Source organism: Urocitellus parryii, chromosome 6, assembly GCF_045843805.1.
Source record: "Urocitellus parryii isolate mUroPar1 chromosome 6, mUroPar1.hap1, whole genome shotgun sequence".
Lineage (NCBI taxonomy): Eukaryota > Metazoa > Chordata > Mammalia > Rodentia > Sciuridae > Urocitellus > Urocitellus parryii.
The window spans coordinates 132,563,478-132,707,656 of NC_135536.1; the positions used below are offsets into that span (position 1 = coordinate 132,563,478).

The window sequence follows — 144,179 nt, forward strand, 5'->3', positions numbered from 1 at the left end:
AATGAATCAGCTGAAAGAGAAATTCACACAGCCTCCCCCAAAATAAAATACTTAGAAATCAATCTAACAAAAGAGGTGAAGGATCTCTACAGTGAAAACTACAGAACACCAAGGAAATTGAGGAAGACCTTAGAAGATGGAAAGATGTCCCATGTTCTTGGACAGGCAGAATTAACATTGTCAAAATGGCCGTACTACTAAAAACACTATATAGATTTAAGGCAATTTTCATTAAAATTCCAATGACATTCTTCATAGAAACAGAAAAAGCAGTCATGAAATTCATTTGGAAAAATAAGAGGTGCAGAAGAGCCAGAGCAATCCCTTTTGAGAAAGCAGGATACATCACAATACCAGATCTTAAATTATAGTACAGGGTTAGAGTAAGGAAAACAACATGGTATTCGCACCAAAAAAGACCTGAAGACCAACAGAACAGAAGAGAAGAAACAGAGACAGACCCACATACATACAGTTACCTCATAGTAGACAAGGGTGCCATAAACAGACATTGAAGAAAACACAGCGTCTTCAACAAATGGTACTGGGAAAACTGGAAATCCATATGTAATAGAATAAAAGTTAAACCATATCTCTCACCCTGCACAAAAATCAACTCTTCAACGGACCAAAGACCTAGAAGTTAAACCAGAAACCCTGCACTTACTAGAAGAAAAGGTAGGACCAACACTTCAACTTCAGGCACTGAGTTCCTGAACAAAACTCCTGAAGCACAAAAAATAAAATAAAAAAATCAATAAATGGTATGGCATCAAACTAAAAAGCTTTTTTTTTTTTTTTCAGTCTTCAGCAAACACAACATCCTTGTTTGTATGTGGTGCTGAGGGTCGAACCCGGGCTGCACACATGCCAGGCGAACGCGCTCCCACCTGAGCCACATCCCCAACCCCTAAAAAGCTTCCTTATAGCAAAAGAAATAATCAAGGGGCTGAGTTGTAGCTTAGTGGTAGAGTGCTTGTCTAGCATGTATGACACACTGGGTTGGATCCTCAGCACTACATAAAAATAAAATAAAATAAAATAAAGGTTTTTCACATATTATAACTAAAAAAACTTTAAAAAAGAAATAATCAAGAGCATGAAGAGAGAACTACAGAATGGGAGAAAAATCTTTGCCACCTGCAATTTAGATAGGGTGAACAAAGAACTCAAAAAGCTTAATACCAAAAAAATCAAACAATTGAATCAATAAATGGACAAAGAAACTGAATAGACCCATCACAGAAGAAGAAATACAATTGGACAACAAATATATAAAAAAATGTTCTACATCTCTAGCAATTAGAGAAATGCAAATTAAACCTGCACTGAGATTTCATCTCACTCCAATAAGAATGGCAATTATCAAGAAAACAAGTAAGAACAAATGTTGGTGAGGATATGGGGAAAAAAGAACACTCATACATTGCTGGTGGGACTGCACATTGGTGCAATCCCACTGGAAAGTAGTATGGAGATTCCTCCAAAAAAAAAAAAAAATTAGTACTGGAACCACCATTTGACCCAGTTATTCTATTCCTTGGTATATATCCAAAGAATTTTAAATCAGCAAACTTCAGTGACAGAGCCACATTAATGTTCATAGTAGCTCAATTCACAACAGCTAAGCTATAGAACCAACCTAGATGTTCTTCAATAGATGAATGAATAAACTGTGATTATGTGCAAAATGGAATATTATTTAGCTATAAAGAAGAATGATTTTATGAAATTTGCTAGTATATGGATAGATCTGGACAATATCATGCTAACTGAAATAAACCAATCTCAAAAAAAAAAAAACAAAGGTCAAATGTTTTGCTGATATGTAGAAGCTAAACTGCAATAAAGTGTGTGTGGGGGGAGAAGAGACGTTTGTCTATTCAGTAGAATAGACAAAGGAGAATGAATGGGAGAGGGGATAGGAATAGGAAAGACAATCAAATAAATCCAACATAATTTTTCTATGTACATATATTAACATATCTAAGTGAATCCCACCATTGTGCCCACCTATAAGAATGGGGTTCCAATTAGAATAAGATATATCCCATGCTTGTATAATTTTATCAAAATGGATTCTGTCATGTATAACTAAGAAGAAACAACAAAATAAAAAAATGTGGTATGTACACACCACACACACATAAACAACATCTGTGCACACACTAAGTCTCAAGATATCACCTCTTTTATTTATTTATTTTTTGTTGTTGGTTCATTCTTTCTTTCTTCTTTTCCCCCTAGTACTGGGGCTTGAATCTACCATTGAGCTAGATTCCCCATCCTTTTTATTTTTTATTTTTAAAATATTTTTTAGTTGTAAATGGATCTTTTTATTTATTTATTTACATGCCGTGCAGAGGATAGAACCCAGGGCCTCATATTTGCCTGGCAAGTCCTCTACCACTGAGCCACAACTCCAGCCCTTATTTTTTATTTTAAGATAGGGCCTTGATAAATTGCCAAGACTGGCCCCAAAGCAATCCTTCTGCTTCAGTTTCCCAAGTAGCTGGGATTACAGGCCCATGTTACCATGCCTAGCTCTTTTATAAAAATTTTAAGCCTGTACAATTGTTTTAAATAATTCACATGTATTTACTTGAATAAAAACTAAATTTAGGAGCTAGGTATGGTGGCACATGGGGTAATCCCAGTGAATGGGGAGGGTGAGGTAGGAGGACCACAAGTTCCAGGTCAGGCTTGGAATTTAGGTAGGCCCTGCCTCAAAATAAAAAGGACTGGGATGTAACCCAGTGGTAGAATGATTGCCTAGCATGTGTGAGTCCCTGGGCTCATTCTACAATACCTCCTTCTCTTCTCCTATTCTCCACCCTCACAAAGAAAACCAGTAAATGATAAAGTTGTGAAAAGATTATTCAGCATAATTTTTTGTTAAAATTTAAAACAAAATTTGGTATTCTATATGTAGTTATTAGAGCCAAAAGCATAAAAACAAGAACAGTAGTGATATATATCAACTTGAGCACAGCAAGCCTCTGGAGAAGAAGGAAAGGGTAGAGCTTTAGTTATGTTTAATTTTAGTGTCTTTATAAATCCAAGTTTATGGGCTGGAGTTGTGGCTCAGCTGTAAAGCACTTGCCTAGTATGTTCAAGGTGCTGGTTTCAATCCTCAGCACCACGTATAAATAAATAAGTAAATAAAATAAAAATATTTAAAAAATAAATAAATCCAAGTTTATGTGGCAAAATGCTGTGTGTGTGTGTGTGTGTGTGTGTATATACATATATATATATATATATATATATATATTTTTTTTTTAATGTGGTGCTGTGGATCAAACCCAGTGCCTCACACATGCTAGTCAAGCGCTGTACCACTGAGCTACAATGCCAGCCCTGGAAAAATGCCTTTTTAATTAATTATTATTATTATTATTATTATTATTATTTTTGTGTGTGTGTGTGTGCCAGGGATTGAATCCAGAGGTGCTTAACCACTGAGCCACACATCCCAGCCCTTTTTATTTATTTTGAGCCGGGGTCTCTTTAAATTGCTTAGGGCCTTAATATGTTCTGAGGCTGTCATGGAATATGCAATTCTCCTGCCTCAGCCTCCTGAGTTGCTGGGATTACAGGGGAGCACCACTGCCCCAGGCTTAAATTAAAAAAAAAATATATTTATTTATTTATTTTTAGGTGAAGATGGATACAACACAATGCCTTTATTTTTATGTGATGCTGAGAATGGAACCTCCTTCCACTAGTGCTAGGCGAGCACTCTACCGCTGAGCCACAATCCCAGCCCCTAAATTATTATTTTTTGCACTGCTGGGGATCAATCCAGGGCGTTGGGATATTAGGCAAGCCTCTACCACTAAGATACAGGCCTGTCCTTAATTTTAATTTTTAAAATTAATTAATTAGTTAATTTTTGCTGTACTGGGGATTGAACCCAGGGGCACTTTACCACTGAACTCCATCCCCTGTCTTTTTAATTTCTCAGTCTCAAACTTGCCATCCTCCTGCCTCAGCCTCCCTTGTTGCTGAGATTAAAGGATTTTACTGGCTTTAATTTTTATTTGTTGATGTGTCTGGCTGACATCTAGGGCCTCCGCTCTATCACTGAGCTGCATCCTCAGCCCTTGCAAAATGTTTTGATGTCTGTTTATTTATTATTATTGTTATATTTTTGGTACTGACGATTTAACCCAGGGAACTTTACTGAGCTACATCCCCAGCCCTTTTTTTTATTTTTTATTTTGAGACAGGGACTCAGCTCAGAGGCTAGTATCGAATTTTGGTTCTTCCTGCCTCAGCCTCCCCCAATCACTGACATTACAGCCACCAAGCCGGGCTGATATCTATTTAATTGTGACAGAGATGTGTATTTTTGTACTCTTTTGCATGTCTCTAATCCTTCCTAATTTACAAAACTCAGACACACAGTCAGGGCTCCCAAGGTCATTTTTTTTTTAAAGAGAGAGAGAATTTTTTAATATTTATTTTTTAGTTTTCGGTTGACACAACATCTTTATTTTATTTTTATGTGGTGCTGAGGATCGAACCCAGTGCCCCGCGCATGCCAGGCGAGTGCGTTACCGCTTGAGCCACATCCCCAGCCCCCCATGGTCATTTTTTTTTAATATTTATTTTTTTAGTTATAGGTGGGCACAATATCTTTATTTTATATTTATATGGTGTTGAGGATTGAACCCAGTGCCTCATGCATGCTAGGCAAGCGCTCTACCTCTGAGCCAGGACCACATCCCCCCCCTCCCCTGCCCCCCGCAAGGTCATTTTTATGCACATCAACATTTATGAGAGCAGTTTCTGTACTGAAGAAGGGGAAATCAGCTGAGGCCTCTGGGCTGGTTTTTAAAAGTGGGGTTGGCATGCTGCAGAAGCTGGGGTTTGGAGAGGCCATAGGGTCACTTGGGAAAGAGCCTGGGAAATGGGCCAGGGCTGCGGATGGAAAGGGTTGCACCAGGCTGGAGGGTGTTTGTGCAAAAGTGAGATCCAGGTTGGGGAAGATTTGGTGGTGGGGTGGCTCCTGCTCCAAGGCGGCCTTCCAGGGAAACACGGAGGGAAGAGGGCACAGGAGGAGGACCGGCGGTAGACATTAGGCCCCGCGCTGATTCAGCGCGCCCCCAACGAGAGGGTTGAGGAAAAGGCTCATTCAAGGTTGTTAGGTCGCCCAAGTTTCACCCGTGAAGTTAAATCAGGGTCGCCCGAGGAGGGTGGGGTACTGACAAAACTCTTCTAAACGAGGCACGTCAATCCAAGGGCCATCCCTGAGGCTGGGGAGTGGCAGCGGAGTGGTCCCCAGCGGCTGCCGCACACCGGCTCCCTTCTGCTCCGCTCTCCGGAGGCTGCGGGTCCCGAGCCAGGCTCCAGAGCGCCCGCGAGGCCCTCGGTCCGCCCGCGCAGGGCCGGGCTGCCGGCGCGCGGCCCGGCCGGAGGCGGGAGGCAGGCGGGCGGCGGGAGGCCGGGCGCGCCGAGGGCAGGGCGGGGCGGGGCCCGGCGCGGGGCGGGCCTCAGTGCGCTCGCAGCGGCTCGCTGGCTCCGGGGCCGCGGCGGCTCCTCTGCCGGGTCGCGCCGGACGACGGGCTTCGGGCGGCGGCTTGGGCGGCCTGCGGACGGACGGGTGGGTCGAGACGCAGGCCCGCGCCTGCCGTCTCGCCTCCTGCCAGCGCGGGGCCCGCGCCATGGCCGCCTCGCCGGGCTCGGGCAGCGCCAACCCGCGGAAGTTCAGTGAGAAGATCGCGTTGCACACGCAGCGGCAGGCCGAGGAGACGCGGGCCTTCGAGCAGCTCATGACCGACCTCACCCTGTCGCGGGTGAGGCCCCGGCGGCGCAGCAAAGCGGGCGCGGGCGGGACCCGCGCGGCGGGTGAGAGGTCGAGAGGCTGAGACGACTGCGGGGCCGCGCGGGGGCCGCGCCGGGGCGGCCGCGGCCTCGGCGCTACCCAGCCTTCCGACACCCGCTTGCCATTTGCCATCTCCGAGGAGGTGGGAGGGTCGCCCGGCTGGGTGCGGGGGTCGGAGAAGGGGCCGGCTCCGCGGAGGCCGGCGGCGGTGTGAGGACTGCCTGAACCGGAGGGTGACCTGGAGCGCCGAGAGGAAATCGCAAAAGGCGCGGAGGCCGGACGGAGCCGGGGCAGTGGGGCTTCTCACTGCTTGGTCACCCACCACAGCCAGCCCTCCTGGACTGTGGCGTGGAAGGCCGCGGGGCCCAAGGGTCCCACACGCTCCATCAGAGGAGCTTGGTGCACACAGCAGTAAATCCAGGGCCCACCCCGTGGTGGCGTGGGGTCTTGGTACCACGATGTGAGTCTGTCGAGTTTGTGACTTTCCTCCTTTGCTTTGAAGGTATTTTATTAGATCCAGTTTGCTTTGTTCAGCACTAGATATTTAGTGTGGACTGACAAGGTGCACAGAGTGGCTGATGAATGACAGGCACCCAGAGGAATAAGTAAGGCTCTAGCAAGGACTAACACCTGGCAAGGTTAGATGACCGGATTGCAGCAGAGGAAGATGGAGAGCCAACAGGAGTGCCAGCGCGACTCGCAGAAGAGGGTCAGCATGGGCGGTGCAGGCCTTGAGGATCCTGAGTGCTGACCTTGAAGGACCACAGGGAGGATGTGTAGATGCTGAGGGCGGGGGGTGAAGTGGGGAGTCCAAAGCAGAACTGCCAGCAGAGTTGCAAACTGGTGGTCTCCTGCTCTCTTGGCTGAAGAGTTACTTTTTTTTGGTCAGCGTAGCGTTTGGGAAAACTTTGAATTTGTTGCCAGATTTTTTTTCATTGGGAGATTTCCACATAAAATCTAAATTTACTTATTTATTTCTATTAAAGTTTGGAAGAGCTGATAACACTAATCCTGAATTCTCCTGTGACAGTACCCTGCTGGGTGGTGGTTTTTTCTCTCAAATGGAGCATGAACCCTAGTTTTGTTATAATTCACAACATTCCCTGTTTCAGTCCCCCAAGCAGGTCCCCCATGCTGAGGCCATTTATCATATTTATTATAGTGTTTTAGTGAAGTTAAGAGGAAAGTAAAATATTTTCTGTACTTACGTTTCTATCACACTGAAAAAAATAATAATGTATATCTCTAGCTTCTATCTATCTATGGATAGAGAAGGCCCAGTATTTCAAGAAATTTTTTTCTTATGCCCTGATCAGCTTCATTCATTATGGTTTCTGGTATCCATAGGCATTTACATTTGTGACCTTGGTTAGATTGGGGGATGTGTTTGACAAACTTGGAGCAGATTGAAAAAACTGGGTAGATTAAGACTGAAGTCTGTGCTGTTATGTGTTATATAGATATTTATATTGTTTATGTACAAATACATGCAATGTGCATGTCTGAAACCAATCTCCCACCCAATTCATAAATCCCCTCTCATCGGTGAGGTCATGAGTAATATATAGACTTTCCTTTTTTTTTTTTATTTTTGCAGAACTAGGGATTGAACCAGGCCCTCACACATACGCTAGGCAAACACTCTACCTAGAGATACATCCCTATCGTTTTTTTAGTTTTATTTTGAGACTGGGTCTCACTGAGTTGCCCAGATGGGCCTCAAACTTATGATCCTCCTGTCTCTGCCTCCCTAGTAACTGGGTGGGAGTATAGTATGTATCCATGAGCCTGGTTCAGACTCTTGTTTTTTAGTACTAGGGATTGAACCCAGGGGCCCTTTACCACTGAACTACATCTCCAGCCCTTTTTTGTTTTTTGAGAAATGATTTCACTAAGTTGCTTAGATTCCTGCTAAATTGCTGAGGCTGGCCTCAAACTGGCAAGCCTCCTGCTTTAGCCTCCCAATTTCCTGAAATTACAGGCATGTATCATGGTGCCTGGCCTGGCTCAAACTCCTAAAGGCAAAATTTTTTTCCACAGATCCTCAGTGTTAACTTAAATTAGTTTGATTATATTACTCCTGTATGTTCAAGCATAAACTTATATATAAAATTCTTTGCTTATAGCTGTGAGCATCCATAAACCAAAATATGTGTGTACAAAATAAGTTCAAAGTTACAAATGCAGTAAATCCAAATTAACATTAATGTGACGAAAGCTACTTTGCTATACTGAATTGAAGCTATCAGTGTGAATATTGTGAATTTAGCACTCGAAAATAACTATGACCCATGTGATAATTCAGTCACTACTTTATTCTAATTATGATGCTACTTTGCCCTTTGTTCAGTACAGAGAGTCATTTACATGTTAATTCTTCTTGTTTTTTTTCGATCACCAATGCAGGAAAAATACTAGTAGTTGAATCCATTATATTCATAAACATGCAAATGATTACATTGAATTTGCCTACTAATTTTTGCTGATTTAAAAATTTTTAAGGGTTATTTTCATAAAGAAATCACAAAACTGAAATACTTCTTATAGAAAACTCAGGTCCCCAAGCATGTATCTGTAACATCCAAAACTCCAAAGATGCTAACTAGAAAAGAATCTATCTAGTTCATAAATTGGTTGGCAATATCCTGACTTTCTATTATTAACCCATGTCAGGCACAGTAATCAGGGGGATAGCATCACTAATTGATCTAAATACTCTAATTTCTACTCTGAGCTTGTGTTGGACTTCAAGTTTGTCTTCTTATAATCATAGCCGATCCCTTCAGAGTTGGTCTTAAATCCTGTTCTCCAAGTAGGTGGGATGAACTAGATTATTATTATTTTTTCTATTCTAGCTTTAGAGGTTCAGCCTTATCAGGATATATTGGGAGATTTTTGAGAAGGGAGTGGTAGGAGGATTCGTTCCAAGATGGTACTTGGGATGGGAAGGAAGTGGAGGCAGGTATGTCAGGGGAAAGACTATTTATCGTGTTGTTCATTCATTAATGTATTTATTTGTTAGCATTTGAGTAATAATTATGTAGTTAATGTGTGTGTGTGTGTGTGTGTGTGTGTGTGTGTGTGTGTGTGTAGGGGGTAAAGACATGGTGCTTCCCTTTAAAGATCTTATTAGTTTGTTCAACAAATACTGAGTCCCTAGTATGTTCCAGAGATTATAATGGTCATTGGGGATATATATTTTAGGATCTAGTGGGGAAGACATTTAACAAAAAAGGCCACATTTTGACAAATGATACACAAATGGAAGTAGATAGAACTCTGGGCTTGTATGGTATGGGAGTCCTCACCTCTTCTGATGGTCTGAAGGATCAGAGGGCATGGGGAAGGCATTCAAAGGTGTATGTGTTAAGGGAGGGAGTGTTGCAGGCACAGAGAATGGAGGTTCATCAGGGGAATGAGGAGGGTGATTTCAGATGGGACTGGAGACTTCTCAGGGATCAGATTGTAGAAATGGGATTTGGGAGTTGATCCTAAGGACAATGGGAGGTCATTGAAGAGGTGAAACAAGGGAGATTTACATTTTCAAAAGATCCTTCTAACTCCACAATGGTGGCTAGAATCAAGGAAGAGGTAGCTGCAGAGAAACTACCATATTTATCTAGGAGATGTGTTGGTAGCATCCACTAAGGTAGTAGTGATGAGAAGGTAGAGAGGGGAACAGATTGATGCTTAGGAAGTACGAAGGACCAGATGTGGTGAACGAATGGGAGAAGTAAGAAAGGAGGGTTCAAGAGTGATTCCTAGCCTTAGGCATAAGCCATTTCAGGGTGTCCTTCATTAAGCGGACACTGGCAGCAGGGTTGGTCTGTGAGGGGATATTGAGTTTGTGGTGCCTGAGAGGCCAGTAAGTGGAGATGGTTCAGCAGGCAGTTGTTTAACTGGTCCTGGGGTTCAGGAGGGAAGGCTGGGTTAACCATACAAATTTGGGGATCTTTGGTGTGTAGCCACAGGAGATTCAGATGCCTAGGAAGAATTTGTAAAACAGATATTGCTGCATCTTATTTTTGGCTTTCTCATGTATTCTTATTTTTATTCTCTTTAGCCCCAAATGTGGATTTTTGTTGTTGTTGTTTTTGTGTTGTGTTTTTTTTTTTTTTATTAGGACCAGCAATGAATATTGGGATTTTACATTAAAATCTAGACTCTGGCTTCTTTTGACAAATGAGATCATTTAATGACACACCCCACATTTCTACATGGCAGCAATTGCTGGGAGCTAAATATTGGCTGCCCCTTTAGATAGGGCATGTATCTGGTCTTCAGTTTGCCACAGTTCCTGCCACTCCCTATGATATTCCTCATGATTCCAGACTTCTTTCCTTGCTTATCTTTTCTACTTGGCAACTGTAGGCATTTGAATTTGTTTCCTTCCTATGAAGTAAAACATAGAAGAGGACCTAGGAGAAACCCAAGGAGCCCCACCATTTAAAGGGGAAGTAGAGGAGGAAGAGCCAGCAAAGAAGACTGAAGGACAACCATAGAGGCAGGGGTGGGGAACACCAGAAGGATTATTGTGAAGAAGAGAGAAGTGGGCCAGCTGAGCCCAGTGCTGCTGACTTGAACTGACATGAGGAGGATATGTCTTTTGGTCTAGTCATGTGGAGGTCACTGGTAACTTTGGTGAGAGCCACAGCATTTACAGGATGCTTGGTAGAAAGTTCATTGTGAGGCTCTGAGGATTGGAGAAAATGGAGACAGGTTGGAAACTGTTCAAGAAGTTTGGCTGTGAAAGGCAGCTTGTGTTGAAAAAACTACAGGATAAACTCAGCACGTCAACATGGAATGTTAATTTGGTTTGAATATTTGGGAAACATCATCATCATCATTATCATTACCATTGTTGTTGTTGTTGTCGTTGTCATCATCATCATTATTTTGTGGTTCTGGGAATGGAACCCAGAGCCTTTCTGCCAATGAGTCACACCTCCAGCCCTTTTTATTTTATTTTGAGACAAGGTCTCCCTAAATTGCCCAGATTGGCCTTGAATTTGGGATGCTCCTGCCTTACCTCCCAAGTCACTGGGATTACGGGTGTTGGCTAACATGTCTAGCTGGAAAAACCATTATTTTTATATTAAAGTAAATAAACCATAAAAATATTATAGAATAGTGAGGCCTCTGAGAGAAAAATGGACAGAGAAGACTAGAAAGATTAGGTTTGGGCTAAATATGAGTGCTGTTCTTTGGTGGGCACTGGGCTAATCCCTTTGTGTTATCTCCTGTAGTCCTGAGAATGACCCTCTAGTCTGTATTGAGAATTTCCTTCATTTTGTGGAGGAGTATGTAGAGATTTGGAGAGGTTACATGGCCGGTAAATGGCAGAGCTAGGGTTTGAATCTGCCTGTCATGTTGAATGCCAGTATACTCAAAAATGTCCCCCACAAGGACATTCAGTTGTTTCAGCAGCATTTGTTGAAAAGTCTTTTCTGTCCCTATTGAGTTGCTGTGGCACTTTGGTAAAAGATCAGTTGGCCATATATGTGAGAGTCTATTTTTGTACTCTCTTCTGTTTCATTGGTATATAGATCTCTCTTTTTGATAATAGCACACTCTCTGGATTGCTTATGTAACTTTATAGTAAGTCTTGAAATCAGTTTGTCCTCCAGTTTAGTTCTTTTTAAAAATTGCTTTGGTTATTTTAGTTAGATCATTTGCACATCTATAATTTTAGAATGATCTCGTCAATTTCAATAAAAAAGATTTGCTTTTTGTTGTTGTTTGATCTTGGTGCTGGATATTGAACTCAGGGCCTCAAGCATGCTAAGCATGTGCTCTACCACTGGGTTCTACCCCTAGCCCTCTTGCTGGGATTTTGACTGGAATTGTGTTGCTATTGTGAGACTTTTCTTTTTTTAAAAAATATTTATTTATTTTTGGTTAGACACAATACCTTTATTTTGTTTATTTAAATTTATTTTTTAGAAGTAGTTGGACACAATACCTTTATTTTATTTATTTATTTTTGTGTGGTGCTGAGGATTGAACTCAGGGCCTCAAAATATGCTAGATGAAAGCTCTACTGCTGAGCCACAACCTCAGCCCTATTGTGAGACTTTTCTAAAAAGGAATTTGGGAGGCATCGGTCTCATTTCATATAGGTATTTAAAGAAATTCCGCTGAAGTATGTGACCATAGGTTCCTAACTCAAGTTATAAGCTGAGGTCTGTAAGGAAAATGAGTAGAGGGGCCAGCAATGAGATGATAAATGGTAGATTATCCTGGGTCATAATGGAGGAATAATAGAGTATGCCTTGGATTTGGGCAAACAGGAGAACCCAAGCCTTGTCTGAGCCACCTGATACTTTGGGGCTCTATCTAGTGTTACCATGCAAGCATATAGGTTCAGTGTTTTTGAACTTTCAGTCAAGAGAAGTTGGAAGTCTAGATTTTTATGCAGTCTTCTACTTTTTAAAAATTGAAATTTAAAACATTGAGTGGGTTAACATCTTGTGGCTCAAGCAGAACTCTGTCTAGGCTGTCAGTCTGTGACCTCTATCTTAGGCTAATCATTTTTCAGTCTTCATTTTCAATCATCTGTGAATATGAAGATGTTGAATACAGAATCAAATTTCTTTAGCTCAATGATTCTAAATTTCAAAAGAGGAAAATATAAATATAACTCAAAGTTTTTAGTGGTAGCTGATAATGGTTTGAGAAGTTGTCCAGGGCTTTACATATCATGTTATTTATTTATTTATTTATGTATTTATTTTGGTACCAGGTATTGAAGCCAGGGTGCTTAGCCACTGAGCCACATCTCAAGCCCTTTTTAATTTTTTTTTTTTTTTTTTTTTTTTTAGAGACAGGGTTTCACTGGGTTGCTTAGGGCCGTGCTAAGTTGCTTAGGCTGGCTTTGAATTCATGATCCTCCTGCCTCAGCCTCCTGAGCTGTTGGGATTATAGGTGTGCACCATTGTGCCTGGCTATGTTTTTTCTCTCTTAATTCTTTATGAAGGAGGCACCAGAATAATTTGGCTAACCACATTAAAGCTCTAGGTTACAAGGTCAGGTATTTAGATTCCAAATTCAGTGTTCTTTATACTATAGGGCAACAGTCTCTGAAGGTTCTGGAAATAGGCCCCTTGAGAGGGAGAGCAGGAATGGGGCACTGTGAGAGGGCCTTGAGCTCAGTTGAAGGCAGGTCCTTAACTGGAGTTAGAATTTAGCTTGGTTGAAGCATTGAGGTTTTGGGGTAAGGGTTGAAGCTTTTGTGAGAACTTTCTGAGGGCAGGAACTTTGGCATATGATCATTTTAGTAAGCCAGTGCCTGCATTCTACTTACTGACACACAGTTAAAGTTTTTATACAAGTGAATAAATGGATTGATCGATCCTTTGAAGAAGGAATCAAAGGCTTTAGATCAAGGTGTTTAAGAGTTTTGTTTGGAGAATTTCAAGGATGGATGGAGTCAAATTTTCTGGTAAGTGCTTTTAGAATGTTAAGATTGAAGGCTGAGAGACTTATAACTCAGCTCACAGGTGTAAAAAGCTTGCCATATCCTCTTTCTCATATTTGACTCTGAGATCTGGATTTTTGATTAATATATTATAACTATCTCCCTCTGGCGTATGTTGGAGAAATCAGATACTATGGGTATAAGGAAGTTAAAGATACCAAAGAATTTTATATGCTTTTAAGATTTCCAAACAGGTACATATCGAAATATGGAATGATAAAATGTCTGAGATTTCATTTCTTTCTTTTTTTTTTCTGCTGGGGATTGAACACACAGGCACTTTACCACTGAGCTATATCCCCAGTCCCCCCCTTTTTTTTTTAAGAGAGAGAGAGAGAGAGAGAGAATTTTTAATATCTATTTTTTAGTTTTCGGCAGACACAACGTCTTTGTTTGTATGTGGTGCTGAGGATCGAACCCAGGCCACTCACATGCCAAGCGAGCGTGCTACCGCTTGAGCCACATCCCCAGCCCCCCCAGTCCTTTTTATTTTTAATTTTGAGAAAGGCTCTCACTAAGTTGTTGAGGCTGACCTCAAACTTAAATCCTCCTGCCTCAGCCTCCTGAGTTGCTGGAATTACATGTGTGTCCCACCACGATAGCTATCTGGGATTTCTTTCAGTGGGTAATAGAAGGGGTAAAGAAGAAATAAGATTGAACCTAACTTGATAATCATTGAAGCTTTAAGATGGACAGGTGGGGTTTCATTGTATTCATCTCTATTTTGTATGTATTTGAAATTTTTCATGATAAATATTTTTAAAAATCAGAGAGCTTTATAGGCTCAGCAGTACATTTAGTTCACTGGCCTTTTTGTGAGTCTGTAAGTAGTGAAGTTGCTGAGAGAAATGGGAGAAAGGAAAAGAATATGGCCGAAATAGGAATGTGAGCTTTGAGTGAGGTAACTGTGGCTTGACCTTGAGCAAGTCACTGAACTTCTTTGAGTCTGGGACCCCAGGTCAGTAAAAAGCAGAGTAATGTACTCTCCCTTGCATGGTTTTAGGGAAGGTTAGGGACGAGTGGGCAAAGCATCTGAGGACCCATCCATCCTAGGAGCTCAGATCTGGTAGTTTTTATTATTATTAACAAACTGTAATGAAAGAGTCAAAATCTGCCTCAGGCTCTCATCTATGACCTCTTTCTTCCTATATGAATTGTAAGTACCAAGGGTTATATAACCACAGAGCTAATTTATTACTTTAGAAATAGAATTTATAAGACCAGACTGGACTACTTTGGGGTTTTTAAGAATTGTAATTAGTTTACTGCCTTTTGAAAAGAGATATAAGAAAGAACTTACAGAAGAAAGGCTTATTAAATCAGTGGGGTACCATTTTATACCTACTGACTTGGCCTCCTTCACAAAAATCCATATTCAGGGTAGATTTCATAAAAATAAAAGGAGATCTGTAGAGGAAAGGGACCAAGGAGAGGGAGGCAAGGAGGGAACCAGGGGTGGGATCCTGGGGAGTGATATTGGTAAATTATATTATATTGTGAGCATGAATGAATATGTAAATAGTAAATCCCATGATTATGTATAACTGTAATGTACCAGTAAAGAAAAAAAAAAAGTAAAAAAAAAAAAAAATCCAGGCCAGGTGTGGTGGTGGTGCACTCCTGTAATCCCAGTGGCTCAGGCGGCTGAGGCAAATGGACCACAAGTTGAAAGCCAGTCTCAACAACGGTGAGACACTAAGCAACTCAGTGTGACCCTGTCTCTAAATAAAATACAAAATAGGGCTGGGGATGTGGCGCAGGGGTTGAGTGCCCCTGAGTTCAATCCCCAGTACCAAAAAAAAAAAACAACAATCCATATCTAGAGATTTAGTAATTGCTCTTTGGAATATCTTCTAAGGCAGTGATTCAGAAGAAGAAATATTATATGGCTACAAAAAATGATTATGTAGCCAGGCACATATAGGGGCATGCCTATAATCCTAGTGATTCTTGGGATAATGAGGTGGGAGGATTGAAAATTGGAAGCCAACCTCAGCAATTTAGCAAAACCCTGTCTCAAAAAAAAAAAGGCTGAGTATTGGTTCAGTGATACCCTCAAAAAAGGAAAAGAAAAAAAACAAAAAACAAGATTATCTGTTGACATAGAAAAGTTTGTAATGTAAGGGTGCAAAATTGTACTTATGATCCCAAATATGCAGTTACTTCAAATGAATGTAAATGGAGACTGGGAAAGAGCATGGAATAGGGATGTAGATAATGGCTTAGTTTTTTAAAGAAATTCTTTGTTATTGTTAAAGATTATGCCTCAATGACTACACTCAAAGACCTTGCAAGAGTACCTTACTGTCCTGGCATGTGATATTTGGATCATGGGTAGGTTCTTTCCAAAAATGGAGAAGTAATCAAATATCAGAAAGCACCGGAAACTTGAGTTTCATTTAAGTAGAGAAGAAACTGAAACCAAGACTCATTCTTGGACTTTTCCACTACAAAATAACACATTTTGATGCTTGCTGTCATCTCTGAACAGTCTTGAAATTGTTTTGTTTCCAGGTTCAGTTTCAGAAGCTTCAGCAACTGCGCCTTACACAGTATCATGGAGGATCCTTACCAAATGTGAGCCAGCTGCGGAGCAGTGCCTCAGAGTTTCAGGTACTTTCAGATATGTACTTTTTTGACGCTGAATGGAGTATAAAAACTTAGGCAAAGATTATCTCTAAAAAGATTAGATTTCGAAGGATAAACTGGGCCTATATACAGTTTAGTCTTTTTCTTGGAATTCTATCAATATTCTCTTTTGTAGTTTCTATAGTACAAGTAATGTTATTTCACAAATGACCAAAGACAGCACTATCAAACATGCTCTAGATCCTGGGTTTCATCTCTAGCACTGCAAAAAAATAAAAAATAATGGGGCTGGGGTTGTGGCTCAGCGACAGAGTGCTTGCCTAGCACGTGCGAGGCCCTGGATTCGATCCTTAGTACCATATATAAAAATAAATAAGTAAATAAAGGTAAAAAAAAAAATCTTAAAAAAAAAATAAAAAATAATATTAACCACAGATGTCATTTGGAATTTTCTAATAGCCACACTAAAGAAAAATAAACCATAGAATTAATTTTAATATCATTTAAATAATTTGAATAATTGTTTAACCTAATATGTCCAAAATATGATCATTTCAACATGTAATCAACATAAAAAATATGAGATGTTTCACATGCTTTTATTTGTACTAAGTCTTTGAAATCTATTGTGTACTTTACACTTAAAGCACTTTTCAGTCTGGATTAACCGTATTTTCCTATCTTCATGTGACTAATGGCTACCTTGTTGGACAGGGTAGGTCTAAGGCATAGATAAGTGGTCTGTATTGCCTCTAGCTTAGTGCAGCGTCATCACATGCTTTAATCATTTACTTCAAGAGCCTCATGCAAAACAATGTGGAATCAATGTTTCAGACAATGGTATTCTGGTACTGTTGTTAAGATCTGAATTGGACCCACTCTGATATCTCAGTCTCTGAAAAAGTAGGAGTCTGTCATTCTAATCACACAATTTAAGATTTGGTGTCAGCCTTTAAGGTGAAGCAAAACTTGATTCCTTTGGATGCCTTTCCATTTCTAAAACACTGTCTTTGTTGTAGAAACTGCGCTCATTTTTTCAGAGATAATCTGAAGTATTTTGGAGCATTTTGGATTTCAGAATTTTGAATTAAGGATGGCTAGATCTATATTTGCATTCTAAATTCTGGAAAGTTCTGAAATCTAGACACTTCTGGTTTCAGGCATTTTGTATAAAGAATACTTAACCTGTACTGTTTTTTTTTTTTTTTTTTTTTTTTTTAAAGATAGAGTGAGAGAGGAGAGAGGGAGAGAGAGAGAGAATTTTTTAATATTTATTATTTTTAGTTCTCGGCGGACACAACATCTTTGTTGGTATGTGGTGCTGAGGATCGAACCCGGGCCGCACGCATGCCAGGCGAGCGCGCTACCGCTTGAGCCACATCCCCAGCCCATGTACTGTTTTTTTTTTACTTTGAAACAATTGTAAACTTACAGAAAAATTGAGAGTATAGTACTAATAACATTTTCCCTTTGAGAATAAGTTGCTGATGTGATGCCCTGTAACTCCAGAATATTTCAGTTGTATCCTAGAAGCAAGGATGTTGTCCTATATAACTAAATATAGCCATCAAAAAATATTAATAGCCATGCATTATTACCATCTAATCCTCAGACCTCATTTAGATTTTACCAAAGAGCCTCGTATTGTCCTCTATAACTGGGTCTAAGAAGATCTAGTTCAGAATCATAGATATTTAGTTATTATTGTCTGTATTCTTCTTTGATTGGAATAGTTTGTGTCTTTTATTTTTGACATTAAAAATTTATTTTTGACTGTTGTGACCTTGCCACTTTTGAAGATTATTTTGCGAAGTGTCCCTCAGTTGGGGTTTGTCTGTCGTGTCTTTGTGATTAGATCCAGATTATGCCTCTTTGGCAGGAATAACATAGAGTGCTTCTGTTATTATATCCAGTAGGCACCTGATTTTGAGTGGTCCTGTTAACTGAGGTGGATCTGTCAACTAAGGTGAATCTGTCACGCTTCTCCACTCTAAAGTAACTCTTTTCCCCTTTGTAATGAGGTGATACATCTTTGTGAGGTAATACATTCTCCTGATCTTCATTAAACTTTCAATTTACACTTATTTATTTATCTCCCAGTATGGTTTTATGGGGGTTTCCTATTTTATTCAATGGATTTTAGTCTATAACTAAAATTATTTTCATTTCAATGCTTACATAATAGGAATTCTTACATGATAGGAATTCTCTTCCAAACAGAAAAATTTTGACATACTGGTGAAATAAAGAGAGTTCATCCCCCTCCCCAATTTTTTTAACGTAAATCTCTTTGGGCTACAATTTACAATTTACAACTCTATGCCATATAATCACCACCATAATCAAGATGCAGAACTGTCTGCCATCCTAGAAAGTTCCCTTCTGTCCCTTGATAATGGACTTCCACCCCAACCTTCAGTCTCTGGGGACAACTGATCTGTAGTTTTGCCTTTTCCAGATTGTCTTGGAAGTCAAAAGTGTGTGAGTCTTTCTGTGTGTATTTGTATGTGTCTGTTAGCAAATCTCCCTCTTTCTTCTCTTATAAAGATACCTTCTCTTACGAAATTAGGGCTCATACCAATCCAGTATGACCTCATTTTAACTTGATTACATCTACAAAGGTTCTATTTTCCCCTCCCTTCCTTCCTTTCTTTCTTCCAATAGAATCTAGGGATACTTTATCCCCTGCCCCCACCTCTGCTTTATTTTAAAATTTTTAGGCAGGATGTGCCTAAGTGACTGAGGCTGGCCTCAAATTTTTAATCCTCTTGCTTCAGCCTCCTGAATCTGTGGGATTATAGGTGTGCTCAGTGCCAAGTTTCTGTTTTCAAATAAAATCACTTTCACAGGTTCTGGGGTTAGGACTTAAACATATTTAAGTTCTCCAGAAACATTTTTTTGGGCGGGACATAATTCATCCTATTACATGCTTTTATCAGTTATTCATTCCTTCTATTGCCAACTAATGTGGTATGGGTGTATATAATTTGTTTACCTATTCATCAGTTGATGGGCATTTTGATTGTTTTCCACCTTTTATTATTAATAAAGACACTATTGCTGGGTGTGGTGGCACACACCTATAATTCCAGTTACTTGGGAAGCTGAGGCAGGAGGATAATGAGTTTGAGGCCAGCTTCAGCAATTTAGTGAGACCCTCAGTAGCTTAGTGGGACCCTGTCTCAAAATAAATAATAAAAGGGAGGCTAATCTCAGCAATTTATAGAGAACCTGTCTCAAAAAAAAAAAAATTGTTGGGGTTGTGGCTCAGTGGTAGAGTGCTTGCCTAGCATGTGTAAGGCTGGGTTCAATTCTCAGCACCACATATAAATGAGTAAAATAAAGATCCATTGAAAACTAAAAAATAAAAATAAAAAAATTAGGGCTGAGGTTGTGGCTCAGTGGTAGAGTGCTCGTCTAGCACATGTGAGGCCCTGGGTTCCATCCTCAGCACCACATAAAAAAACAAATAAATAAAATAAAGATGTTGTGTCCAGTTAAACTAAAAAATAAATTTAAAAAAATTGTTAAAAAATTAAAAAGAACTGGGGATGTAGCTCAGTGGTGGAGTGCCCTTGGGTTTAATTCCCAGTACCAATAAAACAAAACATACAAACAACAGCAAAAAGCCACCTACACCCAACCCCAAATAAAGTGGCTCTATTATTTCACATTTCCACTAGTAAGGTGTGAGAATTTCAGTGACTCTGTATCTTTTCCAGCACTTAATGTATCAGTTTTCTTTAATAGCTTTATTTTATTCATTTATTTTATGTGGTGCTGAGGATTGAACCTAGGGCCTCACATGTGCTAGGCAAGCACTCTACCACTGAGCTACCACCCAGCCCCTGTATCAGTTTTTAAAAATTATGATGGAAAAAAAACACATATTTGTTATCTTAATCACTTAAAAATGTACAGTTCAGTGGCATTAAGTAAATTCATATTGTGCAAACTCTCTCCAGAAGTTTTGGATCTTACAAAACTGAAACTCTGTACTCATTAAACAACAGTTCTTTTTCCCCCTTTCCCAACCTCTGGCAATCACTGTTCTACTTTCTGTCTATATGAATTTGATTACTCTAGGTGCCTCATGTTGAGTGAATCATAGACTATTTGTCTTTTTGTGACTGGTTTATTTTACTTAGTATAATGTTCTCAAGTTTCATCCATGTTGTAGCATGTGACAGGATTTCCTTCCTTTTTAAGGCTGAATAATATTCCATTGTGTGTGTCTAGCACATTTTGCTTATCCATTCACCCACTTGGATTTTTTCCATCTCTTGGTTTTAGTGATCAGTGTTGCTCTGAATATGGTATATAAATATCTCTTTGAGATTCTGTTTTCAATTCTTTTAAACATATACCCATAAGTGGGGTTGCTAGATCATGTGGTAGTACAGTTTTAATTATCTCAGGAGCTGCCTCAATGTTTGCTATAGCAACTGCTTCACTTCACATTCTTATCTGTAGAACACAGGGTTCTAATTTCTCTGCATCCTTGCCCGTAGTCGTTACTTTCTGTGTTTTGTATTTTATCCCCCCCCCCCAGTAATAGCCATTGTAATAGGTGTGAGATGGTGGTATTTCAGTTTTAAATATTTTGGTTCTTCTAGTACATGTGTAGTGGTATCTCCTTGTGGCTTTAATTTTGCATTTTCCTAATAACTAATGATGGCGAGTATCTTTTTGTGTGGTAAAATGTCTTTAGATCTTTGCTCCAGTTTTTAAATTGAGTTGTTAATTTTCTTATTATTGAGATGTGAGAGTTCTTTTTATATTTTGGATACCAGCTCTTTAATTAGATATGTGTTTTATACTTATTTTCCCCATTGTGTGGCTAATTTTTTCATATTCTTAACAAAAATTTGAAGAACAGAATTTTTACATTTGATGGAGTTCTGTTTATCAATTTCATTGTTCTTTTGTGATTTAGGCTCTTTGTGCCATATATAAGAATTCTTTGCCTAACTCACTATGATTTTTTCCTATGTGGTTTTCTAGAAGTTTTATAATCTTAGGTTTTGCATGTAGATAATTATGAGTTATCTTTTTTTCTGTGGCATAAAGTATGGGTTGAGGCCTTGCAGATAGGGTTTTAAATTGCTTTGGCATTGTCTGTTGAAAAGACTTTCCTTTCGTATTGAATTGCCTTGTCATGTTTGTTGAAAATCAATTGACCATATACATATGAGTCTATTTTTAGACATTATCTGAAGTTCTGTTGGCCTCTTTGTCTATCGTTTTGCTAATACTACACTGTCTGATTGCTGTAACTTTATAGGAAGTTTAGAATCAGGTGGTGAGAGTCCTCCAACTTTGTTCTTTTTTAAAGTTGTTTTTATGTATTTTATTTCCTTTACTTATTCATAAAATTTTAGAATCAGCTTGTTGATTTCTATTTTTAAAAACCTGCAGGGATTTTAAATGGGCTTACAAGACTCTGTGGACAGGTTGGGGAAATTGATATCTTATTATAATGGATATCTTATTATTAATATGGAGTCTTCAGTCTTGAAATGGTTCCAATTCTGAACCTGGGTACAGAAGCACAGATTTTGATTCAAGTTTAGCTGCATATAATTATTTATACACAATTCTCCTCTTTATGTGTTTTTTCCTTTATTATATTTATTTTTTAATAGACAAATAATTGCATATGTATATTTACATTATACAACATATTTTGATGTATGTATACACAGTTGAATGGCTAAATTAAACTAACATATGCATTACCTTGGTCTTTTATCCTTTCTTTGTGATAAGAATTTACTCTTAGCAGTTTTCAAGTTTTAATAATATATATACTACTATTAAATCTAGTCACCATGATGTACAATGAACTTGTTTCTCTTGTCCACTCTTTTTGTATTTGTAGAACCATTTGGAGTTTACAGAATGCTCTACACTTGTTATTTTACTTGATTATTACTATAACATTGGCTGGTTAGTACTGTTTAAATATGGTCAAAGAAAATTAATTTGGTTATAATTAATATGGTTATAGAAAATTGTTTCTATCCTAATGGAGGATCTAAAAGCACATTCTTTTCCTCTAACTCAATGGGCTGTTATACAGAGAACTCAGGCTTAACAAATGAGTTTTAAAAAAAATGCAAGCCTTGCAGACTATTTTCTGAGAATCTTTAGCAAGGGGTGGGTCATCAGTCAAGGGGTAGTTAGGGTCAAAGCCCTTGGATCTCTAGGCAGGACCTGGCATATGCCCACTGAAGACAGAGAAGAGGAAGTACACAGTACCTTCTCTGAGGGCTAGGATTGTCCCTTTTGGTTAGGGGAGGGATAAGCTTTCCACTAGTGTGTTCCAACCTGAATAACAGCTAGGATACCAGTTGTCTCTTTGTCCTGATTGTTGGGCAGCCACAGAAATAGGTACCGAGTGCTTTTCTTTGCATAAGGCTATATGGGTATAATTGTTAACTTTTCATAGCCTTCTTGTAACTGTCTAGCCCTTTCAAAATATATCACTGAAAAACGATTGCACTTTTTACATTTCTGACTTCTACATTTTAACAGAATTGCATGATCTTTTTTTATACCTGAGGGTTTACAAGTTCTAATAATTTAGGGAACAATATAGCGGCCAAGGGAGAAAGCTCTTTCACATGGCAGCAAAGACTTGTAGGGCCAGATCCAAAAGGGTGATTTTTCTGACACTCACTACCTCTATAATGAGGCCAGAATTTGCATAACAATTACATTAGAGAGCCAGGACTTAAAAAAATCAAATCTTTGACTCTCAGTGACTTTCCATTATTGCATTTCCTTTCCAAAAAAAAATTTTTTTTTTGGTACCAGGGATTAAATCCAGGGGCACTTAGCTACCGAGCTACATCCTCAGCCCTTTTAAATATTTTATTAGAGACAGGGTCTCACTGAGTTTCTTAGGGCCTTGCTAAATTGCTGAGGCTGGGTTTGAACTTGTGATCCTCCCACCTCAGCCTCCCTAGTTGCTAGGATTATAGGCATGGGCCCTACCTCTAGGCCCTTTCAAATTTTTATGAGGTTCAAAAACAAAAACAATGAAACAAACAAAAAAAAAAATGGAGCTGTGCAGTGGCTTGTAATCCCATCTGCTCAGCAGGCTGAAGCAGAAGGATCATAAATTCAAGGCCAGCCTAGCAAGTTAGTGAGACCTTGTCACAAAATAAAATTAAAAGAGGATTGGAGATGTAGCTCAGTGGTACAGTTCCTGCCTAGCATGCAGGAGGCCTAGGTTTAATATCCAATGCCAACAAATAAACTTATAAAAAAAAATAGAAAAGGAAAAAATTTACACAAATGGAAAAAAGTAGGAATATTCATCTCAGAATACTACTTCTGCTGCTGCTGCTGTTGCTGCTATTTCTACTGGCCAGCTATTACTAAGCTCGGGTTGTGTGTCAGACACTGTTATGTTTTCTACATGGATTATTTAATCTTCACAGAATCCCTTTGGGATTGGTATATGTATTTGGTAATTATCATAACATTCTTTGACTTTAATGTGATGAAATAACATAGCAATAAGTTGCTAAAAACAAAAACTCCTGGTAAGTAATAACATGTCAATAGCATAATCGTAGATTTTTAATTCACTATGATGGCTGAACCAATATTTTAAAAAGTCAGAAGATGTGAATATAAATAAGAAAAAACATAAATATTGATGTATGTAGGCAGAACAATAATAAAAGAAGTAAAGAGACATTTGAGAGGCTGAAGCAGGAGGATCGCAAGTTCAAGGTCAGCTTGGGTAACTTAGCAAGAACCTATATCAAAATAAAAAATTGGAAGGGCTATCGATGTAGCTCAGTGGCACGGTGCCCCTGGGCTCAATCCCCAGTACCCCTTCCCCCCACCTTTCACTAAGGAAAATTTCAAATATATTTACACTCATTTTTGTGTATATTTTATCCCATGACAAGAGCCCTTGGCCTAGGATGATTTACATTTACAAATTTATATTAAATATAAAAAAATCATTACCCTTTTATTTTTTCTACCTGGTTTCTGAGTCTGTAGAGTATATCTGAAGGAAGATTGCAGAAAATATTTTAGTAACTTGGTACAATGATAGGCAGAAAGAACTTGTTTGAAATAGCTGTGTCTTTGTCATTGTCCCCCTTAATTGTCAAGCAGCATTTGGAATCTCTGTTGTCCTCATGATAAAATCCAGTCCCACATGCATATTTTCATGTCAGATCTTGAGACCTGCATTTTGAATTTCAGAGTTATAATGTAAGTGGCATGAAGATGTCAGCATGTATAATATGGGACACCTTTGCTTTCCACAGTGGAATCTAACCACTTAGAACTCTCCAGGTTTCTGTCCTCCTCACTGGTGTGTGTGTGTGTGGGGGGGGGGGCAAGTTTGGAAAAGGGGAGCAGAAATAGGTTTGGAGGAGAAATGAGCTCTACCCACTCACAGCCTAATATGCCTAATGCCAAGGAGCTGAATTCCAAGTAGGTGAGAAGCTTATGGAGTAAAAAAGAGACTGACTCTCACTGAATATTTTCAGAATTTTTTAAAAGTTTTTTTTTGTAGATGTAGTTGGACACAATAACTTTATTTGTTCATTTTTATGTGGTGCTGAGGATCGAACCCAGGGTCTTGCATGTGCGAGGCAAGCGCTCTACCTCTGAGCCATAACCCTAGCCCCTGAATATTTTCAGAATTTTGTAGAACAAAATGATGAGATTGACAGGCATTGGTCCATCCTATACTTCCCTTTTCCTAAAGAAAGAGGTGAAATCCTTGCCATATGGACAGCTTTGCTGTTAAATGACCAGAGCCCTGTTTCACTGAGTCTCTTTAAGCAAATCTCAGAATTCTCTGAGTCTCATTTATAAATGATGATAATGACAATTACTTGATAGGGTTGTTATAAGGATCTTGAAAATGTAGAATAAATGCAGATGTTAGAAAACTGTCAAGTCCTAAGCAAGTTAGTAGTATAGTAATGCAAATAGGGCTTAGGAACAGTTTTGAAGTAGAAAGTTTATATTTATCACTTTCTACTTCCTGTGTTTTCCTTACCTACCCCCCACTCCCCCCCCACAAGTCCTGTGTTATCCAATGTTAATCGATATCCATACATGGCTATTTACATTTAAATTAATTAGGATTAAAACCAGCTGGGGATGGAGCTTAGTGTAGGGTTCTTGTCTATTAGTCACAAGGCTCTGGGTTCAATCCCCAGCACTGTGAAAGAGATGGGGGTAGGGGGAGAAAGAAAGAAGATTAAATACAATTAGAAATTCAGTTCCTTGGTTGCATAAGCTGCATTTCAAGAGCTGATAGCCACATGTGACTGGTGGCTGCTGTATTGGATGGAGCTGCCCCAGTTAGCATTCTCGTGCTGCACTCTAGTTCCCATTTTCAGCCACAGATTAAGTCCTTACCTTCCCCTAAAAGCCCAAAGCTTTAAGGTGATACTTCTCTCCCTCCTTTTCTTCTTCAGCCAGTTAGATTTTTTTCTTTCTTTCTTCTTCTTTTTTTAATCAGAGTTCTTTTATTTATTTATTTGCAGTGCTGGGGTTCAAACCCAGGGCCTCACTCATGCTAGGCAAATGTTCCACCACTGATCTACAACCCCAGCTGCGCCAATCAGATTTCTATATCTTAGCTTAATAAGTGCTTTGATTAAATTTCATATCAAGAACTTTTATGCTGCACCTAAGTACTCTCAGGTACATGCATTTCAAAAGAGGACACCTGCAAAATCAAATCTCTGCTAGTAGACTGTCACACTATCAAGGTAGCGGTGGTTCTGTAAGGTTGTGTGGCAGGGATCACCTGTGTATCACCACACACAGTTCTCCTGTTCCCTCCCTCCTCTGAAAGAGGAGTTAAGTACTTTTACTTTTCTCTTTCATTCTTCTTCTTTTTTTTTAAGTTTTTTTTTTTTTAGTTGTAGATGGATACAATACTTTTTTTTAATATTTATTTTTTAGTTAAAGGTCAACACAATACCTTTATTTTATTTCTTTTAATATTTATTTTTTAGTTGTAGTTGGTCACAATACCTTTATTTTACTTACTCATTTTTATGTGGATCGAACCCAGGGCCTTGCTCATGCTAGGTGAGCACTCTACCCCTGAGCTCCAACCCCAGCCCCTCCCTTTCATTCTAAAAGAAATAAATGCTGCAGATGTTTCTCAAGTACCAGCTATAGTACTTGAGAAACATCTGCAGTGGCAGGCTTCATATTATGCGTATTAGACCCTCATTTAACATTGTCAGCTTTGTGTCCAGAATCAGAGGCCTAGGCAGTCTATGTCCAGCCACTGCCCCTTACTGAAGTAGGGCTTCTCTGCTTTAAGCCACAAATGACCTTGGAATCTCAAACACTATCCCAGAGTGGTTCTGTGTTGAGTCATAGCTCAGAGTCTCTCCAGAGACCTCAGAATAGCTTCTTGTGCCATCTCATGGTCTTCAGAAAGTCTGTCTATATCTCTAGGGTTGACGCCCAGTTCCTTGTGTCTCCTGAGTATCTCTCATGTAATTCCTTTGTTTTCCGGAATTTGGGCAGTGACTTGCTCTAAGCCTCTACTTCTTCCGTACTGTTGAGGAAGACCTATGGTGTGATGAAGAGTGTGGTCCTGGGTGTCACACAGATCTGGGTGGCTTCACCATTACTTTGATCTATGCTTTGGGGTGTTTCTTCAACCTCTCTAGGCCCCCCTTTTTGTATATATAGAAGGGGTGAGAGAATAAGCTGAGGTCAGGGGAGACATGGAGGCAGTGACAAATGGTTTTGGGAATTGGAGTGTGTTGAGGGAACTAGAGTGTAAAGATAACTGATATTTACCAAGTCACTAACTGGCTTTGTTCATTTGCCATAGTGTGTGGCTTTTGTGGCAGAGTCATCTGCTCAAAACTTAAAAGTGAGAGGGAATTTTGTTCCCAAGGTCATAAACCTTAGCCAGCCCTGCTATTGGGTACAGCATGCTCTCTGCCAACCCTGAAACAATACTCTTTCATCCAAATACTATTAGATAAAATGAGATAGAGCAGTGACCTTGAGTCTCTACATGAGACTCAGAACACCACATTTATAAATTATTTTAGCATGAATTATTTCCAGGAAAGATTTCCACTGACTTCTGGTGTCAGCTATTTTATGTTGTGTCTTACTTTCTTTTCCAGAGAATGACATTTTCTGACCTTGTCTCTTAAATTTTGCATAGGAGTCTGTACCTCCCAAACTATATGTACTTTGCAAGTATGATTCTTCTGTCTCTGTGTTTGATTTGCTCCCTATTTGCTTTTGATTTTTACTTCTAGCAGATTGTTGCGGTGGTGCACACCTATAATCCCAGCAGCTCCGGAGGCTGAGGCAGGAGGATCACAAGTTCAAAGCCAGCCTCAGCGATTTAGCAAGGTGCCAAGCAACTTAGTGAGACCCTATCTTTATATAAAAAACAAAAGAAGAGCTGGGCTGGGTGTGGCTCAGTTGTTAAGCACCCCTGAGTTCAGTTCCCGGTACCAAAAAAAAAAAAAATCTTCTTAGTGGTACTAGAGATTGAGCCCATGGTGCTCTACCACCTAGCTATCTCCCCAGTCCTTTTGTTTTTGAGACAGGGTCTTGCTAACCTGTCAAGGCGGGCCTCCAACTTGTGATTCTCCTGCCCCAGCCTCTTGAGTAACTGAGATTATAGGCATGTGCCCTGCATCCAGCAGCATGTTCTTCTCTGCTGCTAAGGAAATAGAAGCACAGAAAATTAGTGACTTACTTAATAGTTTTGGAATGTACATCTGTCCCAGAATAGGAACTGTGACCAAGAATATGTTTGTCATATTTTTAATACCAATTTCAATTGTGCTTTTTTTTTCCTCTTTTCTTTTTATCTAACCATATGTGTTGAATAAAAGACTTATAGAATGAGGGAGAAAACAGACAACTCATGAATCTTTAGTAGTCTGGAATAAAGCCCTTATTTGAAATTATAGAAGGAGCAAGGAAATGTTGGCCCGACACACTGAATTAGGAACATCTGTATCCATAAGAGCTTAAGTCAGAACATTGAACAAATGGAATATAGCTGTTTTCATTCTGCCTTCCATGTGCTTACAATTGTTAATGCAGTATAGGGTCAGTGACGACATAAGTACTTGAGGTCACTTGCCAGGGTGCTTTAAAAGACCAAGTATAGTCAGTTGTTGTGGCATCTGCCTTTCATCCCACCTACTCAGGAGGATCTCTAGAGCCCAAGAATTTGAGCAACATAGACCTGGTCGAGAGAGAGAGAGAGAGAGAGAGAGAGAGAGAGAGAGAGAGAGAGAGAGAGAGAGAAAGAAAGGCAGGCCGGACTGGGTCATGTTCTCTTAATTTAAAATCTTTATTCCAGAAAAGTTGGAAGAGATGGGAAGTTCTTTTCCAAAGTCTGTCCATTGGATAAAATCAGTGTCTTATTTTAAAAGAAATACCACAAGGACTAAAGCAACAACATATGTTTGGCTTTAAAATAAAACCTATACAGCAGTATAGACTACCTAGTAAGCCAGGCAAAAAGTCAGACTCTTAATTCAAATGCAGCCTCTGTCACTTTCTGGTTTTGACCTTGGCCAAATAATTTAGCAACTCTGCCTCAATTTCCCTACCTGTAAAATGGAGATAGTGGTAATACCAATATCTTTGGCATTTTTGTTTTGAAGTATAAATGAAACGTTATCATACATAACACCCTTAGAACAGGCAAGAGGTAAGCAGGTTAGAGGTGTTTCCTGTTATGATTATAGTTGTTACCACTATTTCTGCTACTACTGTTGGAATTGCTTCTGCTATAATTGTTCCCTCTGTTGCTGCTACTGCAACCTAGGCAGGAGTCCTGGCCTGTGTTAGAGTTCTAGTGCTGCCACTCAGTAGCTGAGTGTCCTGAAATGGGCAGTTTAACATTCAGTCTTTTTGTGGTGTTAGAGATTGAATCAAGGTCTTCACACATGCTAGGCAAGCACTCTACCACTGAGCTATACCCTCCAGCCTGAAATGCACCAACACTCTGGTATGGGCAACTCCGTGTTTGAAAGTGATCATGGTGCCTGTTATAATAAGTATTTATTGCATTGACTTTTTCTTTTTGGTACCAGGGATTGAGTCCAGGGGCACTTTACTACTGAGCTATATCTCCAGCCCTTTTTATTTTTTATTTTAAGACAGTCTCTGAGCTAAATTGCTCAGGCTGGACTTAAACTTGCGATCCTCTTGCCTCAGCCTCCTGAGTTGCTGGGATTACAGGCATGCTCCACTGTGCCTGGTGATGTTATTGTTGTCACTGTGGCAGCTCTCAACCAAGGAGTCATTTATGCTATAGTGTTACACTAAGTTGTGTCACACATAATTTGTTCTTACTAATGAAGTACCAGTGCTTGAGAATTATTTTCAAAAATAGTAGAGCTAAATCAAAGCTGTTCCCACCATCACATTATTGCTGTTATCTTCCATTTTGAGAATCTTATACCCCCAAGGATTGGCCACATCTTGGCTATACCTCTGGGGACAAGGGTTCTATAGGAGAGTGCTTTGTGTGGAGACAGAAAACAAGCTTGAGGGTTTTAAGCCTTGGGGTGCTGTTATTTCTGCCACCAACATAGTACTATCTATGTCCTTCCATGTTCACTTTCTTCTATGTGGTATACCTCTGTTCCTACTGATTGCCAGACCAAAGCACCATAATGCTCCAAAGCCCAAATGTTTTTCTTTTCCAGACATATTTATATACCAGGAAAATACTTGTTTTGACTATTAAACTCACTTTTTCTATTACATTAAATAGCCATTATAATTTGCCAAATAAATAAATAATATTTATTATTTATTAATAAATATCAAGTGCTTCTTATAAGTATTATTTGATTTATGAAGATGATTTAGAGAATGTTTCTTTAAGAAGCTTGTAGCCAAATATGATAGACTGAGTACATACATAATAATTGTAAAACAAAACTCATTGACTCTTGTTTTTTTTACCTTTTTAGCTACTGCTTTTGTATTTTTACATTATGGTCATTTACAACTTGATCTTTAATTATTTGTTTTTCATTATAAATAATATTTACTCATGTATAAAATTTGGAAGATATTTTAAAATTAAAAAGGAACAGAAAAATTAGCCATATTTTATTAACTGGAAATTACCATTTTAGTGTTTTATTTTAGTCATTCTTCATGTATCTTTCATACAGGTGATATCATTCTGTCTATATATGCCTTTTTTTATGGTCCTGGGGATTGAACGTAGGGACTGGAGCTTGCTAGGTAAGCACTTTAGCACTGTATTACACTTCCAGCCCTCACTCTCCCTATTAATGTAATTTTTTTTCTATTTCAGCCATTATGTAATGATTATTTCCCCACATCATTAAAAGACCTTATATGAATAATTGTAATAATTAATAATATTTCACTATCTTTGACTTACAATTTATGACCATTCCTCATTAGATTCTGATTTTTCTTTTTTTTGGGTGATTCTAAGGTTTTTTATTTTATTTTATTTTTTTTAGTTATAGATGGAAACAATGTCTATATTTTATGTATTTATCTTTTTATGTGGTGCTGAGGATCGAACCCAGGGCCTCATATATGCTAGACAAGCACTCTACCATTAACCCCACAAGTCCAATCCCCACTTCTGGGCTTTAAATCCAGGGGTGCTCTACCACTGTGCTAAATCCTCAGCCTTTTTTAATTTTTATTTTGATACATGATTTCACTAAGTTGCTGAGCCTGTACTTGAATTTGCAATCCTTCTGCTTTAGCCTCCCAAGTAGCTAGAATTACAGGCTTGGGCCATTTTATTATATTTTATTATAAACAATGTAATAATACGCAAATTTATGCATGAGTCATCTATATTTCTAATCATAGATTCCCACAAGTAGAATTAGTCAGTCAAAGGGTAGAAATCGTTGCAAAGTTATTACTACATGTGGTTTCATTGCTTTTTGGCAATGATATTTAACTTATCAAAAATTTTCACACTTATGAATTTGTATATTTATGACCTTAAAACAGGAGATCCTTAGCCTTTTCAGATGTAACATTCCAAGTATGTGATGACTATTCAAGGATGACTCCAGAGTTCATGACATAAAGTAGTTTGCATATTTACTGAAGCACAAAATTTAATCACACAGGCCAAGAGGCTGGTGAGTTACCAACACTGTCTAGCAAATGTTGTCACTGGGCTTCATAGCTCTCTCTGCAATACCTGTCATATATTGACTTTAAAACCTAATGTTTTTGAATATAGAGAACTTTTGTGAAAGTTGAGGAGGCTGTTAATTTATGGTGTATGCATATGTATAGGAAATCTGCCTGTTGTAGAAATGTGGGTCAAGAAAAAAGTCAGGAGTTTATACAGACACTTCCAACCAGAGGTTTGCAAATATCTACTGCTTTCTAATTGCTTGATAGTGTGCATTAACCTGTCGCTTCTAGAAAATAAACCCAATTTCTTTCTTAGTGCCAACTAAAATTCTTTTCTGCGTAATAAATCATAAAATGGTTTTATAGGTGTATCTTTATTAAAAAATAAATCCACTAGTGAAATTATCAGTGAGCCACTGTAGATGTTTTCCCCTTATTTGCTTTAATTTAAAAAGAAGTTCTTTGTATTTTGGTGGAAATGTCTTATTTTCTGGGTGGGAAAGAAAGGGTGTAGAAAAGTATGTCTTGGAAATTCAAAAACAAATTTGGCAAACTGACATTACTTAGTCCAATTTCACCTTAGTTTTTCTGCTCAACACTTTACACTTTTAAGAAGAACTACCCACCTTGCCTGCCCCCAATTTGAGAGCAACTTCCCCCTCCCCGACATTTAAAACCATCCTTCTTGAGATTGCTTTCCTTCCCTTTGCTGACAGGGAGATAATGGTAGCTACATTGCCTCCCATCTGGTCCCCTCTTGGAGGGGCTCACATTTCTGCCTGTCTGGTCCTTTCATGTAGTGATTTGTTCAAGGTATGGTCTCAATCTATAATAATCCAATATCGCCCTTATGCTATGGTGTGAATGCTGGAGAAGATGGAGTCAATTCTTTCTGGCTTCTGGCTTTTTTTGTTGCCTTCTTCCCCAGGCTCCTGGATTACCCCTACTAGTCACTAGCCTCTTTCCCATCTCTAGATTGCAGCCTGATCTGAAGTAGATGGACTGAGGCTGCTGCACACTCTGTAATTTGGCCTCAAGTCGCTGTGTTGGCCTTGTGCCTCAGCTCTGATAACTGGACTCTTGTCTGGTTTCTCTGTGCCAGAATCCCATGGTAACCTGCCTCATTTCTCTATGCTTTGTTTTTATCAACCTCCCTCCCAGGGACTAAAGTCCTGTCTTGAAACTCTGTCCAATGTGCTTTTCTGATTGCCTTTCTGATTGGATTCCAGAGCACCCTAAATTTCTCATTGTTCTGCAGTGCCTGCAGTCAGGAAGCCTCTGTTCTGGACACTTACTTCAGTAAATGGCAACTCCGTTTTTCCAGTTACTCAGGCCAAAACCTTGGAGTCATCTTAACTCCTCTCATTCTCTCATACTCCACGTCTGAGCTTTCATTTCCAAAATCTGATCACCCTGATCTGACCCACCATCATCTCTTCCCTACATTCTTGTAATAGCCTCCCTACTGGACTTGCATTAGGAGAGTCCTGTCCCATTTCAGTGTATTCTCAACAATGCCATCTGAGTGATCCTTTTACTTATTTTTTTAGTACTGTGGATTAAATCTAGGGCCTCATACATGCCAGGTATGAACTCTACCACTGAGCTGTATTTTAGGCATTTTTTTTTTTTTTTGAGACAGGGTCTTGCTAGGTTGCTCAGTCTGATCTTGAACTTGTGATCCTCCTGCCTCATCCTCCCAAGTAGCTAGGATTATAGGAGTGTGACACTGTCCTAGATTTTATAAAAAATTAAGTTGTAGGAGCTTTTTTTATATTTATTTTTTAGTTTTAGGTGGACACAATATGTTTATTTTATTTTTATGTGGTGCTGAGAATCCAACCCAGCACCTCACGCATGCTAGGCGAGAGTGCTACCACTTGAGCCACATCCCCAGCCCCTGTAGGAGCTTTTTGAATATTAGAGATACATGTTGTCTTAAAAAAGTTTTCCTCACACTATCTAATTTATTGTTTTATGCTGTTTTGCAATCTTTTTTTATTCATATAGGTAGAGGTCCTATATTAGGGATCAATCAAATCAGTGAGAATACAGATTTATTCATTCACAAAAAATTTATTGAAGGCCAGAACTTGTGGCCTATTCATTTAGTCAGGACAGCTTCAAATCCTGACTTCCACTTCACATAACTGATGGTGGCTTTCAGCTTTAGTTTTAGCAGATTCTTGAAAGAGAATGTGTTTTCTCAGAGCCAAGTAGCCCCAAACATTTCCCAGATTTGGGCCACATAATCAGAAATTTCAAAAGTGTTCTGGAATTTATGGACTCAGCTCTAAGTTACTAGGATCAGGCATACATTGTCTTCCCTGTGTGTAGTTTGCTTTCACCATGCTTTATTTTCCCTCAACTGTGTGCCATGAATAGGGCAGATGATGAATGCTTCAGTCCTCTGCGGGGTGAACTCCAAAGGCAGCCTCGGAATCTAGATACATAATACATATGGTTGAAAGCTGGTAGGCTGTGAAATCATGTGGCTTCCTATCAGACCACCTGCTCTGCAGATCTCCAATTTCTGGTTGTTGCTGAACTGGGGGATGAGTGTAGCACCTCGAGGCTGCCTACCTGAGTGAGCTATGGGTTTTGTTTGAGTCTGAACAAAACATAAAAGGCTCTTGAATAAATCTCCAGTGTTCCTGTTTTTTCACCCTCCAGGTCTAAGTTTGATTTGTGCTGATGTCTCCTGCAAGAACTGCTTTTTTTTTTTTTTTTTTTTTTAAAGAGAGAGAGAGAGAGAGAGAGAGAGAGAGATAGAGAGAATTTTTTAAAAATATTTATTTCTTTTAGTTATTGGCGGACACAACATCTTTGTTTGTATGTGGTGCTGAGGATCGAACCCGGGCTGCACGCATGCCAGGCGAGTGCGCTACCGCTTGAGCCACATCCCCAGCCCAAGAACTGCTTTTTTTGTGTGGTGCTGGGGATTGAACCCAGAGCCTATGTGCATGCAAGGCAGGCACTCTACCAACTGAGCTATATCCCCAGCCCCAAGAATTGTCTTGTAAGCCATTTAGGAGTTCAATAAAATGGGTCTCTCAGATGCCTTTAACACCAAACAAGTTATTTTCTTGGTAAAGCAGCTTCAGTGAATCTCTTCTATAAGTCTTTTTAGCTTGCCATCTGGTGCATAAAATAAATCAAATTTTCATTCTCTTCTTTGGTGTCTTAGAATGGTGGTCAAAAAGGTACCCTTGGAGCTGGGGACGTGGCTCAAGCGGTAACGCGCTTGCCTGGCATGCGCAGGGTGCTGGGTTCGATCCTCAGCACCACATAAAAATAAAATAAAGATGTTGTGTCCACCAAAAACTGAAAAAATAAATATTAAAAAAAAAAGAAGGTACCCTTAAGGGGCTGGGGTCGTGGCTCAGTAGTGAAGGGCTTGCCTAGCACATGTGAGGCACTGGGTTTGATCCTCAGTACCACTTATAAATAAAATAAAGGTATTGTGACCATCTACAAATATATATATATATATAAAAGAATGTATCCTTAAAACATACTGTGGGGATCTCATTACCAGCTTCCCACTAGGTAACATTGGGACCTTAGACAAGATCCTTAGCCACTCTGTGCCTTGGCTCATTTATCTATAAGCTGTGGTTACTAAGATAAATTTGTGAAGATTAAATTAGTTAATGCATGTGCTTCCCAGAATAATGACCAACACATAGTTATTACCAATAAATGTTGCAGATTTCCTGTACAAACTCTTCTGTTGAGGGAAACACTGGGCATATTAGCTTTCTAATATGTTTCCAATGAATGTTGATGTAATTTTTCCTCTCTATGCAGGTACCCCCATGTAGGATTAGAGAAATAAGCCTTTGCTATTTATATAAGGCTTCTTAAATTTGATACGAGTTAGTTACATCCTAGTAATTCCTCAATGGCTAGATAAAAATACTTTTTGCTGAAGTCTTCATTGGCCTGTGCTGAGGTCAGCCAGGTTGTATATTAATGCCCTGATACCATGTAGCTTCAAGGAGAGGCAGAGAAAATATCCAGAGAGAAGACATACCTGGATGGTGGCAGAGCTAGGACCAGGATGGAAACTAGGTTTCTAGATTACTTACATTTTTAGTCCATGTAAAATTCAAATCATATTAATATGAAGCAGGCCTCTTGCCTCTGTCCTTGAACCCAGTCTCTGTCTGCCAGGTCATAAAAGATAGGGAAATGAGGCCCTACATTTTAAAGTAGGGATTGTCTCTAAACTTTTAAGTCGCCACATGTTTTGGCAGTTGAATAAGCACAAGTTTTGTTCCAATTCCCTACAAAATTTCACAATAGTCAGGAGTTAGAATTGGTCCCTATGTTATGAAACAGTCAGTTTTTATACTTTAAACTTTAAAGCAAGGCTTTAGTTGTTGATTATTACTTTGGACATATTTCAAGAATCAGAATACCATCTGTGGAAGATTCTACACAGGCCTTAATTCCAGATCCTGTAGTGGTTTTCCTGTTCAAAGACAATAGTCTGCACTTTGAGGAGCTCCCTGGGTATAGAAATTGGCTGCCCTGACAACAAATAGCTCATGTCTTAGCTTTTTTCTGTCTTTACCCTCAACCTCTTGGGATGTGAATTCAGACAGCTCTCCCCTCCCATCTTCTCCTAGAAACCTCTCTGGAAGCAGTCACCACAGTAACCACCTTCTTTTAGCTAGTTTTCTGGAGCACAAAGAAGAATACTTCCCCAGAGAAGTTAGAAGGTTTTAAATTTCTTTTCCCCTTCTTGTTTTTTTTTTTTGTTTTGTTTTGTTGGTGCTGGGATGAACCCATGGCCTCCAGTGTACTCTACCCCTTGTGCCACACCCCAGCCAAGAGGCAGGCGTTCAACATGAGTGAGAAGAGTAGGCAGTTTCTAAGGACCAAAGCTGGACTTTGTGTATCCTGTGTCACATAATCTTCACTTCAGCTCTCTGAGATAGTTGTTATCATCCCCATTTTACTGATGCTTAAAAGTAGCATGCTCTGGGTCACACACGTGGCAAGTGTCAGCGTCAGAATTCTAACTGAGGTTTATCTTTCCCAGGCCTTTGCTCTTATTTAGCAAATTAAACAAGTATAGATAAACAAAGTCAATTCATTTTCAGTTAGAAAAGAGGTTTTATTCCTTCTTTTTCTCAGTGTGGATAAATGCCTTTTTCTGGTCCCTTGGGGCCTTCAGAAGCCCAGTTCAATGTCACTTTGGGTTAGTTCCTTCTCTTAGATTATATTCTGTTTATTTACTCCTTCAGCCCTCTGAGAAATCTTTTTGTTAGTGTAATCATACTTTTAGTCTTAAGAAAACTTTTCTTCCTTGACTACCAAAGAAATTTGTCCTTGGGTTTGTTTTGTTTTGTTTTGAGACTGGGTCTTGCTAAATTGTCAAAGCTGGCCTTGAATTTAGGATCCTCCTACCTTAGCCTCCTGAATCCCTGGGATTACAGGCATGTACCACCATGCCTAGCTCGGTCCTTGGCTTAGACTTAATTCTCCCCTGAACGCTCTAGAATTTCACACTGGAACTTGGTCAGGAAAGGCCAGAATTAGGAGGCTATAGCTTAGATGGAAGAGGGGATCAATTAACACAGAAGGGAGCAAGCCAGACCAGGAGGACAAGCAAGGTCCAAAAGATCAGAAGGCCAGTGAGGTTGGGTCAACAGGAGCAGATGTAACTACATAGGTCATCACTCTGCAAAGCTTTGGCTTTTGAGTGCTTTTAATCTCTGTTTTATCTCTTCTCAGTATCTCTTACCTGCCATCTTGTCATTCATAAAATTGCTCAAAGAACATGTTCTACTGGTCTCTGCATGTTCAGTCTCAGATGTAATACATAAATGAGATTCATTTATAGTTAATTAATTTAGAACTATTATTTAAAAGTTTTGATAAGTAGCCAGGTACAGTGGCACACACCTGTAATCCCAGTAACGTGGGAGGCTGAGGCAGAAGAATCATAAATTTGAGGCCAGCCTCAGCAACTTGGTGAGACCCTAAGCAACTTAGTGAGACACTGACTGAAAATAAAAAAAATAAAAAGGGCTGGGGACTTAGCTCAGTGGCAAAGTATCCATAAAATTAAAAATTAAACAAAAAGGGAGTTTTTTGGTGGTACTAGGGGTTGAACCCAGGACCTTATATATGTTAGGTAATCATTGAGCTACACCTCCAGCCCTTTTTATTTTTTATTTTGATGCAGGGTCTTGTTAAGGTTCCCAGGCTGGCCTTGAACTTGCAATCTTCCTGCCTCAACTTCCTGAGTCGTTGGGATTACAGGTGTGTACCACCATGCCTGGCTAAAAGGATAAAACTTTCGAAGCAGCTTATAGCTTAAAATGTAACTCTATGAAGCAGAAAGAAGACTATTTAAAGGGAAGCATTTATGAGAGGCAAAGCATAGCCTTGACTGGGTTTCTGCCAATAATGAATGGCTCCAGTTTGACACAAACATCTTTCCATATTGACTTATTTCCCTGGAAGACAAATTACAATTTGTAGAATAAGAGTGGATCCTGAAGCTCTTTGGATGTTTGGATGCATGGGTCAGAAAACTGAAAGCAAGGGGAAAAAAAAGTTAGGTAATTAGCTTAAAGTTATTCGACTTATAAATAGCATAGAACTCAAGTTCTGCTCACTTAATTTAAAGTTTTTCAAACCCTGCAGACCATTTGATCACCATATTTTACTTTGTTTCTGAATGGAACAGAAAAAAAAATTACTTCTGTCTTCTCTCTCCTTTTCTTTCAAACAAGGTTTCTACTATTAGTATTTAATGCTACTACCATTTATGTCATTACCACCATACCCAGTGTGTATCTGGCTTTATGCTAAATGCTTTGTCTACATTATTTAGTCCTCCTAGTAACCCCAGAGTAGGTACTATTACTGTCCCTACTTATAGGGAGCATGATGGAGGACAAGAATGATTAAATAACTTCCTAGACCACAAAGTCCTAAGTGGTGAAGTCAGATGTCAAGTCTGGGCTCTTTGATGTTGGAATTCATTCTTGTAACTACTAGTTATCCTTCAAGCAGTTTTTTGTTTTTTTTGTTGGATTACTGAAACAACTGTTTTCTCTGAATGCAGAAGTTGAAACCCATTAAGGAAATTCAACCAGAGTATTTCTTGAAGAAAAAAGAAACCATTTCCTGATTTCTTCATGTGTTAACCTTGTGCCATCACTAGGACCGGTACTAGCTACTGTCACATTAGCTTTTGCTATTAATGCTGTCTTGCCCATTATCAAAACTTTATCTATGGAAGCCTAACTTCCAAGCTACCTTGACTCTTTGGATTTGTTTGGTATTTGCTTTGGAGAGAAAAAATTGGAAAATAGGAAGCTTAACTAGCAAAAAATGTGAGAGTTTGTTTATTCTCACTTTTGGAAATGGCATGTGGATTAAAACTTTAATGAAATACATAGGTAGAAGTGATTGGCATATGATCTCAGGAGTTAAAGATTCAAAGGCTGTCTCCACCCTTCATGAGATTTACATTTGAGAATTTAAGCTTTCCAAGCCTAATTTTCCCCATCTGTATTATGGGAATAATAACTGTCACTTCATGAGGTTGTTGTGAGATTTAAATAAGATAATGAATGTGTAGCTGGATGCAGTGGCACATGCCTATAATCCGAGCGGTTTGGAAGGCTGAGGCAGGAAAATCCCAAGTTGGAGGCCAGCATTAGCAATTTAGCAAGGACCAAGCAACTTAGCAAGACCCTGTCTCAAAATGAAAAATAAAAAGAGCTGGGATGTGACTCAGTGGCTGAGCACCCCTGGGTTGTATCCAGGGTACCAAAAAAGAAAGAAAGAAAGAGAGAGAGAGAGAGAGAGAGAGAGAGAGAGAGAGAGAGAGAAAGAAAAGAAAGAAAGAAAGAAAGAAAGAGATGAATGTATATTATCTAGCACTATGCCTGGAACATTGTAAATACCAATAAAATTTAATTATTATCAAAGTAAAAATTTAGCCTTCTTAACTTTTTTATCCATTAAGTTAAGGAAAATTTTTTAATTAATATTCACTGCTAGTGAGGGAGTAATGAAACTTCTTTTTTTTTTCAAATTTTTTTTTATTGTTGGTTGTTCAAAACATTACATAGTTCTTGATATATCATACTTCACACTTTGATTCAAGTGGGTTATGAACTCCCATTTTTACCCCATATACAGATTGCAGAATCACATCAGTTACACTTCCATTGATTTACATATTGACATACTCATGTCTGTTGTATTCTGCTGCCTTTCCTATCCTCTACTATCCCCCCTCCCCTCCCCTCCCCTCCCCTCTTCTCTTCTCTCTCTACCCCCTCTACTGTAATTCATTCCTCCCCCTTGTATTATTTTTCCCTTTCCTCTCACTTCCTCTTGTATGTAATTTTGTATAACCCTGAGGGTCTCCTTCCATTTCCATGCAATTTCCCTTCTCTCTCCCTTTCCCTCCCACCTCTCATCCTTGTTTAATGTTGGTCTTCTTCTCGTGCTCTTCTTCCCTAGTCTGTTCTTAGTTACTCTCCTTATATCAAAGAAGACATTTGGCATTTGTTTTTTAGGGCTTGGCTAGCTTCACTTAGCATAATCTGCTCTAATGCCATCCATTTCCCTCCAAATTCTATGATTTTGTCATTTTTTAATGCAGAGTAATACTCCATTGTGTATAAAATGAAACTTCTTGTATACATTATTACAAACATTGTAAATTGATATGCATATTTTTAAAAACTATTTAGGACGATGCTTATGTTAGCATAAAGAATGTTAAGATATTCTTATTCTTTTTTTTTAAAGAGAGAGAGAGAGAGAATTTTAATATTTTTTTTTCCTGCGGACACAACATCTTTGTTTATATGTGGTGCTAAGGATGGAACCCGGGCCGCACGCATGCCAGGCGAGCGTGCTACCTCTTGAGCCACATCCCCAGCCCTATTTTCGTATTCTTTGATGGATTCTACTTTTAGTACTCTCCTAATAATCCAAGATATGAAAGTTTTAGGCCTGGTAGCTTGCAATATTATTTATTGTAGTATATAATTGATTTCAGTATAATATGATATATCTGTTCTGTGCTGCTTAAATTTACGAATGAAAAGACTCTGCAGCTACATGAAAAAATAATTGTATTATTATATTAAGCAAAACATTTAAAAAGGTGTACAAAATTGTATAAACTGATGATTATGGGAGTATATGAAATTTTCATCCAGCTGCTGGGACATAACTGATTTGTCTCTAGTGCCTTTTTGACACTGCCACTCTGACACTACTCATTTTTAAATGAGGCTAAAATAATTGTCAAGTAATGAACCTAATCCCACACCCAAATCTCATCCCCATTGCCAATTTACTCTCATTGTGGTAAGGGCTGAGGAGTAGTGAGGGATGATGTAGGGTTCAGAGATACTCTAAGGATTCCCTTGCATCTTACATGGATTTCTTCTCAGTTTTATTTGTGTTTTTATTTTTACCCCCAGTACTGGGGATTGAACCCAGGGCCTTGCATATGCTAGAGTAGCACTCTGCCACTGAGCTACCTTGATAGGCCTTTTTATTTTTTGTTTTGAGACGGGGTCTCACTAAGTTCCCTAGATTGATCTCAGACTTGTGATCCTCCTGCCTTACTCTCACAGGTAATTGAGATTACAGGTGTGCACCACCACAAATGGCCTTTCCAAATTCTTGAACCTCTCTTTGTAAAAGTCACTCAAGTAGGAAATAGGGAGGGATACGTGGGCATTGATGTAAATATAATCTCTTATTCTTTTAAAAATCTTTTAAAGTCTTTTCTCCATGATTCTGGGGATCAAACCCAGGGCCTTATGCATGCTAGGCAATTACTCTACCTCTGAGCTACATCCCCAGCCCTTGATCTCTGACTTTTGACATCACCACATCTTTAAAGAAATTCCTAATGGTTTCCTCAGTAACCACACGTTACTTTAATGTTCTAATAATGCTCCTTTATCATGATCATTTTGGGAAAATTTTAGATGCTAACTCAGTAAGCTATAAACTAATTCATTGCTTTAAAAATATTATTATTGTAATGAATCCTTATGAGAGTTCAAGTACCCTAGTAATTACTGAAGTACAAAGTCTCCAGAAATGAGAGTGAGGATGGGTCTGGGCTGCCTTTGGTGTATTGAACACGTCACTTGATGATAAAAACAGTGATCTTTACTTTGGCTTACAAAAGGTTCATGCTTCAAGGGGTGCAGCAAAATGTTCCTTAACCAAACTGACTGTGTCAAAAGGGTTTTATTGAAATGTCCATCTTTTTTTTTTTTTAAGAGAGAGTGAGAGAGGAGGGAGAGAGAGAGAGAACTTTCAACATTTTTTTTTAGTTCTCGGCGGACACAACATCTTTGTTGGTATGTGGTGCTGAGGATCGAACCCAGGCCGCACGCATGCCAGGCGAGCGCACTACCGCTTGAGCCACATCCCCAGCCCTGAAATGTCCATCTTGGGAATACAGCTATGCAAAAACATGCACAGGGGGCTGGGGATGTAGTTCAGTGGTATAGTGCTTGCCTAGCATGTGAGAAGCCGTGGGTTTGAGCCCCTGTACCACAAAAAACACAAACAGGGAACCAAAAACACTGGATACAAACAGCAGTTGTATTTGGATAGTTTGAATATAATCCCTCTCCCCTTTTTATGTTCTTAAGTTGTCTGTTTCTCTTGTAATAGAAGATATTTGAACAAATATTTATTGAACACAATCTATGTTGCAGACACTCTGCTTGATGCTAGAGATACAATGACCCAGACAGGCATGGTCACTGCTTGGCTGAATTTCAGTGCAGTGGGAGAGGCAGATGATTATGTAAATTTTTGTAATGCCATGTCACAACCCCACAATAGAAGAATTCAGAGAGAGGCTGGAGCACATCAGCATGGTCCTAACCCATACCATGGCCAGGGGACCCAGGAAGGCTTCCTGGGGGAAGAGATGCCTCAGGGCAACTGGAGACTATGTAATTAAAGGGTGGTGGGGGACTATTCTAAGCAAAAGAAACAGCTTTTGGCATAGAAAGTCTGGATATAGGAGAAAGCGTGTCTTGTTTGAGGAACCGAAAGTTTTGTGAGACTCAAATATATATTGAATATGTGATGTGGGGGTGGTGAGAGATGAAGCTGGAGAGCAAAGCAGGAACAAGATCATGAAAAACTTAATTTTTTTATTAAGGAATTTAAATTTTGACTTTAAGGATAACATAAAGCTAATACGAGAATATTTATTAATTTGTTGCCTGCTTGCTCATTTATGTGTTCTTCCAAGTTAAAAAAAATAAATGTTTGTTGCTAAAGGCAATGGCACATGCCTGTAATCCTAGTGACTGGGGAGGCTGAGGCAGGAGGATCGCAAATTTGAGGCAGCCTCAGCAACTTAGTGAGATCATGCCTCAAAACAAAACAAAAGATAAAAAAGAGGTAGGGATGCAGCTCGGTGGTAAAGCACTCCTGGATTCAATCTCCAGGACCAAAACCCATTTTTTTTTCCTGGTACTGGGGATTGAACTCAGGGGCACTGTACCACTGAGCCACATCCCCAGCCCTGTTTTATATTTTATTTAGAGACAGGATCTCACTGCGTTGCTCAGTGCCTTGCTGCTGCTGAGGCTGGCTTTGAACGTGTGATCCTCCTGCCTCAGGCTCCCAAGCTACTGGGATTATAGGCATACACCCAGCCCCAAACCCACTTTTTGCTATTGTGAAAACTCAAATAATATAGAAACATGTGAAATGAAAAGCAAAAACCTTCCTTTTTCTCCGTCATACCCTCCCTGAGTTCTAATTCCCAGAAGTATCTATTGCTGAGTATGTCTTTTGTATCTTTCCAGAAGTTTTTGCAAATGAAATCATGCCATACTAAATAACTTCCCTCTTAAAACAAGAAAAACTTGATATATCTTCGCCATCTTTCCATATCAGTACATAAAAATCTATATTCTTTTTTTTCACCCCACCATGCTGGAGATTAAACCCAGAGCCTCTCATAAGTTAAGTGTGTACTCTACCACTGGGCTACATCCCCAGCCATCTTGCTAAATTGTGCAGGCTGACCTCTCCTCCTGCCTCAGCTCCCAACTAGCTGGGATTACAGATGTGCACCACCATACCCAGCAGTCTATAATGGCAACACTGTATCTATAGCTGTCCCATCATTTACTAAACTAGTCTCTTATTAATAGACATTTAGATTATGTCTAGTTTTTTACTATTACAAAGCAAAACTGCAGCAAACATCTTTGTTATAATATATTTTGGGGTATTTATCTAAGGGTGTCTCTAGGATAGGTTCCTAGAGTTAAAAGAGCTGAGTGAGTATATATGTTTACAATTAATGTAGATAGTACCAAATTATCCCTTGTACAGTTAATAGCAATTTTTACTCTCACCAACATTGGGAGAGTATCTGTTTCTTCATATTTAAAAAAAAATTGTAACAGTCAGACATGGTGACACATGCTTACAATCTCAGTGACTTAAGAAGATCACAAGTTCAAGGCCATCCTGGGCAATTTAGTGAGACCTTGTCTCAAAATAAAAAGGGCTAGGGATGTAGCTCAGTGATAGAGTACTTGCCTTTGCCTAACACATGCAAGGTTCTATGTTTAATCCCTAGTACTACAAAAACAAACAAAAAACTGTGGTTAATTGAACACATAACTTAAAACATTATCTTTTTATCATCATTATCATCATCACCATTATTTGTAATACTGGGGATCTAAGATGTTTATTTTTATTTTTAGTACTGGGGATCAAACCCAGGGCCTTGTACATGCAAGGCAAGCATTCTACCAACTGAGCTAAATCCCCAGCCCCAGATGTTTATTATTTTTAAGTGTGTATTTCAAGAGTGTTAAGTATACCTAACATGGGTCAAAATGGATCTCCATAACATTTTCATCTATTAACCAATAACTTTCCATTCCTCCTCTCTCTGCCCCTGTCTCTGGTAACCACCATTCTCCTGTTTCTGTGAATTTGACTCTTCTAGGTGCCTCATAAGTGAAATCATATACTTTTTCTCTTTGTGTGACCAGTTTTATTTTACATAGCATAATGTACTCCAGGTTCATCCACGTTGTAGTGACAGGATTTCCTTCCTTTTTAAGTCTTGGTAATATTCCATTGTATGTATGTACCACATTTGGTTTACCCATTCATCCGATGATGGATTCTTGGGTTGTTTCCATTTCTTGGCTATTGTGGACAATGCTGCTATGAAAATGGTTATAGAAATATTTCTTCAAGACTCAGTCATTTTGGATACATGTCCAGAAAAGGGGTTGCTGATTCTTATGCTAATTTTATTTTTAGGTTTGTTTGTTTTGAGATGGAGTCCCACTGTGTTGCTCAGGCTGGTCTTTTAAACGCCTGGGCTTACATGGCCCTCCTAAGTAGCTGGAACTACAGGCACATGCCACCATGTCTGGCTTGATTTTTAGTTTTTTGAGTAACTGCAATACTGTCTTCCAATGCAGCTACTCCATTTTACATCCTCACCAACAATGAATACAGATCCTAATTTGTTTATAGCCTTGTTATTACTTGTTATTTTCTATTTTTGTTTGTTTGTTTGTTACTGTGTTTTGTTATTGTTGTCTTTTATGGTAGCTATCTGAATGTGTATGAAGTGATTCATTGTGATTTTGATTTGCATTTCTCAAGTCATTATCGAAATTGAATATCTTTTCATATGCTTACTGATCATTTATGTACCATCTTTGAAGAAATGTTTATTTAGGTTATACCCATTTTTATCTTTGCCAAGAATCTATGGATTAAAAAATGGCATCTTATTGTTTAAATTGTCATTTCTTTTATTATTCATTCATTCAACAAATAAATACTGAATGACCCCTTTGTGTCTGACAGTGTTTTAAATTGCTGCAATCTAGCTAGCACACAAGATAGTTTGTGCATCTTTTATGTTTCTATGGCATTTTGTATTTCTTGTTCTGTAGATTGAATTTGTAAGTCTTTTGCTCGTTTTTCTATTGAGTACTTTATCTTTTTATTGGCATATAAGAACTCTTTATTATATGCTAAGTAAATGGGCTTTTGTGTTTTCATTTTCTATTACCTTGTTTAAATGACTACCAGTTTGATGGCTTATAGCAACACACGTTTTACATCCACAATTTCAGTAGGGAAGAAGTCACAGGCATGGCTTTACTGTGTTCTCAGCTTCAGGGTTTCACCAGGTTGCCATTCAGATATTCGTTGAGACTGTGGTCTCATAGGAGACTCCACTGGACATGTGCTTCCATGCTTCCTTGGATTGTTGGCAGAATTCATTTTCTTGTGACACTGAGGGTCAGTTTTTGCTGGTATCTCCTTTTAGCTCCTACAGGGTACTCACACTCCTATGCCATGTGGCCTTCTCCAGTATGTCCATTCACTTCATGGCAGCTTACTTCTTCATAGCCATCGAGGAGAGGTGTCTTTCTAGTGCCTCTGCTAGCAAGAATTGTCTTAACAAGTATCATAATAGTCGTGGGAGTGACATTCCACCCTCGTTGCTGAAACCTACTGGTAAGAAGCAAGTTGCAGGGCTGGGAATGTGGCTCAAGCAGTAGCGCACTCACCTGGCATGCGTGCAGCCCGGCTTCGATCCTCAGCACCACATACAAACAAAGATGTTGTGTCTGCTGAAAACTAAAAAATAAATATTAAAAAATTCTCTCTCTCTCTTAAAAAAAAAAAAAAGCAAGTTGCAGGGCTGAGGCTGTGACTCAGTGGTAGAGGGCTTGCCTAGCATGCATAAGGCACTGGGTTCGGTCCCTGGCACCACATAAAAATAAACAAATAAAATAAAGGTATTGTGTGCATCTACAACTAAAAAATAAAAATAATAATAATAAAAAGAAGTTGCAGTCCTGCCTACACTCAAGGGCAAGGAATTCTGCAAAGGTGTGATTGCTGGGGACACCTTAGTGTGTATTCATCACAATCTTCCATGGGTATTCCAAATATTTTCACCATATTAATAATATTGAGGAGTTTTCTGCGCTTTCTTTCTCTCTCTCTCTCTCTCTCTCTCCATATTAATAATATTGAGGAGTTTTCTGCGCTTTCTTTCTCTCTCTCTCTCTCTCTCTCTCTTTTTTTTTTTTTTTTTTTTTGGTACCAGGGATTGTACTCAGGGGCACTCGACCACTGAGCCACATCCCCAGCCCTATTTTGTATTTTATTTAGAGACAGGGTCTCACTGAGTTGCTTAGTGCCTTGCTTTTGCTGAGGCTGACTTTGAACTCACGATTCTTCTGCCTCAGCCTCTGGAGTGGCCGGGATTATAAGTATTTGCCACCACTCTGCTCTCTTTTTGAGTCAAATGTGTTGGTCTTTTTTGTAGCTGCTGTCTTACAGTTTGTAGTATTTTTAGTGTGGATTTTATCACTCCAAGATTTTGTAAATGTTTACCTTGTTTTGATAACCCATATTTTATTCTATCCCTATTATTATTTTGGAATTTATGTATTTTAATGTGAGATTTGAAGCAGAGATCCCACTTTTTTCCCCTCTCTGGCCAAATTATTATCTTAATTTTTGAATGATTTATTTTTAATATGGTTCTTTTGTTTTTTTTCTTTTCTTTTTCTGTTTTGTTCCATTGATACAACAATCTGTTCCACTGTTTCCATATTTTTGCATTATTGTAGCTTTGTAATATAGTCTTGACTTTAATTTTTGTTATATGCATTTTGGATAGATATATATGAACACACACACACTCACACACACACACACACACACATTCATGTGATCCAAAATTAAAAATAGGCAAAAGAATGTATAGTCTAAAGCATTCTTTCTGTCTCTGTCCTAAGCAACAGTTCACTCCTTGCAGAGAACCAGTGTCATGTTTGTTTATTCCTTTAGGGATGTTTTATGTACATATCAGCAGATGGGAACATATAATCCATTAGTTTACCCAGAAGGTGGTGTAACCATATACATTTCTGTACCTTACTTTTTTTCATTTAATAAACCTTGGAGATCTTTCTTTATCAGTTTATAAAAAGCATTATTATTTTTTTAATGAGTACCCAGTCTTCTACTATAGGAATTTACCACAATTTACTCAACTAATTTTCTATGTACAGATTAAACACATGCACACAAACACACACAATTCTGCAATGAACATTGTACATATATTCCTGTATATGCATTGCAGGTATAGCTGCAAGAAGAATTTCTAGAATTGGAATTGCTGAAGCAATGAATATATGCATTTACAGTTTTGATACATATTGTCAGTTCATCCTCCTTAGAAATTGTACCAATTTACATCCCTACTTTCCCTCTCTGCGAATGCCTGTTTGCCCACATCCTCCCAACTCAGTATTTTGTCAGACTTTTTGATCTTGGTTAATTCAGTTGAAAAATCATGTCTGTGTGTAGTTTTAATTTGCCCTCTTATGAGTGAGGTAGTTTTTCTCCTGTTTATGAGCCATTTGTATTATCTTTACATTAAATAATCTGTTTATGTATTTTGCCCCTAATTGTTTGTATTTTTAAAGAGTTTTTAAAATATTGAAAAAAGTGACCATTTATTTGTGATGTGAGTTGCAAATATGTTCATAGTTTGCCATTTGTCATTTGACTTTCTTTGTCATAGGATTTTTTTTTTCCAAGCAGACATATAAACTTTGTCAAAATCTGGGGGCTGGGCTTATGGCTCAGTGGTAGAGCACTTGCCTTGCACAATGAGGCATTGGATTCAATCCTTAGCACCACATAAAATAAATAAATATGTAAAACAAAGGTATGGTGTTCATGTTCAACTAAAAAAATTTTGTGTATCAAAATTTTCAAGTAATAAAATTTTATGCCATTTTTATTGCATCTAAGTTTTTTATTTGTTTTCCCTGCAGTGCTAGGAATTGAATCCTGGGCCTTGTAAATGCTAGGCAAGAACTTTATCACTGAACTATATCCCTAATCCTAAGTTTTTGGTCATAGTTAGAAAATTGTGTTCTCTTGCTTCTTGCAACACTTTATGCCTTTATATTTAAACTCAAAAGATTTGCTCTATTAGGAGTTTATGTTAATATAAGATATGGAGTGTGGCTCTGTCTTTAAATTTTTTTTGTTTCCTAGCTCATTGTCCCTATACTATTTATTGAATAATCATTTTTACTAATTTAAAATCATCTTTACAATACCATTTATGGAATAATCATCTTTACTTTGGAGATTATTGTGTGATACACTAAATTCTCACACTTGATTATATTTTGGGACTTCCTGTTTGCTTTTATTATCTATATGTCTTCTCATGTACCAGTACCATATTTTTAATTAAATATTATAGCTTTGTGCTCCATTTTAAAAATCAAGAAGGGTTAATTGGTTTCTATGCTGCTTTTCAGTGATTTTTCCAAGCTATTCTTGCATGTTTGTTATTCCAAATGAACTTTAAAATGACTTTTTAGAGTCTTCTAAGAAATCCTGTCTTTAATTAAAGTTTCATGCATCTGAATGACGTGATCAGGTTTGTGTTTTAGAAGATTATTCTGACTTTAGTGTGCAAAACTAAGTTGAAAGACACAGAGTAGAAGCAAAAATATCAATTACAAGTTTAATTACCCAAGGGAAAGAAGATAGATGGGTAATAGAGGATCATTGTCAGTTTGAGAGGTATTTAGTAGATCAAAATGACCAGACTTTGATTATGACTGGGATAGGGAGGCAAGGAGAAAGTATTTAAGGATAATCCTAAACTTTCTGGGTTAGGCAGTTGAGCAGTACCATTTCCAGAAATTCAAAGCTTTCAAGGCATGATTATTTCAGGAGAAAGATAGCAGATTTACTTCTAAAGGTGTTGAGTTTGAAATGCCTACAGGCAGTCCTACAAGAGTTGTCCAGTCAACTGTTGAATGTACAAGTCTGCAACTCTGGAGAGATGGGGAAGCAATACAGAGTTGTGTGACAGAGCCCAGAAAAGAACCCAGCATTTAAAGGATGGTCAGGACACTCAGGAGTTGGCAAAGAAATCTAGAAAGAAACACCCAGAGGGAGAGAGGAAAACAGGATAGCATGGAGTCCTGGGATTCAGGAGAAGAATGTTTTCAAAAGAGAATAAATTGCCAAGAATTTCAGATACTTTCAAGAGATCAAGTGATTTATTAGTTGAAAAAGTCCATTTGGACTTAGTAGCAAGGAAAGACCACAATTACCTCAGGAAATTTCAGGGAATAGGAAGTTGGGAGTTAAGAGCTGAATAGTTGAGCTCCTCCTTTACCTTGAAGCCTGGCTCTTCAGAGCAGGAGAGACAAGGTGAGGAGGAGAACCATTCCCCAAATCACATTACCCTCCTGCCCCGAGCTTTACACTGGAGAGAGTTGGCCATGGTTAAATGCACCTGGAAAGAACTGAGGAGAAAGAGGCTCGTCTTCCTGTTGTTTGAGGGTTGGATAATACTGGGGAGAATAGAAGGCTTAGAGAAATTAGTCAACATGATCTGTCTGAAGAGAGTGATCCACTTACAGTGTGGTCTGTGTGCCATGACAGGTTTGACTACATTTTGTTTTGAGTTTTCCAATATTTTTTAGATACATAGAGTGTCTAAGACATTGGAATCAACCTTAAGAATTTAATAGGAGATTAAAATCCTGGGAATGGTGTATTAGTACACCATTTGTGTAAAAAAAAAAAAAAAGAAACAGAAGTAATATAAATATGAATTTGTTTACACACATAATCAATGTTAGTAGGATTTCCAAAAAGCTAACACTCTGGTTATTCTTTGGGAGATGGGAACTGGATAGAAGGGAAACAAGAAGTTTGCTTTGTCACTGTCCATCTTTATAATTTTTGTTTGTTAAGAATATAAATATGGAGGCTGGAATTGTGGCTCAACAGTAGAGCACTTGCCTAGCACATGGGAGGCCCTGGGTTCAATCCTCAGTACTACATAAAAATAAATAAAATAAAGGTATTGTGTCAAAAAAAAAAGAATATAAATATGATCCTAGCAAATTGGAAAGCTGAGGCAGAAGGATCATGAGTTCAAGGCCAGTCTTGGCAATTTAGTGAGACCCTGTATCAAAATTAAAGCAAAAGCTGGGGATGGGACTATGAATGTAAGTCAGTGGTAAAGTGCTCTTGGGTTTTATCCCCAGTACCAACAACAAATGTGAATATGTTATTTATTAAAATAGCTAGTTGTCTTCCTTTATTTTGGGTACTAGGAACTGAACCCAAGTGCCCTTTACCACATCCCCAGCTCTTTTTATTTATTATTTTGGGACAGGGTCTTGCTAAGTTACTTATGGCCTTGCTAAGTTGCTGAGACTAGCCTCGAACTTGTGATCCTCCTGCCTCAGCCTCCCAAGTTGCTAGGGTTACACTTGTGTGCCTTGCACCTGGCTTAGTTATCTTTCAAAGTAATGATTCTAGAGCCTGAATCATTACTAATAACTCTAAGTGTGTCTGTGATCTGTCTGCTCTTATGCATCTCAGAGCTCCTAAAAAGCAAACCTTTGCTTTGTGCCTTTGAGATGTGGACTTCTACCTTTGCTCCACTCTCCCCTTATGGGGATTTGAAGCTTTGGGGAAACAGACAGTGTTGGATCTGGGTTAAGGAAGAAGACTGTGGTCTGGAATATACTGGTTCTGTTAGCTGTAGCTTTGCAGAGTGGGTCTAAGGCTTGCAGGGAATGAAAAATGAAAGGGGGCAGTTATTATCCTGAAGCAGGCTAACACCTCTTGCTGGTTTTCTACCTTCCAGCTAAGACACGTGTGTGTGATGGTTAATCCTACAATTTTTCTGTCTCCCCATTACTATTATAAATCATTCCCAGAAACTGCAAAATCTCAAAAATTTCCCTAAAAACAAATCAAAGTAAGATATTCAGAAAAGGATTAAAAATTTTCAGCATTTCTCATTAAGTTTCATTATGGTTTTAGAGAAAATATCTAGATTATTGCATGAACTAAACATTTTACATTTAAAATTAATTTGTATATTTCATGCTGATTATATACCTTCACTTTGAAGCATTAGCAGAAATACCAAAACAAAATAAAACAAAACAAAACCTCAAAACATTCAACTCTAGGCCTGGGAATATGGCTCACTGATAAAGCACTTTCCTAACAAGTAGGAGGCCAGCACTGCAAAAAAGAAAAGAAACAAATAAAGAATCCACGAAAAATAACCAAATTCATTAATGATTATTTCTCCTCATCCATTTTTAGCATACCAAGTAAAGTAGATCCCCTGACTTGGAGAATATGTGTAGTTCGTACTGTATTTAATGGTGCCTAATCTGACTTCAAATTTCACTGATTAAAATCCTCAGCTGAACTATAAATATCATAAATCTAGAGTTTGAGGAAGTAGTTTAATCACTGTTCCTTGGTCTGGGTTCTTACTGATAAGGTGTCTGTAAGAAGCCCATAGAAAATCAAATTATTAGCTTTATTCCTGGCAGCTCAGTAACTCTGAAAGCCCCATTGGCTGGGCTCTGTGATCAACATGAAACTGTCTTCCCTCCTTCCTCTTCCCAAAGTGAACCAGCTGAACCTGTAGAGGCTGTGCTAACATGGCTTCCCTCTTCAGCTGCATGCTGAGGAGCTGGGGAATGTCCACCTTTCTTGCCAGGGAGAGAACCTGCTGAGACTGTCAGGAACCAAGAAGCTTTCTGCACTCCAGCCAGGCTGGTTAACACATTAGCCCATCCAAAAGAGAGGCCTAGCTCAGAATAGTAGCTCTCAACAGTCAGAATGGTCGGCTTTCCCTTCCATGTCTACTGACAGAAGTGGGACTAGAGGAGAGGAACCTCATATAGGTTCTGCCAGTTTTTCTGTTTGTTTGACAAAAGAAATTGAATTAAGTTGTCATACCAGCTTAATTCTCTCTAAGCAAGCAGCCAGATCCAGTTGTTCTTTTGACTCAAGTTAAATGGAGAATCTGGTTCTCCAGACCAATTCTTCTACATTTGGTAGCTTGGTTCTTCATGGGGATGAATGATCTGATGGAGATGGATTTTTAGCATCCTCTTATCTGGGCAGATACCCTCAAGAGATGATGAATTCTGTAAGGACACTTTATAGCCTGAAGAACATACCAGAAGCATGGCTATGTGAAAAAGAAGTGGCCTGCTGGAAATGTCATAGGCTGATCCCATCTTCAAAGGGTTCTGGTAGCAGCTGGATGACCTTTGGTGAGGATGCTGTGTAGTTGACCTGGCTGACTTGGAAGTCATTCCTAATTCTCATAACTGTGTGAATCCAGCAGGATACCTTGTATGTCTCTTCATGAAGTAGCCAAATGAGGAAAACTACCTATGCTCTTTAAAATGAAAAACAGGATATAAGTTTTTTTTAATCTAATATACTTTATTTAGAATTATTATGTTCTGTTATATTTAACTAAATATTCCAGATTTAGTATTTCCAGACACATTTTTTCTCTTAAACATTTATAGTTACTTTGTGAAATTATATACTTATTTTATTCTTTAAAGACATTAATAGTATGGGGGAAAAGGTTGTTGACTACATGGTAGAAAACTTGGCTTTCATCTCTCTCTTTCTAAAATGTAGATAGACGTTATTGTGGGTAAAAGCTGAAAAATACCTTTGATTTGTTATAGCATTATAAATTTAATTAAATAATCTTTTTATTTGGAAATTTAAAATGTACCTCAAGGCTGGGAATATAGCTCAGTGGTAGAGTGCTTGCCTGGCATGCCTGGGCCCTGGGTTTAATTCCTAGCACCACACACATACTATATATATATATATGTTTCAAAGTAGAGAATTGAGCAAAGAATTCCCATGTATACTCATCACTAGTTTAGGACATTGTTTCATCTGTCCCCTTAGTTTTTTTTTTTTTAATCTAAATTACAGATCTCTCACAAACTCAATGAAGTTTTTCACCAAGCATAATCACATTGGTGAATCTGGGGTGTGATTTGGATGCAGTGGGACCAGAAGGAGGGGAGCAGGACAGGTGCTCCATGACTGTCTCCTACTCCCATTTCCTAAGGCCTGTACTTTGACTGCTTTACTTCTTGACCTAAAGTACCCATCTGACCTTTGGGCCTTCCAGGATTCCATTCTCCTTCCTATTTAATCTACTTCTAGCTCTCACTTCTTCTGCCCTGCCCTGGCTCAGCTTAAGCCTCCATATGTCAAAAAACAATTCTTCCACCAGGTGCTGTAGCACACACCTAGAGGCTCAGGAAGCTGAGACAGGAGGATCTGGAGTTCAAAGCCAGCCTCAGCAGAAGTGAGGCGCTAAGCAACTCAGTGAGACCCTGTCTCTAAATAAAATACAAAATAGGTTTGGGGATATGCCCTTGAATTCAATCCCTGGAACCCCCCCCCAAAAAAAAACCCAGCCAAAAACAAGCCAAACCAAAACAAACAAACAAACAAAAAACAATTCTTCCACAGTTCTTTCCATCACTGTCAGAAACAAAATCAGCTGCCTCTGGATATCAATGGGCAGACCTTTTTTACCCTGACCGAATTTCTCGGGTCATTATCCTATTAGCATCAAAGGGGAACTACACTCAACAGAAGGCCTCCCTCATTAGAACACATTATCCCAGGCCTGGAGGTGGGGTGGGAACTGGCAGTTTAAAACTTGTACTTCTCTGGGGGCCTGGGCAGCATGCCCTGAAGAGAGTGAAATGCCTTTAAAGATGGGGGTCTGCATTATCCCCTGCCCTGCTTTGGCTATCCCTGAGGATTCAGAGTTGAAATTCTTCATTGTATTATGGAAAATAGTCACCCTTCCCTGCCTGGGGTGATGTGCTGGGTAGTAAGGGAAGCCTTTCCTTTAAACATTGAGTGTAGTTCCTCTTTTAACTTTGATGCTAATAGGTCAACTGGAGGAATTTGTTCTGGGTAAATAAGTTCTGCCCATTGATCTCTAGAGGCAGCTGATTTTCTTCTTACCATGATGGAAAAGTAAGAAGAATAGAATAATCTTTCATATATAGGCATTGCCAGTTTTGACAATGCCATTTGTATGTTTTCATCATGCATCCTAGCAGTAAGTTTTGTGCCAAGTTTGGTGGCACACATGTAATCCCAACAGCTTGGCAGGCTGAGGCAGGAGGATTGCAAGTTCAAGGGTAGCCTCAGCAACTTAGTGAGGGTAAGCAACTTTTATCAAGACCCTGTCACAAAATAAAATATATATTTTTAAAAAGGACTGGGGATATGGCTCAATGGTTAAGTGCTCCTGGATTCAATCCCCAGTGCTGAGAGAGGGATTGGGGGGAGAGGGAGAAAGAGAGAGTGTTAAGAGTTTTGTATGTTGTTTGTTTATAAATTTTATACATATCCCTCTTTACTGTTATATACACAAAGAATAGGAAACTGAGTGAGAACAGAACTTCTAATGTTTCCTCCATACTCATCCCCCATGAAAGGCATACACTCCACTTTGGAGCCTGATTAGCTAGAAAAATTATATCATTCATCAAATATGTTGGAACCCATTATGTGGCAGCACTGTGTGGGGTGCTGGAGGGAAGATGCAGAAGGCAAGATCTGAGGTCTCATTGCTGACAGCCAGGGGAACATCATCTGATCTCTCCAGATAAGAGGCCCTGAGTTGTTGGCCTTCTTCTCATCCACTTCTTGAGTAGGAGCTCTCAGTGTGAACCTGAGCCCCAGGCTCTGGGCATGCTTTATGCTTTGTTGTTATTTCTTATTTTGACAGAGTATTTTGTCTGGCTCTTTGCAATTATTCTGATTGTTTGATTTTGACCATGAAACAACCTAAAAACAACTAACTCCCCAAACCTGTTTTCTCTCTCTGTCATTTTTTGGAGTAATCTTATAGTTTAGTTTATCTATTTAACTTTATTTCCCTTTTATTAATTGATCATCATCATCATCATCATCGTCATCATCATTATTTTGGTACCAGGATTGAACCCAGGGGCAATCTACCACTAAGATATGCCCCCAGCCCCTTTTATTTTATTCTAAGACAGGGTCTTGATAAATTGTTCAGACTTCCCTTTAAACTTGTGATCCTCTTGCCTCCCAAGTCACTGAGATTATAGGCTTGTGCCTATAATCTGCTTCCCTTTTATATATCATTCAAAAATAGGACTAAGGCAGGGTGCATTCCCGTAATCCCAGTGATTCAGGAGGATGAGGCAGGAGTATCGCAAGTCCAAGGCCAGTGTCAGCAAATTAACAGGACCCTAAGCAACTTAGCAAGATCCTGTCTCAAAATAAATAAAAAGGGCTAGGGATGTAGCTCAATGGTAAAGTGCCATGGATTCAGTTCCCAGTACCTAATAATCACAATAAAAATAGAACTAAGAAGGGGCAACACAAAGGATACCAATTTGATGACAGGCAGGGTCTCAAGTCAGAAGGTGGGTGCTAACCCCTTCTCTGGTCTGCTCCTCTTAGCTCCTTTTCATTGCTCATAGCAGGACTCCTTGGTATTTTAGAGAAGAATGGATCTCAAATTCAGTCAGTCAAAAAAGGTATACCTTCTATGTTAAAAAAAAAAAAAGCCTACCTATCCAGGTGGTTCAGGGCTCTGAGAGTCTAATTACCTCTGCCAGACTGGCATAGATCTGCCCCAGGATAGTGCAGTATTGACAGATTGCAAAAGAAGGGCCTTATCCTGTTTCCAAGACTGTTAGGAGCTTTTCAGGAGTTTTGTGAACTGAAGATCCCATCCTCAGAGCATATATATATATATATATATATATATATATATATATATATATGATGTGTTCTGACACTGAGAGGACAAAGGAAGTGAGGAGTGCTGTACTGAGAGAGGCTGGCAGGGTGCTGGCAAGTCTGATTTGGGATTTGTATTTCTCTCTCTCTCCTCCAATCAAACTATGAAATCCATTTTTAAGCTGCCCAGTCCATAAAATGGAGTTGAAATGGCCCCAGGCTTGAGTAAACGGCATCCTTTTTGTGTGTATGTGTGGCCAGATCTTCTTACCCTCCCCACCTTGTTCTGGGAAGTAAAAGGTGCTGGATGTGGCTGGAATGATTTGCTGGGTTCCCAAGAGAGGCAAAGTTGTTTCTTGGCTACATTTGCTCTTTTTAAAAGGGGGAGCTAGCCAGGTGCAATGGTGCACACCTGAAATCTCAATGGCTCGGAGACTGAGGCAGGAAGATTCCAAGTTCAAAGCCAGCCTCAGCAAAAGCGAGGCAATAAGCAACCCAGTGAGACCCTGCCTCTAAATAAAATACAAAATAGGGCTGGGGATGTAGCTCAGTGGTACAGTGCCCCTGAGTTCAGTCCCTGCTACTCCAAAAAAATAAAATAAAATAGGTATAGCCTATAACATCTTCCACTAACTAGTCTATGTATCAGTGAAAAGCCCTGCTTATTAAGGAACTTGCCTAATCTAAACTTGTTAAGTCTCTACTCTTCCCCAACAGAAATTTATTTAGTACTAGGGGCCAATATTTGACATTTAACAAGAACTAAAGAAACAGAAACAGACACCATTCTGGGCGAGCAGGAGGTTGTCTGGTAGAGCTCACTAATAAGTGCAAGTATAACCTTAGGGCCAGGTCCAACTCACTCTATGTGGTACCCTTCCTACCAGCTTAACCTCTCACCAGCCTCCTACCCATCAGGAAGGTGAGAAACAGATGTGGGCCTAAGTATATGGAAGAATCTAGAATGACTGAGGTAATGTTTTAATCTTAAAGGAGGAAGCATAGGTTGTGATTTTTAACCATTTATGAAATAAGTTAGATACCTAACCCAAATTAGATAACTGGGTATAATAGCAAGCTGTACATGTGCTGTAAAAACTGTAATATCATTACATATCATAACAGGACTATTATTCTTTCTTCGAATCTTAGCTTGTCAGTAGATTTTTAAGAACACAATAAAATTTAAATGAAAGAAAACTTTTTGTGGTGATGGAGATTGAACCCAGGGCTTTGTGCATGCCGACCACCTGCTCTACGACTGAGCTATAGTCCTGTCCCAGAAAAATTCTTAATAAAGTCATATTTTTTGCTTTCTTCCATATATATCAACAAAATATCCCCTTAAAGTCTCAAACAATTATTTTTATATGCTACTTAGCAAAGAAGGCAAAGTGGAAAAGTGAAGAGAACATTTAATGAGGCTTAGGACTCTGAGTTCAGGCTGGTATGTACTGGCCATGTGACCTTAAGAAAAATCACTATCCTCTGGATCTTGGTTTCTCATCTGTAGAAGGAAAAAAAAAAAAAAACCAGAACTGAATTTTCTTGTGGTCAGCAGTACTTCCTCTTATTTGTGTAAAGCCAGCAGCCCCTGCTCCCTTGCTTTCCCTGTCCTACCTTAGTTTTCTGGACTGTGAGTTGAAAACAAGGTGACCTGGGGCTCCCTTCTCAGTGCTCTCCCTTAGGTTTCCCCTCTGCTTCTGTTTTCTGGAAGACTTATTTGCTTTCTGGTTCACTGCTGAGATGTTTGAAGTTGCCATATAAATGACCCCCTAGGTCAGGCTAACACATTGTCCTCATAGCATAAAAAGGTGACATCACATCCAGTGCAACTCACTATAATATTGAAGCTTCATGCCACTATGTGTTTCCAGCATTAACAGTGGTATTCTGTTGCCCTTGAAGGAGTTTTATCAAATCTTTCTTGACCTCTACTCATCAAAATTTCTATAAAAGAAGCTACTAAGAGTTGTCATATAGAATTACTTCTGTGCGAGAATATTGATTAGGTACCTCTCTATAAATGCACTGATATTATGTTATATTCTGGATCATACTTTTCAACAAGCCATGTGTAGGCTTAACCCTGGTTTTATGCATGTTTTATCTGTTTCTTTCTGGTGCTGGGGGCTCAAACCTAGGGACTTATGCATGCTAAGTGAGTACAATGTATTTTTTAAAAAATATTTATTTTTTAGTTATATTTTATTTTTATGTAGTGCTGAGGATCAAACCCATGCCTCACACATGGTAGGCGAGCGTTCTCTCTCTGAGCCACAACCCCAGCCCCAGTACAATGTATTTTTAAAAACCTGATAGAACTACTTTTTTTTTTTTTTCTCCCAGTACTGTGGATAGAACCCAGATGTGATTTTACCACAACACTTTTTGTTTTGAGACAGGGTCTCACTAAGTTGACCAAGCAGGACTTGAACTTGCAATACTCTTGCCTCAGAAGTTGCTGGGACTATAGGAGTGTGCCACCACACCCAACCTTGATATAACTTCTTATATGCAATAATGTTATTTGGTCATCCTATTAACACTTAGAAACCCATATTTTACTTGAAGATATTTGCAAATCACATTTCTTCTGCTTCTCATAATTGTATAGAGATACAACCTTATGCTAGGGTTGATTTTTTTCTATTTTGCTACAGAAGAAAAGAGTGTTATTGTTCACACATAAAGTATATACTGGGGCTGGGGCTGTAGCTCAGTGGTAGAGCGCATGCCTAGCATGTGTGAGGCACTGGGTTCGATCCTTAGCACCACATAAAAATAAACAAATAAAATGAAGGCATGCTGTCCATAAACATGTTAAAAAAAAAAAAATATATATATATATATATATATATATATATATACACTGTAGTGGGCACAATGGTGCACGCCTGTAATCCCAGTGGCTTGGGAGGCTGAAGCAAGAGGATCACAAGTTCATAGCCAACCTTAGCAACAGTGAGATGCTTAGCAATTCAGTGAGACCCTGTCTCTAAATGAAATACAAAATAGGGCTGAGGATGTGGTTCAGTGACCAAGTGTCCCTGAGTTCAATCCCCAGTACTCCCCCACATCCAAAAAAAAAAAAAAAAAAAGGTTGGGTACAGTGGCTGACCTATAATCCTAGCAACTTGGGAGGCTGAGGTAGGAGTGTCACAAGTTCAAGGTCAATCTGGGCAATCTAGGGAGACCCTGTTCTTGGATTACTGGGTCTACCATCCTTTTATGTATTTCAGAAAAAAAAATGTGTGTGTGTGTGTATGTGTATGTGTATGCCTGCCTGGGATATAGCTTAGTGATAAAGCACCCCTGGGTTTAATCTCTAGTACTCTCCACTACCCCCGCCCTCAAAACAAAAACAAACCAGAAATCTAGGAGCCTGTAATCCTGTAATATAAGGAGAGCCTGAGACAAGGGCTTTCAACAGTTCGACATCTACTTCTCACTTTGGACATGTCTTCTTCCCCCATAACTCACTCATAGAAGCAAAGAAAGATTTGGCCATAGCCCTCTATTGCCCACCCTGATATCACCCTCACCCTATTGCCTGCCTCATGAGGTTCCATTGAACCTTAGTGTTTGAATTGTTCTCTATCTTCAGTCTGCCCTCTCTTAGATTTGGTGATTCAGACCCAGAATCCACCTTTTCCCTGCCTTGGGTTACCACCCAGTCATTACTTCATGTTCAGTCCCAGCAATTAGGCTGCGTTGTGAAGCAGAATCTAGTAGGCCAGCCCTTGACAAAGGTGTGTGCGCCTCCCAGTGCTAACCTGCCTATCAGGCTGTTGACACTGATATCTCTACTTTGTCTCAGGCTGCTTCTTACAGCATTATTCCCATGGGGCCATAGCCTTTCTGCTATATAATGCTTGGGGGTTCACATTAAGGCCTGTGCTGGCCCCAGGTTCTCAGATATACTGGGCTTACCCTCACTATATGTATTTCAGAATAAAAACTAGAATGCCATTCAAAAGCAAACAAAAAGCTAAAGAAATTCAGTGAAAATCTTATTCTTCCCACAAGGAATGCTTGGACCATTACTGGAAATTCTTTGAAATTGACTTTTCCTCCTCAGTATTGCCCCTGCCATGTTAGTCTTCTGAGCACATGTTCAGTCTCCCTTGGGTGGTCTGCATCCCAGAAGTTGAGTGGAATAGCTTTGGTATACAGAGGCACAGAGGCCTCCCTCCCTTCTTAACAGGTATCTGGGTCTAATGTTCTGAAACAGCATAGAGCTTTTCAGAGCCTGAGGCCACAGCTTCCTCAAAGTATATAGGTGCTGATTTTGACTTTATGCCTCCTTATTGCCTGTCAAGAAAAATTGGGCTCTCCATCTCAGTGTTGTCGCTCTCTGCCATCACTGCTATGTCAGCCAGCTTGACTATAGTAACAACCAATCCAAAAACTCTGGGACTTTGAATATTTATTTATTTATTTATTTATTTATTTTATTGGTTGTTCAAAACATTACAAAGCTCTTGACATATCATATTTCATACATTTGATTCAAGTGGGTTATGAACTCCCATTTTTACCCCGTATACAGATTGCAGAATCACTTCGGTTACACATCCACTGTTTTACATATTGCCATACTAGTGACTGTTGTATTCTGCTACCTTTCCTATCCTCTACTATCCCCTCTCCCCTCCCCTCCCATCTTCTATCTCTACCCCATCTACTGTAATTCATTTCTCTCCCTTGATTTTTTTTCCCTTTCCCCTCACATCCTCTTATGTAATTTTGTATAACAATGAGGGTCACCTTCCATTTCCATGCAATTTCCCTTCACCCTCCTGAACATTTATTTTTCACTCATATTACAGCACCTACTGAAGCTCTCCTCCTTGTATTTTTTTCTATAGTTGAGTCTGAAGGAGCATCCTCTATTTGGAACCTGCCATTTTCATGGCAGAAGGAAAGGAGAATGAGTTTCTGTTTGAATAAAGTATATATCATGGGCTGAGGGTGTAGCTCAGTGATAGGGCACTTATCCAGCCTATGTGACACCTTGAGTTAAATGTCCAGTACTGCTAAAAAAAAAAAAAAAAGTACATTATATCTGTACATAAGCCGTTGACCAAAACAAGTCATGTGGTTCCCTGTGTTAGACAGCTTTTCATTGCTGTGGCAAGATACCTGAAAGAAACAACTTCAAGGAGGAAAGATTTATTTTGTGTCATGATTCCAGAGATTTCAGTCTATGGTCACTTGGTTCTGTTGATTCTGGGACCATGGTGAGGAAGAACATCATAGTTGGGAGAACATTATAGTGGAGACTCATCTCGTGGCAGCCAGGAAGCAGAAGGGAGAGAGGAGAGAGCCACAGACAAAACAGTTCCCAAGGGCACTTCCTCCAAGAACCCACTCCCTATGACTAGGTCCCACGGCCTACAGTTTCTACCACCTTCCAATAATCCACTTAGATTGATGAAGTTAGAGCCCTCAAGATCCAATCATTTCCAAAATCCCCACCTCTCTATATTGCTGCACTGGGAATCAACTGTTCAACACATGAGCCTTTGGGGAATGTTCCAGATCCATACCATAAAACCCACTCAACTTTTTTCAGCCATCGTTCCAGGCTGCAGCTGTTCAAGGTGATGAGGTGTGAGCAACAAGTAGTGCCTCACTAAGATGTAGGTCTCTTCAGGGAGATTGGGCTGGGGGGGGGGCTCTGAATGCTGGGGAAGCCCCTAACAAGGCTGCTGCTGTTCCTCCAGATCACTAAAAGTGGTCTTCAGGGTGACCTTGACATGATCCTTCCTAGTAAATCCCACGTGAGGACAATGCTGACATTCCTTCTTCCTGTTAATACCCAGGTATTCCTGGGAGATGGCATCTTATTTTCTCAGCAAGACTGTGAGGAAGTTATCATCAGCATCTTTCCTATTTTATGGATAAGAAAGATGAAGTAACTTGTTTGTAAGTGGAGGACCCTGAGCTTGAACGTGGAATGTTGGTCTTATGAACATTAGAAATGGAATACTATATAATTATTGAATTAACAAATATAAGTATTATGAAATATATGGGGAATTGTTTATATAATAATAAGTACAAAAAATAGATATCAAAAGAATACATACTCTGTGGGTATAACCATGTAAAAGTTGGAAGTACTTGGCCTTTTGGGGTGGTAGAGTTTTATCTCTTTTTAGGAGGAAAGATTTATTTTGTTTTAAAGTTGACTTAATAACACATTTTTAAATAACAAAATTTTAACTTTCAGTAAACAAGAGATTGAAACGTGGTGGGGAAAGAAGAATTATGTGTCTGTCACTATATTTTTTTAGAACTTAGGGGCTGAGCACTGGCAGAAACATTTAAAAAACCCAAACCACCAAGAAAAAAAAAAAAGAACTTAGGGGCTTTGACCAACTGGCAGATAACCATGCTGTTTGACAGACCTCTTCATTCTTTTTTTTTTTTTTTTCTTGCAGTGCTAAACTAGGGATTGAACCCAAGACCTTAACACAAGCTAGGCAAGGGCTATACCTCCAGCTCCCTCCTCTTCACTGTTCAACCTCCTCAGTGCCCTGCTTCCCTAGCTGAACAACTGCTCCAACTCATTTGATGAGCAAATCAGGTCCTTGTGAATTGAGAAGACTAAAGCCAAATATAGTTTAGATTGGATTAAGATCAGATACTACAGAGATAGTTGAGGTTGAGCCATGGTGAGGAAGAGAAGAAAATATCAAATGTCAACCGAGATTATTCCCTGCAAACTGAGTCCAAGTAGTAATAAGGGATTTGAGCCAGCAGAAGTTAATGTTAAAGAGGCAACTGTAAATAGAAAATATAGGCATGATAGGAAGTCTAGATGACATTTCAGAGCTCTTTGCTTTTGGAGACCCCTTCTAAAGACCCTCAGCTATATATGTTGGCCTCCCAGAGCCAGTCTGTCAGTAACTGTGCCCTGAGACTATTCAGTGAAAATTCTATATTTTTAACTACATTTAACACTATTGTAGTGAATATATCATCATATTTAACAAAGGGACCCTCTCCAGCTTTTCGGCATAGAAGCATCTGTCTCTTAAAATTATTTCAATCTTGGTTAATCAGGTTTTTTTTTCTTTTTCTTTTTTTTGATACCAGGGGATTGTACCCAGCAGTGCTTAACAATTGAGCTACACTGCCAGCCTTTTTAATTTTTTATTTTGTGGCAAGGTCTCACTAGTTGCTTAGGGCCTCTCTGGGTTGCTGAGACTGGCTTTGTACTTGTGATCCTCTTTCCTCAGCCTCCTGAGCCACTGAGTTGACAGGCATGTGCCATTGCACCTGATGGATAATCAGGTTTCTGATAATAAAATATGCTACGGGCATGATCCTCTTAATTAGCAAAAACATTTCTATGTTTTTATTTTTGTATTAATAGTAAGTATTTTTATTAAGTCATATTTCCTGTCATACAACATGAACATAGTTAAAAATCATTAAACATCTCTTATCCCACATATCACTAGGCTCTATAACCTAAAATTGTAAAAGGATAAATTTTATGTTGACAGTAGCCTAAAGATTATGTATTTTTGCCCAAGTCAATAATATTGTAATTATTTCTTCAAGGTAAACTTAATAATTAAAAAAAAGTAATGATCATATTTTAAGTCAATCTAAAGATTATTTGATTTTGAAGTCATTCAAATTTTAGAAAAGAGGTAAGTCCTGCTTCAGTATCTGTGCCTTTATCAGATTTTAGACTTATAAACTTTTCATTTTGAAAAAATTTCAAACCTTGCAAGAATAGAACAATGATTTTATGTATACCCCTTCACATAAAGTCACTAATTGTTAACATTTTGCCCCATTTTCTTTCTCTTTCATTCTCTTAATATGTGTGTATACATGTTATGTCTACTTATTTCCTGTGTCTCTTAACAATAAGGAATTCTTTTACCTAACCATGGCCACACTATAATGATCAACTAAAGGATATTTTATATTAATGTCAGTATCATTTACTGTATAGACATGCAGAATTTGCCAACTATGTCAGTATTGTTATTTACAACATGCCATATCTCCTCATTTCCTTTAATCCAGAATAGTTCCTTAGGGTTGTTTTGGTTGTGGTCTTTCATGACTGCAATTTGAGAAGAAGACAGGCTGTTTGTTCCGCAGAATAGTTCTCAGTGGGGGCTTGTCTGATGGTTCATGAGTGATGCTGGGAACTTCTCGTGGCATCATTCCTCAAAGCACCTGATGTTGGTTTGTCCTGTTATTTTATAGGTATTTCAATTTGTTATTTCTTAGAATAGTATGCCTTGTTACATGAGATCAAATCCAGCCTATCTGTTGTAATAAATGTTTTTCTTCTAGCCCTGAAATTGTTTCTCACTACAATCTCTTTATTTTACAAGTTCATAGATTTGCTTTGTAGAAATAGGTTGGAACTGTTAAACTAAATTAGCCTAGACTTTATCAGCCCTCTTAAGTAAAATAGGAGTAATTCCCAATATGAGAAAATCCATATGTTTAACAAAGAAACATTAGCAATTAGTTCTTAACTAAGGAAGTTCCCTTATAAAATCATATTCTCTCATAGAATTTCTTTCTTGGTAAGCTAGCTAATTTATATAGGATTCAATTTACCTAAAATAAAATGTTTTAAATGATAAGTATGTGACCCAATGGACTGTTAATTTGTTTGATTTATTCATCTGACAGTATATACATGTATCAAAACATCACATTATATGTTGTAAATATATACAGTCCTCTTACCTCATATTGAAGATTAGACCCAGGGGTGCTTTACCACTGAACTACATCTCTAGCCCTTTTTATTTTTTATTTTGAGATAGGATCTCATTCAGTTGCCAGCGTTGGCCTCTAACTTGTTATCCTCCTGCCCCAGCCTTCCAGTAACTAAGATTATAGTTGTGTGCCACTGTGCCCAGTTATATAATTTTTATTCACTATTATACCTTAATAAAACTAGGGGTGGGGTTTTAATATAAGGGTGGGTTTCATATAGTTAACAACATATCTATTATGTAATGTTGTATACACATTGCCCTGTTCTATAATATTTAATGGTGCAGCCTGGAATTTGGTCTTGGACAACCAAAAAGGTTACCCTTTATGATGCAGCCTCAAAAATGTCAAGCAATGTACCTCAAGCATTGTTTAACAAAGGATTTTGGGTTTATTCACCATGGATTTGCCTCAAATGTTTTATAGTTTCATTTGTATCCTTTGGGAAACAGAGTTGCATGTTTTCCACTTGTATTTAGGCAGTATTCCTTTTTTCCTCTTTAACTCAAAGTTGCAAACTTAGATGTCTGACCTAATGAGTCAGGGAGGTGATCCTGGTGTGAGTATTAAAAGCAGGAGTGTGGGTATCCCACCTACAGGGAACCACTACTGTTAGCTTCAGCCATGTGGGACTGTGGATCGATATGGCCACAATGTTCTAAGTTTTCCCTAGAAGCCTCAAATCCAAATTTTTAAACATTGTGAATCCAATCAAAAATTTAAAAGACTGTGCAGAACAAGTTGATATCCCATCATTTATCAGTGTATTTTTATCTTAAATATATTTCTTTTACATGTCTCATACATCAGTGTTTTGGGGATTTGGTATATGAATTCATAATACAGGGTATATGAATCCCCAATTCTCCACCTCCTAATTGTGACAATTTTATGTATCATTCTTTCTGCTTTCATCTTAACCTGATAAAATTATTTTAAACTATTCTGTAATTGGGTAGAAATAGTGCCACTCACTACATTATTTTATTTACCTTGACTGAACGCATACCAGTGTACAATAGGAACGTTATAATCTCAGTCTTTTCATCTGTTGTTACTAGTTTTTGCTTTTGAGGGTGAGTGGCAATTCTAAAGTCAGAGGCCAATTCTTCTTTCCATATCTCTACAGCCATCATTTCATCAAGTTGATAACATTCGCGGAACCCGCCACCATGGGTTGGTGGAGAGGCCAGCCAGAAACCGCTTCCACCCCCTTCACCGAAGGTCTGGGGACAAGCCAGGACGACAAATATCCTTTGTCACTGTCTGAAGGGAGTGTAAGTTTTGAAATGTTTGAAAGATTTTCAGAATTTGTCTTCCCTATAGTTCTCCTGCAACCTCAGAATCTTCATTTTATCTGATGCATGGAGGCAATAAAAGTAAATGATTCAAAATTAAAAACATCTCTACAGCTTTAGGTGTTTAATTTATGAAAGCATTGATAACGTTCAGTTTAATGAGATAACTGAATATAAACAACATGTGATTTATTCAGCTTAATCCCGAGACTTCTTAGCATTTTCTTCACAAATTGTCAACATGAGAGTTAAGCCTGACTTTGAATTGAGTTAGAGAGATTTGGTCTACCCAGCAAAAATGGATAGATAGATTTGTGATTCATTTGTATTTCTGTTGACCTGGTGACTTGATTTTGGAACTGAAAGAAGAAATCTCATACAATTTTCTATTTGTAAATGTTCAAATTCAATAAATTACAACAAAAATATAAACTTGGTATTTAGGAAAAATAGTATATATACTTGACACCAAACTCTATGTTGCTAAGTAGCAATAAAGACAAGGAGAAGCAAATTCACCTTATAGTACTTATTGGCGAGTGCAAGAACAGGATGGAGGTACTGCTGCCTGACCAGCATGGTTCTGAGGGTTTTGGGGATACTGAAATGAGATGGATTTTGTGGGAGAGGACACAAAGGTGTGCCAGGAGGGCCTCTGTATCCTTTCACTCTTCTCAGAACACAGGCACCAGGGGTGGAGAAAAGAGAAGAAAGGCGTGGTGAATCTCGCAGAGAGCTGAATTCCTGGCAGTGATGGTAGGGCTGGCTTCACAAGCCTAGAAACCAGGAAGTGGGGGAGGGCATTCATGCTTACTGAGCACCTACCCATGCCAGGCACTGTGCTGGGCAAGTTATATGTCATTTAGTCCTCAGAGTTCATTGAGTTATTTATTTTTTTAACCTCCATTTTCCCATGAGAAAACGGAGTGTTGTAGTAACTGGTCCAGGATTCCACTGCTGTGGTTGGAGGAGCCTGGGATCAATCCAGGTCCAGCTGAAGCCCACTGACGCCCACCTGTACCCTCCACCCAAGTTCACTGGTGATGAGGACAACATTGGTACAAGAGAGACTCTGGTGTGAAGAGTTGTGGTGGGTGTACATAGAAATCCCCAACTTCCTGGCCTCAAAGCTTTTCTGGTTTTTAATGTCTTTGGAATAGAGGATAATGACTCCAGGGAATGTTGATTTCTCCCTTCTCTCCCATCCCCAGAACAACACATTTGGTCCCTTCTAGTTTTGTACATTATATGGCCATTACCAGGGAACATGAAGGTGACACATGATCTTGATTCCTTTCTGGAAAGTGTGCTAACTTTGACACAAAATGCAAAAGGTAAAAGGGGACTGAGGCAATTCAGCTGATTGCGCATGTGGGGGTGGAGTAGTTTATCAGAGCTGGTCCAAATTGCTTGGAATTCTCAGGCAAAATATTGTTTCTTTGCCTGATTTAACAACAGAGTGTAGGGTTGGGGCTGTAGCTCAGTGGCAGAGCACTTGCCTGGCACACGTGAGTCACTGGTTTCGATCCTCAGCACCACATAAAAATAAATAAATAAAATAAAGATATTGTGTCCATGTACAACCTAAAAATATTTTAAAAAACACAGTGTATTTTTTTCTTAAATTTCTTAATATTCATTCTCTCTCTCTCTCTCTCTCTCTCTCTCTCTCTCTCTCTCTCTCTCTCTCTCTCTCTTCTTTTTGGTACCAAGGATTAACCTCAGGGGCACTTGACCACTGAGCCACATCCCATCCCCAGCCTTATTTTGTATTTTCTTTAGAGACAGGGTCTCACTGAGTTGCTTAGCGCCTCAGTTTTGCTAAGGCTGGCTTTGAACTTGGGATCCTCCTGCCTTAGTCTCTGAGCCTCTGGGATTACAGGTGTGCACCACCACATCTGGCCCCTCTTTCTGTTGTCAGTGTTCTTTCATATGTTGTATGTATTTGTGTAAATATGTATGTGTATGGCCATCTCAGGTACTTTTTGAAGAATGTATAGTCTATACACATACATGTATGTATATAGCTTTATTAGCCAAAGGAATAGATGAGGGAATTGAAGAAAAGAGAAAGAGAAGAATGTTCATTCACTTCAAAATTATTTGTGAAGTATCTGCTAGTGAACAGGCACCATTTTAGACACTTTAGTCATAATAGAGGAAGTACTGTGGTCCCTGTCCTCAAACTGTTTATAGTCTAGTGGGAGTGGCAGTGAAACCAGCAGGTGGCCAAAGCACAGTGTAGTGCTGGAACTGAGGAGCAGTGTGGATACATAGGAGGGGCAGCTCACATGTCCTGGAGGACCAGAGAAGGAGGGAAATCAGAGGCTTGGAGTGTGAATAAGAAGGGGTTGATATGTCCATTTATTCAACAGATAAATATAGCACCTTCCCTGTTCCAGGCATTGTCCTAAGCACTGGGAATGCAGTGATAAACTTTACCCACCCTCTTGAGTTTCCGATTCTTTGGGAGATGACAGATAGCAAAGAGGCAAAAAAAAAAAAAAAGAAATTAAGGAAAGTGACTTCAGATAATGAAATGTGATATATGAGAGTAAGCAGTTGGGCAGGGACTGTTCAGGTAGTGGGAACGGAAATGTACAAAGTTGCAGAAGGGGAGGCTGTGCTGAATGTTCAAGGAATCCTGTCTCTTCCCAGGTAATATAGCCTAGGGGATAACCTGACTCTATATACAAGTCAGTTTGTGAAAGCATCAGCAAAAACAACTCAGTGAACTCTGAGGACTAAATGACATATTTGTGAAAGCATCAGCAAAGCTTATAGACTCCTAAGGGAAGGAGAGGCCAAAACCAAATTAAATACAGGTAAATTTGTTCAGCAGACAATCTGAGTCTGACTCACTGATCATCAGGTCTCTCTCTGTGGTCCCTAATTGGGGTCCTGGGACTGGACATTTGCTGATACAAAGAAAGTTCTTTAGCTTAGTTCTTTAGTCTGGCTACTCACTGATGAAGCAGTAAGTCTCTTAAAGAATCAAGGGACCATGAACTTCAAGTAAAATATAAAAGCAGGATTATGATTTTACACCAAAGTTGTTAATTTATTCAGGAGAACTTGGAGGAGAGAAGCCTAAGTCCTTTACTTACATGGCCTGTTTTCTGTTGCTTATGAAATAATTTGCTTAAAATTGTTGCCTTTCACATATGTCTGTTACTTTTTTTAATATTTATTTTTTTTAGTTGTAGTTGGACAACTAATATCTTTATTCCATTCATTTATTTTTATGTGGTGCTGAGGATCGAACCCAGGGCCCGGCATATGCTAGGTGAGTGCTCTACCGCTGAGCCACAATCCCAGCCCCTCTATTACCTTTTTTTAAAAAAATATGGTTTTTTTAGTTGTAGATGGACACAAAATCTTTTATTTTTATTTATTTATTTTTATGTGGTGCTGACGATTGAGCCCAGGGCCTCACACATTCAAGGCAAGCGCTCTGCTACTGAGCTGCTACCTTTTTAATGAAGTTGTATCATTTGAAAATATGAAAACTGCTTTGAATCTTTGTTGATAGAAATAGGAAAAAATGTATTCAGAATTCTGTTATCACGTTTGTTTTCTTGGTTTGGGTGTTATAGAATGAGCAGACTGTCTTAGCTAAGAGTTCAATCTAGGAATATAATCACAAATAAAACGAACATTGTTCAAAAAATAATCCAGCTTCTTCCCAGAGTGGGCAGCTACAACAAGCAGATCCCAGGCATAGAGATTCCTCCTACAGTGGGCGGCCATACTGCAGAAAGGGCTAGAGTAGTGGGCTGTGCTGTTGACCTGGTGGCTGCCACAAGCAAAGGCCGGGGCACCACCACAGCTGGGCCCTGGCTGGGCCCCCCACAGGCAGAGAGGTGCCACCAGGGTTTGTTCCTGGCCGGGGGCCTGGGCAGGGAAGCTCAGACTACAAATTCTTCTCCCTGTCTACAGCTGCCAGGCTGTTAATAACCCTCCTTGCTCCCGTTCCCTGAGGTCAATGATCATGCTGTATTCCATACGCCTAACACTCACATAATGTCAAGGAACAAGGAAACATTATTAGTCTTTAGAGTTTTAAGGGAAAAATGTTCTTGACTTAAAATTCCACATGAAGCCTATTGCCACCCATGAGGAGGGAAACAGGAAGATGCAAAGACTCAAAAATATTCTGCTCATATACCTCCTTTAAAATTGACTTTAAAGGGCTGGAGTTGGAGCTCAGTGATAAAGTGCTTGCTTAGCATGTGCGAGGCACTGGGTTTGATTCTCAGCACCCAGATAAATAAATAAAAGAAAGACACAGACAACTAAAAAAATTTTTTTTAAAAATTGACTTTAAGTTGTATTCAAGAGGGACATAGTTAGAAGTTAAGGGACAAGAGGATGTAGGGTAACAGTAAAGACATGGCTGAGAAATTAGGAAGGAAAAAATTGTGACCAGTTTTATATATTAAATGTGACTCTGGAATTTGTCTTGGTTGGTGGGTTCTCTTAAGCAGATTCCAAGTCCACTGACCTTGCCAGTTGCATGGAAGGTCACAGGTCTCAGCCACAAAGTGTGTCCCTAGAGAACAGAGTTTAAGAGGGTAGAAGAGATAATGGCTGACCTCCAGAAGGCTGTTCTAAGTCTGCCCCAGGTGCAATTACCAAATGGAGACCGGAAGCCAAGAGAAGAACCCAGGCCTTGTCAGCCTGACTAGTCTGGCAGCACACACACACAAAAAAGACAGGGTGGAACTTGTTTTGAGATTCTGTGGCTCAGTGACTCCGCCCACTATTGGTAAATGGCCAACAGAGCCTCTCTTATCAACAAAAAGAAGAGCTATTCCCCTTCTGGGGAAGAGGGAATAAGAGCTGTTTCCTTTAATACCCTCTTGTTGTGAGGAGTTGGGTCTCCTTGTCCATGGATTGAACTTTAGAAGGATTTTCTTCAACTGACCACAGGGACTTGGAGAGGGAGGAGAGACTAGTGATTCTGAAATCCCAGCTTGAGCAACTGAATGGATGGCCCCTCATTGAATAAGATGGCACAAGAAGAAGGGCAGATGGCGGGTGGGAGAGGGTGAGTAGCAATTGGTTGAATTTTAGGTGGCATGTGAGGTGTCTGATATACTTTTTTTTTGTACTAAGGATTGAACCCAGCCCTTTAAAAAAAAAATATATATATATATATATATACATATATATATATATATATTTTAGATGTAGGTGAACACAATATCATTTTTTTTAAACAGAGAGAGAGAGAGAGAGAGAGAGAATTTTTTAATATTTATTTTTTAGTTTTCGGTGGACATAACATCTTTATTTGTATGTGGTACTGAGGATTGAACCCAGGCGAGCACGCTACCGCTTGAGCCACATCTCCAGCCCCAAAACACAATATCTTTACTTCATTTTTATGTGGTGCTGAGGATCGAACCCAGGGCCTCATATGTGCTAGACAAGAACTCTACCACTAAGCCACAACCCCAGCCCTCCCCAGCCCTTTTTATTTTTAATTTTGAAACAGGGTCTCGCTAAATTGCTTAGGGCCTCACTAAATTGTTGAGGCTGACCTCGAATTTGTGATCCTCCTGCCTCAGGTTCTTGAGTTGCTGGGATTACAGCCTCCAGTGTGATTTTGGAATAGAAACCAAGTAGGCAGTTGGAAATAGGGACTTGTGGTTCACAAGAACTTCTGGGAGCTAGAGGCATGGATTTGAGGGTCCCAAGGTAAGGATGCAGTGAAGGTAGGCTTCTCCACCCAAGGGGGCACTGGTCAGAGGCTTTAGCTTCCCCCTGCTCCCACACTACTTGGTACCCTGTGATTCTGAGTCACTTCTTCCCATCCTATCCCTGGAAAGTAATGCCAGTCATTGTAGAATGAAGCTGCAGGACCTCAGGGAACATCTGTTGGAAGGCAGAGGAGGAAGAGCCAAGGAGGGGAAGATAAAAGGTTCATGGTAGGAAAGGGGACATTTTTTTAGACTCAATTTCTATTTCTATCCATTGCACCCACCTCTTCCTTGCTTACTTTTTAAGACTTAACTAGCTAACTAAGCTTAACTGCTGAAGGAGGTACTAAAGAAGGAGCCAATGTGACTTCTTAAAAACCCTAGCCAAGCATGGTGGCACATTCCTATAATCCCAGTGACTCAAGAGGCTGGGCAGGAGGATCACAAATCCAAGACCAGCCTCATCAACTTAGCGTAAGCAACTTAGTGAAACCCTGTCTTAAAAATTAAAAAAAAAAAAAGGCTGGGACTATGGCTCAGTGGTTAAGTACCCCTGGGTTCAATCTCTGGTACCAAAAAACAAAACAAACAAACAAAAAATCATATCCTGGAGGCTAGCAGGGAGGCTCAAGGGTGGCTCAATGGTAGAGTGCTTGCCTACATGTACAAGGCCCTGTGTTCTATCCCCAGAAAGAACAAAATATCACTCTGTATCTTGTGCTTCTCTTATGTTTGTATGCCCCATATTTTCTAAGTTTTATTTTTGTTGAGTTTAACTTTAAGCTTGTAATTTTAGTGATTCTCTTGGTACCCACACTTGGGCTTTAAAAATACCTACCAAAATAAATAAGACAGTAAGAAATAATAGAGCTCAGAGGTCACATCTTTTAAACTTTTTTTTTTTTTTTTGCAGGGGGTGTGGGTACTGGGGATGAATGAACTCAGGAGCACTAGGTCACTGAGCCACATCCCCAGCCCTGTTTCGTATTTTATTGAGAGAAGGATCTCACTGAATTGTGTAGTGCCTTGCTTTTGCCAAGTCTGGCTTTGAACTTTCGATCCTCCTGCCTCAGCCTCCTAAGCCACTGGGATTACAGGCATGCACCACTGTGCCCAGCTACATCTTTTAACTTTTGATACCTCATCTTAATCATGTGAAAAATGTCAGGAATTTACTACATTTTCATGTTGTTAATAGACATCAGGAAGGTTGAAATGCTAACTAATAGCTTAACATTGAAATAACCAATATTGGATCATTATAATTATGCCACTACATTCTAATTTGAATTCTCAATACTGTGTAATCAGACTTAATGGTTTTAAGGATGGCAGTGTAGTGAGGAAAATGGTAAACATCTGCTTCATGGAAATAAGTTTTTCTGGGCAGATTCATCAAATCCTACAGAAAAGAAAAAGCAACTAAACACAGGTTGTGAGACTCCCTAATGGCCTTGCCAGATGTGTTCATTGTCTCACAGGGCCTTTGGATTTTTTTTTTTTAATTTTTATTCCTAAGCTTTAGGTGGACACATATCTTTACTTTATATTTATGTGATGCTGAGGATTGAACCCGGTGCCTTGTGCATGCTAGGCAAGCACTCTACCACTGAGCCACAACCCTAGCCCTGGATTTCTTTTTTTTTTTTTTTTTTTTTTAAAGAGAGAGTGAGAGAGGAAAGAGAGAGAGAGAGAATTTTTTTAGTATTTATTTTCTAGTTCTCGGCGGACACAACATCTTTGTTGGTATGTGGTGCTGAGGATCGAACCCGGGCCGCACGCATGCCAGGCAAGCGCGCTACCGCCTGAGCCATATCCCCAGCCCCAAGCCCTGGATTTCTTTATCACTTTTTCCTCTTCTGTTTCCTCCTGTGATCTGCTCTAACCTTTACTTCATATACATTAAGCCTAATAGCAAAAGTTGAAGAACTGCCCTTCTTGAAAATATCTGTTTTATTATATTAGCTCAGGGTCAGATTAAGAAAGAAGATGATGAGACATGACAAAGAAAATGAATACCTAGAAGAGGAAACTGCAATTTAATGCTTCTCTTGGCAAAGGGAATGTTTTATGCTAAATCATTAAAAACTCATTATTACCTATATCTTTCTAATTCCAGATTCTGTATTCCCTTGAGATGCCCAGCCTAGGCATACACAACAGGTACCTTCTCCATTAAGACTCCCATTCCCCGCTGAGTCCAAGCCAGTGATAATTTCTTTTCTAGCACCTGTCCTTCTTCCCAGAACCTTCCAGGTATATATAGTTTATTTTCTGGGCACTTGGTTCAGTCTTTACTGTGTGACTTCGTGAAGAGCTCTTGAACTCTGGAGCCAGTGAGCTGTACATTTGACCCCTCATCTGCCGTGCTTGCTGCCTTGGATTGCTCAGCATTTCTAGGACTAAGCCTCAGTTTGTTTAACTGTAAAAAGGAGATACAATCATCTCCTTCCCAGGATGGTTACAATTAAGTTAAAGGACAAATTCAGCATAGGCCTGGCACACCCTTATTGTGTCCATTTTCACATTTCTGATGTCTTAATGCACTTGTATCTTCTTATTATTTCTACCTTAAGAAATAAGGGTTTGGGGGCTGGGGTTGTGGCTCAGTGGTAGAGTGCTTGCCTGGCATGCATGAGGCACTGGGTTCAATCCTCAGCACCACATAAAAAATAAAATAAAGATAGGGCTGGGGTTGTGGCCCAGTGGTAAAGTACTCGCCTAACATGCATAAGGCACTGGGTTTGATCCTCAGCACCACATAAATGTAAAATAAAGATATTGTATCCACCTAAAGCTTAAGAATAAATATGAAAAAAAATACAATAAAGATATTGTGTCCATCTAAAACTAAAAACAAATATTTAAAAAAAAAAGAAATGAGTATTTGGAGGGCTGAGGTTGTGGCTCAGTGGTAGACATTTGCCTGGCATGTGTCAGGCACTGGGTTCAATTCTCAGCACCATATATAAATAAATGAATAAAAATAAAGGTCCATCAACTACTAAAAATATATATTTAAAAAGAGAAGAAGAAGAAGAAGAAGAAGAGTTTGGAGCCAGGTATAGTGGCACACCCCTGTAATCCTAGCGGTCTGGGAGGCCAACACTGGAGGATTGCAAGTTCAAAGCCAGCCTCAGCAAGTTAGCAAGGCCCTAAGCAACTTAGTGAAACCCTGTCTCAAAATAAAAATTAAAAAAGGGCTGGGGATGTGGTTTGGGATCAAAAGCATTATTGGTGCATTTTATCCAATCAGTGATAAAAGAGACAAAAAGAATTGACTTGATTTTGGTGAGGGTGACAAGGAGGAGAGCCAGGCCTTTGAGGAGGCTGTGTTCCACATGGGAGCAGAGGAAAGGGAAATGGATTAGCAAAGGCAGAGAGGCAGGAAGAACAGGATATATTTGTGGAACCCAGACAGCTGGAGGTAAGAGCAAACAAGTACTGTGTAGCCAAATTGTGGAGCGCCCAATTACCAAGCGAAAATTTGATTTTGCCTTTCAGGTAGAAGAGAATCATCAAAGGTTTTCAATGCAAGAGAACAATATGATTTAAAATGCCCTAAGACAATCTCTTGGGTACAATTAACTAAATGCAGATAGCTCTACTATACTTGGTGTGTACAGTGCAGCATCCCATTTTTTTTACTCTATCTGGAACATGTTCTAAGGCATGCTAGACCCAAGGAGCAAAACAGAATTTATGAAAGTATCTCCATAAGTCTAATGCACCTGTCTTTGGTTATAAGTATCATGAACTCATCTTAACTTGGAAGAAGGAGGTTTATTGGCTTATCACTAGAAATTCAAGAGCTAGATCCAGGGTTCTGTAGTTCTGTGGTGCTACCCCTGTGTTGACTTCATGCACTGGCAGGCTTTCTCCAAGGGGAGCTGTCAGACTCAAATAGCCTGGGGGTTTGCCACCTTAATTGGTGGCACTCCTTTCTCCCCCTTCAGAAGCATTCTTCCAGCTAGGTGGGTGGCCTATGTTTGTAATCCCAGCAGCTCAAGAGGCTGAGGCAGAAGGATTATGAGTTCAAAGTCAGCCTCAGCAATTTAACCAGGTCCTAAGCAACTCTCAGTGAGATCCTGTCTCTAAATAAAATATATAAAAGGGCTGGGGATGTGGCTTAATGGTGGTTAAGCACCCTTGGGTTCAATCCCCAGTACCACCCCCTCAAAAAAGCATTCTTCCTTGGTTCTGCTTGTGTCATAAGCCCATCCTTGAACCAGTGGTTGTTTCCAGGGAGATGAAGTGCCTTGACTGGGTCCATCCATGGAATGGGGAGGCCTGCACAGAATGGCAGCCTAACTGGGTTTGGGGTGGGTATGGAGGTTGTTCTTGAAAACAGAAGATGCTGGGCATGTCGAAAAATAAGAAATGCCTCAAATGAATCATGCAAAGAAAACACTGGTTAGAAGATAAAAGAATAGACTGTCTTAGAGGAAGTTGATAAGAGAAGGCATAAAGAAAAAACTGTCAGGTGTAGAGATGAAGAGCAAAAGACACAGTTTTTAGCTCTTCACAATTTCAGCTTCTTAATTTTGCTTCAACTTTCCATTATTTTTCCTTTATTAAAAATTCTACTTTGATGGTAGTACTTTTGGAGCCAATTACTCTTCACAGCCCCTGGATGAGAGTTGGCCAAGGTAAGCAAGCTACATTTAAAAGATATTTTAAAAGATATACAGATGTTATTTTTAAAATGATTTTACTTTATTTCATTCACCTTGAATGTTGTTTTGGAAAGTTTTTAGTATAAAAGAGAGTCTGGTTTTCTCTTATAAAACTTTAAGTCTTTTGATGTATAATCATGGGCTTGTATGAAAGTATAAAGTTAAAAATTAAGTAAATCTAGATCTTCCTACTTAAAAATCAAATAAAAACACATTTGGGATATATTTGCCAACAGAATACTCAGTCTGGGTATTCTTCTATTTGAGACATGGAAAAATAAATGCCTTTTCTCAGGTGTCTTCATAAGCAACTAAAAGGAATAAAAAAACTCCTAAAATGGTAATTTGCACAGTGATTTGACTTTGGATCTCTTTGAGTACTTGTGTACAAAAAATTAACTGAAAAGGACTTCTGCATCTGTTTGTTTGGCTTCATTTTCAGATTTTGTGCGTGTTTATATGTACTGAGGATCAAACCCAGGGCCTTACACATGCTAGGCAACACACTACTACTGAGCCACATCCCCAGCCCCATGATATCATTCTTAGGTCACCAAGGCTCATTTAGGAGGCATTTGGAATGTACATATATATTTTTAAAAATTTGCTTTCTGGGTTGAGGTCTTTTCTCTGAGCAAATCTTGACCAAGCACTTACTACTGATATATAGTCCCCATCTGGAAAAGGAAATAAAGACAGGAACAGCTGGCCCCAATCTCGAGCAGGTTTTTAATTACCTTTAAGAATCTTTTTAAGAATCTTAGGATTCAAGTTTGTTGGATAAATACAGCATATTATTTTTAATCAGAAAAAGCATATCTCCAAACTGGTACTTTCTTACATGTATCCAATAAAAAGTATCTTAATGTATAACAAATTAGAATAAATAAATAAATAAACAAATAAAGTGTCTTATGCTTTCCAGAGCAGTAGGATTAGTCAGAGTAGTAGTTTCATTCTCTTGATGACTATAACAATTATAGTCCTCTTTATGTCCATCCAAACGGGAATGCAAAATATTTGTATCCAGGATTGCTTATGCACCCCCTACACATAATCAAGTTATGTGATAAGGATTAATATTTTTACACATCTAGAGTAAGACCTCATGTCACCTAAAGAGGACTCAGTCATGGAGTTGGCCAGTTTCAAAAGGTTTTCAGAGATGTTTGTTTGCCCTTTTTGTTAATGTTTTATATGTTCAGCTAGCTAATCCTATTCTTGTAGGTTTGGGGTGGTTATACTGGATATTAGAGCTCCTAGGTACTGAGAAATCATTTAGTCTAGCCTTGTTTTCACAATAATGAGAAAGTGAATGAGGCCTGGGGCATTTTTAAGTGACTCAGGTTATGGGTCTAGGTGTGTAGAGACCTTTTCTCAAAACCAGATCCAAGGCTCTCTTTTGCTCCTTTGGATTAAACTTCTTTTCCTCGTATGCTTATGTTGTTCTGGTTTTTAAAGGCAGCAACCTCCTTGGAAAGAAGAAAAGCATCCTGGGTTCAGGCTAACATCTGCACTTAACAGGTACGTGGGCTGTTTGTTTCATACTAGAAGTAGATTTTAAAGAAGACCCAACAATTTGATTGTTCTGGTATTCTTTATATATTATCTGGCTGCCAAGTGTGTTTATGCCTATTGTGATGAAGTGTTAGAACAAAACAAAAAGTTCACCATTATTGAGTGTGCAGGGTACAGTGTAAGAACATGGGGTCTGGAGTAGATTAACTTCGGTTTGCCTCAATTGGCTTATCTGAAATCTGTAGATAACTATAACTCATGGGATGGTTATGAGGATTAAAAAGGATAAAAAGACACATGAGAAGCGTAAGTGTATGCTTAAGCATAAGTGTAACATCAACAATTGTCATGATCACTTTGGATTCTTCTCCATAAGTAAACGTTCTATCTGGTCATTTTTTTCATACATGGCAAGAATGAGTATTAAATTTCTGCTTTAAGAGGCCAAATGAGTTGTCCAAGTTCCCTCAGCTAATATGTGAAGGACTGGAATTTTAAAAAGGCAAAATCCCTTCTAATATTGCAAAACTTTAAACATACACAAAAGAGAATATTGTAAGGGGCCCCTTGTGCCCATCCCTCAATTCAGTCTCAATTGGCATTCCACCAGTCTCGTTTCTTCTCTACCTTCCACTTCATACCCCAACCCACAACTGGCTAGATAAAATATTTTACCTGCAAATATCTCTTACCAGAACAAGGCCAATGAGAAATCTTAAAAAGAAAAGAAAAATTCTGTTATTACATTTAACAAAATTAACAATAATTCTTTAACATCATCTAATATCCAGTTTATATTCACATTTTCACAACTGTCTGCATTTGATTGATATACTCTTGAGTTTCTTTGAATCTGTAAAGGAGATGGAAGCTGAACCTGGGTCTCTGCTCCCAGAGCCCACGCTCATCCTGTTGTATCACATGGGTTCTTCTCTTGTTGGTCTAGTCCCTTGTCTGAAGCCACATGGCTTAATGGTTACATGAGGCTGTCACCTGGATTGGACCACAGAAAACCATTTTAGACTAACTTGACATGTCTCACATGTACTTTTTGTGGCAGACAGTTTGACCCTTGGGTGAGATAAATAATTGTCTCTTGAAACAGAGGCTCTATATAAACTAAAGGAGAATTTCAGAAATTTGCTATTGATCAGCATTTTCCATACTTCTTGTCTTAGGACTTCTTTATACCCTTAAAAAATATGGAAGCCCTCAAAGAATATTTGTTTATGTGAATATGTATTGATATTAACATTTAAATTGAGAGATTTAAAAAATACCTGTTAATGCATTCAAAAATAATATAAATATATCTCTTTTAAAGAAACACAATCATATTTTCCAAAACAAAAAAAAATTGCTGAGAATAGTTACATCATTATACCTTTTACAAAGCTCTTGAAGGCAGTGGGCTTCTCTGCTGGTGCTTTCAATCTGTGATGGCTTCACATATCACACAGCTGTTGGGAAAACTGCACTGGGTGAACCAGAAAGGCCAGGAACTCTGTAGTGTTATTTTGAAAACAGTCTTGACCTTGCATTTACCTTAAAAGAACCTTTTCTGGGGGGTCCTTCACTTCGGAATGGGCACTTTCAGATAGGGAAAACTTAGTGGAGCTGCACATTGTATGTGTCATAGCCATCTTCTGAGTGGCAAAGAAGAAAAGGAAGGTCTTAGAGGGAAGCTATGAATGTGAGAACTGCCTTGTTAAAATAGTTCACCATGCTGAGCTTCAAAGTATAAGGCTATGTGAGTATAAATTAAAATCTTTTGGAGTGGTGATCCTCAGACTGCTATTGATGTAAGGCATTACAGGTAGGTCCTGACCCTTCATTTTTTTGGATGATTATAAGTCTGTTGTTCTTGCCTTTCTTTCCTGTTGGTAATCTTCAGCAAAGAATACTGCATTTCAGCCAGACTCTCTCCTCCCTTCCTTAGGACCAATTCTGATTCTGCTCTTCACACAAGTGCTCTGAGCACCAAGCCCCAGGACCCCTATGGAGGAGGGGGCCAGTCAGCCTGGCCTGCCCCATACATGGGTAAGACATGCAGGGCCCTGCTAACAGTATCTGTGCTTTCTCATTCTGTCTGTAGGAACTGAGAGTGAAAAGCTTATGAGGAGCACATACTTCCCTAGTTTGGTGGTCTTCAGAGAAGTTCATGGCAGGGGAAGTGGGTGTGTTCATGATGAAGTTAGGATGTATCTTTTCCTTGCTTCTTCTGTGAAAAATGGTCCCTTGTCGGCATGTCTTGGCCCTCGGTCTTCCTCCTCCTTCATGGCATTGCCCTTCTTCTAGGCACTGATTATCTTTTTCATAGACTTTTGTAATAACTTACTAACTGGTCTCTTTATTTCCAATTCATATCCTGTCAATCCAATTTTCTGTTAGGTTCTCTTAGGGTCCTCCTCTGTTGATAAGACCAGGTTGGAGGAAATGGCTTCCTTTCCTGGATCCCTGGACCTTTTATGACTGAAGCTCAAGATGAGGCAGACTCGGGGGCTTGGGGATGTGGCTCAAGCGGTAGCGCGCTTGCCTGGCCTGCGTGCGGCCCGGGTTCGATCCTCAACACCACATACAAACAAAGATGTTGTGTCCGCCAAAAAACTAAAAAAAATAAATATTAAAAAATTCTCTCTCTCTCAAAAAAAAATGGATGAGGCAGACTCTCCAGTGGCTGGCAGCCCTGGTGCAAGATGTTCCCCTATGGGAGAAATATTCAGACAAGACTTGGGCAGCGAGGAGCAGAGAAGAAGGCCTGCTCTGTGCAGGAAAACTTGCCCCTGGGAAGGAGGAAGAGAGGGAGCAGAACTGGAGCTGAGCACTACCTGCTCCCTCTTTCCCTATTTTGCTGTTCAGATCACCATTCTACCTCCCTTGGGCCAGAGTGAGTCCAGGAGAGAAAGGCCAAGAGTGACCAGGAGTGGGGTAAAGGCACACTCAGACCATCTGAACCCAAGTCCTACTCTTGTTCCTGTCCTTCTGAAAGCCATCAGTGCCACTTACTTACCCCTAGGAGAAAGAGTCCAGATCTCTCTTCTGGAGTGACATGTACCCCAGGATTGGGCACTTGCCTGCCTCTTCCCTCTGCTCCCCAGCCTCATTCGCTGAGTCAGCCTTGGAGTTCTGCTGTTTCATCCTGTTCCCATCTCTTCCTCTTGTAACTGGTTCCTGGTCCACCTGGCCAGCACTTCAACTGTGAGCTTCAACTTGAGTCAGCATTTCTGTGTAGCCTTCTGGAACCTTCCTGTCTCTGTTGGCCCCCAACTACCCATGTCTTTCTAACATCCTGAAGTATTAATTGCAGATGGACTTAACACCTGGGACACTTGACTGCTTTTTCATACACATGCTTCTTTCACTCTCCTAGGGGAAATTTCTCAAAGGCAACATCTGCTGGTCACGTTCTTTCTAATACCTAACAGTCCCTGGCACAGAGGAATCCTCATAATGGAGAAGGGCAGAGAAAACACACAATGGCTCACACATTCAGAGCACTTGCTAAAACATGTTAGGCACTGACATTTGACTCTCACCTGAAATGAGTCTGGTTCATTCAGTCACATTCCACACCCACCTTTTGGGGGCTTATAATCTAGAAAGAACTACTATCTTGAATTATCCATTCCATCTACAGACTGAGAGAAAGAGGATTGGGAATAAATATTCTTTTACTAAAGTGCCAGTTTTTCTAGTTTTCTTTATTTTGGACTAAAGTCTTAATAGCCTCTGTTCTTTCCAAGGAGAATATTCATGGTTATATTTTTTGCATATCTTAGGGATGGGTTTTAATAACAATTGTTGCAATATTTGTTCCCTTGGTACAATTTAGAAAAGATTCCACTTGCTTAAATGATTTCTTGTAAAGTATGAGGTCTTTCAGAATTGGTGGGACAACGGGTATATGAGAGTAAAGTTGGTGGAGATGTTGAAATTGGATATGGGTCAATTGCTCCCTACTTATAGAAGTGGGTTGTGTGGGAAGATGGAACAGTTTAGCTTCAGGGTAGGCAGTGGGAATATATAAACAAAGCCTAAAAAAGCCAAGACTGTAATCAGCGGGAGTACCTGTGGTTACAGCAGGTCTTAGTGTCCCTGGACTGGGAGCAAACCAGCTTGATAGATCTTTGCCCTGGAACTCATGCGTTTCTACATCTGCATGGCCTTTGCATTTTGAGCAAAGTTTACGCTTCTTCAGAAGGGACTGAAGGCCTCAAGAGAATAAGGGAACCATAGGTAATTTAAGGAGTTTTTGAGGCTTGCATGCAAAGAGAAAAGAAAGTAATTAAAGAAAGTGGTTACTTGAATTGAAAGTATTTATACTAAAGGTGATTTAGCCTGAGATGAGAAATGTCAGGCCAGGCCAGATCCACATGACTCGGGAGGCTGAATTGCAGGAGGATTGCAAATTAGAGGCCAGCCTCAGCAACTTAGTGAGACCTTCAGCATCTTAGCAAGACCCTGTCTCTAAATAAAATATAAAAAAGGCTATGGATGTAGCTTAGTGATAGAATGCCCTTAGGTTCAAACCCCAATACCACACATACACACAAAGTCAGAATATATGAATATGAATAAGAAAAATGAAAAAAACATGTTGATACAGATAGGCAGAACAATAATAAAAGAAGTAAAGAAATACCTGGGAGGCTGAGGCAAGTTCGAGGCCAACCTCAGCAACTTAGCAAGACCCTGTCTCAAAATAAAAAAGAACGGGGGATGGAGCTTATTGGTAGAGCACTCCTGGTTAGTTTCTCAGTTCCAAAAGGTGGGGTTGGGGGACAGGAAGGGAGAAAATTCTGAAGCAGGGCTCCTGAGTTGACATGAGAATCTGATGATTTCACCTTTTCAAATCAGAAGTTAGAAAAGGGCCACAATATCTGACCACCATGGAAGGTGGGCCATTCTCCAGCTTGGATGTCTAAACTGTGTGCCTGCTCCTGCAGCTGCCCTGCAAGTACAGCAGAACTCAGAAACACATCCAAATATGGATGTGTTTACATGGGAAAGCCAGTGTGTTTAAAATATTATTCAAGTCTCCAAGGATGGGAATTATTTCTGGAGAATTCTATTTGTTGGTGGGAGCTATTTTAAATAGTTTTATGTGTTTTCCCCCTGTAATTCATTGAAGTTTTTCATTTTCTTTCCTTTAGGATTTTAAAAATATCAACTAGCTTTACAAAAAGGTATTTCTTTTTATAGGACCAACCAAATAAAGTAAAAATTAAAAAGGGGATGGGAAAACATAATTGGAGCCCAGAACTAGGTTCTGTGGTGGGAGCAATAATAACTGACGTTTCCCTAGGAGTCTTTGCTCAGTATAGTGAGGGACCCCACTTAGTTGTTGTTGTTATTTTCGGGAGCAGATGATAAGGGAGCATCTGCACAATGGCTTAACTACATGAGCAGGAAACTCTGATACATTCATAAGTGAAGGTTCATGTCCCCAGAAAATAAAGCCATTAGTTTGATACATGCTTAGTAATTTTCGTAATGGTTATTAACTCGCATGATAATTAGCAGTGATAAGCAGTGGTAAATGCCAGAAATAAACTTTTATACAATCAAATGGGATTTTTATAATTTCTGTCTTCTTGTTTAAGTAGGCAGAATCTATAAAGAGAAGGGTTGACCATTTCCCTGGCAGTATGTGCAGTTTAATTACCATTTTGCACACCCATGCAGATAGCAAGCACTAGGGCTCTCTGTGACACTTGCCCTGCTTCACGGCCTGGGGCTATCCCTAGACTCCCCTCCTCTAATGGCCAGCATATGGAGGAGGGGGCTGGAGCAGGCCTTGATCTCTCAAGGAGCAGTCTAGGGTCAAGCACAGAAGAGCATGTGACTTGTCTTCACACCCAGAGCAGTAGGAGTTGAATATCGCCATCTTTGGGGAGTACAGTCCTTTGCTCCTACTCTAGAGGGGCTGATATTCTTTGTACCTCAGTGACCTTTCAACTGGCAATAAACTTTGACTGCAGAGTTAAGAAGAAGGTTTTAAATAACCCTAAGAGATGCAAGCCTAATAATGACATTTGATTGTCTGGCACAAGCATCCCAGGTCTGAAGAGGGGCAAAAGGAGTGTCGTTGAGGTGGCAGGAGGGCCCAGGATGTGGAGGCTGAAATTCCAGAGCTCACTCTGATTAAGGGATCCGCCTTTTGACTTCTCTTGTACCTCAAATCAAGACCATGTGAGGAGTTATATTAGACTTGCCAGGCATGGGAACGTGCAGAAGGAACGTGATCTCAAATGCACTTAGGTCAGCTCTCTGAGGCCCCTGGAACACAGGGGATTCCTGGAACACAGATACAGCCTCAGTCATTGCTGTCCCATGCCCTGTGGGACTGAAGTGAATTAATTCCCTCTGTTTTCAGATACTCAGTCACAACTGGTTCCTTTTTTAATTTTTTTTTTAAAGACATCCTGAGGATGCATTTTTTTTAAAGAGAGAGAAAGGAGAGAGAGAGAGAGAGAGAGAGAGAGAATTTTGATATTTATTTTTTAGTTTTCGGCAGACACAACATCTTTGTTGGTATGTGGTGCTGAGGATCGATCCCGGGCCGCACGCATGCCAGGCGAGCGTGCTACCGCTTGAGCCACATCCCCAGCCCCGCCTTTTTAAATTTTTAACCCTTAATTTATAATTATATCTTCTGGTATTTAAATGTCCAAGGAAGAATTCATCCTTGGACATTTTGCTTATGCTAACTTGGTGCTAACATATCAGTTATCATCATCCTCATCCTCTAGTCATTTAAGATAACACTTAAGAGTTATATTTAATGACCCTTGTTCTCCTTCCCCTTGCACCCATACAATAGCCAAATTCTGATCATTCTATCCCTGCAATGAATCTCAAGCCTTCTTCTTATTTTCTGTACTCACTGCCAGTACCCCACTTCGTATCTATTATATTGGTTTCCTGCCAGGTTTCCCTGCCTTGAGGCTTTCTCTTTTCAGTCGGTCTCATATTCTTCTGCAAGAGGAGTGTCTAAAACCTCTTATTCCCCAACTCATGTCCAATTACTGGCAGACCCTTCACTCCAGCCTTATCTCCCATTCCTTCCCTCTTGAGCTGCAGCCAGGCTTCCCCATCCTCTGCCCTGCCCTACATACACATCTTCCTCTTCCCTTCCTCCCTCTTCTCCATACCCCTTCCCCACTCCTCCTCCTGTCTCCATTTCATAATCAACTTTACTTCCAACTGTCTAAATCCTTCTGGATCAACAAATTGTTTTGGGACATGGTCATGGATACTCATAATTTTCTAGAAGAGCTTATCAGAAGAATAATAACAATCAGCGCTCATCAACCTTTGCAGGGGAGTCCTGGTCCTAGAACCAGCAGTGTGGTCTCGGACATGATAATAGCGCCTATCTCAAAGAGTTCCAGCTAGGATTACAGGAACTCATCTTTGAGAAGTGCCTGACCCATCATAAGTGCACAATAATGGTGGCTGTTATTATCATCTTCCTCAATGTCCCTCAATGCCTAAATCAGACATGAAGCCTTCCTTCTGCCCCAGTCTGATGGAGAGGGTGGCACTAATGGGATGTCATGTGGGGAATCTGATGGCCTCTCTGGCAGTTTTACATGGTAGCTCTCAGTTACATCTTCATGTTTCAAGGACAAGTCAGTCTTAATCGGTATTTTGAATATGGTATTATTCCACATACCGTACTAATTTACTATATAGAACTTAGTTTTAAATTCTTAGTAGGATAACTACATTTTTTTTATTGAGCCCCAAAGCGCTTTTTTTGTATTGAGCCCAAAAGGCTTCCACTGAGCCACATCCCCAGCCCTTTTTTTATACTTTATTTAGAAACAGGATCTGCTAAGTACTTCACTAATCTGCTGAGGCTGGCTTTGAACTCTTCCTGCCTCAGCCTCCCGAGTTGCTGGGATTTCAGGTGTGCACCACTGTGCCTGGCTCCCAGCTCTTTGTAGTTTTTATTATAAGACAAAGTCTCACTGAGTTGGCCAGACTGGCCTTGAACTTGAAATTCTCTTGCCTCAGCCTCCCAAGTAACTGGGATTATTTATAGGCGTGCACTACCACACCCCAGGGCAGTCACATTTTACTGATCAGAATGGTCAAGTTTCCTGCTCTTTCCCAAAAAGCCAAAATGTGAATCAGAGTTTTCCTTCCTCTCCTTTTGACAGTGCTGACAGCAGGGCCACATCTTTTGTCTTTCTGTACTTGGCTTTTTAAGGTTTCCTGTTCACGTGGCTTTTCTTTAGAGGTGCTAAATTATTGATGAAGTAAGTGGCAGCTTAGTCCAAGTCTCTCTAAAGAGTGAGCCAGTGACCTTCTGCAGGAGAGTCCCCAGAGATGATTATTGAAGACAGATTCCTCAGCCAGTTCTCACACTTTTGGAGTCAACGTTTTTTAGGGTTGGACCCAAGAACCTGCATTTTAACAAGCTTACCCAAAAGGTCTTTTGTGCACTAAAATAAACTTTTCAATCACTAACTTATATTCTGTTCCTATGGGCTGGAAAGAAATTCTGTCTTTGTCTGTGTGCTTAATTTAAAGATCTCTTAGTGCTTCTGGGGACTCTCAGTGTTGCCCTGGCCCTTAGGCTCCACTAGATAATTCATGGATTAAATATTTTTTATTCAGCCAGAACTTATTCCAAGTCAAATTTTTAAAACTTTGGAAATAGCTATCACATGTGCCCTTTAAAATGACTTTGACTCCAGGTACATTTAAAAAAAAATTAACTTGACTGTGTAAGAAATATATATTAACAACATCCAGCATGGAGCTTCCACTTTGTTCCTATACACACCCATATTAAGTCTAAGACAGTGACATGGTCTCTTAGAAATACGTACCTTCCCCCAGCTTACACATTTGGAAGAGTTTCAAGCCAGACTTCTTTTTGATTCAAAGAGAGGTTCTCAGGCTTCATAAAAGTTGTTCTCTCAGGACAGAGGCAGTAAGAAAATTTCAGACAGACAATTTTAAAGGAAAAGAAAAGTAGACAGGCACCAACTTTAGACTCAAACTACATCTAATTTTAGTATAAACACTAAAGCACATTGAATAAGCATTGATATATTAAAACTGCTTTAGAATTTTCAAAATATTGTATTGCAAATCAGAAAGTTACTAATTCATGAATAAATGAAAATTAAAGCACCACATAAAAGTGTTTTTTTCTTTCCCACCAGGTTTCTGTGATGGTGAGAATGATGGACATGGGGAAGGTATGAACCGGTTTTACTTACCTGTGTTTGAGTGGGATGCTGGTCCTCATATGCATAACCTTCTTTCAACAGTTGAACTAATTAATACTCATGTTTTTAAGACTCCCCTGCAAAGGTTGATGACCACTGATTTTATATTATTCTGATATGCTCTTCTAGAAAATTATGACTATCCATGACCAAAGCTCTAAGAAAGGAAATAGGTGATTAGGTTGTGAAGCTTCGTTGTTACCCAAGTCCCCACAGTCATAAGGTTGTGCAGGGGAACAAAAGTCTTAACTGCATAAAAATATGAATTAACCCATCAGTTAAATAATTAGTTATTCCAGTATCCCTCTCTCATCAACATTGCCCATTTAGTCTTCATGATTCAGTAATTTGGCAGATTTAAATAAGAATTGCAAGGAAAATGCAAATTGATCACAAAATGAAATGATAAATTTCGCAGAAGATACCGAGTTTCTTTTCTTCTTTTTTTTGCGGGGGGGGGGGGGGGAGGGTACCAGAGATTGAACCAAGGGGCGCTTAATCACCGAGCCGTATCCCCAGCTCTTTTTTATATTTTATTAGAGACAGGGTCTTGCTGAGTTGCTTAGGGCCTCACTGAGTTGCTGAGGCTGTGTTTGAACTCGTGATCCTCCTGCCTCAGCCTCCCGAGTCACTAGGATTATAGGCATGCCCCACTGTGCACAGCAATACTGAGTTTCTTTATAAAGCCAATTAAAATAATCCTGGAGGTCTGCTGAAATGACACTCAAAGCCCTGGACAAATGAGAGTCCAACACTTCATTTATTCATTTGGGACCAGGCAGTATTTTCTTTTCCCTAAATCTTCATAAATTGAAATTTAATTTTCATGATCTGAAGCTGAACAGCTAAATTAGATTTATATGTCATAGAGATAAGGCTCACGGGTAATATGATAAATGAGGAAAATCCTGCTTGAGAGACACAGTTGTCTCTCATCATCCTGCAAACTCCTTTTCTGAACAAGCTGTTTCAGGCATTAAATGAAAGCATGAAAACATCAATAAGCATCTAATCCATTAGGATAGAAATGAAGAAATGCCTTCAAGGTTGTTTGCATGAAGGTACAAGTGCGCGCGCGCGCACACACACACACACACACACACACACACACACACACACACATATCCCGTGGATTCTTTGAAGAATTCCCATCAAATTTTGGAGGAAAAACAAATGAGGGCTAGGGATATAGCTCAGCTGGTAGAGTGCTTGCCTCACATGCATAAGGCCCTGGGTTTAATCTCTAGCACCACCAAAAAAAAAAAAAAAGTGGAAAACAAATAAAAAATAATGAGCTTCTCACAGAAAACAATCCCTGTTATCTCTCTGGTAGCATTGAGTCTGACTCAGCCCTTAGGACTTCTCCTAGTGTCCGACACCTATGAGAGCACTTTCTCCCTCCCTTTCCCCCACCCCATTTTGTCTGTATGGGGATTGAACCCAGGGGTGCTGCTGTACTACTAAATTACATCCCCAGCCCTTTTTATTTTTTAAGATAGGAACTTATTAAATTGCTGAAGCTGGCCTTGAATTTACAATCCTCCTGCCTCTGCTTCCCAAATTGCTGGGATTATAGGCCTGTGTCACCATGCCCAGATCACTTTTTTCTTCTTGATCTCCTATTGTCCTGGTTTAGAAAGGCCCTCAAGACCTGTTATTCTTGTCCTCCAGTTTGTGGGCAGATAGTTTTAGGATCCAAATTTCCCAAACACTATTTTAAGTTTCTCCCCACAGCCAGTGAAACATAGATCCGGCCCTGTCCTTGTGAAGTTTCTGAAGCAGTTTATATTAATGATTAGACTAGAATCCACAAGGATGTTGACAAAATAAGCCCTTCAAAAGAGTAATTTGGTCTGAGGATGCAGCTTAAATTGTAGAGTGAGCACATACATCACAGGTTGTCAATCCCTAGCACCATTTAAAAAGAGAGGGAGAGGGGTATTTGAATATCAAGATTGAGAGACACCTGGGAACATTGATAAAGCGTGAGCTATTTTTGCAGAAATGACATTGTTCTGATGATGCTGGTAAGATTAACTATGAAGATCATTGTATCATTCCCTTGCGGTGCTATCAGAGGAATTATACACTCTATCCATACTTAATTCTAGGAATTCGTGATTGTAATTTTATCCTAAGTTTCATTAAATAGAAATAAACTTATTTTAAAGTATTTTAAACACTTTTCTCAAAATTACTTTGAAATTTTGGCCCTTGGTTTGTTTTGTTTTAGGCACTGGGGATTAAACCCAGGAGTGCTTAACCATGGAACAACATTGCCAGCCCTCTTTATTTTTTGAGACGGGGCCTCAATAAGTTGCTGGGGCCTTGCTAAATTGCTGAGGCTGGCCTTGAATTTGCAATCCTCTTATCTCAGCCTCCCAAGTTGCTGGGTTTACAGTCTGGTTCCTGTTTTAAGTGACTTCTTTCTGGGGTCCATTATCCATGCTGTATGGGGTTGGGACTAGACAGTCCTGACAGTCACAGTGGAGCTACATGGTCACCAGAACGTAACAGCATTCCTCGTTCTGTGACCATCCTCAAATCTGCTGGGTTACTAATTCCTCTTTATTCCTTGTCCTAGCCCATTACCAAGCACCTTCATTGCCATCATGACTTCCACATGCTCTTTCTATTTTCCGTCTCATTCTTCCCTAGATTATTGTGTGCCTCTTCTTACCACTCTTTCCAAGGCTGCAGGGCCATTCCCTACCTAGTCTTAATCTTTTACATTTTATTTCCAACTACTCTTTTACCTAGTCTATGTTCCACATGATAAGAACTACTCAATGCTATCGTTGCCCATAATTTTCTCTCTCCTTAGGCCTTTTTCTTAATTTTTCCTCCTTGGAATGTCTTCCCGGGGTCTTTAAAGGGCTGCCCAGAGCATTTATCTCCAGAGCCTCCCTGGATTCATTCTTTCCTGTAAGGCAGCAGCACTGTACCAGTGATTCTCCTGGGCATCCCCTGGTTTCTTCTCTCAGTGGTGTTATTTATGGCTTGACCTCCTGTGGGCTAGGTTACAAATTCCTTACAGTTGAATCCATGTCTGCCTACTATCTATGCAACCCCACAGTGATGCTGAAAGCACTTTCCCTTGTAAACAGTCAATAAATATTTTTTAAATAAATCATGTTTTTACAAAGATAATTTGTTTATCCAAAGATAGGATGGCTGCTCTCTAATGCAATGAATTTTCTTTCCCCCCTTTTAGTGACATCTTTCCCTGGCCCATTGAAAGAAGAAAATCTGTTAAATGTTCCAAAGCCACTGCCAAAACAACTATGGGAGACCAAGGAGGTGGGTGAACAGTACTTAACTATGCTTTTTGTCACTGGATGTTTGCACTTCAGAGGTATTATAAAATCCTGCAGAGGCGGAAACAAGAGGAGTGGAAAAAAGAGAGTGGGGAGACAAAGAGGAAAAATATAGTTGGGAATGATTTCTCAAGTAAAAATGATCACATTTGTGTTGATGAATCAGTACACTGATCTTTGACTTCCTGATTTTCATGGGAATTTATTCATTCAAAAAAAGAAACATTTTAAGCCCTATGTATTTTATTCATGTTGTTAAAAGCTCTGAAACCTGGTAACAAGTCATAGCTGATCTCTCTGTTTTGTAAGCCATCACCTTCTGGTCTCCAGCTTATGTCCAGAATTATTGTTGCAGCAGATAATCCTTTTTAAAATCAAGGGCCTTTGACTTGTATTCTCCAGGAGCCAGTAAATGAGTCATCTATTTTACTGTGATTTTGATGAGCCTTTTAGCATTTGTGTCTAAAATTGTGCTAGCTGACCTCCACCCTGTTCACCCACTGTGGGCGAAAGGGAGGCCCCACAGTACTTGATTTGACCTTCCTTCCTGTAAGGAAGCTGTCTTGATTTTGAAAGAAAAGTTCATCTATTCCACCCCTTAACGATGCTCTGTTGTAATCACTTATACTGTCTCTGTACTTAACCTGTTAGGATCCCTTTGGTCTAGCTTCGTTTTCTTCCACCAACCATACCAAAGTCTTTGCTAGCATTAGAGTAGGCTTAACGAATTTTTAATAAAGTCAAGGTATATTTGATGTTAATCTTTGGGGGGATAAAAAGCTATGATTTAAAATTTACATATTTAAGCATAGGAGAAGCAGTTGTATGGTATGTTTTTGGTCAAGTGGTTTTGAAGGCTTTTATCAGAGGATGGCTTTGACATCTCTAGCCAAGCAATCACAGGCTTTCCCCCTGAGGACCAGGGGCTGCTGTCTCTGAGAAGAGATGCTCATCTTTTTCAGTTCTTATGGATTTATAGTACTCACTCCCGCCCCCCAGAGTTTATCTAATTGAATTATTTTTTAATTTTGACATTCATTTCATCTTTCTTTACCATATTTTGCTTTTCTATTTCCTTCTTATCCTCAATTCAATTGGGAAAAAAATGTTTACTTAAAAGCTCTATATATAAAATATTGGCTTTTTTGAAGGAAATAATATTCATCTAGAAGATACACTAATAAAGCATCAAAGTAAGAGAATATATTACTGTTATATCTCCCTTGTGTCTGGAAGCTGAAGAATTTTAAAAGCCTCTTCAGAACCCAAATGGGTGCTCTGTGAGGCTGCTGTTGGTGAGCACTGCTCTTAGCTGTGCTGACTGGAGTCCCAAGATCCCCACGAAGATACTTTTCAAAAATTTGAATTCAGCGTTGCGGTAAGTGAGCCCACTTTTCTTTGTCTCTTCCCAGATTCAGTCCCTGTCAGGGCGTCCTCGATCCTGTGATGTTGGAGGTGGCAAGTAAGTAATGTTCATTCTGCTGAAGGTTTTCCTAAGAGGAAAGGCTTACTGCTTTGTCACAGAACTCTGAAACTTATGACTATGTGTAAATTGAAAGTCAACTGCATTTTCATAAAAACAGCCTTTTTTTTTTTTTTTTTTGGTACCGGAGATTGAACTCAGGGACATTTGACCACTGAGCCACATCCCCAGCCCTATTTTGTATTTTACTCAGAGACAAGGTTTCACTGAGTTTCTTAGCACCTCGCTTTTGCCAAGGCTGGCTTTGAATTTGAGATCCTCCTGCTGCTGGGATTACAAGCATGCACCACCGCGCCCAGCACAGCCATCTCTTTTGATACTCATATTGCATGTACATTAATTCAATTCTATAACTGCAATAGCAATTAAATGGCCTTAAATATATTTGAGAATAACACAACTGACCCTGGGCAGGCATACAACTAGCCTGGCAGCCATAGAAGCAGGCAAGGGCTGAAGGGAACCCACCAGCCTCCTGCCTATGGCCCAACATGGGCATTACTGACACATTGGCCAGAGAAAAAGAAAGCATCAGTTATCCTGGAAATCATTTATATAGAAGTTGATTAGAGAGTTCTGTGAATGTACTTAATGCCACTGACCTGTGCCCTTAAAATTGGGTAAGACAGTAAATTTTATGGTACATAAATACCATAATTTTGAAGAAACAAATGGAGAATGAATAAATGGGAAGATTTGCCATATGAAAAAAAGACTTTCTATGAAACTATTAATTAATTAATTTCATACTATACAACTTTACTCTCTAAAAAGTATGAGGCAGTGCTGGACTTGATGGCCCACACCCGTAATCCCAGAGACTCAGGAGCCTGAGGAAGGAGAATCACAAGTTTGAAGCTACCTCAGCAACTTAGTGAGGCCCTAAGCAACTTAGGGAGATCCTGTCTCAAAATATAAAAAGGGCTGGAGATGTGGCTCAGTGGTAAAGCACCCCTAAGATCAATCCCCAGTACCTCATCCCACCAAATTGAGGCAATTTATAAAAATATATGTAGTACAAAGAAATTTTAAAAAGAAGAGGTTTTGAGGAAGTTTAGACTAAGGAAGAATAAGGACACTAATGAAATCCAGGTATTTGCAGACACTCAAAGAAGGACTGATGCCACCTCTTACTACTGTGGCTGACTGGAAGAACCCTCTGCCATGGGTCTACAGAGAAGACCCCTTGGGACTTGCTTGGCAGTGTCTTGAGAGAACACTGAGAGATCAGTGCAGGGATTTTTGTCACAGCATTCTCAATATAGTTCCACAGTCCGGAACTGAAGCCAATTCAGAAACAGCCAGTCTTGGGTGGGGTTGGGGCTCAGGAGTAGAGCACTTGCCTACCATGCACGAGTTCTTTGTTTACTTGGTAAACAGCAGGAACAGCAGGTCTTTCCAGGGCCAAAACAGTGTGAAGTGAAAATGGGACCCTGGTATGATCTGGTCCAAGAACCCATGTTAGGGGGTCTGTGGGTGAACTAAATCAACTTCAAGCCATCCTTAAATATTGTTCCCCAAAAAAGCTTTCCAGAAGTGCCTTCAGGTCACTCCCTACTGAATACCTGGGACCCAGACATTCTTTTTGGCTGGTTAAATATAAATTAAGTAATTAGCAGCCTGCTGAGCTGTAAAGGGAGTTGATCTTCTCTTCAGAAAGTCATAAAGCTTGCCAAGCACCCAACAGGACAAGGAGACCAGCCCACCCCGGGTGCAGGACCTGTCCACAGAGAGGTCCAAGATTTTCCTCAAGAACAGTTTTGGCTAAACCTTCAGACAAATGGATGCTCCAGGCTCTGGAGGCCGATATCATGGAACTGAGCTATGATATGTTAACCCTGAAGTGTTAAAGCCAGTGTTTCTTAGATAAAGAAAGTTGCTTTCTTGTTCTTCTGTTACAGGTAGCATTCCATTCAGTGACTCCTATTCATGCAATATTTATTGACTTCCTAATTCCAGGTGCCAGGTAGAACAATGAACAAAGCAGATCAAGTCCTTGTTTACAAGGAGCTAATGTTCTTGTGGAGTAAGATAGGCAAAAACAAATCAGCACATCAATAGTATGTGTGTCATATGTTGGGAAATGAAATAAAGAAAAAGAAAAATAAGGATATAGGCCATGATGAGTGATAAGGAAGGGCTTTCTAGTAGGATGACATGTGCCCATAATCTAGAATGAAGTGAGGAGAAGAAGGTTCCAGGCAGACCACAGGCAGGATTGGATGTGGAACACAATGAGGCTGGCTTAGCCTGAACTTTACTCAGAGAAGATGAAAGTCATTGGAGGGTTTTGAGCCAGGAGAACGTTACCTGCCTATTATCAGGTCCACTGATGACTCTCATAGATAGTAACGATATTTGGAAACTGACCATTTGTCTTTCTTCCTCTAATCTGCAGGGAAGTTGGGGGTTTTGTTTTGGTTTGGTTTTGGTACTAGAGATTGAACCCAGGGCCACTTAACCAGTGAGCTACATCCCTAGCCCTTTTTATTTTTTTATTTTGAGCAGGATCTCCCTAAGTTGCTTAGGGCATCGCTAAATTGCTGAGGCTGTCCTCTTACTTGCGATCCCCCTGCCTCAGCCTTCCAAGTCACTGGGATTACAGGCATGTGCCACCATGCCCCACAAGAAGTTGTTTAGAATGTTACTGCTGACTCTAGGGAATAATACCATCCTCCTTTTTTACTGTCAGGACACAGGTCCTTCCTATTCAAGAAGGATGGCTTTCTCTATTTCCCCACCCTTATCCCCTTTGCCTTTCTGACGTATCTCCACTACTTCTTCCTTCTGCTTCCCAGAATTCTTAGACTTTAGTCCACTGCCAGCACAGACAATATATATGAAGGTTCGGCTATGTGGGAAATCCTAAGGGAGTTTAAATTAAAGACACAGACTCTATTTACCTTTAAACCAGCTCCAGGACGGCTCCTCGAACCCCCAGCCTCTAGCTACCCATTAAAGTAGTGAGGTTTACTGAAGAGGCCAGTGAGAGAGAGAGAACATGCCAGGGAGAGGACTTTTATTGGGGAACAAAAAATTCTAGGGAAAATTCCATCCAATGAAGATTAAGGGGATCATTGTTCCAAGGTCAGGTGAGACGTTTGGATCTTCAGTGGCTGTGGTTAAGCACACATCCTCGTGGACAAGCCCTCGGACCCAAGAAGGGTGGGGAAAGCTGTTAACACATAGAAAAGTGTCTGATCGCCTCACACCCAGCCAGGGAGGTAACTCAATCATGTGCAAGGATGGCCTCCCACATTAGACAAATTTATTTTTTTAGAGCATTAAGTTATGTTGGGTTCATTTTGACAAAAATCACACATGCATAGAATTTGACTTACTCCATATTAGTTACTTGTCCCTCCCTCATTCTCTCTCCTTGTCCCTCCCTCATTCTCTCTCCTTGTCCCTCCCTCATTCTCCTTCCTCTACTTATCTTCCTTTTGCTTATTTTTTTATTATTCCACACTTTTTTGCTTATTTTTTTATTATTCCACACTGTATGTTTGTGGCAGTGGAAGGAGTGGTTTCTAGGGATTGAACCCAGGGCCTTGTGCATGTGGGGCAGGCACTCTACCAACTGAGCTATAGCCCAGTCCTGAGTATTTACTCTTTTTTTCTTTAATATTTATTTTTTAGTTATAGTTGGACACAGTACCTTTATTTTTATTTATTTATTTTTCTGTGGTGCTGAGAATAGAACTCAGGCTAGGCTAGCACTGTACTGCCGAGCCACAACCCCAGTATTTACACACACACACACACACACACACACACACACACACACACACCGTATTTACAACTAGTATTTACCCACCTCCTCCCCCCAGTATCTGCTCTTCAACCAATCATGGCCTGGCTTCCACCTCCACTATTCTAATGGAACTGTCCTCGAGGATGTCATTTACCGCCTCTAGAACTTAACTGAGTGAGAGACATCCCACTGAATTTCTCAATGTCATTCTCTAGCTTGCCCTAGGTTCCCTCATATGTCATACTATATGAAAAACCTCAAAAAAAGTGCCTAAAATAGCAATCATGTTACGCATATCCCACCTTTACACCAGGTCTACTTGTACACCTCCAGGATTCCTATCTTAGGGAGTGGTTCCACCAGTCCCCATGCCAGAAACCCAGGGACCATTCTTGACCTTCTATAGATGTCTTTAGAATCCATCCCCGCTTCTGCATCCCCATGCTGTTGTAATGTCTCATGTGACTGTTCAGCATTGTCACAGCTTGTCTCTGCCTCCAGGCTGTGCTTGCCCCTAAGGTCTGTTAGCCACATTACCCTAAAAAGGGCTAGATCCATCTCCCCTCTGCTTTCAGCCTTCCCCTGGCTTCTTGTCCTGCTTTCAGTTCCAGCCTCAGGTGCTCAAGGCCTGCTCCTCCAATCTCACCTCTCATCACTATCTACCCCTTCTAAACTTGACCCTTTGTGGTGGCCTAGTCCTCACAGTTTCTAGGGCACACTGCTGGCTTCATGCCTCCCTGCTTTTGCCCATGCTGTGAACTCTTCTTGGAGTGATTTTTCTGCCTAGATCGCCTGGATTAGCCTGCAAACTCAGTTCAGAGTCTTCCAGGAAGCCTCCTCCACCAGGTGCTACCAGCCTATCATTTTACTGCTGAGTTGTATTACACTGCGCCACGTTCTTTATGGCTATCTCCCTTTGTCTGAGTCTCTTACAGGCTCTAATGCTAGTGGTTGTATCTGGTTGGTGCTCTACTGTGTGTCACGGTGTTGAGTGAAGTGTCCTCAGTCCCCAGTTCCTGGCTGATGGGGCTTTCTGGGTGTGGTCAGAGCTTCTTCAATTACACTATTCTTTTCCTAGATCAGACCTGGGCCACTGCAGGAGCATTCTCTCCCTGTCTCTTTCTGCTCACTTATGCCATCTTCCACTTTATAACCATAGTAGAATATCTCAGTGTCATTCTCTTGCTTGCCCTAGGTTCCCTCATTGCTATATAGTTCCTGACCCAGACCATGACAGTACATAGTCTTCCTTCCTGTTTTCCTACCCACCTTTCTCTTCTACTCCATCTCCTGCTACCTTCCCTTCCCTGTACTCTGCCCTGACGTCTAACACCTCAGCCATGCCAAGCTCCTTGCAGTTCCTTGAACACACTATGTCATGTCCTTGGCAAAGCCTTCACCTCCATAACCCATCCTGACACTGACAACACATGCTTTTGTGCTCCCAGTGTCATTTGTAACTCCTGGTTGTACCGGCCCCCTTCAAACCTGGCACAGCATGCTTCCTACCATGTTACAATTGCTTGCTTGACCATTCTGTTTCTCCTGCCAGTGTGTGAACACCAAGAATAGGGTCCTCTCAGAACAGGGCTGGAGGCCCTGCCTTTTAGAGGGTTCCACCCCCATGGAATGGAGTCCAAGGGGTCACAGAGATCCACAGAGCACTCACGCTAATCAGAATGGTTGGGGGATGCAGGGTGTGGCCAGAGCTTGGCTGTGGAGGCTTCCCCCCCATCCTAGCCACATGTGTGCCCTGAGGCATAGAACAGGGCTGTGACAGGAAGAGAGGGGTGTGGTCTGAGGATGGGACTGCCTCTCCCTCTGTGTTCTAGTGCAGAGAACTAAGAAGTTGGAGAAGTCTATATTTGAATCTGGCTATTATGAAGGTATTATTTGTCAAGGTACAAACAGAACAAAGTTCATTTAAGGGTTTGTTCATTTGATTTATAACTTCTACAAATTGGAACAGATGGTGTGCTGGCCTCCATTTATAATCTTGCCCCAGGCCTGCAAATGTTAGGGGCAGGCCTGACTGTGAATACAGAACCTTGCTTGTTCATAATTGTACCTTTAGCACTGAGCCCAGTGCCTGACACACAGTCACCAGCCAACCGATGTCAATGAATGATGGATGGCAACAAGTTTTTCTCACTCCTTTTTTTTTTTTTTTTTTTGTATTGGGGATTGACTCCAGGGGTGCTCTACCACTCAGCTACATCCCTAGCCATTTTATTTTAAGACAGGGTCTTGCTAAGTTTTGGGGGCTGGCCTCAAACTTGTAGTCCTCCTGCCTCAGCCTCCTAAATTGCTGGGATTTACAGGTGTGCTGGCTGATTTTTCTCATTTTAAAGTTTGTGAAAACTATAATTGAAACAGTATATCTTGTTTTTCCATCTACCTGCTTCTTCACTCCATCTCCTGCTACCCTCCCTTCCCTGTACTCTGCCCTGACATTTGACACCTCAGCCATGCCAAGCTCCTTGCAGTTGCAGTTCCATGAACACACTATGTCATGTCCTTGGCAAAGCCTTCATCTCCATAACCCATCCTGACACTGACAACACATGCTTTCATGCTCCCAGTGTCACTTGTTGCTCATAGATTTTTTTTTATTTTGGGCGGGGGTAATGGGAAGAGGTAGGAAAGACAATTTATAAATGATTTATAAATCTAATAAAAATAACTATAAATATAAAGTAGTGCCTCACATTTTATATAGTAGCCTAAAATTTTCAAAATGCTTTTGCATCCATAATTTAGTCTGGTGTTTAAAATATTCCTGTACAGTAGGCATAGGTGACATCATTACTCCTGTTTAAAAGGTAAGGAAATTGTATTTCAGAGAGATTAATCCTGCAGTCCCAGTTCTCCAAACAAGGGAGAGGCAAAGCCTACTCTAGGACTTTGATCTTTGATAGCCACTGTTCTTATTTAACAACAGCCAAATGCATTGCAGAAATTAATACTTACCTTTCTTTTCTTTTCTTTTTTTTCTAGTGTTTTCCCACATAACGGCCAAAACATAGGCCTCTCACCCTTTCTGGGGACCCTGAACACTGGAGGGTCATTGCCAGATCTAACCAACCTCCATTACTCGGTGCCCCTGCCTGCCTCCCTGGATACCAGTGACAACCTCTTTGGTAGTATGAGTGTGGGGAATAGTGTGGGCAACCTCCCAGCTGCTATGACTCACCTGGGGATAAGAAGCTCCTCTGGTAAGTATACCCTGCTTAGGAAGGACCTTGGTTGTTCTCCTTGGTGCTTAATCCCTTGTATCCCTAGCTATGTAGTATCTGTTCCGTGCATCTTTGAATATGAGTGGTGGTAGTGTGCCTCCCTGCTGACAATTTGCTTTGGAGGTTCTATTTCTGCTCTATTTGATAAGCTCTGGGGTAGCTCTGCTGAACCTCATTCTTCATTGTTGTCACAAACCCATGTATTAAGTGGTCTTAAGGAAGAAGATTTGGGAATCAAGAAATAAGCATCCACTCTATGTTGGCTGGAAAATGTTAGCATCTCTTATCAATGTATGGTGATGTTTTATCATTTAAGCTATCTCTATTGATTCTTCCAATTTCTGTTTGGATTTCAAAAGAGAGTATTTGAATTTTAGAAAATTTATAGTGGATATGATAGAATTATTTATACTCAGTATGTGTATATTAAATAGAAATCTACAGTTCAAAATTTTTAGAAGTGCTTAAAGATATGGCATTAGCTGTATTAAAATGCTGCCCATAGGGCTGGGGTTGTGGCTCAGTGGTAGAGTGCTCGCCTAGCATGCACAAGGCACTGGATTTGATCCTCAGCACCACATAAATGTAAAATAAAGATATTGTGTCCACCTAAAACTGAAAAATAAATATTTTTTAAAAATGCTGCCCATAATGTGGCTTGGGTATTACTGCATGGGTTGTTGCCCACAGCTCAGGGCTGGTGTCAAAACCTGACTACATTTTCTAGAACCTGCAGATACTTTTGTCAGTGTCTAGGGAAGATTTGAACCCCTCCTACTCTCAGCAGTACAGTGCAGCCCCTGGTCATAATGGTCCTCCTAAGTTGTGTAGCGTTCCATTTGAAAGGAACCCTTCACAATGGTGTTTGGATGGAGGAAATGTTTGCTGGTTTCAGCTCTGAGTAAAATGAGACTTAATCAAGCAAATCAGAACTTGCCACTTAAATGAGAGTGGTCCTCTTCAGGGCAGTAACCTGGAAGCTTCTCTAATGGCGGCAGCAATGCTCTGTTGTACAACATAATTTCAGGTTTGCAGAACTGATTTCAGAGACCACCTTTACTTTTGTTTGGTGTTTTTTGTTATCATTTTATTATCTTTAATAATAAGTTAATCTTGGGCTGGGGATATGGCTCAAGTGGTAACTCGTTCACCTGGCATGCGCAGGGCTCTGGGTTCGATCCTCAGCACCATATAAAATGAAATAAAGATGTTGTGTCAACTGAAAACTAAAAAATAAATATTAATAATAATAATCATCATCATAATAATAATGTTAGTCTTGAAAAAAAGTAATAAGTGAGTCTTGAGCCAAGTGTGGTGGCACATGCCTGTAATCCCAGCGACTCTGAAGACTGAGGCAGGAAGATGGCAAGTTTGAGGCCAGCCTCAGAAACTTAGCCAGACCTTGTCTCAAAATAAAAAGTAAAAAGAGCTGAGGATGTCATATATAACAAATTAGAATTTTTTTTAAAAGCAAGGAAAAAAAGGGCTAAGAATGTAGCTCAGTGGTAGAGCACTCCTGGGTTTAATTTCCAGTACTGGGAAAACAAGTCTTTCATGTACTGATTCTGGGTTTTAATTTTTAGAAATCAAGTCAGTCATATATGGGCAAATCTAATGTAAAGTTAAGTGGCCAAGCCACATGGCACTACTTAAGATCCAGAGTACGGGGCTGGGGTTGTGGCTCAGCAGTAGAGCACTCGCCTAGCACATGCGAGGCCCTGGGTTTGATCCTCAGCACCACATAAAAATAAATAAATAAAGATATTGTGTCTAACTAAAAAATAAATTAAAAAAAAAAAAGATCCAGAGTGTTTCAGGGAATGTGTTCTGAGGGGCCCAGGCTGCTTTTTTTTTTTTTTTAAGAGAGAGAGAGAGAACTTTTTAATATTTTATTTTTTAGTTTTCGGCAGACCCAACATCTTTGTTTGTATGTGGTGCTGAGGATCGAACCCAGGGAGGGCAGCATGCATGCCAGGCGAGCTTGCTACTGCTTGACTACATCCCCAGCCCGAATTTTTTTTTTCAGTTTTCAATGGACCTTTATTTTATTTATTGATACATTGTGCTGAGAATCGAACCCAGTGCCTCACACATGCTAGGCAAGCTCTCTGCCACTGAGCCACAACCCCAGCCCCCATGCTGCTTTTTTAAGAAAAGAGCCCCGAGGTTACTTAATTTATTTCGTAATAGAAGCTCTCAAAATCTTTAGGATTTGTGGATTAAGAAATTATTTTGGGGTGAATTCTCAGTGAACAAGGATATCCAGGGTCATGGAAATAAAGCAACAACATCACCCATAATTGCCCTGGGTTTTGAGGAAGCTGGAGTTTTTTAGAATAAGTTTCGATGCTTTGCTTCAAGCTGAAAATCTCATGTTTAATCATAGGCTGTTATCCTCAGAAAAAGCATCATGTCATCTCAGCGACTTAGGAGGCCGAGGCGGGAGAATCACAAGTTCAAGGCCAGCTTCAGCAACTTAACAAGACCCTGTTTCAAAATAAAATGACTAGGGATGTAGCTCAGTGGTAAGGCACCCCTGGGTTCAATCCCCACTACCAAAAAAAGAAAAAAGAAAAAGCATCATTTTTTTTTCCAGAACACAACAGAACTAGTGTCAAATTTTTATAGTTTCTATATACTCCTTAAAATGCATGGTATACCACAGTGAATACACCACAGTGAATCTCACCATCATGTACATCCACAAGACTGGGATCCTAATTAGAATAAAATATTCCATGTTTGTGTAAACATCAAAATAGATTCTACTGTCATATATAACTAAAAAGAACAAATAAGGTTGGGATTGTAGCTCGATTGTAGAGCACTTGCCTCCCATTCGTGAGGCATTGGGTTTGATCCTCAGCACCACATAAAAGTAAATAAATAAAACAAAGATATTGTGTCCATCTACAACTAAAAAATTTTTTATAAAAAAAAGAACAAATAAAAATTTTAAAAATATTTTAAATGCATGGTACACATTTTTTAAAGATGTTTGAGCTTTTTTCTAAATGACTATTTTTTTAAATATAAATTCAAATCTTTAGCTCTAATTATTACCTGAGCTAACCCAATCTGTGACCTTTTCATGCATTGTTGAGTGGTGGAATAATAACCCTGGATTTTATCATAGTCAAATTCCTATCTTTAAAAAATAATTTTGCCAGCTAAAATCCCTGAGTTCATTTCCAACTTTTATCAAACACTTCACTTTTTACCAACACAAAACAACACACAGTTCTGGTCACCTCAACTGCTGGCACAAGAATGATGGGCTGAAGCTTAAAACATAGATATTGCCAGTTGAGATATATGCAGCAACAGTGGCATTTTTTATTCATGGAGTGAAACTGCTCCAGACTAGAGCCCTGCCAGGTGCTAAGGAGCCAGCAGGGCATAGGACAGGGTCTCTGATTTTATGGAGCTCATGACTAGCAGCCTGTGCTATGGAAACACTTTTCCCAAACTGCCTTGTTCATGCTAAGATTCGCCCTCCCTGAAAAAAGAAACACAGGACCAGCAAAACTTTCCCTGAATTGGAACAGACTATGACGAACAATTTCCCAGGAGCCTGAAAAACAAAGAGAGAGAGACCCTAGAAAGGGAGATATGGGGGAGTGTCCCTTCCTGACTCCTGAGAGCAATGGGAAGACTTCTTGAGAGCCACAGCTTTCAGTGAAAGGAAGTTATCCAAAGGCAGCAGAAGATCCAGGGAGTGTGCCCAAGACAGAGGCATTTAAGGACTCTAAACAGCATTTGTTGTACAGCCCTAGTCTCCAGGCCCTAGATTGGAGCTGAGCACACTGAACCTTCACCTCCGACCCCCTCTCCTTACCTAGTCTTGCTCTCCCAGCAGTTGTTTGCAAGGTCTCATTCCTCTTTGGAAAAATTCTCTTCTTGCTCATGCTAGATAAGCACCCTCTTAACTATGGGTGCATTTTTTCCTTGTCATTGGTACATCTGAAACATTTCTGGTAATATAATGTCATCACGTTCAAAATCATCATCACACCTAGAGAGTGGGAAGAAAACTTTCATCTTTGGAAAACAAAAGATTTGGTCTGAAATTACAACAAGTAACTTGTGAATTTGTTGTCTTCCAGGTCTCCAGAGTTCTCGGAGTAACCCCTCCATTCAAGCCACGCTCAATAAGATCGCGCTTTCCTCTTCCCTAAATAGCCACCCACAGACATCAGTTGCCAACGAGTCTGCTCTTCACCCTTCGCTCCGATTATTTTCCCTTAGCAACCCATCTCTCCCCACCACAAACCTAAGTGGCCCTTCTCGGCGCAGGCAGCCTCCCGTCAGCCCTCTCACACTTTCTCCTGGTCCTGAAGCACATCAAGGTTTCAGCAGACAGCTCTCTTCAACCAGCCCACTGAACCCATATCCTGCCTCCCAGGTAAAAAAAAAAAAAAAAAAAAAAAAAAGACAGACAAACTACAGCACAACAGGCTGAAGTATCTAGGAGCTGCTTGCTTTCTCTAGGCAATTTTGGATTAGGTCCAAGCATCCATGAGATCTCAAATGCACAGTTCATTCTTATATGTGAAAGGAGAGAGAACACAAGTGTGAATAATTCAGAAGGCATTAATGACTGCATAATAGCAGATTTACTGTGTTGATTACTCCTAAGCATATATTGAACAATTTTCAGTTACTAACTCATGAATTTTGTGTTAGGGAAAGGGTAAGGTATAGAGAATACAGTCCAGATATGTCTGAGACAGCTAAAGGAAACCAGGTTAGGATTTCAAATTTGGTATGGAAAATCAATTATTGACTGTATAAATACATTAAGCCACAGGGGAGAGCCAATGAAAACACTTAAAACCTTCCTGAAGCTTCAATATGGGATTAGACCTCTTCCCTAATTACAACTACAGATTTTGAGAAACAATACTTTTATTGTTCATGAAATACTAGATGTAGTGAGGACTACAGCTCTATAAAAGGACTTAAACAAGTCTGTTTAGAAAGAGGCACATTTTGAAGTCACAGCCTGTTATAGAAATACAGGAGTTGAAATGTCACATTTTGACTGTTGACTTTGTTTTCTTTCTAAACTCTTAGGGTGGTTCTCCTTACGGTAACCATCAATGAATATATTTTTAACCTATTGGTCACACCTTAGATACATTATAACATCATTAACTACTCACCACTTCACTGTAAATGAATAATGGTTTAGCAAGGAGGAGTTGATAGAATACACGGGAAGAAGTTAGAAGATCATATTAGTCACTCTTTACCAGTTACTGGCTATGGGACCTTGACTATATGAGTAATCCCATTTTAAGGAAGGAAAGAGGCTGTTTTGTAACTGTTTTTTGAAGATTCTGTGCTTGTTATTGGATTGCCTTTAGTCTTATTTTGCAAGATTATTTTCTAGGACATAAAGGTAATCTTCTTACTGCTTTCATTAGATTAATATTTAGATTTTTTAAAGTGATATTATTCATGCCCATGATTTAAAAGGCAAATAGTTTTAAAGAACTTGTTATGAAATAACAGCTGTCTTTTCTCCTTTCCCATTAACTATATTTTTCACTGCTTAGAGATGGCTGCTTAAAATTACTACTTTCAACCATATTAGCTAATCTCTTTGGTATGACCATGTTATTTCATCCTTATTTTGTTCTAAATTTTTGGTGTTAGGTATTATCTAGTGACATTTTACTCTTAAAGATTAGGACTTAGTTCTCTTTCAACTCTCTTACAACCTCATCTTCCCCCAACACACACACTACTTACCCTTCTCATTTATTATAACTATGGTTAAAATAATACTCAGTGTTTAGTGTTTCTAATGTAGTCAGAACCAAACCATATAGTATACTATGAAATAAAATGAACATTTCCTTTTCCTTTGGGAGTTAATAAATATATGACTTATTATTGTTGTTAGTCTGGTTTTCTGTGTATGCATTACTAATTCAGCTCCAAATTCTTGCAGTTAAGTGACTCTCCTCTCAAAAAATTTAAAAGTAAATCCTCTATTAGCTTTATAAGAAAGAGTGCATGTGACTTTGCCTAACTTAAAATGTCTTTATTTTGCTGGGGCGCAGTAACTCACGCCTGTAATCCCAACAGCTCAGGAAGCTGAGGCAGGAGGGTTACAAGTTGAAAGCCAGCCTCAGAAACTCAGTGAGATTCTGTCTGTAAATAAAATACAAAATAGGGCTGGGGATATGGCTCAATAGTCAAGTGCCCCAAGTACAATCCCTGGTACCAAAAAGAAAAAAAAAAAAAACAAACTTTATTCTGCTTGACATTTAATTAATTTGGTTGGATATAGAATTCTGAATTTGAAATAGTTTTCCCCTGGAATTTTGAAGTTGTTGATTCATTGCTGTTCAGTTTTTATTTAGAGTTGCTACTGAGAGTTGCTAATTTCCACTCTGAGTCTTAATACTTCAAATTTCCTTTTTTTCCTCCCCTGCCAGGTCTTTTGTCCTCAGTGCTCTAAAACTTCAAGATATTGTGGCATGCATGAGACTAAGTGTTTGTCAGGTTACTTTAGTCTGGAAACATTTATTTCTGGAAAATTTTCTTTAGTTATTTCTTCAATTATTTCTTCCCTTTAGTTTTCTGTTCTGTCTAGAACTCCTATTGTATGACTATCACACTTCATTTTCCTCTTTTACTCCTTATATTTTCTTCTCTCTCCTCCCCCCTTTTTCTTTTCTTTCCTTTTTTTCCCCCCTTACATTCTTACATTTTTGTTTTGCTCTGCTTTCTGGAAGAGTTTCTTAATACTCGTTTTTCGTTTCTGCTTTCATTTTTAAATTCACAAGAGTTCTTTTTTGTTCTCTGAATGTTCCTTTTTTATATATAGCATCATAACCTGTTCTATGAATGCAACATCATCTTTCATGTCTTTGAGGTTTTTAGTGGTAGTTTTGTTTCAGTTTCTTTTATTTTTATTTTTTATGATGGGATTGTTTTCCAAATTGCATATAAATAGAGAACTTAATATAATGAATCCTCCTATACTCGTCATCCAGCCTCAGTCAACATTATTATCTTGTTTTATCAACATCTCTATTTAAAAAAAAATAGATATAGAGCCAGGCACAGAAATCTACAATCCCAGAGACTCAGGAGGTTGAGGCAGGAGGACAACAAATTCGAGGCCAACCTTGGCAACTTTGTAAGACAGTATCTCAACATAAAAAAGTAAAAAGGGCTGGGAATGTGGGGCTGAGGTTGTAACTCAGCGGTATTGCACTTGCCTAGCATGTGGAAAGCACTGGGTTCGATCCTCAGCACCACATACAACTTATAAAGATATTGTGTGTCCATCTCCAGCTAAAACCAAATTTAAAAAAAAAAAAAAAAAGGACTGGGGATGTTGCTCAGTGGTAGAGTGCCCCTGGGCTCAAACCCCAGAACTACCCCAAAAAATGTATATAGGCATACATCATAAATATTTCAATATAGGGGTTGGGGATGTGACTCAAGCGGTAGCGCGCTCGCCTGGCATGCGTGCGGCACAGGTTCGATCCTCAGCACCACATACAAACAAAGATGTTGTGTCCGCCGAAAACTAAAAAATAAATATTAAAATTCTCTCTCTCTCTCTCTCTCTCTCTCTCTCTCTCTCTCTCTCTCTCTCTCTCTCTCTCTCTCCCTCTCCCTCCCTCCCTCCCTCCCTCCCTCCCTCCCTCTCTCAATCTCTCTTTAAAAAAAATATTTCAATATATATGTCTTTAACAGATAAGGATTTTTTAATAACTTAAATATGATAGTGATGATTTTGTTTCTTCATAACCACTTCTCCTGAATAGGTCTCCCTAGGTTTCTCTCCCTCTGTATCTACCTTGGTCTCTGTCATTCCAGTTGCTTCTCTCATGGCCTTATAGTTCTTGGGCTCTGCTCATGGTTAAGGACATAGCACAGAAAAGCTGACTGGCAGCTATGTGTAGATGGGTAAGCTTGATTGTGCCTTATCATAGATTGTCCAACTCAGCCATTTTCCTGGGGAACTTCTGATGTCTTAAGTTTTGGGTTTTCTCTTGGCTGGTGACACGAGGGCATGTCTAGATTCTAGCATCCTGAGGACCGATCTGGGAAAGAAAGGCACAGGTTTCAAGATCTGATGGTGAGATGTTTCTCAATCCATGTGTTTGTAGTAGAAAGCCTCACCTTCTAGGGTCCCCTACCCTCACTCTCTCCAGAGGCCAGCCCTCCAATCTCCTAGCAAGTGGCAGGAAGGCCATGGTGGGGGGCTGTAAGGTGAGAGTTCTGCCCCTTATAGAAATTTTGTCCAGACCCTCCTGGCAGAGCTTCACCTCCTGCTTCCTGCTGTCCCCAGCTCCAGAGCTGTTCAAGAATTTGGTGATGTAAATTAAATCACCTCTCACTTTTTTCCCCACTGCCAACTCAGCATTTGACTTTCTCATTCAGCTGTTTTCCAAATTTTCTTGCCATTTTCTTCTCTCCTGTGTTACTTATCATTTTAGTATTGTTTATTATTGTTTTGTTGATGTTTAATGTTTATTGTTTAGTTTTGACTTAGTAGGGGTTTGGAAGACAGCTTAGCTAAGTGCCTTTTTCAACCTTCTATCTTCAACTAGAAGGTAGCATTAAATACAAAACATAATTTTCATAGAGAAAGCAAAGAGAAAATTGGTTAAATTCGCTGTATTCTTTCTTGTTTATCTTTTAAGACAATAGAAATATCATTGAATGGGTAATGCTTTGTGGAGAAGCAAGATTTGAGTTACACTTGGAAGACTGGGAATTTACTCCATGGTACAGTGCTTGCTTGTACGTGTGAAGCCCACACATGTACCCTAGCACCTTAAAAAAAAAAACAGTTGATGTTTTACTTGAGGGATCAGGAACAAGCTTTTCACAGCAGGGCATAGAATGCTATGTGAGGACAATCTCAGACTTTTCTCTCATCTTGACATTTCCTAATCCCAAAGGACTGACTGCTAGAACTCAGAAGCTAATTCAAGCCATTGTTTGTCTGTGTGTTTTCTAGATGGTGTCCTCAGAGCGAAGCCCACTTTCCTTCTTGCCCACAGAAGCTCAAGCTCAAGTATCCCCACCACCCCCTTACCCTACACCCCAGGAGCTCACCCAGCCTCTCCTACAGCAGCCCCACACTCAAGAGCCCCCTGCCCAGCAGCCCCAGGCAGCCTCATCCCTGCCACAATCAGACTTCCAGCTTCTCACGTCCCAGGTAAGTTCTTGCCAGAAATATTGGTGAGGAGGGAATGAGTATTTTGTTCTGAGTTCCAAGCTAAATGGTCACCTCCTTATTCCCTGAAGGGCTCGTCTTTGACCAACTTCTTCCCAGATGTGGGCTTTGACCAGCAGTCTGTGAGGCCAGGCTCAGCCTTTCCTCAACAGGTAGGTGATCACACCCTGCATCTCCCTTCCTTGGTACATAAATGTCATGATTTAGGCTATCCGATGTGTAGACCCCACAACCAAATAAATGTGATACTTGCTTTCCCTGGTTTCAGATGTGTTCTGTGGCTACAAGACTCTGGAACCTTCCCTCACCATAGAATGCTGATGCTGACTACTTTTTCAGTGTCAGGACTCAGCAGAGGAACAAGTGCCAGAGACTTGGGGATGGGGATGTAGCTCAGTGGTAGGGTCCTTTTCTAGCATTTGCAGGGCCCTGGATTCTCTCTCTAGCTCCACAGGAAAAGGAAAAAAAAAAAAAAAAAAACAAGTTCAAGTTCCAGAGACTTGATTACACTGTAGTCACAGCAGGGTTATTGAATCAGTAATACTGGAAAGGACCATAGCTACTGATTGATCTCATGTTGAGGAAATTGAGGCACAAGAAGAGGCAGCACCTGGCTCCAATAATAGACTTAGAAAGTGGCACAGCAATGTGCCTACAGGCCTGATTGGAATACCCAGCACTGTAAGTGACCACATTAGGCAAGCCCAGTCCAGGGATGGAGTGGGGGATAGTTCCTCTGTAAGATGTTTTTATTCAGCCACTTTTTAAAAAAAATTTTTTTAAAGTTTTTTTTTGTAGTTGTAAATGGATACAATATCTTTATTTTATTTATTTTTATGTGGTACTGAGGATCGAACCCAGAGCCTCACATGTGCACTCTACCACTGAGCCACAACCCCGGTGCCTCAGCCACTTTTTTGACTCTCCCTCTCAGTGAACATTTTTTTTTTTAGGTGTAGATGGACACAACACAATGCCTTTATTTTTATGTGGTGCTGAGGATCGAACCCAGGTCCCGTCCATGCTAGGCGAGCGCTGAACCGCTGAGCCACAATCCCAGCCCCTCTCCGTGATCATTTTTAGTATTCCTAGATTTTTTAATGTTCGGGAAGTATGGATCAGGCTTACTCCATGATGGATTAAGGAGTAAAGGAAGAGTTAAGCAGTTTCCAGAACTTAATAAAACAAAGATAGCTATTTCTCAGGTAGGCCATGGTGAAGTCTGGAAAGAACCAATAGTCCCTGCCTTTCTGTTTTGGGGGTTTGTTGGTTATTTTGATGGTTCTAGGGATTGACTCCAGGGCCAAGAAAGTGCTCTACCATTGCACTACACCCCAACTCTGTCTCCCTGTTTTCTAAACAGTCCATTTCAGTATAGGTAAGAATCAACATTTTCCTGAAACGATGGAAACTCCTTTTGAGACATTTTAAGAAATGATTTGGAAAATTAATTTTAGGAAAGGTACCTAAAGTAGATCCTAATTTTAACCAATCCTCACAGAGGTTTTATCATAGAGAGGCAATGGCCTAAGGTCCCTCCTTCTCCATGTTAAAGGGAAAGGCTTTCATTTTCTCATTTTTCCAGAACCCAGTGAGATAAGGAGAACATTACTTCCTTGGTTACAGATGAAGCTTTTGAAGGGTTTCCACCAATGGCAGTTTGCAAAAGCCTTTGTTAGGATGAAGAGAAGGGGTGTCTGAGACCCAGAGGTGCTGCAGAAACCATGACTGTTGGTATCTCTTGGGATTATATAATGGGCTGGGCAGTTGTGGTTAGGAATAAGTCACCCACAATGTGGGCCTCAGGAATCCATCCACCACTGCAGGGTCTGCCTACCTGACAAGAATAGTCTGCCTTTGGGCTTGTGTTATGGTTCAGTGGTAGAGCATTTGACTAGCACACGTGAGGCACTGGGTTTGATCCTCAGCACCAAATAAATAAATAAATAAAGTTATTATTAAAAAAAATAGTATGCCTACATTAATTAGGATGTCAGCAGAGCGCTCTGAGATCCTAGAAAGAAGGACTATGAGTCAGTTTGCATGCCTGGTGCTGTTCTGGGAGCACATCACACTGTTCCCTCTCTCAGAGAAGCAGAGATTCTTCCTCACAATGTGACCTTTGATGCTTCCAGGTGCCCCTGGTGCAACAAAGTCATCGAGAACAACCAGAGTCATTTCATTTGAGACCTAACCTATATTCCAACTGCGGGAACTTCCCCAACACAATCCTGACAGGTGAGTATGAGCCACCCCTCAGCCTCTACACTGATTTCACTTTGCTGGGTTTTACAGATAGTTTAAGCCATTTAACATTAGATAAAGCAAAAAACAAAAATCCCCTGGCCCAGCTTTACTTTTGGAGATGCAGGTGTTCAGCCCCAGACCTTGTGAGAGAGTAGGGAAAGGGCCTACTGGTCAAAACTTTTCAGAAATATGTAGTCTCAGCTGATTGACAACCCTTGTAAAGGAGAAAACTGCAAAAATTGCCAGTTGTGGAACTGTTGAGAATGTCAATTCCGAACCGGGTGCATTGGTGCACATCTGTAATCCCAGCAACTTGGGAGGCTGAGGCAGAAGGATCACAAATTCAAAGCCAGCCTCCATAACTTAGTGAGGCCCTAAGCAACTCAGCAAGACCCTATCTCTAAATAAAATACAAAAAAGGGGACTGGGGATATGACTTAGTGGTTGAGTACCCCTGAGTTCAATCCCCAGTACCAAAAAAAAAAAGAAGAAGAATATCAATTCCAAGCTGGGTATAGTGACATATACCTGTAATTCCAAGGCAGGGGATTTCAAGTTTGAGGCCAATTTAGACCTTGTTTCCAATAAAATATAAAGGACTGGGGATTAGTTCAGTAATAGTGCAACTTGGATTCAATTCCTAGTACCAAAACAAAGAATGTTGATTCTAGGGCAAGAGGTGTGGTCCTATAAATGATGAGTACATGGGTGTTTAATGTCCTAGCTGGGAAGTTGGTAGGATAACATTTTGGGGATTATTTTCAGTTCTTCTCCTAGTAGCCTGGGGCTTTCACGCCTCCTAAACAGCACTCTTTTCCTCTCTCGCTGCTCCTTGCAGAAGATTCAAGCACCAGCCTGTTCAAAGACCTGAGCAGTGCGCTAGCAGGCATGCCTGAGGTCAGCCTGAATGTGGACACTCCATTTCCATTGGAAGAGGAGCTCCAAATTGAACCCCTGAGCCTGGACGGACTCAGCATGTTGAGTGACTCCAGCATGGGTCTGCTGGACCCCTCTGTGGAAGAGACATTTCGAGCTGACCGACTCTGAGCAGAAAGCACCAGAACAGGAAAATCCCTGAAACAGCCAAAACAAAGCAAAAATAGAACGGAGCCAATGAACACCCTGGACTTTAGTTATCTCGACATGGAAGGAATCAACCCCATGGTTCCAGGCTTTCAGCTGAGGTTCAGTTTCAGACTCCATGGCTTTTTCTAGACACAGCTATGTCCTGCCTCCAAAGCCTGTGGCACAAGTTGTGCTGCTGCAGGCAGGCTGCTTTAGAGCTTCCAGTGAACTGGAAAGCTCATCCTGTGACCCCTCCATCTTTTTATTGGCCGTTTAGTTGGTCAATACGTAAAAGTAGAAAATATCATGTAATGGGAGGCCTCAGTAGTGTCATGTAGTGCTCAGAACCACTGATCTCAACACTGAAGACAGGACATGGGACTGAAGACACCGGAGGCAGGCAGAAGCTGTGGGCCCATAGCATTGGCTCAGCATTGTGCAACGGTACCAAAGCACCACAATGCCCTCTTCGATCTGGCTGTTAAGGCCAGGCACCCTCCAGCTGGAGGACATTCCAGGGCTTAGGCAAGAGCCATATTTCTCTCAGATGCCTTACTTATAATATGAAGAAGTTTAACCACAAGTCCAAGGACAGGCTTGAGTTCAGCAAACCAACTGCTAGTTTTTATCCCAGTTTGTAATCTCTTTACTGCTGCTTCAATATACCTTTTCCTTATGGACAGGAGGAAAAGGAAGACTATTCAATCACTGAAAAAAGATCCCTGGTAATGGATGAGCCTGAGTAGAACATGCTCCTTCCTGGAGACTAGGCAAGAAAGAGAGGGGACTGTAGGTATCTCAGACACAGGATGACCTCCAGACAAACTCCAGACAAGCACAGTTCTCCCTACACACCAACTGGAAGGAGCAGATGGAGGTTCTTTCACTCACCCAGCAACTGAATTTCCCTGTCCTCCCCAGAGTGGCTTCTCTGTGGGTCTAGACCATAAGCTCCTAGAGGGCAGGGGCTGTGCCTTATTCCGTATTTAACCCATAGTACCCAAAAAGTGCCTGGCATGGAATAAGTGCCTCTTGACTGTGTATTGAATACACACATGTGTGTTCGTGTGCATGAATGAATGAATGAATGAATGAATGAACAGATCTGCCATGCTGTAAGGCAGTCTAATCTATAGCTATCCCACTCCCTACCAAATCTTCTCAGAGCTTTAGCTGTTCTAATGCTTGTGTCTGTGCTTAAGTTAAGCATGCACTTTAATATGCTTTTAACACTAGGTGACCAAATCTACCACTAGACTTGGGATCATGCTCCATAGCAGATAAGTGGCAAGGCCCCCAAGTGCTGGTACCTAAGGGATCCTGACTAGGCCTCCACCTCAAAAGATCTTCCCTCTCAGATCCATGCTTTTCTGTAAATGACTTCAAACATGCTTTGAGGTAGAAGAAGTAATTTTATAGTAAATAAAATTTTGGTTCATGGTTATTCATTAATACCTTATCATAAAATGGTTTGATCATATTTCCATCTGCCTCCTCTAACTTAGCCCCTGAACGGAAAACATGACGTTTCCCACAGAGCACTGAAAGGGAAGAGCTAAGCAATGAGAAGACAGCATGGGGAGGAAGAGAGCCCTGGAGGAGGGATAAGATGCTAGAACCTTTGCTTGGACTGCTCCCACCCGAAGAATTAAGACTACACAAGGAGGGTCTGAATCTGACACCTTTGTGCCTATGGCAAGAAGCGTCTGGTAGAGGACCCTGGCTGGGTGGCTCTCCAGACCTCAATCCTTGGCCTTATCTCTGATTTTTCAAACAACTCTGATGGTGCCTTCACTCCACCTACCTTTGGAACCCAAGAATTCCTGTTTTTACCATTTTCCCTGAATCTGCTGTTAAATTAGGAAACCAACCAAGTCTTCCTTGCCTGATTTCTGCTTCAGGAAGGGGCTCTTGGCCTCCCCTGGCAAGCCTTATTCCCAATTAAACTTTCAAATCCCTTTATGTAGATCTCAGAGGGGGGTAACTTTTTGTTAAAATAAAAGTGCCTTCCAGTTGTAAAGCTACCCAAAACCCCAGTGTGCTAATAGAAGCCAGCTCCTACGTCAAAGGCCCCCAAATCAGATCTTGCCTTTCAGACAGAGAATGGTACAGATGTCATAAGAGTATGTTATTTGAGGAAAGGGGGGTCCCAACGTAATCCGCTCTTTGCATAGTACCTTACTCATGGGAGTCATAGCATCAGAGTCCCAGTTCACGTTACACAGCAGCCCTGCCTTGCAACAGAGACCCCAAGACCCACAGGATGAGTTGCACTGCCCCTGGGACATTTTCTAGGTTACTGTAGAAGTGTAGACACCCAGGGGAAGTCAGTAATGAGGACAATGTGGTTTAGCACTGAATTAAATCTGCCCTTAGCTCCGTCAGTCTGGTCTTTTCTTGTGAAAAGATTCTGGGCATTATAAAGCCCGCCTTACCTAGATGGTATTAGGGACACCGGGGACAGTGTTACCTGCCCCTCAGCATGTAAGCCTGCACTCACTGCTGCCTTTGTAACAAGCCAGCCTTGGTCCTTAGCATTGGAAATAGCTATAGACTTCAGAAAAAAAAAAAACTATTTTTGAATATTTAGTTTTGTCACAAGACATCAATCATACTACTCTCATTTACTAGCAGTTAAAAATCATAGTACTAAAAACCTATTTGTTTCCATTTTTAATTTCTGTATGGTTGTGGTTTTTAGGACATACGGTATTAGGAGAAAAATTTTCTTGGTCAGATCAAGAACATCATCAGTTCTGGGTTGGGGATATAGCTCAGTTGGTAGAGTGCTTGTCTTGCATGCACAAGGCCCTGGGTTCAATCCCCAGCACTACACACACAAAACAACAACAACAAAAATCAATTCTCCTTTGTCCTATTTCCTTTCTCCTAAGCCTACTGTATATTACCTGAGTTGAAATGTTGTGTATCCAAGTCCATGCGCATATTTGAAGACATTTTCGGTTCTAACCCTTGGTGGCTCCTCTGATTTATGCACAGGTGGTTCCTAGTGTGTCTCCATTTCTTCATGGATGGGACCATCACAGCAGCTAATCAGACTTTCTGCCAGTGTCCTGGATCCCAGGGCCCATTGTTAAATGATATTTAAAGATTGGAATTTGTATAAAATAGCTTTCAAGTTTTATAATGCATCATTTTACATCTTTCGTAATTAAAAGCAGCACAATAAGGTTGTATCTGCATTTGGTGTTTTTCTCCTGCCTCAGATGCCGTGAATTGGTATGAAGCTTCTCACATGACACATTCTCATTCCTTTGAAACTGGGTGCCAAGGACAGAGGGCACCCTGGAGGTGGCTCATACTTCTGCCTCCCTCCTCCTTCTGCTGGAAGTCTTTCCCCTTCTTCTCCAGCTGCTCTGACCTGAACCTGGCTGAACCCATCTTCCCCACACTTTCTGCCCATCCTGCCTGCCATCTCCAGTCAGATAGCCTCATTTCCTTCAGAGTTTCTGCCTCAGCCATGCCTGGCACTGGTCGTAAAGGTGATTCCTGAAGCCTTACTCAGAAATCCCACCCTGGAGCTGGGGTTGTAGCTCAGTAGTAGAGTGCTTGCCTTGTGTGTAGAAGGCACTGGGTTTAAGCCTCAGCACCACACACACACAAAAATAAAGGTATTGTGTCCATCAACAACTAAAAAATAAATAAATAAATGAAATCCCACCCCTGACCTAAATTCCCCAGGCTCCCATTTCTGCTTTAGTCCCCACACATACCTCATTTGTTGATCCTACTGTGAATTCTGTCCCTTATTCCTCTTAGTTTGTCCTCTTCTGACTCCCCTCCCTGTTCCCAGTGGTTTCCATTATGCCCTCAGGACCCACCTCCTGCTCTGACCCACCATACCTTGGCCTTTCCCTGCAGAAAAACTCAGCAATCCCACTCTGCCCACTAATCCAATCTCCTGCCCACTGAGGCACCTGCACCTCGCCCCCTCCTCCAGGCCTTCATCAAACTCTGCAAGTCCTCTCCAAGCAGGCCCAGCTTTCCCACCTCCTGCCTGCTCCCCATTTGGTTCCCTCTCCTCTATAAACTTACTCAAACCTATCCCCACTGTACTTCTTCCTCCCCTCATCCCTCTGCCTCACCGGTGTTTTCGTTTCTCACCATTGATCTGATCTTCCTCCAAGGACATGCTGCTCCTCCCTCTCCCAGGACTTCTACCTAGCCCTCTCCAAGAGCTCTTTCCCACTAGCCCTTAAATATGTCTCAGTCTCCTCCTTCCTAAAACAGAAAACAGCCCTGTCCTCACCTCAGCTTCTCTTCAGACCACAAGCTGTTTCCTTCCTTTCCTGGAAGAGGAACTCATGTTCCACTCCATTCTTGTCCCTTCCTGCCTACACCCCATCTGCAAACTCCCTCTGCCCAACACGATTCTGAACTCCTCTGACCCAGTCCAAGTCCTGTCCAATTTCAGTGCCTGTCCTGCCCAATGCTTCACTGACACAAGAACCCTTTGTCCACTCCCTTTCCCACCAAATCTTGACTTTAGACTCCAATAAACTTTTTCTTCTTGTTCCACCACTCAGGGCATACATTTCCTCAGCACATCCTCCTTCTCTACCATCTTTTCTTCTATGGATCAACCATCCTTCCCTAACTACCTTGTCCAGTCCTCCAAGGTGGTGACCCTCACCTCCAGCCCCAATCCCCATTGCCTGTCAGCTCAGGCTCATCCACACTCCACCTACCTTCCTTCTGCTTAGATCTGTATAACACAGTAAGCATTCATCAGCAGCCTTTGATGTCTGCCTTCCCCCATAGGGCTTGGATCTACAAGGACAGGGGCCATGCTTGTGTACTTGAATCCTATAGCCCAGTACCTGGCATGCAGTAGATGCTCCATAAATATCTTCTGACTATTGATCCTATACTTATACTCCCTCTGGGATCACAGCTTCCACCCGATTGCTCAAGCTGGAAAGCAAACCACACTCCACACTTCTTCACCTCTCAACTCCAGTCTGAGACCCTGTGGACCATGCCAGACCCCCATCCTCTCTCAGGTCTTGCATTCTTTTTCTATCTAGCTCCCTCTTCATCTTCTGCCCCTCTGGGCAGCCTCTGCCTCCCTTGGGAGTTAGCCAAGTGACAATTTTTACTTAATCTCTCTTTTCCTCAGTGGCCTTATGTCTAAAATAGCACAATAAGCGCCCCATTTCATGGCATTTTGAGGGTGAAACAAACTTACACAATTCAAACACTCAGAATTTATCCAGCACATTGGAAGTGCTCAACAAATGTCAATTATTATAATATTTAACTATTATTTGTTGCATAAATCTGTTATCCTTTCAAAGACAGTATACACAAAACCTTAGACATTCTAATACCTGCTTTGACACCCCAAAGCTTAGTACTGGGAAGAATTTTTTAAACTGATATTATTTTTGTCCCTTTTGCTTAATGAGTGCTCAATGCAAGTGTGGAAATTAGATTTGCAGCAAGTTCTTATGTGTAGCTGTGTCCTGATGTGGACACTAGATGGAGCTGAGACTATAGCAGTGGCTCTTAGGACCCTAAACCAACCAGATAGAGCCACCCTCCCCTCATAACTTAAGACTTTGAATGGGGTTGAGAGAGGCATTGGTGAAAGTGGAATAATGTGATGATAGAAAGTTGTTATGTATCCTTAGTGACCACTACAGACTATCAGTGGCACTGCACTAGTCACATCCCTCACATCAGCATGAATGTAAGGCCAGGCAAGGATGGCTCCGTCAGTTTTCAGATGAGGAAATAGGCTAGAGGAGCAGAAGAATGGAGTCACACAGCCTGAACCCAGGGAGCACTGACTCCCAAGGCCTCTGGACACTTCCTTCCCACTTGCCAGAGCATTGATTCTCAAGACTTAAAAGTGCACCTTGAGGCTTCTGCCTGGTCAACAAGTATCTCTACCACTGGGTCACCAGAAAATGAACTGTACCCCTCACCCTGCAGAGGAAGGCTCTGAGCAGGCCTGGAAATGATCCCATGGAAAGTGAGGGGAAAGGGAAAAACAGTACAAGGGGGAGGAATGAATTACAGTAGTGGGGGTAGAGAGAGAAGAGGGGAGGGGAGGGGAGGGGAGGGGAGGGGGGATAGTAGAGGATAGGAAAGGCAGCAGAATACAACAGACATGAGTATATCAATATGTAAAGCAATGAAGTGTAACTGATGTGATTCTGCAAGCTGTATACGGGGTAAAATGGGAGTTCATAACCCGCTTGAATCAAAATGTGAAATATGATATATCAAGAACTATGTAATGTTTTGAACAACCAACAATAAAAAAAAAAAAAAAAAAGAAATGATCCCATGGAGCAGGTTCAGCTTGCACCCTGGGTGTTGTTCTGGGCAAGACAGTTGGCACTAGTGAGATGGGCCTACCAAAGGAGTGCATTTTCCCTTGCTTCTCCAAAAATGTGTTTTAATTTTTTTAAACTTCTATTTTTATTATTTTTTTCCTTGTTTGCTATATTAGAGATAGAACCCAGGGAGACTCTTAACATGGAGCTACATCTCCAGCCCTTTTATCTTTTATTTTGAGACAGGGTCTTGCTGAATGGCAAAGGCTGGTCTCAAACATGTGTTCCTTCGGTCTTAGCCTCCCAAATAGCTGGAATTACAGGTGTGTAACCTTGTGCACAGCCATACTACTATTTGCTGGGGGCGGGGTAATAGGGATTGAATCCAGTCTCGTGCATTCTTTTTTTTTCTTTTTAATATTTTTAGTTGTAGTTGGATACAATATCCTTATTTAATTAATTAATTAATTAATTTTTATGTGGAGCTGAGGATCGAACCCAGCACCTCTCACATGCTAGGCAAGTGCTCTACCACTGAGCCACACCCCCAGCCCCTTGTGTATTCTTGGCAAGCACTCTACCACCAAGCCACATCCTCAGTCAGCCCTAATTTTTAATTTTTTAAAAAATTTTTTTAAGGGCTGGGGATGTGGCTCAAGTGGTAGCGCGCTCGCCTGGCATGCGTGCGGCCCGGGTTCGATCCTCAGCACCACATACAAAATAAAATGTTGTGTCCGCCGATAACTAAAAAATAAATATTAAAGAAATTCTCTCTCTCTCTCTCTCTCTCTCTCTCTCTCTCTCTCTCTCTCTCTCTCCCTCTCTCTTTAAAAAAAAAAAATTTTAAGCATTAACTGGGGATTGAACGCAGGGCCTCACACATGCTAGGCAAGTGCTCTACTCCAGTTCCTCAAAGCCTTTTCTAAAAAATTAGGATTGGCTGGAAGTGTAGCTCAGTGGTAGAGCACTTGCCTAGTATGCATGAATCTCTGAGCTCAATCCCCAGCATGAAAAAAAAAAGTTTTGCTTTTATTAAATAGTGCATGCTCATTATAAGCAATGCAAGTGATACTGAATAGTACCAAAACAAAATTTTTAAGTGGTCCAGAAAACCAGCACCCCCAAAATAATCATGACTGCCACTCAGAGAACATCAATGGAAACATCACCTCTCTATGCATATATTGAGAGAAAAGGACAGACAGATGGCTGGAAGTTTTTACAAAAATGGTCTCTTATAGTACATGCTCCTTTTAGTAAAAGTATTTAAATTAAATAGAACAAAAGGAAACCTAAATGAAACTAAAGAAATTGCCAAGCCACAAATAATTATGCTGCTTTTTATGTTTCTAGATGCTTTCTTCAAAAGAAAAAAAAATAGTAGGTGGCTATATGGATTTGTCCTTTCAACAGTTTTCAACTGTAGATGGCATTGCTCAACAATCTGCAATTTAGGCGGAGGAAATGAGCTCACCACCACTTCCTAGCTCCTTCCTCTCCCAAATTTTTCGAGTTTATATTTTTACATTGTTAAAGTTTATACTATTTACATCCTGTCCCATTACCATCTTTCCCACGATTGTTTGACCTCAGGTCTGTGTGTGGATTCCCTACTCATTGCCTATCCTGATTTCCTGATTATTGTTGTTGTTGTTGTTGTTAAAATTGTTGTTGTTTGGTACCAGGGATTGAACCACTGAGCCACATCCCCAACTCTTTTTTAAAATATTTTAGTTAGAGACACATTCTTGCTAAATTGCTGAGGCTGGCTTTGAACTCTTGATCCTCCTGCCTCAGCCTCCCAAGCCACTGGGATTACAGTCATGCACCATCACACCCGGCTCCCACTCCTGATTATTATTCTTCACCCCACAGCTGCAGCTTTGACATAAGGAGCCCTTTCAAAAATGGCTGAGCTAGACACAGTCACTGGGCTACAACCCTGAAGCCTGGTATGTGGGCTGTAAGACTGACTAACTTAAGCCCAGTGGAATTTACATAAAAGGGACCAACACTACACCTTTCAATATGATTACTTGCTTAAAAAACTTGAGTCTTGAACTTGTATTTGGTGACATGGAGTTGGAAGTTTAGAATTTGGAAATTTTTAAAAAATGACTGGTAGCTGGGTGCAGTAACATACACATAAAATCCCAGCAATTTGGGAGGCCTGAGGCAGGAGGATCCCAAGTTCAAGGCCAGCCTCAGCAAATTTGCAAGGCTGTGTCTCAAAATGAAAAGTATAAAGGACTGGAGATGTAGCTCAGTGGTAGAGCACCCCTAAGTTCAATTCCTAGTATTAAAAAAAAAAAAAGGAAGGGAGGGAGGGATCGAGGGAGGGAGGGAAAGAGAAAAAGAAAATGGCAGGGGTGGAGGCCTAGAGAATAATATATTCAAAGAAAGGACACTTAGGGGACTCACCCTGCTATTCTAACAGTGCCTCTCAACATACACACCCCACTTTGAAGGTAGTGTCCTAACTCATCTTCACTGGGAAAAATTCAACTTCTCTGACAAGGCCTATGTCAAATGATGCCACCTCTGTGAAGCATTCTGTGAGATTTGATTATTGTTTGGCAAATATTTACTGTGGGAAGAATGTGTCTCAAGCCTTCCCGCACCCCCAATCTTTTAAAAAGATTTTCTGTCAATAGCTCTGGCAGTCTGCTATCCACTTAATTCCCAAGCCAGACAGTAGGCATCTTCTGGCTTTATGGCAATCCCCAAAGGCTGCCTCCAGGTCCCTTTGCTCTGTGACTGACTTTGGCCAATGAGATATTTGGAGACATGTCCCAGGGCAAAGCCTTGACATGGACTCAGTGGCACAGCTTGTCCTTTTGTACCTCTGCAATTGCCAAGAGCAATGCTTCCCCCTGGGTATCTCTTATTTTCAGAAGAGTGAGAAAGACAGGACAGACCTCCACCAAGCCTGTGCCCAGGAGCCAATCTAGTCACACCCAGCTGAAATTGGCAGGGCTGCCCCAGACAATTTGCAGACACATGAGCCAGAAATAAATGCCAGTGAATTTATTTATTTGTTATGCAGCACTGCAAATAGTTGTTTGATACACCTTCTGTTTGTTTCCTCTTTGTGCTTGAGTTTCACTTTGTTCTCAGGGATTCTCGAGGATTCTCTTTCTTAACTGTAGAGCTGACTTTATTATAGTTTGCCTTCTCACTGTTTTTTGAGTCACTTGAGGCAAAGACTATGTTTGATTTAGTTCTGACTCCTTGGTACACAACTAAAAGACATCTAGTGTCATGATTTCCATCCTTTCTGTCTGCATCCTGGCCAGGGCAGCTCAGTCTGAGTGGAGAGCCCAGGAGAGCCTCTGCTTCCAGGACTCACCTGCAAGTTCGGTCAAGAATGTTAAAAAATTGGTCAAGAATGTTCCTGAGCTTTGGTATCACCCCTGGGGAAAACAACTCAGGCACTGCTTCCCTCACCAGGGACTACAGTGCCTATTTTCTTGACCAAACTCATGCATGAAAACAAGGGAAGACCTTCTTAAGTACTATATTCCCCCCTTATCCACCAGGGGTAGGTTCCAAGACGATCTGTGGATGCCTGAAATTGCAAACAGTACCAAACCCTATATAAATTCTGCTTTTGGCTATATTTGCATACATATGGTAAAACTTAATTTATCAGTGGGCACAGTAAGAGATTAGCAACAACTAATAATAATTCAGAACAGTTGCACCAGTATACTATAATAAAGTTATTTTACATTTATGAATTGTAGTTAGGTACCATGGTATATATCTGTCATCCTAGCTACTTGGGAGGCTGAAGCAGGAGGATCCACTTGAGCCTGGGAATTTGGGACTATCTGGCTAAAAATAATAAGACCCTGGAGTTAGAGAAATCTGGGTCCCACCCTTCCTGGCTGTGAAGAAGAGGCAAGTCAGTGGATTCTCTGTGGCTCTGTTTCTTTTCTCTTTTTTTAATATTTATTTTTCAGATGTACACAATACCTTTATTTTGTTTACTTATTTTTATGTGGTGCTGAGGATCGAACCCAGGGCCTCACACATGCTAGGCGAGCACTCTACGGCTGAGCCACAATCCCAGCCCTCTGTTTCTTTATCTATAAAATGTAGATGATGATACCCACATTGTGAGTTTGTGCCTGCCCCTAGGAATCACTTCCTAAATGTTGGCTACCATTTTTGCTGTTATTCTTTCTATTAAATGGGTCCATTATTGCTAAACCTCATAAACACAAGAATAGAATGTGTTAAGAAGGACCAAGCCCATGATACTCTAAAAGGAGCACTGAACACAGTTTTCTGAACACACTGAGGCTTCTGTCAGAGCCTGACCTCTCCTCTCAAGCCAGTCTGGTTGGGGTGGCCACAGGCATCCTCCATCTTCTCAAGGCCCAGCTTTCAGATCCAGGAGCCACAACCAACTTCTTACTGTTTACTTGCTCTAAGCCTGATCTTCTAAGAACGGAATCTCCATCCATTGATTTTCACAGGGGCCTTTGCTTCCTTTTAGTGAGATTTGCAAATCTCCAGAGGCCTTTTTATTGGTTCCAGGGTGAAACCTTGAGTCTGCCTGGGCCCCTCCCTTCCCAGAAGCCAAGCCGGTGTCAACCTACCTCATGATGCTTTTTCAATCCTTGTAGGCTAATCAGATATTGTCTCCCAGGAGTTTGAAGCTTGAATGGGAGAGATCCAAAGTCTAGGAATCATAAAAACTGAACCACATTAATGGCAATGCCCTGGAAAGAAGATTTTGGAAGGCCTGGTTGTTCAGCAGTTCCTGGGAGTCTAGGTGCTGCTCCACTAACTTTCTCCCAGGTCCCCCTGGGGCCAAGTTGCTTCAGCTTACCAGCTTGGGAAGACAGAATTCCCCAAGGACGGGACTGGGAATGCTGGCCTGGGTGGCTGGCCTGCCATCTGGGCTCCTGTGGCTGACTCTGCTTCTCTTTTGGATCAGGTGGGGCAAGGGGAGGTGGTAAGATGTGTCACTTCTATTCCAGGTGCCTTCTGAAGAGAGAGCTCCCTGGCCTGACTCTGGGAACTTCCTGTGTGAGTGACACCATCACACTTCCCTAGTCACTAGGAACAACACTGCTTGATCACTTCTTACCCAGGGGCCTGAGAGCCAGCATTCCCCACAGCAAGGCCGGGCAAACACTGGTCCTCCCGGGTGCTAAGGAGGGATATACAAATCAGAGCTCGTGCCGACACGGGGGTACTGGCTGCACAGTGATGTCTGTACCCAAGATGTCTGTCCCCTGTCTCTTTAAAATGCCAGACCATTTCTAAAGGTTGTAAACCTTTGAGGCAAAGACTATGGCATGGTTGGCATGGTTGTAAACATTTCTCAACCTGTTTGTACCTTGAACCCTTTTTCTCTGGAATGCCTCGTTGGGCCAATGTTCTTTCTGTAGAACCCACAGGAAAAGGCAAGGAAACAGGTAGGGATGGATGAGGGCATGACAGGGGAGAATTAGAGATTCTGAAAGGACCAAAGGATGGAACAAAAAAAAAACAAGAAAAAGCACAAGAAAAGGACAAGAGGACACCACAGTGCTTCCAACATGGAGGACCAAATGGACCTAGGCTTCATCTGTTGATTGTCAATATAATGTAAATGAATGGCCAAGAAAGCACACTCGAGACCGTTCTGTTGCTTCTCCAGTGAAGAGCGCCCCCTGGTGATCTCTCTCTGCCTTGCAACAACCATTACCCGGCATCCAGCCCACCACCTACCTACCCATTGGTAGCCTAAGGCTAGGAGTCAATTTTTGTTTTTTGTTTTTATTCTTTTATTTTTATTTACTTATTTTTGTACTAGGGATTGAACCCAGGGGCACTCAACCATTGAGCCACACCCCAGCCCATTTTCTTTTTTATTTTGAGGTAGGGTCTCAGTAAGTTACTGAGGCTCACCTTGAACTTGCATGCCTCCTGCCTCAACCTCTGAACTGCTGGAATTACAGGCGTGCACCACCACACTCAGCTGATTTTTGTTTTTTAATTTAAAAAATGCTGGGCTGGGGATGTGGCTCAAGCGGTAGCGCGCTCGCCTGGCATGCGTGCGGCACCAGTTCTATCCTCAGCACCACATACAAACAAAGATGTTGTGTCCGCTGAAAACTAAAAAAAAAAATATTAAAAAAAATTTTAAAAATGCCTGCTTGGGCATCCCATTTATATAACTCACAAATACAAGCTTGTTAGTCAAATCCTGGTAAAATTATCATTGTTTGCAGATGACATGTTTCCAAGACTATAAGTTTGGAGAAAAACAAATTTAAAAATTGCAAAAAACAAGAGATATCAGTTATATGTTTGTATATCAAAAAGAAAAATAACAAGGGAGACAGTGAATCAAGATGGCAGCTTGAACACTTGTTCCAGCTTTCCCATCTCAACCCAAATCTCTAAACATGATCAAAAAATATGTAGCTTTAAAATCTACAATGGGGCTAGAAAACACAGAGGGATGTTTTCAGTTCAGAAATGATGAGGAATAAAGAACCTTTAAACATGAAAGGCAAATAGCTGGAATAAATTGAAGGTGAATGATCCGGCCCTTATGATCAGGAGAGGACTCCTGTAAAGAGCAGGGCCAGGACAGGAAGCAGCAGAGGCCTTGGCAGCTGCGAGGTGACTGACTGGTGGGGTGGGACAAGGGCTGCTCTTCCCTCATCCCACCACCCAGTTGGCAGCATGTTGCAGGGATAAGGACCAACTGAGGGAGAAATTATTCACCACACAGGTGAGGACTCAGGCAGGACTCATTTCCTTTATAAACAAAAGAGCCCTTTATCAATTAGATAAAGCCTCACAGGCCAAAAGAAAACCAGGACAAGGATATAACCAGACATTCACAGAGAGAGAAACACAAATAACTAATAACCATATGAAAAGATCCTGGTTTTCACTCATAATTAAAGATATGCTAATTTAAACAACTATGAGAGTCACATTGCTCATCATTAGCAAAGATTTTTAAAAGATTGCCCATACTCAGGGCTGGCAAGGGTATGGAGAACTCTACTGTTGATGGGATGTAAATTGGCACAACCTTTATGGAGGACAATTTGGTATCACTATCAAACAGAATGATTGAGGTCCTAGAAGAAAACAGGTTAAAATATTTTTATATTGGTGGAGTAGAGAAATCCTTTCTAGGCAAAATCTAGAGGCCCTAAAGAGGGGGAAAAAAGCAGATAGAGACCACAACAAAGATAAAGGACAAATGATGGACACAATGTGCAACATGCATAATAACCCTAAAATACATAGAGTCCCTTCATATCAAAGGATAAAGCTTTATAGCCCCATATATAAATGGTCAAGGGTTAAGAACAGGTAATTCACAAGAGCAGACAGTTGAGATGGTCAGCAGTTGAGAAATGAGATTTATGCTCACTAGAGATCAAAGAAATGCAAGTTTAAAAACTGATAATATCTACCACTGGCAAAAGAAAAGAGACCTCCCATATGCTGCTGGCATTCTATGTTAGTAGGGTTTTTTGTAGATTTTTGTTAAGGCACTAGGGATTGAACCCAGAGGTACTCTTCCACTGAGTTACATCCCTAGCACCCACCACCCCTTTTTTTAAAAAATATTTTTTAGTTGTCAATGAACCTTTATTTTATTTATTTATATGCAGTGCTGAGACTCGAACCCAGTGCCTCATACATGCTAGGCAAGTGCTCTACCACTGAGCCACAACCCCAGCCCCATCCCTAGCCCTTTTTATTTTTTTGAGATAGAGCCTTGCTAAGTTGCCCAAGGCTGGCCTAAAACTTACGATCCTCCTGCCTCAGCCTCCTGAGTTGCTGGGAATATAGGCATGTGCCATCTCACCCAGCAGATGTAGTTTTTTGAAGGCCATTTGAAAGAACCTATCAAACATCAAATATGTAGACTTACAGCAGTTCATCCTTTGGAAATCCCAGCTCAGTTGGACTTGGATATGTGAACAAACATACCACATCAAAGGATTATTTGTATTAGAGAAAAATTGGGGGTAATCTAAATAATCAAAGATTGGGAAGAGAAGAGGGTATTCACTTTTCATATTTTGTATTGTTTAGGTAGGTTTTTTAAATAGTTTTGTATTTCATAGGTTTTGTAATTAATACTAAAAGGGAAGATGACCCAAAAAGTTGCTGTATATCTGACTTTCTGGATATTTCTAGAATGACCTGAGATTCTGGCACCTCTATCCCTAAATCCCATGAAAATGCCCTGGACATCCAACCTTCAAGCACAGTCAGAACAAAGGAGGAGGAACCAAACTCAGAAGCCTGAATCCATACATTCTAGCCCCTCCTAAGGGGAAGGAAAGAGAGGAGGGCTCTGTTCCCACAGCCCCATCCCACCTGACTGGAGCGACTAACAGTGGGCAGGGTGCATCCACCACTGCACTAAGGATACAGAGAAAGTGACTCCTCCTGTGGGCCAGGGCCTGTGCCCACCCCACTTAAGATAACTAGGACAACAGCCCAACCCTCCAGCTTCAGGTCTGGAATTGCTATGGATGGAGAGAGTAAGAGAACTCACCTATGTAGGCCTAAGTTGTGTAGCATTTACAGTGAGGACATAGAAGTTGGGATGCAGTAAGATCCAAGACCATAGTTAATCTGGGCTGCAGATCTTTGCTCTGTCTTCCTCCAAATAACATGAGCGACTCAGGCCTCCCCAGGTTGCTGCTGAACTTTCTGCCTCCACCGTTTGGTCTCCTCTCACTTACTACCCTATGTCATCACTCAACTGCAGGATTGATGGTCAAAATACCAACCAACTACTAATGCATGAGCACCCACCAATCAGACCACACTCTAGCTGTGAATAATAGGGAGAGGTAGCAAATCAGTCCCAAACTTGGTGACTTAAAACAACACACATTTGCAATTACACATTTATGGGTCAGGAATTTGGCAATACTTAGCTGGGTAGTTCTGGCTCGGGTCTCTCATGGAGTTGTAGTCAAGATGGTGGTTGAAGAAGGCTTGGCGGGGACTGGAGGAACTGCTTCCAAGATGTCTCACTCACAAGGCTATTGGCAGGAGGCCTCAGCACCTCACCAGAGGGCTTCTCTGAAGGGCTGCTTGAGTGTCCTCACCAAATGGATGTTCAGTTAATGAACTGTGTTTACAAATTCCCTCCCACACTGAATAGGGCTGCCCCTAGGGTATTACAGAAATGACAATATGTGACTTTGAAGCCTCAGCTCCCATGGCTAACGGCCTCATTGTTTAGATATTTTCATGTACATATCCCAGAAAAGAGGAATCTGATTAGCTCATCTGTTCTATTTGTACCAAGTCATGCCATTGATTGTCAGAGATCTATAAAGTGGAGGCTCTTGGGGGAGATGTCTGCCCACTAGAGTCAGTCAGAAGGGGTACGGCCTCCCAGACACTGTGGTTGACAAGTCTAGTACAATGGGGTCATATCTTATCTGAGGATCGATTCTAACATCTCTGTGTAAAATTTTATCCCATATGGTCAGAGTTACTCATGCAAATTCTTTAAATTACCCATAAATTTCTGTACTACACAGTACCAAACGATCAAAAATCCAGCTCAGCCAGTTTTGCTTCCAAAAAGAGGACAGATGGCTGTTTCTTTGGTTGAGCACCAGATGAAGTAGATGGTTTGCTTTGTGGGTCATGTTGTTTGAAAAATATAGTTCTTTAGACATTAGAGTCACACGTCTCATGATGAGACACCCAGTGTAAGAGGCACATGGGACCCACGTGAGAACCACTGAGAGATGCAGAGTTGGGTCAAATCTCTGTCTCTAGGAGCAGAACAAGGAGGAGAATCTCAGACACTATTTAAATGGTCTGCCCCCTCCCTCTCTTTCCTCCTCTCCTCTTCCTCTTTTGAACACATACACACTGAAAAGTTTAGCAACTTTTTTTTAACATCCACTTGTTCTTGTTGGGTTCACACGTGAATTGCAAGGAAGTCTAAATAAAAGAGGAAGAAAATTAATCTGATCCCAGAGAGAAAGCACTGAGCATTGAAGTAAAAGAAGCAGAAAAACCATATTGATAATCCCATCCTCTGAGATAGATCTCTCACATGAAATGCAAGGTGATTTTAGAACACAGTTATTACCTATTCTCAGCAAGATCAGACAACGAACGACGCGCAGGGCAGGTGGGTGCTTCATCATATTAGATTGTCCCTGGAAGCTGTGATGAACAGGCTCCCAGGAAATTGGATTATTAAACAGAAGATAGACAAGAGGAACCTCTGTGGAAAGTGGGGATATTGATGAAGAGATGAAAAGAAAGCAGAGACAATTCCAGGCTTTTAGGTTAAAGCATGAAGATAGAACGTGGGGCAGGGCGAACAAACCTTAAATTTCTGGATAAACCAAATAAACAAAATCAGTAATCAAAAACTTGGATATTCCCTCTGTCCTCCCTGCTCACTTGCGCAGTCTCCCTCTCTCTCTCTCTCTCTCTCTCTCTCTCTCTCTCTCTCTCACACACACACACACACACACACACACACACACACATACACACACACACACCCACAATTGTAAAATCCACAAGGACAAAGTGAAAGGGTAAAGTTTCTAAGCTGCAAAGCCTGAGTTAAAAAGTAAAGGACTAGGTATTGTAAAGTTTCTGAACTGCACACAGAACCTGAAATTCCTGAGGCAGTTAAGACAATGTCCCACTGACCATTTAGTTGCTTAATAACCTAGGACCCTGTGTAGCTTGGCACGTAGGCATTCAGGGCCCAAACCAATCAGTTTGAATGTGTACCCCGCTTAGGAGTGACCAATCACCCCCACCGGACCTGTTCCCGCCAATGAATGTGCTAATCATGTCTCAGAGTTGTTGTTCAATTTTCCAGCGCCTCATGATGATTTATTCTGATGTATATAAAGCCCCCGCCCTCCCCAAAAAGTGTACTTAAGCACTGCTTCACCTCTGCCCTGGGCTCTGGGCTGCTCTCCCTTCTTGAGTGAGCACGGAGCCCCAGCGCGCTGGAATGGATCCTCAATAAATCCCCTTCTGCAATTGCATGAGTCAGTCTCTTGGTGGTCTCTTCCTCTGACGTTTAGCCGGACCCTTACAAAAGTTTTACCTGTTTTCTTACTGCTATCTCCCTAGAACTTAAACCAGTACCTAGCATATAGTAAGCACTCAGTAAACAGTTGTCAAATAAATGAGTAAAAGATATTTCAAATGAACTAAGATGGGTCATTTTGTACCAATCAAGAAGGCAACCCAACCCTAAGACTTTATTTTATTGATCTACTTTTTGAGATACAGTCTTGCTATGTTGCCCAGGCTGGTCTCAAGCTGCTGATTTCAAGGGATCCTCCCACCTCCACCTCCCAAATGCTAGGATTATAGGCATGTGCCACCTATAATTCTTGAGCTTGGTATAAAAATAAAGATTTCTCCCAAAGTTGAAAGAGAAAAAAACAGGCAATTTTTAAAGATCTTAATTATGTTAGTCAGCTTTTCGTTGCGGTGACTAAAATACCTGACAAGAACAACTTAGAGGAGGAAAAGTTTATTTTGGGCTCATGGCTTCAGAGATTCAGTCCCTGACCAGGCAACTCCATCCCTCTGGAGTTGAGATGAGGCAGAACAGGCTGGCGGAAGGGCCTGGTGGAGGAAAGCCAATCTGTTCTGCAGCCAGGAAGCAGAGAGAGTGAGGAGCCAGGGACAAGGTATGATCCTCAAGGCACACCTCCAGTTACCCACTTCCTCAGCCACACCCTACCTCCTACAGTTAACACCAGTCCATCAATCCATGCAAATTATGTGCCCATTAAAAGGATCAACACACTGATGAGGTTACACTCTTAATCTAATGTTTTACCTCTCATGCTATATTGTCTCCTGAGCTTTTAGGGACACCTCATATTCAAAGCCTAATGATCAAGACAGCCTTGAACTTCACAGCAGTCAATGCGTGAGACAATGGGATGAAAAGTAGCCAATCCTTAAGGGAAAAATGTCTCCCAGGACTCCCGAAGCCAGCAGTGATGTCAACCACACAGGAAGATAATTGAAGGAAATCTCAAACCTGGAAACTCAGAAAAATGCCTCTCAGACTCCAGGGAGACCCAGAGACTGAAGGACCCCTGGAAGGAAGAGCACTTTACTGTTCTACCCCTGGTTATGGGTTGCCTACTGTGGGCCGCCCGCCCCTGTTCTCTCCCAGACTCAGGTGGCCAATGAGCAGATGGACATCAGCGATCAGAGAGCAGCTTCGGCCCCTGCCGGAAGGTCAGGGCTGGCAGGGCAGCTGGGAGGTTGTAGCCCCACCATCTTGGGCAGCATCAGCTCTAGGACATTGCAGGCCTCTTGGTGACCTAAGGAATAGTCTTCCCAGACCCTACGTGCCACTGGATAAGGCTCGGCCTGGACACCTCTCCCTGAAGAATTGAGACACAGATGTGTACGTGCAGGGCCCCCGGAAAGTGAAGGGTATAGGATGGGAAGTAGGCAGAGAAGGCCATCAGCCCAGCATGGTATTTGTCATGAGGAGGGAAGGGCTGCCAGGGTCCCTGTCTCAGGTCCGCTCTCTGGATCCCAGCCTAGTGAGCTGGTTTCCTTTGAGCGGCCTAATCTCTCTTCCCCCGAGCCCAAGTGTCCATGATGGGTCCAGGTATTGGACCCTCCCCAGGCGTGTTTCATTGTCAGCCACATGAAAGGGGGGTGCCCCCAGAGACACACCTGGAAGTGGAGAAGACCTGAAGCCCACATCCTCAGTCCCTGCTACCTTCCCATTCACTCCTGTTGCTGTGGCCGGTATACCTCCCTGGGGACACCAATTTTTTTTTTTTTTTTTTTTTAAAGAGAGAGTGAGAGGAGAGAGAGAGAGAGAGAATTTTTAATATTTATTTTTTAGTTTTCGGCGGACACAACATCTTTGTTGGTATGTGGTGCTGAGGATCGAACCTGGGCCGCACGCATGCCAGGCTAGCGCGCTACCACTTGAGCCACATCCCCAGCCCTGGGGACACCAATTTTATGCTTTCAACCTGTATTTATTGAGCACCTACTATGACAATGAGTTGATGGACAAAACACTCATCAAACCTGTCATCCTGGGGTTGTCGCTCCACAAAGATCAGCAAGGCAGCCTCTGTACGGGACCAGCTGCTCTGAGCTTCCTGAGTGCTCCCCAGCCTTGCTCCACATTCCCATCCTGTGCTCACTAAGAAAGTAGGCAGCACTTTTTGTACCTTGGGGACAAAAATAAAAACCCAGTCACTTAAGTGTCACTCCTACAGCAGTGTTGACTTCATGACTGGAGATGGCAGGGAACCGTGTCTGAACAAAGAGACATACTTAGCAAGTTTTATTAGCCTGACTGACATGCCAATTCCCATCCCTTTGAGGGAAAAAAAGCACTGACTGCCCATCCCCACCCTCAAAAAGAATAAAAATAAATTACCGGAACAGACACACAACAGCAGCTTAGCTCCCCACGAGCCCAAGAACTGTCTGGTGGCTGAGTCACCAGGGAATGTGCAGATGCAAGGGACAGAGTCCCTTCCTCCAGGTTAAGAAGTGGAGCAGCAGGGCCAGCTCCCAGAATCCTGGGCTGAGGGCAGAGATGTGGGGCAGCCAGAACAGGGTCTTCCTGTCCCTCTGTCTTTCTCAATCTGTGCCTCTGTCTCTTCTCTGATTTTCCTGGCATCATCTCTCTCTCTTTTTCTCTTACTATGTCTCTATCTCTTTGTCCTCCCATCTCTCCATCACTTGCCCCCCCACCCCTGGTAGCAGCCATTGAACCCAGGGGCGCTTTACCTTTGAGCCACATCCCCATCCTTTTTTCATATTTTATTTAAAGACAGGATCTCACTAAGCTGCTTAGGGCCTCGCTAAGTTGCTGAGACTGGCTTTGAACTCACCGACCTTGTGCCTCAGCCTCCTGAGCTGCTGGGATTATAGGTGTGTGCCACTGAGCCCAGCACTTGGTCTCTCTTTTTGACTTTGCCTCCAGCCATCTCTGGATCTCAGGACAGAGTCATCTCCTTGCTTCCCTGAACATCTGCTTCCCACCCCACTGGCTCTACAGACCAGCCAATATTCTCATATCCCTAACAAGTGTGGTGCCTACATATGTTAACTGACCCTGTCATTACGTGTCGCCATTCCAAATCTCCAGGGCAGAGGGCAGTTAGCCCAGCCTTGGGATATTTCCTTCTGGATCAGTTGTCCCTTTTGTCCTAAGGCTGCTGTGAGTCTAGGCAAGTATGTTTGGAGTGGGGACAGAGCTCAGTCCTGGGAGTAGCAGTGGGTGTGACATACCAAAGATTGAACCCAGGGGTGCTCTTCCACTGAGCCACATCCCCAGCTCTATTGATTGATTGATTGATTGACTGATTGATTGAGACAGGGTCTTGCTAAATTTCTTAGGCCCTGTCTAAGTTGCTGAGGCTGGTCTCAAACTTGTGATCCTCCTGCCTCAGCCTCCCGAGATGCTGGCATTATGGCATGTGCACCTCCATACCCATCTTGGAGTGAGAGTTTGTAGATACAGGGGAAAAACCTGGGGTACACCTCAAAATAAGACTTCTATCTACATAAGGCAGTGAACATTTTGTGTGACACTGTAATGGTGGACACATGTCATTATATATTTGTCCAAACCTATATGAAAAGAACAAAAAAAGGTTTTACAAAGCATGCACCAAAACTATGGGCTTGGGTGGGGGATGTTGATAATGGAAGAGGCTGTGCATATCTGGGGAAGGGGAATATGGGAACTCTCCGTACCAGCCTCTTTATTTTATTTATTTATTTATTTATACTTATAGATGAACAGCATGCCTTTATTTTATTATTATTTTTTAATGTGATGCTAAGGATTGAACTCTGAACCTTACACGTGCTAGGCAAGCACTCTATATCCCCAGCCCCTGCCTCTTTATTTTACTGTAAACTAAAACTGTTCTAAATAAAGTCTTTAAAAATTTAAATTAAGCCAGGAATGGTGATGCCTGCCCATAATCCCAGTGATTGAGAGCCTGACACAAGAGGATTGCAGGGCTGGGGATGTGGCTCAAGCGGTAGCACGCTCGCCTGGCATGCGTGCGGCCCGGGTTCGATCCTCAGCACCACATACAAACAAAAATGTTGTGTCCGCCGAGAACTAAATAATAAATATTAAAAAATTCTCTCTTTCTCTCTCTCCTCTCTCACTCTCTCTTTAAAAAAAAAAAAAAAAGAGGATTGTAAATTCGAGGCCAGCCTTAGAAATTTAGCAAAATCCCATCTTAAAATAAAAAGGGCTGGTGATGGAGCTTAGTAGTAAAGCGTCCCTAGATTTAATCCCCAGTACCAAAAAAATTAATTAAAAATAAAACCACGGGGGTTGGGGATGTGGCTCAACCGGTAGTGCACTTGCCTGGCATTTGTACGGCCTGGGTTCGATCCTCAGCACCACATACAAATAAAGATGCTATGTCCGCCAAAACTAAAAAATAAATATTAACATTCTCTCTCTCTCTTTAAAAAAAATAAATAAAAAATAAAACCATTCACACATAAAAAAGGGAAAACCTTCAATATTAAAAATTCCACAAAGAGAGGTGTTCTAGAAGTCTGGGGAAGACTTTCATGTAGTCATGTCATGCAACTCTCCTATTGCTTTGTAAAACCTTTTTTGTTCTTTTCTTTTTCTTTCAGTTTTTGTCTTGTTTTGTTTTGTTATTAGGGATTGAACCCAGGGGCACTTATCAGATAGAGCTATATCCCCAGCTTTTTTTTTTTTTTTGTACCAGGAACTGAACCCAAGGGTGCTTAACCACTGAGCCGCATCCCCAGCCCTTTTTATTTTTCACTGTGAGATAGGGTTTCACTAAGTTGCTAGGTCCTTGCTAAGTTGCTGTGGCTGGCCTCAAACTTGTGATCCTCCTGCCTCAGCCTTCTGAGTTGCTGGCATTACAGGTGTACACCACCACACCCAGCTCCTTTTTGCAGATTGTATAAATACATATATATCCCTAAGACTTATCAAAGATTACCTTCACATGTCACTGGAAATAATACAGTAAAAAGATGTTCTTGTTCTCCATAATTCAAGCTGGGAAGTTTTCTAAGGGCAGTATGCTGCATTAGCATCCTCATACAGCCTCTTCTTAATTTAAAGATACTATAATTATGTATCATGCCTTGACATTGCTGAGACTCTATGTAAAAACTTGGCCTGGGAATAACTTAATCAAAATATGCAGTTTCTTTGATTTAATATGGCCAAGATTTTGTCAGGAAAAAAAATTATTCATGTTGTTAGAGACAGCTCTGGGAACAGAGCTCTTTTCCTGGCTCTTTCTGAAGATACCCTCCCTGAATCTCTATGAAGAACTAGGAAGGCTCATGAGCAGCTGATGGGTGTTGTGGTGCATGCCTATAATCCCAGCTGTTCTGGAGGCTGAGGCAGGAGGATTGCAAGTTTGAGATCAGCCTTAACAATTTAGCAAGATCCTGGGGGTGTAGCTCAGTGGTAGAGGGCCCCTGGGTTCAATTCCTAGTACAAATTTAAAAAGAGTTATCGGTGGAGAGGAGAAAGAAACCATCTGAAAGACACAGCTGCCCACAGGAGGTGAAGGGCAAGGGATGGATGATTCATAGTTTTCAGGCACAATGGCTTTGGGAGATTCCAGCTTCCAGATTCTTGACTATTGATTAGCCACAAAAGAGAGAAGTCTGCATTGGCTTCTTTGTAGAAACTAAATGCAACCAAGTGCTGCCATACTGAACCACAGACAGTGGCTGTTGTTAAAGTGGCTATTTCTCACCCAAGGCACTGGATGGTTCTCACTCTTCCTGGAGAATTGTGTGAGACCCATGGGATCCATCCAGTTTCCCACGGCACTATGAGAGTACCAGGGATAGGCAGGGGCCAAGGTCTGCCCTCCAACTCTAAGCAAAGCAGCTCAAATTCAATCTGTTTCACTTATTTTCCTAATTTAATTCTTTCATTAGTTGTGTTGTAAACATCAGTTTAATAGTAACGGTTCCCTAATCCAGTTTTGGAAAGGTCAAACTCTTAATTTCTATTTTGGTATTTACTTCTGTCATTCTAAATACTATGCTTATACGACTATATTTTTAAATTTTTATTTGAATCATCATCTAACTTCTGACTTCCTACTATGGAAGATGAAGATTAAACTCTCTCTTATCATATACCCTATCCCTCCTGTTGGGGACTGCAAATCAAGTCAAGATGGCGCCTGGCAGTTTGCCAGGAGGAGTGGTTTGTGAAGCAACGCCACGGAGCCTTTAAGTTGATGGAGATTCCTTATTGGCTGATTGCCGTAACTGGATGATGCTAATTGAGTCAAGCTGTGTGTAACCAGTTAGGTATATATACCTCTGCTGTTTTGCAATAAGGCGGCTCCTGCTACCTTGGGTGCCCGCTACCTTGAGTTCCCACTCAGTTCCCGCTGAGTCATCGTCGTCGTCCTGTGCCCCCCCCCCCCCCCCCCCCCCCCCCCCCCCCCCCCCGCAATACACCAGTTCCCACTTCAACCTTCAAGTTGCTTGTCATCTCCCGGTTATTTTGCCCAGCCGGACTGCGGCACCCTCCCCCATACACTCCCGTGCACCACACAAACACATCTTTCCTCTCCTCATCTTGAAAATATCACAATATTTAATTAAATCAATAGTGTTTATATTAGTACGACTATAGAAGGTGCTACTAATACACACACACACACACACACACACACACACATCGTGGGAAGGGTAATCAGGGACACATTTGTGCAATCAGGGACACATTTCCAGAACAAGTGACAGAGAATGTGAGCTTAACAAGCAAGCCTAAGATTGCAAGAGGATGGGGGGGTGCATGGACAGGTAGAGCAAAAGAGGAGACCCCAGTGCACAGGCCCAGAGAATGAAGGAAAGCAAGGTCCCCTGAGGAGGCTGAGAGAAGGCAGTGGGTGGGGAGCAGTGAGCGACAGCTGGGAGGTCAACAGGGAGTCACCTGCACTCAGAAAAGTGGGAACCTGGAGGAGGAGGATGCAGAGTTGTGTGGAGACCAGATTTGTATTTGGGGAGGCCTATGGTACCCCTTGGGGATGGATGGGAGGGGTGGCCCAGAAACGGTTACCTGGGTAAGAAATGACACTGGCCTGGAGGTGGCAGTCAGGGAGCCCCGAGCATCTGGTCAGAGGGGAATGCCCATCATGAGAGTGAAGGAGAAAAGTCTGGCTTAGACAGAAGGAAGATGAGCCTGAGGTGCCTGTGGGATATGTGGGGCTGAAGCTGAAGGGGGAAAAAAGCAGGGCTGAAACAAGGTGGAGAATTTTTTTTTTTAATTAATAGTTGGTTTCAGAACTTCTGTTAAGAAATTGACTTTGTGTGGGAAATGTCGTGCTAAGAGCTTGCTAAGATCTTGCTTTAGATGGTGAAACTCCCACTCTCCAGGGGCCCAGTCAGATCTTGAGATTCAGAGGAGACGAAGATGCTTCAGATGATGGAGAGGACTTAGGAGTTGCCAGAACAAATTAAAGGTAGGAAAGAGAAACTTGGAAGGAAAGAAAGCAAGATGGTGGGAGGCTGGGCAAGGCCCAACAAGACCTCCAGACTTGGAATACCACCCTCCTCCAAAATCCTTGGCACAATCTGATGACCCCACAGTGGAGTGTGATTAAATTGTGAGAAAAGCAAAGAAAAGGTTTAGGTGTCCATCAGACTCAATCTGGTGCAGACAGGCAGCACACAAGGAAGCCAGATACCAAGAGAAGATGAGGCCCGAGTTCCTGGGAATCAGAAGAAACCTGGAGAAGCCTTGAGTTCTGCCATTTGTGAGATTGATGGCTCCCTAGATTTCAAGAGGATAGGGACCCCTAGCTGAATTGGGCCAGGGTGACATGGAGTGGACAAGGTCCCCAGATTGGGATAGAAGGAGAAGTTTAGGAGGTCTAATCCAGCTAAGGCCTGTGTGTGTGAGCTGCCCAGAGAGAGCAGATCCACAGATGGAAAGGGAAGATTTCAAGGGAGAAAAGACCCAAAACTTTAAGTGGTACAAAGAGGCTGAGAATGAAGAAAACTGAAGAGGGTCCGCTGGCTCTTGTGAGGAGTTGGCAGGGCCTGAGGGGAGAGCTGCTGTCTCCCCAGATTCATCTATTGAAATCCTAACCTCAAAGTATTAGGAAGTAGAACTTTTCGGAATTGATTAGGTCATAAGGATGGGACCCTCAGGAATGGGGTTAGTGCCCATATTAAAGGATTCCAGGTATCTCTCTCTCCTCCTCCTCCCTCTGCTCTCCACCATGTGAGGATACAATGAGGAATCAGCAAATCTGAAGCCCAGAAGAGGATCCCCACTGGACCTGACTGTGCAGGTACCCTGATCTCATTTCCAGCCTCCAGAGCTGTGAATAATAAATTTCTGTTGTTTATAAGTCATTGAGTCTATAGTATTTTGCTCTAGCAGCATGAATGGACTAAAAGAAATAGGAGATACATAAAAGCACAAAGGACACAAAACTTTCTAGAAATGACTGTGAAGATATCCCAGGAGGGCCTTGATTAAATTTTCCTCCAGAAGCCCAAAGCCTGGGTGATACCATTATGCAACTATTTGATTTTCCTCTCCCTGAAAAAGAAACAGAACAATCTGATCATGATCCAAAATCCCTCCACAATATGTATGACTCTTTCTCACAAAGACATGTCTTGCATATTTATTCAAAATTAATATAGGGAGCAGCGCACAGGGGTGCATGCCTGTAATTCCAGCATCTCAGGAGCCTGAGGCAAGAGAATTGCAAATTTCATGCTAGTCTGGGCTACTTAGCAAGGCCCTGTCTCAAAATAGAAAGGACTGGGGAGGTAGCTTAGTGGTAGAGCACCCCTGGGTTCAGTTCCCAATGTCACAAAATAAAATAATAATAATGATGATGATGATAATAACAACAATAATAAATGGGGTGTTTTCAAAAGTTTTCAGGCTATTCTGGGCTACTTAGCCCAGATGGGAAAGACTTGAGCATGTTTAAATGCAAATGAGAAGGATACTGTCTGGAGGAAAGAAGTTGAAGACATGGGAGAGACATGTTGGTTTTGTGGTCCCAGACCAACAGGAGGAAATGGGAGAACTCAGGGGAGGGACTGGCCTTAAATAGGGAGAAAAGGATGTAGGTGCAGAGGATTAAGTGCAGGGTGGGGACAAGAGGAGAAGTGGAAAGAACCAGAGGGGTTCTCTTTGCTCGGTGCATGGGAAAGGGAGTGTTTGCTCAGAGAGGTGGGGGCAAGGGTTGAGCTAAGAGGTTGGCAAAGCTTTTGTGGGGAAAGAAAAAAGATCTGACTAGGGCCAGTGGAGGGGTGGTCCAGTGCTCCCAAAGGCTCAGGAGGCTGAGGCAGGAGGATTGTGAATTCAAAAACCAGTCACAGCAATTTAGCGAGGTGCTAAGTATCTCAGTGTGATCCTGTCTCTAAATAAAATATTTTAAAAATGGGCTGGGGATGTGGCTCAGTGGTTAAGGTCTCCTGGGTTCAATCCCTGGTACCAAAAATAAATTGATTAATAAAAATAAAAAAGAACTGACCAGGGAGGTAGAGTAGGGTGGCTCCCTTTCTTCCATTGTCACCCAAGGACCAGGGACAGGTTTGGAGTTCTTGTTTGTTGTTATTTGTTGCTTACTTCGCTTCTTCCCAGGCCCCCCATATCCACCACAGACCTCCTTTTTGATGGGTTCAAGAGGCCCCACTACACTTCTGATGGAGACTATGGACTCCAGCAAAGGCCCAAGATTCCTTCTCTGTGCCAGGGGCTGCATTTCCCAAGACTCTGAACCCACTTGCCAAGAGGTTCCAGCAGCATCAAAGGACCCAATCTGTAAGTTGCTCCTGTTGGTATCATGGCCCCCCTGGGAGGAGAGGAGAGGAGGAGCACCTGGCCAGGTTAGAGAGATGACAGTCTCTGCACCATAATACAATGTGAATTTTGCTCAACATTGTGATATTCTTGTACACTGACTTTTCTTTCTATTAATTTTTAAAGAATTATTATTATTTAAAAAAATAAATAAAAATAAAAAAAATTTAAAAAAAAAAGAATTATTATTATTATTATTACTATTATTATTATTATTCCAGAGATTGAACCCAGGAGTGCTTTACCACTGAGCCACATCCCTAGCTTTTTAAATATATATTATTTAGACACAAGGTCTCACTGAATTACTTAGGGCCTCAGTAAGTTGCTGAGACTGGCTTTGAACTCACGATCCTCCTGCTTCAGCCTCATGAGCCACTAGGATTACAAGCATGCACCACCACACCTGGTAAGAGCTATTATTAAATATGATATACAAAGAGGCATAAAGAATAATAGAGAACTGGGAAGGTCAGTGTTAGACAGCTTGCCTAGCATATGCAAGTTCCTGGGTTCAAATCCTCAGCACCAAAATAAATAAATAAATAAATAAATAAATAACACCCACATAATCCCTGTCACCCCATTTAAAGAAAACATTAGGGGGAGAGTTGAAGCCCCTACAATGTCTCCCTGACCGCATCCTTTCACCTGGTCTCAAAGGACCTGCCATGTGGAGTCTGAGGTATATCCTTCCCCTGCTTCCTACTACGGCAGCACAAGAAGTCCTCTATGGGGGGTGTTAGAGTTTGGATCTGGAATGTCCCCCAAAGGCTCGTGTGTTGAAGGTCCCCAATGTAGCAATGTTCAGAGGTGGAGCTTTTGAGTAGTGATTGGATCACAAAGGCTTTATCTTCATCAGAGGATTAATCCAGTGATGGATTCATAGCCTAATAATATTATTGGGAGGTGGTAGAAACTTTAGTGAGTGGAGCTTAGCTAGAGAAAATCCATCACTGGAAGCATGTCCTTGAAGGGTATATCTTGTCCCTGTTCCTGACTCATTCTGTGCTGCTCAGTCACCATGAGGTGACAGCTTTGCTCTGCCACACCCTTCGACCATGATGTCTTACCTCACCTTAGGCCCAAAACAATGAAGCCAGACAACCATGGACTGAAACCATGAACTAAAATAAGTCTTTCCTCCTCTAAATTGATTTTCTCAGGTATTTCATTACAGAGACAAAAAGCTGACCAATATATGGGGCATCGTGTTGCAGGTGAGTGAATAGACTACAGTGCAACATTGCAGAAAAATAAGAGGAATCATGGACACAACAAAAAAGAAATGAAAACTCCACTTTAGAGATAAAAATACATGCAGTTGCAGAGAAAGGGATGAAAAGCTTTCTATCATTAGTACATTAATACACAGTGACAAGTTTGGAGTGACAAGTCTGGGAGGAGAGGGCCTTCTTAAGACACAGAAGCTGCTAAGAGGATAACCCACAGGACAATGAAGAAGTAAGGCGGGGGCTGTACCAAGATTCACCCCTCTGAGATACTTCTGGCCAAAGTTTTACCAATATTCAGGTAAGGGAGGCTGCTATTTAATACCAGGGAGAGCTGTGGCTATACCAGTACGTTGTTTTCAAAGGCTCATTGTTGGCTGGCTGGTACATTGCTGTGGTTCATTCCAAGGTGTGGGTTAGTTTTTCCTAACAAGTCAGTGCTCAGATGGGTTTACCCACCAGGCTCACGCTTGGATCAAGAACACAAAATGAGGCTCTATTGGATTGTTGGGATGTCTTGGAGCACTTCCTCAAGGACAGATGGGTGAGAGGCTGTTGGTTGACATTTAACTACATTTCCAAATGGATCAAACATCTTCTTACAATCTGTCCAAGTCAGCCTGGAAGTGGACTGGACTTCTACTGCCCGCCCTCCAGGCTGTCAACTAGCACTCTCCTCCCACTCCGTGCTGGGCACCCATCACCAGCGTGGATTGTGGGTCAGATGCCCAAGCTCCCAGCAAGGGTAGTTTTATGTTACATATTTCTTTCTCCTCTCTTTTTGATATAGGGCACGTGGTGTGTTAGTCTGCTTAGACTGCCATAACAAAATACCATTAAAAGGGTGGCTTAAATAAAATTGTTTATTTTATTATGGCTCAGGAGACAGGGATACCCAAGGTCAAGGTGCTGGCAAGTTAGGTTTCATTCTGAGACCTCTTCTCTTGGCTTGTAGATGTCCACCGTCTCACTGTGTGTTCACATGATTTTTCCTTTGTGTATTCCTTGAGACAGTGCTGGCTTTTCTTTTCTTTTCTTTTTTTTTTTTAAGGATACCAATCCTATGGATTCTCTTTTCTTCTTATAAGGACACCCCATACTTAGACCCTCAGTTAATTTTTCCTAAAGACCTCATCTCCAAATAAAGTCACACTGAAACTTAAGTCTTCAACATATGAAGTTCTGGGGAACACAATTCAGTCTATAGTGAATGGACAACCCAACCACTTGTTTATAATATGATCTGCAATTCCACAGAGAAAAGGAAAAGTATTGGAAATGTTTTGTCTGGGTAGTACTTAAATTGTGTGTGTGTGTGTGTGTGTGTGTGTGTGCATGCACATGCACATGCACGTGTTAGTTTTTCATCACTGTGATCAAAATACCTAACAAATACAACTTAGAGTGGGGCTAGGGATGTGGTTCAAGCGGTAGCGCGCTCACCTGGCATGCATGCGACCCGGGTTCGATCCTCAGCACCACATACAAAGACGTTGTGTCTGCCAAAAATAAAAAAATTAATTAATTTTAAAAAAAAACTTAGAGGAGGAAAAGTTTATTTTGGCTCATGGTTTTAGAGTTTTAGTCCATGGTGCACCAACTCTGTTGTTCTGGGCCCAAGGTGAAGCAGAGCATCATAGCAGAAGGATGTGGTGGAGGAGCACTGCTCTGTTCATGGCAGCCAGGAAGCAGAGAGGGAGGAGGGGGGAAGAGGCCTCAGGGAAGATGCACCTCTCCAACCACCCAACTTCTCCAGCCACCACCCCCACCCCCCGCCTACAGTCACTACCCAGTCAGTCCATTGAAAGTACGATGGATGGATGGGGCTACAGCTCTCACAATCCAATCTTGACCTCTGAACATTTCTGCATCAACACAGAGAGCTTTGGGGAGACATCCAAACCACAGTAGTGTGTACGTAAAAATTCTTGAAATAATGAATTTCAGATATATGTACTTTACTATATGTATGTTATGCCTCCATTTTAAATTTTTCTAAATGAACAAATATATACACATGAAAGAGAGACAGAAAGAGAGAGAAAGGAGAATAAGAAAGGAAGGATTGAAGGGAGGAAGGAAGAAGAAAGGAGAAACCAATTAAATTTCTGAGGCCTTCAGGAATGAAGAAGGTAGTCCATGGTATCCTTAGGCTGAGAACTAACTCCAAGGATTTAACTTGCAGGAAGTGAAATGGTTTAGTCAGGTGGTTTTGGCTATAAGAAAAAGTCCTCACAGTGTAGCTCAGCTATAAAGAATGAATTCAAGAGAATCTCAACCCCTAGGCCTCACAAGACAGACTCATGAGGTATTCCCCCATCCTTAGTGAGTTTGTTCTCTCAGGCAGTTTCTGCCCGTACCTATGTATCTGCTCCATTCACCTCTTCAGACCTTTCTATTCTCCTCATGATTCCATGCTACAGCTACTTGATTGATAAGAGTCTCCATCCTCAGCTCCTATAGTCAAGTATTCCTTCACTTTGCATCTCTTAGACCAACCTTCTAAGAGAGTAAATGATTAGTTCCAGCACACCTTTTCAAGCCAAACTCCAGAAACAGGCTAAATGGTTGCCTTTGGGTTCAAAGACCTGGAACCATGGAGATCATACAGTATAGTTTAAGGCTATTAAAGGGCCAGGTTCTGAGTGAGGATAATTATTTTTCAAAAAATCTGTAAAGGGGCCAGAGGTGTAGGTCAGTGGTAGAATGCTTGCCTAGCATGTGTGAGGAGGCCCTGTGTTTAGTCCCTAGCACATAAAAACAAAACAAAACAAGCAAACAAAAAACAGCTGTGGGGGCAGACAATGAGTGATTAATGTCTTAAGAACTGTTTCCTTTTTAGCAGAGAGTGGGATTTTAAGAATTCCCATATATTTTCTTTTCTTTTTTTTTTTAATTTTTTAACATTTATTTATTATTCTTCGGCGGTCACAACATCTTTGTTGGTATGTGGTGCTGAGGATCGAACCCGGGCCACACGCATGCCAGGAGAGCGCGCTACCGCTTGAGCCACATCCCCAGCCCCCCATATATTTTCTTGAATGTGTTTGTTTTTGGTGTCTTGGTTAATACTTGTTTCAATGACAGTTTGGGGAAAAAATACAAATTACATTTCTTTATAAGTAGAGGGCATTCTTTTTGAATGAGTTTTGATAGTTTGAGTCTTTCAAGGAAGATATCCATTTTACCTAAGTTATCAATCTGTTGACATAAAGTTGTTTATGTTTCTTGTTATTCCTTCAATATCTGTAGAATCTGTAGTGATGTCTCCCCTCTCATTCCTGGTATGGTTTGAATCTTATATGTTCTCTTGAAAGCCCATATGCTAAATGTTTGGTTGACAGACTGGTGTTACTGGGAAGATTTCAGTAGAGGGTTTCAGCCTAGTGGAAGGAAGTTAGATCATTGAGTGGGGTGCCCTTGAAGGGAATAGTGGAACCCAAGCTCCCCAGCTTCACTTCTCAGTACTCACTATTATGTTCTGCCTTATCACAGGCCCCAAACAATGGAACCAAGTGACTATGGATTAAAACTTCTTTTTTTCTTTTTGTATCAAGGATTGAATCCAGGGATCCTCAACCACTGAGCAACATCTGCAGCCCTTTTTATTTTGAGACAGAGTCTTGTTAAGTTGCTTAGGGCCTTGATAAATTGCCTAAGCTGGCTTTGAATTTAGGATCCTCCTGCCTCAGCCTCCCATGCTGCTGGGATTACAGATGTGCACCATTGCACCTGGCATAGATTGAAACCTCTGAAACAATGCACCAAAATAAATTTTTCCTTCTTTCGAGTTGATTATCTCAGATATTCAATCACAGTGACAGAAATCTAACATATTTCCTGATATTGGTAATTTGTATTTTCTTTTTTTCTAATTAGTCTAGCTAGAGAGTTATCAGTTTTATTGATATTCTTGAAGAACCAGCTTTTGGTTTCTTTGATTTTCTCAATTATTCTTCTGTTTTTCCATTTCACTGATTTTTTCTTTGATCTTTATTGTTTTCTTTGTTTGCTTACCTTATATTTAATTTGCTCTTTTTCTTCTAGTTTCTTAAGGTAGAGGCTGAGCATTGATTTGAGATCTTTCTTCTTTTCTAGTATAATCATTTAGTGTGATGAGAACACTGGGCCTTGATGACATTCCTGACCATTGGATCAAGGCTTCTCTGAGGGCACCCTGAATCCAGACCATTTGTTCTCAGCTCTGGCTACACATTAGAAGAACCTGATCAGCTTCCAAAAACAGCCATGCCTCAACCCCACGCCAGGCCTATAAAACCAAAATCTCTGGGAAGGAGCCCCACATTAGGAGTTGTCAAAGCTCATCAGAGGATTCTAATGGCAGCCCGACCACCCTGGACTACTGTTTTTTAAACTATTTGTGATAATAGTGATTTTATTTTTTATTTCCAGTCTTTCTGTTGTTATTTTCTTGACTAATACTTCCATAAATTACAGTAAAATTGAATTATAAGGCTTGTAGAGATTTCCC

General features: G+C 40.8%; 1 protein-coding gene across 1 annotated transcript; it reads left to right on the forward strand.

Moving 5' to 3' along the window:
• Nucleotides 1-5,556: 5,556 nt before the first annotated feature.
• Crtc3 (CREB regulated transcription coactivator 3) lies at nucleotides 5,557-115,190 on the forward strand. Its single transcript, XM_026388171.2, has 15 exons — nucleotides 5,557-5,801; nucleotides 15,822-15,920; nucleotides 65,647-65,766; nucleotides 76,108-76,169; nucleotides 77,658-77,720; nucleotides 79,654-79,754; nucleotides 86,897-86,932; nucleotides 90,177-90,262; nucleotides 91,692-91,741; nucleotides 98,514-98,731; nucleotides 102,862-103,160; nucleotides 107,751-107,951; nucleotides 108,041-108,121; nucleotides 110,105-110,207; nucleotides 111,055-115,190. The coding sequence occupies exons 1-15, from the start codon at nucleotides 5,670-5,672 to the stop codon at nucleotides 111,261-111,263; spliced, it is 1,860 nt and encodes a 619-aa protein (XP_026243956.2). The 5' UTR covers nucleotides 5,557-5,669; the 3' UTR covers nucleotides 111,264-115,190.
• The last annotated feature ends 28,989 nt before the right edge of the window (nucleotides 115,191-144,179 follow it).

Excerpts from the sequence above, each read along its gene's own strand:
- Crtc3 (XM_026388171.2), top strand. The coding sequence starts at position 5,670 with ATGGCCGCCTCGCCGGGCTCGGGCAGCGCCAACCCGCGGAAGTTCAGT. Across the intron at positions 103,161-107,750 it reads ACCCATATCCTGCCTCCCAG|ATGGTGTCCTCAGAGCGAAG; the intron begins GTAAAAAAAAAA and ends TGTGTTTTCTAG. Across the intron at positions 107,952-108,040 it reads TCCAGCTTCTCACGTCCCAG|GGCTCGTCTTTGACCAACTT; the intron begins GTAAGTTCTTGC and ends TATTCCCTGAAG.